The following is a 130902-nucleotide window of genomic DNA, read 5'->3' as shown; positions in this document are numbered from 1 at the left end:
AAAAACCACAACAAAAACATGCAGTCTAGTCACTGCATTGAATCCAGACTTTCTGAATTTGGTCTAGATAAGAGGTTGGCCCCAGACAACTTGTCCACGTTTCACATAACTGAAAGCATTCTTGGGAAGGTATGTAAGCACCATTATGTTTTCAGGAAAAAAGAAACCTACAACAAAACCCTTTATGATGTGGCAGTAAACCCCTCATTATGTTAAGTGATATCAAACATGACCAGAAAAGGCCCCTAGGGAAGTTAAACTTATTTATTTGATCACAGTGGACAAACTAGCCTGGGAACTTAAGGGCACAGGGAGGGGGCGTGTAAGAAATCAGTCTGTTAAGAATAATTTATTATATTAAACGTATTTGGAAACAGTTTTCTGTTAAGATTTCTCCTTAAGGCAACCATTTCAAAGGGAGTCCAGGATGATAATGACCTAAAGTAGCAACCATTCAATAGCCGTTGGATGGCCTCTATGAAGAAAGTTAGGTGGTCTCAGTATGATTCCCAGGGGACAGGCATCTACAGTGCAAAATTCGCCATTATAACGGGCGCTACCTGGAGCCCATGTTGGCAGCCTTAGGTAATCTATGCAAGGACTGAGGGGTAGTTTGATGAAGCTTGCACTACCTCGCCTGTGACTTTCCTATGAATAAAGATGCCACAGTGACAGCTCTGGCACCTTTCTCAAGCACCTATATTTGCTAAAAAAAAAAAAATTAAGAAAAACTTCATATTTTCTGAGCCTTCTCTTGGTGGTGGCTGCCTTACTGTGCTATGGGGCCCAATGTAAAAGACTGCATCATCAATTTCCTCCTTACTTTAATATCCAGTAAAACACAACTTTATTGTATAAATATGTACCTATTCCATTCACCTTAAATGGTTGTTCCATAGGAAACTACATCTGTAGCAAAAGATTTTATAGTAAAACCTCCTGAGTGGTTCTTGATCACAGAAAGCAATTGTATTGTTTGTCGTATTATTATTTTGCAGTTTATTCCCTAGATCATCTTTTTTGACTCTTCTGGATGTTTTGGAAATCCAATGGGAAACTGGTTCTTAACATTCCAGACACTAGTTAATAGCTGTTAAGAAATCAAACTGCTGCCAAAAGTATGTATTACTGTAGTATTTTTTCACAAGTTTTTATAAAAAGCTAGAGCTTTTTGCAATGCTCTTTTCTATCAATACATTGGAGGAATGTGCAATATTTCTGTTCCTATTTATATAATTCAATGTAGAAGCTTTTCTAGAGGACACAGTAAACGTTGGAACAGGTTTTTGAACCATATGGAAAGGGGATTTTTAGGATATAGAATCAATTTACTGAAAGCCATCATCATCTGAAAAGGACAAACCTAATCCACGCAAAGGTCTTCCTATGACCTTGAGTAATCCAGAACTAATTTTTCAAAACCATCTGGAACAAACACTGTGGTGATGGGCACTTTAGGAATGTGTATAACCACCACCAATGTCTTACCACCTATCTATCCTTGCTCAATGAACTGTCTAGGCCGTAGAGTACTCTAGCACTACAAAGCAAAGTTGAAAAATTTCTTCATAATCTAATTTAGAGAAACAACAAAAAATGCTCTTCTGGTCCCACAACGAATGTTTCAGCTCACAGAAGAATGAAAATTATTGTTACTTACCTGTAACTGGAGTTCTTTTAAGATGGCCCTGCATATTTACACTTATGGGTACTGCGCCGCCTTGTGACACCTTATGGTAAACTCTTCTAGCAGTGTCAGCTAGAGTGCTTCCACCCAACCTCCCCCAGCATCACAATGCACTGAGACTATAAAGGGGGCAGAATGTCCTCACCACCTAAATTCCTTGCACTCTGAAGCCAGAGACACAGAATAACAAAGATGCTGACAGAGAGGGGAAGACAACTGGGAAGTGTAAATATACAGAGCCGTCTAGAAGAACTCTGGTTACAAGTAAATAACCTTGAATTATTCTTTCAGTGGCTCTACATCTTCCCACTTATGAGACCGACTGATCTGCAGTGCTGAAGCTAACATGGAGGTGGGAACAGAGTCACAGTTGACTAGAGACTGAAACACCACTCTGCTAAATCCGGCATTTGCCCTAGAAGCAAAGTTCAGAGCACAGTACTTAGAGAAGGTATGCACCAAAGTCCAGGTTGCAGCTTTGTGAACTTCAGCAACTGGCATCTGCCTAAGACAGGCAAAGGAAGTTGCCACAGCTCTAGTGGAATAGAGTCAAATTACAACAGGTACAGGGACTTTTGCCAGCATGTAGCATTCAACAATACATTGTTTAATCCACTGGGAAATAGTCTGGGATGAAACCATATCCCAAGAACCACACTGAGTACAAGACACAAACAACTTAGATGATTTATGAAAACTTAGTCCTGTCAGGGTAATAGCCCTTCTAACATCCAAAAAGTGCGTAAAACGGATTCCCCCTTATTAGAGTGCGACTTACAGGTGGTGGGGGGGAACGACCAATTAATCGTCTGATTTCCACACCAATAAGATACTACCTTAAGTAAAAATCTGGGATCATGCCTGAGAACTACCTTGTCCTTATGAAATGAAGTGAAAGGTGGGTCAGCCATAAGGGCATTCAATTCACTCACTCTCTTGGACAATGTGATGGCAATAATGAAAGTCGTCTTGCTAGATAAATGGTAGAGAGAACAGTCAGTCAAGGGCCACAAAGGGTAATTTTACCAGTGTGGCCAACATCAAGCTGAGGTCTCAAGAAGAGACAGGATCTCTAGCTGAGGGATACACATTTGATAACACTTTCAATCTTTTAACTGAACAACAGCAATCTTCCATCAACTAGAACGTGATATGCGAAGATGGCTGTCAAATTAACTTTTAACGAGTTAGATAACCCCTAATTCTCTAAGTACATTACACATTCCGGAACACAAGGAATGGAAGCAGATACAGGAGAATCAGATTGTCCTTTCATTTTAATCTGAAATCTGGACCACTTCAGATGGTAACAGTTTCTACTAGATTGTTTCCAAGAGTTAATTAGAATCCTGCACAGACTCAGAACATGACTGCTCAAGAGCACATACAGTCAGAGTCCTATCACCCACACCATCAGGTGAAGAGTTTGAGAGATCCTGCCCTCCTGTTGGGATAGGGGGTCTGGGGACAGAGGAAGACAAAGACTTTACCAGACAGTTGAAGGAGATCAGTAAACCACTGCTGACGTGGCCAAGCTGGGGCAATGAGTATCATCCTTACCCTGTCCCGATGAGTCTAATGGAAAGTAGGGGAAGTGTACATCAAGCCCTGTCATAAATATAAAGGGAAGGGTAAACACCTTTAAAATCCCTCCTGGCCAGAGGAAAACCCTTTCACCTGTAAAGGGTTAAGAAGCTAGGATAACCTCACTGGCACATGACCAAAATGACCAATGAGGAGACAAGATACTATCAAAGCTGGAATGGGGGGGAAAACAAAGGCTCTCTCTGTCTGTGTGTTGTTTTTGCCAGGAACAAAAAAGGAATGGAGCCTTAGAACTTAGTAAGTAATCTAGCTAGATATGCGTTAGATTCTGTTTTGTTTAAATGGCTGATAAAATAAGCTGTGCTGAATGGAATGTATATTCCTGTTTTTGTGTCTTTTTGTAACTTAAGGTTTTGCCTAGAGGGATTCTTTATGTTTTGAATCTGATTACCCTGTAAGGTATTTACAATCCTGATTTTACAGAGGTGATTCTGTTACTTTTTTCTTCAATTACAATTCTTCTTTTAAGAACCTGATTGCTTTTTCAGTGTTCTTAAGATCCAAGGTTTGTGTTCACCTGTGCAAATTGGTGAGGATTTTTATCAAGCTTTCCCCAGGAAAGGGGGTGTAGGGTTTGGGGAGGATTTTGGGGGGAAAGACATTTCCCAGCAGGCTCTTTCCCTGTTATATATTTGTTAGGCGCTTGGTGGTGGCAGCAATAAAGTCCAAGGGCAAAAGGTAAAATAGTTTGTACCTTGGGGAAGTTTTAACCTAAGCTGGTAAAAATAAGCTTAGGGGGTTTTCATGCAGGTCCCCACATCTGTACCCTAGAGTTCAGAGTGGGGAAGGAACTTGACATGGTGGCAGAGCGGTGGGATTAACTTGAAATCATTTTGAGATCAATTTGAGATTTTTTGAACAAGAAGCACAGATTTTTAAAAAGCCCTTTCCCCAGTGCAAAAGGAAGGCATCTGACAGGGAGTGACTGTCCCTGCTCACTCTGGAGCAGAAGAGGAGACACTTTGTTGTCACTCATTGCAAATAGGTCCACCTCTAGTTGACCCAGCCAGAGAATATAGTCTGAACGAACTGATCCTTTAGGGACCATTGGTGCATCTGAGAGCTGTCTCTGCTGAGACGGGCCGCATCTACATTGTTTTCCCCTCCCAGATACAGAGCCACAGGACAGATGTTATGACAAATACACCAATCCCATAGACTTACCTCCTCACATAGGAGAACAGAGTAATAATTGTCATCTTTCTTAGCAACAGATTGACAAGAAACAGACATGGCTCACATGGATTTAGCTGGCTGTAGCAAACTATCTAAAATGGGTTGGGATACTCTATTCCTCCAAATCTCCCCAAGGATATCAAATACCAGGTGAGAAATCTCTTCCACAGACACTGCAGGAAGATTTAAAGTGGACACTTGGTCCATCAACTCATGGAACTGTGTAGCATCCTCAGGAGGAGACTGAAACCACCACCACCATATGACCATCCAGTGATAAATCTGGTTCATAGTCAGTTTCCACATGTTCCTCAGACATTTCAGGCATCACAGTCAGTAACAACAGTGGATTCAGAGGAGTCAGATCTGAATACCTCTGGATTGCCAGATCCTTAACAGATGAAATGTTATCTCTCCATCCACTGGGAGAGTAATTAAAAAATTCCTGACATGGCCTCCAATAAGGCTATGGACCCCAGGATTGCTAGTCTCCCCAGCAACTAGAGTTTGGCAACATGCAGGAGGCAGACCATAGGATGTTACAAAGTGAGCCACAGCTCTCTGTGTGCTTTCTGTGTCTTCCTCCTAGCAAGGATCCAGGTCTGGATCAAAGATAGAGTATAATGGTGATAGCAGTGGAACCAAGGGAAGAATGGGGATCTGGCGCTTTGTGGAGACCCCATATAGGGGTTCTAGGAAGAGGAAGCAAAGAGTGTTACAGGAAAAGACCCACAGTATTTTCTGGCCTCTACTTCTTTAACAGGGGACAAGGAAGATGACCAGGGGAAAATGTCTCCTTTTAGAAACCCCGTTTCCCCACTTAGAAGCAATGAAGCAAGTGGAGCCAGAAGGTGAACCTGAGCTGCTACGGTGACAGAGCTCTCCAGAACCAAGGATGTAGCTAGAACTGATCTGGGAACAATGGATCCAAAGAAGTGACATGAGATCCAGCGTTTAACAGAAACCCATTTCCTTTACTACCAAAGATGGATCTCCATTTCAGAGCTGTAGCAGTCTTGTCAGAACTGAACAGATCTGATAGTACTGATGCACATGAACCAGCACTGCTAACAGCAGCCATTTTGTCTCTATGCCGTGACAGACAGAACCAAAAGGCACTGATGGCCCAGATTCTGATACATCAATCAAATCCATCTTCCTGGATTCGGAAGTGGAAGTCAGAACTGGCCCTAGTCCTGCAGCTGCAGGGGTTTCATCAGGGTCAGATAACTGGGAGGAACAAGGTACGGCACTGGTGAGGGTGGCCGAACTCTGTCGACCACTCTTCTGGGACTAGGACAATTGTATCTGACCACCATATTACCTTGGTTTGGACATGCATAGCCTTGGGGGCTTGACTGAGGAGCCATAGGAACTGAATTAGACCACAACAGAGTTGCAGCTTCTTGGAATCTTAGAGCCAGTTGGTGCTAGTAGCCATAGGGGCAGAGCCTGGTCTCTTAGACCAATGATCTGAAGCCTGATTGGGTCCAGAGGGTTCAGCCTCAAGGCCTTCCTTTGGAAGGAAGAGCTGCAAGTGAGTTTCCCCAGGAGACTTTTTCTCCCAGGCACATGTGGTCACTGAATGCTGGGAGGAAGAGCACTTCTGGAGAAACAAAGGAAGCTGGGATTTAAGTAGCTCCATAACCCAGAACCAGGAAAAAACGTATATACTAACTACTGAACGAGCGTAACACTATTTCTAAGCAGAAAGAAACTATGGCTTCAAAGAAACTGGAGTGATTCACATGCATCCAGGCATGCAGTTGGAAGGAACTGGGTTGGGGAGGGCGCTCTGCCACCTTTATAGCATTGCTCTCAGTGCATTGTGATGATGAGGGGAGAGGCAGAGGAGCACATGAGTGTTCTACCTGACACTGCTAGAGAGAGGTTTTACCACAAGGCAGTGCAGTACCCATAAGTAGGAATACGTAGATTTGCTCAAACAATAATAATTTATTCTTTAGATGACAGAATGGGAGCTCATATGTCACAACAGACTGGAAAATGGTTTCTAGTCCATACCTTTCACAAAGTATTAGCTCTGTTTGGAAGGTGGGAGTTAGATGCATCTCTTAAAATGCCAGAGGGTAATCTGGTTCTTTCCCACTCTATTTATTTAAATATGTCATTTTAAAAAGATTGATACTCTGTGGGCTCAGGTTGTGAATTCCAGTAGACTACTAAATGCAAGTTTGCAGGTATTCAAAGCATTAATATTATCCACCCACTTTCACTGTTTGTTCCATTAGGTCATACTGGTGGTGCAAGTCTCTCTTATTTGCAGTTCCTCTCCACTGCACACACATTCACACAGTTATTTGTGAGATGGAATGGTTGAGTTGCCAAAACATCCAGTTTGAAATGCGTAGATTCCCAGGACCACAAGTCTGAATCTGACTACAATTGACGACCCTTTCTCCTGCTCAGATAGCCATACTGGACCTTCCCCTTCTACAGAAAAATTGACAAAATTACCAGGATCTTTCCTAAGGCTCACCTCACTGAATTTTGTAAGAAGCAATCCCTCCCAGGGCCGGGTTTTGGAGGTCCATGGCATTGGGTAATGTCCCAAACCCATAGACTTCCACGCCATACTTAATCATCAGAGCTGGCTCTAGCTCCCTCAGACCTCACACAGTCTCTCTCATGTGGAACAAGGAAGCAGGACAGGACTGTAGAGAGACTGCTGAAAATAAAGGACAGCCCAGATGAATGGGAGCAAAAAATCTAAGCAGCTGCTACTGTACCTGGAAGTGCCTTAATATAGGAAGGACTAATAGCACCAAACACAATATTTTATGCTTTTTCTTCTGTAAATAAATGATACTTGCCTTTTAAAAGGCATTTATTTAAAATGCTACTATGGTTAAAATAATTTTTTTTCCAGTGACTATTACAATTTTCTATAGCACATATATGGCAACGGGAGCGATGGGTTTCAAAAAGAACACAAATACCAAGCTTTTTCTCTACCACTCAACTCTAACATTGAAATGCTTTTAAAAGGTCACTTATGTTTTGATTAAATATTGTGGAGCATTGTACAGCAATCTGGTTTGTGCTAGTTCCCGTACGTGCTATCGCTATGGTATAATTAAAAGGGTCAGAGGCGTCCTCTGACCAGAGCCCACTGCTTTAATTCAAGCCATTTCAGACAACTTGATCCACTGTTTATACAGTGGTGGCAGCAAAAAACGCACCTATGAGGCAGTTAGTGATGCCAGCCTCCACTTCGCAAACACATTTAGGCCAACTTTTATTTAAACAAAATCTACAATGGCAACAACTCTTCTTAGAATTTATCAGACGTATCATCATTGTAGCAAGAAGCACCTGTAGCACTACTGGTCCTCAAAAAAGAAGACAAAATACTGCAGGTAAGAAGTATAGCTTTTTGGCTAGAATAGCTGTAGTTTGGTCCAACACACGTCTCACTACTTACTGGTACAAAAGCTACCATATAGTTATTTTGGGATCCAATTATATATCATCCTCTAGCTTATCCATGTGAGTGTACTAGTATGATTAAGGAACATTTGCCTCTCTGTTTGAAAGCAGTCATACTCACATTGCCATCTACCGCCGAATACCTGCAAATTTCAGAGTCCAGGGTGTGTAGAGAGCTACAACACCCTTTTCAACTGGAGAATTAACTCCTCTGAATGAAATGAATCATGGGTGATAACTTATATTAAAATGGAGAAAATAAGTGAAAACGTTATTTGAGAGAGACAAAATTTGGTCAAGGAATTTTTTTTTTAAAATATATTTCATAAATAAAAGTCAGTGAAAATGTGATATTCCAACCACAAGTCATTGGATGTGGAATTTCTCTTAAGAGGTATCATCTAGGGTTGGTATAGGTGGGAGCAGAATCTATGTGAGTCTCACTTCCTCTTCCCCCTACTAAAAATAAAAGGTCTGCTTAAGCATCAAAGAGATTAGAGGCCCAGAACAGCTGAACAGAGGATTTTTAAATTTTTTTTAAACAAGGCGTTGATCAATATTACAAAAATAAAAAGTATCATGACTATTCTCCTATTGGTCTAAGTAATACTTTTAAGCAGGCTATTAACACTGCAGAAGCAGTTTTTTCACCATCCTTCAAGTATTGCTTTCTTGCTGTGTAGGTGTCAAAACAGAAAGCTCATCTTAAAATTTAAGGACAATTCCAGTGAGTATAGGATATTCTACCCACTACTTCTAGTTACATAGAAGAATAAATCAATATAATTTAGACTCAGACTACTAAATATAAAAAAGTGTTAACAATCAAGCAGAAAGCTACCACCTTAGTCTGATACAAAGCAGGATTGCAAACATCAGCTTCATCATTCAAATGTAGCAAAAGTCAAAGGCCTGATCCAACTCCCAGTAGAGTCCAGTGGAATTTTTTTTAAAACCAACTTTAATGGGAGTTGTATCGGTACTCAAAGTGATTTTGGAAAGTTTAATTGTTAAGAATTTAAACATTTTAAGCCAGGCTAAACATTTAATTTCTTTTATGTAGTTTACTACCCAACTTTGAAACTCCCTTCATATGCATTTTTTCTTCAAATGAGTGAAATAGATACTTCAAATTCTATACTATCATTTTCCAATAGAGCCCCTGCTGAGAAATATCATTAGCCTCGTGATAAACCACAGCCTCATTCACTAAACAAATACTGAAAGAGTGACAGGTAAATAAAATCATACATACATACATACATGATGCATTTAATTAGCTATCTAAGCTATAACTAAGCACTACAGTTTTCCTTTAAGTTTTAGAACAAAGTATTTTTTCATCCACCTTGCTAAACCACTGTAAAGTCAAGTTGTATGTACTGTTAATTTATTTCAAGAGCTACAGCACAATATATATTTTAAAAAAATAAGACTATTGAATAACTTAATAGTGAAATATTTTTCTTGTAGTCTCCCAGTGAAGTGGGCCAACGAACAGATTGATGTTTGTCATATGTTAAAGATCAACTATAAGCACTTTTCTTCAAAATATTTCCTAAATGCATAAATTCACAAAATGAACATTGAGGGGGAATTTTCAAAACACAAAGTACCACTGGCTTTTGAAAATAGTTAACCTTAGGTATTATCATTCATTTAATCTATTTTAGGCTTTCTTGGCCAATGAAGTGCAGTCCCCTAGGCTTAAAATTCTTACTCTCGTGCAGATGTTCAGCATACACCAGTCTTGCAACATCTACATCATTTTTATCAGCCCTCAAGTGGGACATATCAGAGACACAGTAGGTTTATTTTTGTTCAAAACAGAGTGGATCTGATATTACGTATTATTTTATAGGAATAAGATACAAATCAAACTCACTCAGTACCAAATGAGACTTAAAGTACATTTGTTAAAAAGTTATTTGGTTTTGAGGACATTCATTATTAAAACATTTTGTGGAAGACAGAGTGTTTTCAGTTTAATCCTTACAATGAACAAATGCTATTGAGACTCTGGACCCTAAAGACAGGCAACAGTATCTTCTATTTTTCTGATGAAGCACGTAAATCGGGCTCTTAGTTACAGCATCCATTCATGAATGGGTACTTAAGCTTAGAGATATTCCAGAAATCACCTTCCATTCAATAGAGGTTTTCGTTAGTAGGTTCTCCTCACTTTTTATACGTGGAATACTTTGGAGCCATCTATGTTTTTTCCAACAACAGAATTAACAACATTCCACCATGCTTCAGTGTCAGCAAGTGCTCTTTTCAGTCCAGGTACCTGATGATGATTGATGAAGCTGTCAGGCCTACAGTAGCGGATAGAGCAGTTTGGCAGGAATTCAGTGTTATTGAAAGAAATCTCAAATACTTATTCCATCTCCTTTGCTAACTTTAATCACATTATCAACATGCTGCCAAGAATGGAGCCTTGACACCAAGCCATAAATTTCCACAGGCAACCATTGTCTGCATAGTGCAATTCCAACACAGATAATGAGAAAGTTCTGTTTATTTTTACCTGTTTTTATTTTATATTACATAGTACTTAAAATAATATTTGAAAGCTCTTCCTGTCCCTCAGATTAGCTTGCATCAAGTTTCATTCTGTTATTGCATTTAAGTTCACTTGGTTTATAAAAGGATAATTAAGCTAAGTTATTCAGTTATATTGCTATTACATGAAGATTTTAAACCAAAAGAAATGATCATGGTGATGACAGGAGCTTGCAAATACTCCTGTTAATCAGAACACAAAATTAATACTGCAGATGCTTCACTTTTAATGCCACTTACCTGCTTGCCATTCTGACAAAAACAAAGATCTTTCCTCAACTGTATTAAGTTTATCACAACAGATTTAGATAATAAGTCCCAATAAGGTGGGCATTGCTCATCCTACTGAGTGCACCAATGGCAGGACAAATACTTAACGTAAATACTGTACCTGATAAAATGCTAATGGAAGGACGGATATACTTTTAAAAGTTACTTTTAGGTGGTTTGGGCAGGGGTGGGGTGGAAGAGATTCTTAGGAGTGTACAGCTACAAGAAAGCCATGAGCCAGTTACACAGAGAGAAAAAACATTGTTTCCTGTGCCCTCACAGCCACTCTTGTGGTGCCTATTTTAGAGGGCAATTAATATCTCAACTCGACTTCATAACAATGCAACTGTAACTATCTGAGTAACACATTCTAGCCTTTCAGAATCCACTGTTTTGCAAGACATGCTGGTTTTCTCAAAATAACCGTTAATGAGTGTGTGTACATCCTGATTTCAGCCAAGCATGGCTTGCATTTATAATACCTGCTCTCTGTGGCAGGGCTGTGGCCTTATACAGAGATAATAAAAACTAAATTAAGCTTTCTTCCCCGCAGACAAGGCTGTCTTCACAAGCCAAGAAATTCTAGTTTGCAACTCCCTAAATTGATGTAGCCATGGTATAAAGGCAGAACTCCATTTCTAGACCTGCTGCCTGTCCCACAAACTAAGATAGCAATAACACCAATCACCTTGAACAAAACAAGCTTGTAGAGGCACTTAAAGTTGGAGGTATGCAAAACTCCTCTTCCTAAATCAAACTTTTGTTATAGTTACAACAGGATGTGGGGTTTTTTTCCCCCCCTATTTGATTAGGCTTTCTGAAAGAACCTCAGTGTTGTTCTGATAAGTCTCAAGCAAAAAAGAGTACTGGCACAAAAAACCCCAACAACAATGAAAAAGGTCTTAAAAAGAAGAATATTTAGCCAGGTCCTTCTCCATCTCAGCATATTGTTCTTTAAGGCGCTCCATAGCTTTTCTGTGCTCTTCATCCACTTCTGCTCGTTTGTTGTGTTGGTCTTTCATGAACACTTCCCAATGGGCTAGACGCTGCTTTTCACCAGCCATTAGCGTGTCAGTCTGAAGCTGAGAGGAGAAAGGGAAGTTATAGAAACTGTTTCTCGATGAAGACAGTGGGTTAATGCAGATTTGATGACCTTACAAAAGCAAAACATATTAAAGAGACCAGCTTTCATTCCAGCATCAGAAAGTAAAAGTTATATTCATCTAGTCACACTGCACAAATCAAAAGAAAAGTTGTAACCATGCAGCCTCATCACATAATTAATGGCAACTTGCCTCTATTCTAGACTAGCCACAAAAAAATAAATAAATAAATAAATAAATAAAAAAAGTAATCAAACTCTAAAGATAACACTTCCATTCGGCTACAATCCACGTAATTTCTGTTATCTGATACTGGAAGTACTATTCCTAACACTACTCCTGATCTTAGTATGGCCTATCCCACGTGCCCACATTTTGTTTTAAAAAAGCACTTTTGATCACAGGAATATGCTATTTATTGTTTGTAGTCTCCATCTTGGTTATGTACACTACAGATACCTAGAGTGGAAATGGACACAGTGTTACCTTGTTCATTTTGAAAGAAATTGGCTAGACCCTCAGACAGGGAAATTCATCATTTAAGCAAGAATTTCTGGCTATTTCAGGATGGCTTAGAGATTAGAAGGGGAATTGTTTAAATAAACTCTAGCTCATTTTTTAAAAAATATCTTAGCCCAGTTCTTTCTGACCAGCCAGGGAGCTATGCCTGGCACAGCAAAGACAAACAGGTGATTCTATGGTTTAACAATGCTTTCAAAATACATCTAGTCTGTGTTACAAAAGGCTGATATTGGAAAATATTGTGCCCACTATATTTCACATCTGTGAGAGAGAAATAAAGTACAATTTTAGGGAGTCAGATGTGTTCATTTAGTGTGTGTATTTGCACTGACGATCCCTGACTTCCTGCACGGGAGCCTAAAGAGAGGTGATTCTTCAAACATCACAAGGACAAGTGCAAAATGGTTGCCTCTTGTAATGGCTGAAATCCCATCACAACTATAAATATAGAGAGCCTCAAAATTTAGTGAAACAGACAAAGATGGGTAACAAAATAGTGTGTACTACTGTACATGTAGTATATTTCAGTCCACCTTTCATTGTGTTAGTTCTATTTTTCTGTTGGTTATACCTTACACATCAACCTCAGTATAAAAATTAGTGTTTTGTTAATTGAAACAAGAACATGTTTAAATATCTCAATGGATATTTTTAAACTCGTAACAAAACAAATTTCCAAAACACTATAATGGTAAGGTTCAATATTACCACCAGAAACAAGTCTTGATGAAGAAGCCTCTAAGGCCAAAGGAAAAAAGACAGACCATCTTTGTAGTTCTTATTTTCATATTTTGACTTTTGGGAATTGGTAGATTGTGTTTCTCATTCAGCCAAGAAGTTTTCACTGTGCCTAATGGTTTTTATACATATTTATCATTGGTAATTTTTCCTCAAGCTTCCACATTACTCATTGTTTCTGGTAAATAGGATTCTGTTCACCCCCTTGTCTTGAAAGAAAGACAGTTCTAAAGAAAGGTGAACAGACATTAAAAGACGAGCTTTTACCCAATATTTGTAAGTAATAGTCTGACCTTCTAGTGTTTTATTCCAAGAACAGAGAAATCGCAATAACTCTGTACAGCTGTTTTTACATCGGTTCTGTTGATCTTTCATGGGTGACGGTACATCAGCATTTTCTATCCATTTTCTATATAGAGTAGTTCAGCAAAGGAGTAGTACAATTGTGCAAACTCATATATTCATCCAATATTTTAGCAAATTAAGATGGATTTACACTACATGATGTCTAGCTTGTTTTTATTCCTCCACATTATGTATTTAGCTTTTTCATGCAAAAATAAATCATGGTGTCAACATGCTAATTTTACCACATAGCACTCAAAGTGCCGTTGCACTATCACTCATTGAAAAGTTCTGCATATCTTCTTTACAAAACAGAGCAGCTGTTAAAAAAATACGTACCTATAGTCCCATCAGAGAGCTGGTATTTCTATACCTTTTCAATTTTTGAAGTGTTAATGAATTGTTTATGCAGTTTATTAATAATGTATCTGAATGATTATAGAGTGCCTACCTGTAAGTAACCACAGTTCAGATTGGACTGGACTGCACCCCTGACAACATGGTTTGCAGGAAAACAGCAAGTATTACCATGTTCTGGAGTACCATTTCCACTCACGTATAAAGTAATTGAGCTGATAAAACCACTGGACACTTGGGGAGCCTTAGATGGCTATTATATCTAAGGCTCCCCAAATGATTTAGGATACTAAAGATCACTGGTCAAAAGATTGCTTCCTTCCCCACCCTTTTTCCTTCTTCTCCAAAACAGTCTTTCTAGTTTGTCTTGGCCCAAAAGAAAGACATTGACAAAGTGATATTAACAGCCAGGCTCTTTGGGTTCCTCAAAAATATGATCAAATAGGATTAAACAATTTAATGCTGAAAAACAACTACTATAATTTTTACCCTTTAAATAAATACAGGCAGTATACTAATGAAAAAGTAAACGTATCTTAACAGAATTGTCCTAAGTTTCATAAAGTAATGATTTTATGCACAAAATAAAAATGAGTCTGAAGGGTTGTAAACTGATCTGCAATATAAATGGAGACTTGAAAATATGAATATGAAGATATGAATAGTATACATTTTTAAAATCAGAAAGCAAAAGATGACATTAAAACTAGCCTATGCCAGAGCAAACAAGCAGGAATGATCGGATGACAGACACTACACAGTAGTGTGTTCATTCTCTCCACCCATATAGTGATGTGGAAATTTCAACCCAAAAAAAGACTCAGTGGTTTGGGATACTGAGCCTTTCACTTCTAGAACACAGGTTCAAAGACTAACTCAGTAAAACCCCTAAATCACTGCTATTTGATGGCTGTTGAGTGACCTGTATAAAATGAGCTTATGGTCTCAAGAGGACAGGTACCCATATCACAAAGAACATTGCCTTGGCATACCTTTGGCAGTCTCAGCAGGTAAAAATGGAAGGCCTGGACACGAAGAGTGAACTATCCTCTTTACGCTCTATTTGAAGGCCCAGGCACACAAGGCGGGGATGTATGCAGAAGCTTGCATTGCTACCTCCTGTGAATGGAGGATTTGGGTCTCCAGGGCTGTCAGTCCTGTACATTTGACACATGCTACAATTTAAAAAAAGTATATAGCCCATATTCTCTCTTACTGTCTCAGGGAGTTCCCTCCCCCGCAAATGTCTGCATTACCAAGACTCCCTCAGCCTTAATTCTAACATTTTATTCACTAAAAGAAAAGGAGGACTTGTGGCACCTTAGAGACTAACAAATTTATTTGAGCATAAGCTTTCGTGAGCTACAGCTCACTTCATCGGATGCATTCAGTGGAAGAATCCAATGAAGTGAGCTGTAGCTCACGAAAGCTTATGTTCAAATAAATTTGTTAGTCTCTAAGGTGCCACAAGTCCTCCTTTTCTTTTTGCAAATACAGACTAATATGGCTGCTACTCTGAAACCTGTCATTTTATTCACTGACACCCAAAATATCCCCATCAATGCACTTACAAAATGATATTCTAATTTACCCAACTGCTAGCTCTGTCATTAATACTCTCACTTCTGGCCAGGAAATTCAACATTAATCTCAACATAAGAACACAACAGGACTATATACATTACTAAGCCTTTACAGGAAGCTTCTTGTCTATGCAACAGGTCTTTAAGAATGACAGCATGAGCAATAAGCAGAAGGTTCTCTAGTACTTGACTTAATTTTGTTTGGTAAATTGATATTCACCTACGGTGAAAAATCCAAAGAACTGTACAACCTTAAGGTATACTATAAGTCACGTACAGAAACTTGAAACTACTCTGATCATATATCAACTAAAGCAAAAAAAATATGATCATACAACAAGATGACTTTTATCTCGCATATCGCACAGAGATGCTGGGAGTTTATTCTCCCCTTAATGGTTTTATGGAAATTTTCCAGTCTTGGTAACTAACAAACACAATTTAGTCACTGCACAGATAACAAACACTAGGAGGCTCCCTCAGTAAAATTCAGAAACACAATGATACATTCTATACTAACAACCTAGAGGGATTAGACACGAGCTCCCTTTAGTACTGTACTACATGCAAAAAATATTAACTTGCAGATAAGGGTTATATTATTCCCTATATCATCTTTAACAAAATACTTAAGTACATTACCATTAAAAACACCTAATCCCCAAAGGAGGGAAACAGCAAGTAAAGTAGTTTATTAAAATGTGAAAATCCAGTTCACACTTTCCAACAACATCCTTAAGTGACCAGAGAGATTTAAAAGCTTTTCAACACAGACATTATCAATCATACACTATACTAGAGATATACACATGAATTTTCTTCAAAAATGCACTGCCCCACACCCAAACCACCTCCAATTATCTGATCTACAAGGCATACTTGACAGGTTTCAGAGTAGCAGCCGCATTAGTCTGTATCCGTAAAAAGAAAATGAGGACTTGTGGTACCTTAGAGACTAACAAATTTATTTGCATCCAATGAAGTGAGCTGTAGCTCATGAAAGCTTATGCTCAAATAAATTTGTTAGTCTCTAAGGTGCCACAAGTACTCCTTTTCGTCTTAAGATATACTTGAGTGGCTCTTAGAATAAATAGGTGAATTTTCACAAGTCACTGTTATTAGGTGATATCATGAATTCTAGGTACAACAAACCATTATACAATTCATCATTACCATATTTTAAGATTTAAGCCAAGTTATATTTTTGTGGCCACCAAAAATTTTTATTTTTGTTTTAACAGCCCAGCACAAGTCAGTTTTGTGCCTGGCCTGGCAAATTTTCTTGACAATTTTGCAAGATTGTGGAAAAGTACGAAGTTATTTTCATCTTAAAGGAATGTTATTTCCAACTGAGACATTCTCTTCCTTGGGAACCTTCCATACTCCACACCTTCACTTTATATTTCTCACACCTCAAAGTCAAACCACTTGCAAGCCTAGGGCATAACCTTAATCATATGTATTAATTTATAAGCTAGACAAAGTACTAGCCTCTTAGTGCTGGCAATTAAGACTCCCTGTTGTGAAGCACTAGTTGATTTTCACATCATGCTAAGTAAAAGTGACACAGCACAAAGATTTTACAGTGCATATCATTAAAAAGTGACTGATCACTCAAGATATGCAATAATCTCGCGGACAAATACAGCCTCTCCTATTGCTAATGTAAGCTAAAAATAAAAAAAAAAAAAAAAGTTAGAGTGTTTGTATACTAGAGTTTATTGACACAGGTATGACATCAGGCAGCCAAACTTTATGTCCAGAGGTTTAAATCACCTCAGGTTTCAGAGTAACAGCCATGTTAGTCTGTATTCGCAAAAAGAAAAAGAGTACTTGTGGCACCTTAGAGACTAACCAATTTATTTGAGCAGTTGTATGCATCCGATGAAGTGATCTGTAGCTCACAAAAGCTTATGCTCAAATAAATTTGTTAGTCTCTAAGGTGCCACAAGTACTCTTTTTCTTTTTGTAAATCACCTCAGTTTGTTTATATGAGCACTTACTCGAGTTCTCTTATGAGTTAAAACAAGAACTGTGATGAACAAAAATGTTAGAAGTTTTAATGTTTCATTCTGCAATTGTTATAGATTCTCAGAAATACCAGGAAGTCTGACATTCAGGAAACGTTTACCAGCTCACTGTGCAACCTGAATACATCACCACTTCCCTGTTCTTCAGTCATGTCAGCTGGAAAACTAGTTAAGAAAAGATCTCACTGTAGAAAGGATAAAGACAGCTCAAATGAACTATCCTTTGTCAAAACAATGAGGAGTCCTTGTGGCACATTAGAGGTTAACCAATTTATTTGGGCATATGCTTTCGTGGGTTAGAACTCACTTCATCAGATGCATGGAGTGGAAAAATATAGGGGCAGGTATAACTACATGAAAAGATGTGAGCTGCCTTACCAAGTGTGAGGTCAGCCTAATGAGACAAATCAATTAACAGCAGGATACCAAGGGAGGAAAAATAACTTTTGAAGTGGTAATGAGAGTGGCCCATTTCAGACAGTTGACAAGAAGGTGCGAGTAACAGTAGGGGGAAATTAGTATTGGGGAAATTAGGTTTATGTTCTGTAATGACTCCCAGTCTTTATTCAGGCCTAATCTGATGGTGTCCAGTTTGCAAATTAATTCCAGTTCTGCAGGTTCACGTTGGAGTCTGTTTTTAAAGTTTTTTTGTTGAAGAATTGCCACTTTTAGGTCTGTTATTGAGTGACCAGGGAGATTGAAGTGTTTTCCTACTGGTTTTTGAATGTTATGATTCCTGATGTCAGATTTGTGTCCATTTATTCTTTTGCGTAGAGACTGTCTGGTTTGGCCAATGCACATGGGAGAGGGGCGTTGCTAGCACATGATGGCATATATCACATTGGTACATGTGCAGGCGAACAAGCCCCTGATGGTGTGGCTGATGAGATTAGGTCCTATGATGGAGTCCCTTGAATAGATGGTGTCCTTTGTCAATGAATATTGTTACTTGTACGTAGATCCATGTGTTGAAGAAATACCCCACCGTTTGTGACCAGAAATAAATGGCCAACAAAGGAAAACTAGCCTAGTTTGTTTAAAATAAAGAAAACTACAATTAAAACAAGAATATACTACAGAGGATACAAGATGGTTACTTACCAGCATGACTGTAGTTCCTACCTGCACAGTTCCATGGTGTAGGAATATGTACACCCAAACATGCAATTTGGAGTTGGGTATCCATGTGTTTATGTCTTTATGCTTCCCCATTTGAGAATATACCAGCATAGCACCAAATGCCACTCAGTTTCTTCCATTCACTAAAGAATCTATTGTAAAACTCTGAAATAGTGGGGAAGGAGGATGGGAATTGTGGACCCAGGCAGTCAATTTTCTTAAAGAAGCAGTTAGTATGGTAAGTATCTATTTTTTCCTTCTTTGAAAATGAGTGCAAGTAGGTGAGTGACTAGCAGCTTCCTAGACCACAATGGGGGGTAGGGGGAGAAGGGGGGGTCCGAGGACTGCTTCAAAGAGATTATAGGTCTAACTCTCCCAAGTTGAGTCTACAAATCTAAATGCTAACTCCAGTGAGTAATGCTGTAAAATATGGATGGAATTCCAGGTAGCAGCTTTGCATGTACCCTATATGTTGAAGACGCTGAGACATGCAGTACAGACCACCTTAGACATGGAGGAATATATCCTCAGACCATTTGGCATTAGCATCCCTGCTTACTCAAGTGTGGATACAGAGTCTGATCCAATTTGACAGTCTTGGAGTGGAAGTTCACTGGCCCCTGGCGTAGTCTCCATGTGCTATACAGACTCTGGGTGACTTACTCAGATAAGAATTCAGAGTCTTCTTGATATTTAGACAACGCAACCTAGCCTTCCCACATGTAGCTGAGAAACAGGTGAAAGCAGAGGTTCACCACAAGCATGTTAACAGACTGATTTAAGTGGAAATCAAGAGTCACTTAAAAAAGGGAACTTTAGGTGAGAGAGAACATGGTATGTGGTAGGTCAACCATTAACGTCTGCATCTCATAAGCTCTTTGGACCAATGTGATTATCATTAAGAACAGTCTCTAGTAAGATATGGTACAGAGAGCAATCAAGCCACATGTCAAGGGGTGGGTTCTATTAGTTTGGCAAGCACATTTAAGTCCCAAGATAGCATTAGCTCCCAGACGGAAGACAACACATGAAGCAGGCATTTTAGGAATCCTGGCACTGTAACACATGAGAAAATACATTAATTCCTGAATTGAAGGACAAAAGGCTGAGATTGCAGCCAAGAAAACTCTTTACAGAGCTGAGGGAGAGAAATGATTGTCTGAGATGAAGGCAGTATGGAATAAAGAACACGAAAGACTGGTGAGGACCAGAATCTTTATCTTGCCCAGATGCAGAAATACTTCGTAGAGTAGAAATATCTTGTGGAAGATTTCTTGATGTCCAGCAGCTGACCAATACATCCAAACTACACCAAAGATTATCCAAATTACTAATTAACAAAAGCTCTCTTGCTCTCTTATAGTTGGTGCTGGATTCCACTTCCCTGCCAGTACCTACAGGAGGCAGAACAAAATTGAGGGGGTCTTTGGAAAGCAGGGGCTAGTCCCTCATCAACTGTCCAATCAGTTTTGATTCTAACCCCTACATCTACAGACAGGCTACACTGAGGATCTGTGGAACTAGCCCTGAAACAGAATACAAGATGCCCACTCAGTTAAGGACACATTTATGTGCTGAGTACTCCTGCTAATCAGCCTGTACTGTTACCATGGTGGTATAAACTGGATTTTATGGAAGGAAAGCTCATGTGCATCACAGTTCCAATGCTAATGTTGACTGAAAAGTCTCTGCATTTTTTTTTTTTTTTTAAAGCAGTAACATTAGCCTAGCAGTCTAGTGGCCAGGCATTTCGGGTCAGCAGGAGCTAGAGCCGCTGTAAAGATAGCAATCTTAGATTCTTCATGTGCTGGAGTGCTTCACAGCACTCTTTCAACTAATCTGGGTTATATCTATGGAAATCAACTCTTTGAAGTTTGTGGATGCCATAGGGCGGTGGTGCTCAAACTTTTCCAGTTGCACTCCTCCTACCCCCCTACAAGTAACAGAATCTGTCTGCGCCCCCCTCCACTACTGCACAGCCAAGACTTCCTCAGCAGTGGAGCTTGGGCTGAGGGTGGAGCTGGGGGTAGAACGGGGGATGGGGGAGGAGCTGGGTTTAGAGGTAGAGCTAGGCTGGGGGCAGAGAGAGAACGAGGGCAGAGCTGGACTGGAGTCGGAGCATTGCGCTCCCTCCCCAGCCCCTTGGGGGCTGGCCCAGGCTTGGAGGCAGAGCAGGACTGGGGTCTGAAGAGGGTTGAGGGAGGAGCAAGGCTGGGGGTGGAGCCGGTCTGGAAGTGTGGCGCTCCCTCCCTGACCCAATGGGGGCTGGCCTGGGCACCACCATGCGCTCCCCAAATGTTCCTCTGTGCCCCCCGGGAGGGCGCACTCCACAGTTTTGGAACCTCTGGCTTAGGACAACTGGGGTACTGGAGTGGGAGCCTTACAATGTTAATTTGTAATTTCAGCAATGCCAGCAAGAAATATCCTGAATACTTTATTTCCAGAATTTTCAAATTTTATTTTTTGACTCCCCTACAAAGCCAAAGTTAAATTTAGAACAGATTATAAATCTATCTAATGAGCCACAGAAGCAAAAAAAATATTTAACCCAAGCGTTTGATATTTTTCTGTCGATATTTAAATTCAAGTGACAACCAAACCAAAAGATCTTTATGGAATTCTGCACATGTGTAAATACAGACTGCCCAAATGAGAACCAATGTTTTCCAAAGCTTATTCTTCCTGTCTTAAGGGATAATAAATATTTGAAGACTGGGAGATCTGGATGGAAATTCAGCTACCTCTGGACACAGCATAATAAAACAGAGCAGGCTTAACATGTAAATACTACAACCTTTGTGGGAAGCTGTGCTTCCACTGCCTATATATTCTGAAAGGGAAATAAATTAAAAATGAAAGTCTACTAGTGTTCTAAAATGTTAATATGAACATATACTATAAAAATACTGGCTTTATATAGGTAAAGTACCTGAAGATCTTAATATACAGCAGACTGATTTACTAAGCAGTAAAGTTATTAGATTTAGTAGTTAATCACTATGGGTACTGGAGGGGAGGGGAAATAAATGAGAAAGCAAAACACATCATATTCTGTTGACACTTATGTATATATTAGTTTTTCATTATTTCCCCAACTGAGGTATGTAATGTAACTGTGTTATGTAGTTTCTGCAGTATCTATATTCACCAGGTCAAGGAATTATGTGTAGCATGGGAGGTTTGCATTTTGGAAGTCACCCCCTTCTATAATAATGCAGAGAACTTCCACAGATAATTAGAATACTAGATATTAGATAATTAGTGGCATATTCCTAAGCATATAAAAACTTAAGATATTGTTAACTTGAAGTTTCTTTACAATATCGGTACTCCAGCTGTGAAGCATCTATTATAAATAACAAAACTAAAACTAAAAATGCATCAAGCACTTTGAATAAATTCATATTCACGTACTAGGAGCTAGAAGGATTAGACTTTCTGTAATCTTCAAAAAAATGTCAGCACATCTAGAAAACTCCTTCTGACTTCCTAAATTCAAAGCCTTTACTACTGCAAAGTTATAAATGATGCATACATTTTAAAGTGCAGTTATAGTAATAAAAGTGACTATGAAAACAGCACCTTTTCTCCTCAGATTTGTTCCTTATAACTATTTACTTTTCTATAAGCTTTTACTACTTTTTATTTCTGTTAGCATTGCGGAACCAATGCAGCTATTGGAACGCGAGCGTGATTATATTCTTGCCCAGACACAACCAGCAGAATAAACCCACCCCCCACGGAGAGTGGGGGTATTTTTAGAGAAAAGTTTTAAAACTTTAATTGCAGATTCTGGATTGCAGATAATGATGAATAAATCAGAAATAAACAACTTGATTTTCAAATCTCACCATAAGTTTATAGGGCTTCCAGTCAGAAAAGACATTTTAATTTGTAAACTGACAACGTTTGACATGGGATAAGAGACACAAAGAATAAACTCACTGTAATGTGTTTTTACAGAGTAGCTTTTCAAAGTATAATCTAATTTTAACTCTTCACTTCTGTATTGTCATTTGTGCAATCCTAATTCAACAACATGAGACTGCCTATACAGAAAGTCTTTCACTGTATAGAAAAAATTTTGAAAGTTCTATAATTTAAATCCTTAGTTCCCAAAATGCAAGTTAAAATAGAGCACTTGCCAATTTTTAATGCACATTCTAGTTTTCCAAAAAAGCAAATAAGTCAGACCTAAGTAAATATAAGACGGCACTACCTACTAATCGCAATCCAACGATCAAAGAATCCACACACAAGAAGCCCCATGATTTTCTTTACAGATATTATTTGGCCACAGTATAACGCATCATCATATATGTAATAAGTTGCATCCTGACCTAAATTGTTGTGTGTTGACATCTTAGACACAAGGATACAATACTACATGACATGCCAATGCCTCCTGTGGCAAATTGCTGGTACGATTATGATGGGTCCCGTGCTTCCTCTTCTTGGAGGGGGAGGGGGGGTTCAGGGCACAGTTTCCTGCCCCTGAACTAGGGTATCTACTGTCCCACTAGTAACCCAGAGAAGGGTAGTGGAGGAGGGAGGGACCCGGGCCTGCCCTCTACTTCAGGTCCCAGCCCAGGGGCCCTAGGGATAGTGGTAAACCACTTGAACTAGTGCTTCCTTCCTTTGGGCTACTTCCCTCTCCTGCTCTTCAGCTTGTGGGGCTTCCTGCCCTCTCTCTCTGCACAAGTCGGGTGTCTCTTTACCTAGGGTCTTTGTCTTCTAGCCAGCCACGGCACTTCTCCAAACTCTCCTCCACTTCAACTCCTTCAAACTGCTCTCTGAAGCAGGGGGGTTTTATCCGGTGACTAGCTTCAGATGCTCTAATTGGCTTCAGGTGCTTTTAATTAATCTATAAAAACCTTTCTTCCCTATACAGGGAATAAGGCTTCTCCTCAACCTGGGACTTACGTATCTCTCCTATATCACTCTCCTGCTGCCTTCTGGCCATGCTGTATCACACTCCCTATCTGTGGAAGAACTGAAGTGCAAGTTCACATATACACATACAACTACACCTGATCAGAACAGAAGTCTTACATAATTCATAGTATTGTACAATTCTACCAGGATATGTAGCCAGGAATCATTAGGCAAAGTCATATTTTAACTCCTTGGTTAGCTATAAGTAAGAATCTGTGTCTTAAGTATTAGACAAGCCAAAAATTTCCTGCTGTTCAAACACGTCCACAGCATTTCATGGCAATGTGGTACTCGGCAAAAATATAAAAAAATTGAAAAAAGCCGTTTAAAAAGAAAACATTAAAAGACACACTTTTATATACATTCTGTGACATCACACTGCAGAAAAATTAATGGCACTCATGGGAAGAATAAAATATAGATGTATTTAGTTTACACACAGATTGAAGAAAAAAGAATTTTCAAGTCCAATTTTTTAAAAATAAAATCATCCTCAACTGTCTTTTAAATGTCCCAAAACAGTTGGATTAGCACCATTTGCAGTTTCTAAGAGACAGTGGCAGGAAAGAGACGACATTTAAAAATAGAAAGCCATGTTATTACCTTTGTTAAATTCTGAAGCTGAAGTGAATTAAGCCACACCAATGCAATTATATTGGCACATGAAAAAAAGATATTCCATAAGCAAAGCTACATTAAGAACGTGGGAAAGTTGCACTGTTAGAAACTCAGAAGTCCAGATAGATCAGAGCTAAGGTTATATATGCAACTCCACTATGCCTCCTTGTACATACATGATATTACAGGGTTTTAAGATGACCGGGTACCACAGTGACAGGTATGGCATAATAATCCAATTAAAAAATTTTAAAAATAATAATAAAGAGGAATATATAAATCATATTCTAAAAGTTTGCAATGAATGAGATAAGGGAGATTGTGTCTACATCTCTTTTCCATATAAAATAAATACTTTAAAAACATTAAGTTTGTAAAGCCAAGCACTCAGAAGACAAGAAATTCTAGAATTAAGATTGCCTGTTCCTGATGCAGGGTTGCATAGTCAATGAGGCTGTTTGCAGGACCCTTGCCTGATCCTTAGTTTTATTTTATTAAAATAACTTGAAAAACCTTAGAATTTCTGTTGTGTGCAATCATAATAGCCCTCACATATTCATCATCAGGGTTCAAAGGACCTCAAGACCAACACCACAGACCTCTATCCACTTAAACTAAAGAAGTAACTTCTTTGACAGCAGTAATAGGTTGTTATCTTCAATGTGGACCACCCATTAGAGAAGAGAGAGATACTTTAATAGATTTTAAGGCCAGAAGGGACCATCATCTAGTCTGACCTCTTGCATAATACAGGCCATAAAATTTCACCCAGGTTGAACACGTTCTACTATGCTGTGCAAATGGCAATTTCTCCTGGCTGTTAATTAATTTGGCAGAATCTGGACTGATTTTTACAGGGACAGCAAAAGGCACCTTACTATCCCCCTATGAAATTTCAGGTTTTTGCTCTACATTGCAAAAAACACTTAATTATTAAAAATTCTGAATCCTTCCAGCACTATCAAATGTTGCTTAGTGGACAAACAGGGCTCTGCCATTTCTGTCTATCTTGACTCGCTCTTTGCATGTCCTCTGTCATTCAGGCCCATAAGTTTCCCTATGAGTGGTGTTTGGAGGCATTCCTTTGGTCAACCCCTTCTGCATACTCTTCCAGCTGTCCAATAGCACACATGACATGGTAAAAACAAGGAGGAGTCCTTGTGGCACCTTAGAGACTAACATTTATTTAGGCATAAGCTTTTGTGGGCTAGAATCCACTTCATCGGATGCATGGAGTGAAAATACAGGAACAAGTATAAATACATGAAAGGATGGGGGGTTGCTTTACCAAGTGTGAGGTCAATCTAACAAGATAAATCAATTAACAGCAAGATACCAAGGGAGGAAAAATAACTTCTGAAGCGGTAAGAGAGTGGCCCATGCTGTTACTCACACCTTCTTGTCAACTGTCTGTAATGGGCCACTCTTTTACCACTTCAAAAGTTATTTTTGAAGATTTGAAGAGTTGAAGATTCAGTTTGTTCTTTAAGTTGTAGATTTTTGATGACCAAATCTTGTTTAAACTGTTGAACACAGCTTCCACCATGCCAATTTGTGATGTTATTTCCTTGTGGGCATTGTCACTGACTTGCATTTTACTATCAAGGTATGCAAATTGACTTACTTCTTGTATTCCTTTGCCTCCTAAATCAAATACTTGAGTTGGATGTTGCTGGGTTTCTCAGATTTACTTTTCATAAGGAAGTATTAAACCTGGTTTTTTTTTGCGATGCTGGACAATCTTCCAGTCTTTACTTGCATATTGACTGAACTGTCATTGAAAGCTAGGTCAGTAGCAAAATCGAGATCCTCTAGCGTACTATTGAGACATGTGATACCTGTTCTGAATGCGTTATGTTTTCTCATAATGAAGTCAATGGCTATGCCAAACAAAACAAAACCCAAAAACCTCTACCACATGAAAAACTCAAAACCAGAAACAAACCAAAAACCCCACACTTTGGCAAAGATACCCATTATCCCCTAACCTCGCTCTTCGAAACAGTTGAGCTATTTCTGAATCTTTTTAATAGTTTCAACAAACTTAGGCAGAGACCAAACATGGAAAATTTCACCCCAATGTTTAAAATTAAAAGCAACTGAAAATGGGGATTTATACTTGGAAACGTTAGGTAACTTTATCTACAGACACTGCTTCACCTCATACAGAAAATTTTTTTAGAAAGAAAAAAGAACATATGCAACACACAGGCATGTTCTCAAAACTTTTTAATGGATATTTTTATGGTTTCCTACCTATCCTCAAAGATAGAAAGAAAAAAAAAATATTCCACAACCTGGAACTTTATGACTAGACCACCCAGTGGTGGATGAGGATGAGAGCCCATAGAGTGCTACCTCATTCAATGGACACCTTTGGAGACACACAAAAAATCGCTCTACACCTAAATTAACCAGATATGTGTGCACAGTACAAGCACTCCTTCATTTAGAAGTTTCATAATAGTAGCTAAGTGGAATTGTACAAGTGGAGAGAGTGTTTTCAAACTCTAATAGCACAAACACAAGATCAGTTTTCACTGGAACACTCAAAGTGCACTTCCCTCCTCAATGAGAAGTATTTCCCCAACTACTTTCAAGTTGCTAACACCAGCCATTTTGACATTAGCGTGATAGAAAAAAGCCAAAACAGTTTGTTTGTTTTTAAAAACAAGCAAACTAACTAACAAAAAAACATGCAATAAGGGAAAGCATTTTGTCTCATTCTCCTCTCTCTCTTTCTCTAAAGTGGCTGAATCATTTCATTCAAATCAAATGAAATAAATAAAAATCACCCTCCCTGATCGTGACCAGACTTGGGAAGTTTCAACCCAGGAAGTTAAAGTTTTACCACACCTGAAAAGAAACATGCACACAACCTTAACTGTAGCTGTGATTAGTGCTCCACCTATAAACTTGATACTCGAGTGGGAAGATATAGTAATATGAACATTCTGAAACAGAGCAAGCCACCTTTTTCAATTTCCCTTCAGAAAGAATAGCAGAACTACATCCAGTTTCCTATCTACATTTCAATGTTAGGTACAATGAATCTAACTGTTGACAGGGCCCATGACATGATACTATTCACACAGTGCCAGTACTCTACTGCAGTAGATTAGCCATCTCTGCTGATCATGAAAAGCATGACATATTGCAAGGAAAAATCTGAACACCTGCCGATACACATAACTGCATGTCTTAGTTCATGTGACTAGGTCAGAATGGCAGCTCTGGCATTTTCTGCATCTCCACATAATTATGAAGTACCATTTTGAAATACAATCATGAAAGGTGAAATGGGAAAATGCAGAAGTACCATAGGAAACTAATTTGTTGTACAATTTTCCAAATTTGAGGTTTAGAGTAGACGTAATTCAAACAAGCAACGTGCGGCCCATTGAGGGATTCCAATGATTCACATATTCCTATAATATGGCCTTTCATTAAACAGTGCACAAGCATGAAATGCTTCCTTTTCAACAAGCAATAACATACTCAGTGTTTTCAGCTAACCAGGAAAGCTTTACATTTCCATTCTGGTAGATTCGTGAGTGTTTTTTGTTCCACAGAAAATACGGTTTTTTGGTTTTTTTAAAATTTCTCCCATATGTGACAAATACCACACTCCGAGCAAAGAGGGGGAAAATATTGAAAAGGAAATTTTTAAGACATTTCCATACATTTGGAGAGTGAGGGAGGAGCTGGTGACTCTTAGTCTTTTGCTCCTATAACACAGACTGCTGGCTGCTTTACTCAGCTCCTTCTTACATCTGCAGAAGTCATTCCAAAGGAAGTTGCATTTTTAGCAAATGACAGTTAAAATGTATTCCTAAATCATTTTTACTGAAGAATTTTTAGGTAGCAAGCAGATTTGCTGTGGATGAGTTTGAGAGTCTTATATTTAGGTTACATTATAAATCCACCCATCTGTCTTTACCTTTCTTTCTTCCTGCTCCCTCTGCTGGAGTCTGAAGATCCTCTGGTTGGCTGCTTGCACTGAAACAAACAAATTGCAGTCTATTAATCAGCTACCCTAGCTCAAAGAGAAGCCTGACAGAGAGGCTTAAAATCCATGAGGCTACTGGGAGACTATCACTGTACACAGAAAGACTGTGGGTTTTGCCCACTGGGATCACTTACCTTTACATTGAAAAGTTTTGCCAGTATTTGTAGGAAGCACTCTACAATGCTAACTATGTGGACATAGAGCACTAAGTTGCACCCTTGTGCTTTCCAGAAACCAAACAGGAAAGGCAGCCAAGTCCTCCTGTACCTATACTCCATAATATTGCTGACAAGTTACTGTGCACTACTCAGCACCGCAGAAAAGATCTAAAAGTCTTGTAAACCAATAACTAGAACTTGATGGGGTGAACAATAAGTTTTGGCTGTTTCTTTGTTACTTATTTTTTTCCAAATATAATTGATGTAGTAAAAGACTATACAAGGAGAACATTTTTAAATTGGAGCTTGTCTCCTCTACATTGTGATTCTAGCTCTATGAAAATGTGTTAGCAACAGTGGTAACTGTATTTTTAGCCAGTTTCAGACTTGTTTAACATCATATTCTACACACGCTGTGCACAATGGAACAGACTCATTTTTTCCCTCAACGGGTGTCTTGCATTCAAGAACACAAAACTCAGTTTCCTGTAATATTTATATCAGTCACTCATTTATTCTTATAATCATTAAAGCAACAGTACTGCCATATAGCGGAATAGATTGTACAGCTAAACACTCAAAAGTCAGGTAATTGCCATTTCAAGGTTGCTATGCCCCCTAGCGTGTATATATTTGGATACAGGCTTTACTTACATGACTGCATTCTTTGAGCAGGAGTATGCAAAGTCTAAATATTTTTCTACAATCTTTACTACACATGTGTAGTATCTCCTTCTGTGTACTACTCAATGTATGCCAGAGACCGTGCTTATACATATTACAAGTTGATTATAACAAAGTGAAATATTATTGACATATATAAATTACTTAATTTTACAGCTAGATTGAATTTTGTAGTTAGTTAATTACCTAATCCCAATTTGTGTCTAAGAAAGGCTGTGCTGCTGGCTAAGATGAAAGTATAAAATACAATGGCACTGACAAAGCTAGAAAAATACAGACCTTAGAAGAGAGCATATTTCATAAAGTGTACGCCATAAAAGATATAATTGGATGGTTATAACAATCAAACTAGCACTGTATCCACATACAAGAATGATCTTCTGTCATAAATAGATGAAGAGAGAGAGAGAGCGAGCGAGCGCGCACGCACATCTGTATGCAACTTAAACAAGTTGCAAACAGAAAGTGCATTTTTGCTCCATTTTGGCCCTATCCAATTCCTGTTAATGTTACTTTAAAGCCCTTCCATTGACTTCAGTGGGAGTTCTCAGACCTTAAAAATGCAGCCAAATTTACTGTACAAATGGGAGACACTGTAGCTTTGGTAGATAGAATACTGGAGGACTGTCCTGGGTTCAATTCCAGGGTCTAACATTAGCCTGTGGGGTTACCATGGGAAAGTCACTTCACCTCTCTGAACCTCTATTTCTCAATCTTTAAAATGGAGATAATGATCTCCTTTATAAAAGCACACCTTGAGATCTATGGATGAAAAGTGCTCTAAGTTTTTGTTTGTTTGTTTGTTTTTTTAAATAACCATACATACACAGTGCTGTTTTACAAAGGAGATCATTTTTTTGTGGCTCATTTTTTCAATCTTTAAAATTGAGATAATGAAGTGACTTCCTATGATCATCCCACAGGATGTCAGAGCCTGGAATTAAACTCACAGCACTGAAGTTCCAGTCCAGTGTTCTAGCTACCAGGCAACACTGCCTTCCATTTACATAGTAAGTTGGGCTGCACCTTTAGGATCTGAAAACTCCCACTTAAGTCAATAGAAAGGCTATAAAGTAACATTAACAGGAATTTGATAAGGTCAAAGTAGAGCAGAAATACACATTCTGTCAGCCTTTTTTAAAGTTGCACAGAGCTGAGAATTAAACATTTGGATGTATAAGACTTATTAGACGATAGCAGTTTTAGCAAGGATCATATTTTGAGTCCAAATTATTTGAAATTATTCCTTTAAAAATACTGCATCACAAAAACAACAATAGCTTCTTGCTTACATCTCTTCAACGCTTCATTCAGATCGTCATGCATCACCTGCTCACATTTAGGGAGAGTTTGGTCATTTGTCTCATAGATCATGGTGTTTAGGTTTTCAAGAACTCTCACTTCTCGGAGGCCACGTTTTTCCTGTTAGTAAAGTGAAAAAAGAAAGTTCTTCATGTGTTACATAGGTTTTCATTAGTGGATACTGTACTTGTATCTATCTGTAATTATTTAGCTCTAATGGGACTTTTTAAGGTTTGTAACAACATATCACACTGTTCTTATATAGCTATAATATGTCTCAAACATTTTATCTACTGGGAGTAAACAACAGCTGGAGACCACACTAGCTTTAACATGATACATACAAAACAAACAGGAATCAAATGGATAATTAAGGGGCAATCATGGGTTAATATGAAAATCCATATTGCAGGTATAATGTGTTTCCCAGGTTAATAAACTATTAAGTTGAGCACAGCTCATCCCAGTGAATGGAAGAGATCACTGCCACTTAAAACATCTCATCTGCTTATTTACCACTGTTATATTACAGATGAAACAAGCTTTATTAACAAACATGGAAGTCCCCTTCTTTCTTGTGCAATGTAGCAACACTGCTGTTCTCTGTGAAAAACGTTGAAGTTATTTATAACATAACATATGATGGACTGAGAAAACAGAGTAATTTAGATATCTGAGATTTATAATAAGGGTTGGGAATGACAAGTTAAGGGCACGAGAACTGAAATCATCATACTCTTATGGATTTGATTAATAAAAGATTACAGACTAATTAAATGATAATAGTTCTACCTTTTGATAGCTTTCACTTTTAGTTTAGCAATATGATAATACTTGCAGCATACATGAACTGACAAAGATCCAGGGCCAAAATCAAGGCAAATAAGATTTTTACACGGAAGTATAGCGATGAAATCAAAACTAAAGGATAATGTAATGCTAATAACTAAACAGGTAGCATCCCTTCTGAACTCACTGCTGATCAGCAAACCCAGTGCTAGTGGCATTTTACCATGGGAGCTGTCTAGGCTCTACTGCTTAGGCTTTTTAAAATAAAGCTTCCAGAAACAAAGCATCCTATCACCTTGTGTTTCCAATGGCATTTTGCTCTTTTTAATTACGCTCGATCTGCAACACAGGACTATCCCAAGAAATCAAAAATACATAAAGTTATCCTGGATTTTGTTCTGGGTTGGTCTTTACATTTTGGCAGGTAGAGCTGCAAGTAACCATTCCTGTATTGTAATTTGCCAATCACCAGCCTATACAATAACATATAATACAGTAACTAATAATACTCTTACATAATACTTCATAACTGTGGTCAAGCATCATTACTCCCATTTTAAAGATGGGGAAGCAGAAATGCAGACAAGTTACATGACTTGCTTTAAGAGTCACAAATAGAAACCAGCAAAGAGTCCTGTGGCACCTTATAGACTAACGTATTGGACGCATAAGCTTTTGTATTGGAGCATAAGCTTTCGTGGGTGAATACCCACTTTGTCAGAGGTATGTAGTGGAAATTTCCAGAGGCAGGTATAAATATGCAAGCAAGAAGCAGGCTAGGGATAACAAGGTTAGCTCAATCAGGGAGGATGAGGCCCTCTTCCTGCAGTTGAGGTGTGAACACCAAGAGAGGAGAAACTGCTTTTGTGGTTGGCTAGCCATTCACAGTCTTTGTTTAATCCTGAGCTGATGGTGTCAAATTTGCAAATGAACTGAAGCTCAGCAGTTTCTCTTTGAAGTCTGGTCCTGAAGTTTTTTTGCTGCAGGATGGCTACCTTTAAATCTGCTATTGTGCGTCCAGGGAGATTGAAGTGTTCTCCTACACGTTTTTGTATATTGCCATTCCTAATATCTGATTTGTGTCCATTTATCCTTTTACATAGGGACTGTCCAGTTTGGCCGATGCACATAGCAGAGGGGCATTGCTGGCACATGATGGCGTATATTACATTGGTGGACATGCAGGTGAATGAACCGGTGATGGTGTGGCTGATCTGATTAGGTCCTGTGATGGTGTCGCTTGTGTACATACGTGGGCAGGGTTGGCATTGAGGTTTGTTGCATCGATTGGTTCCTGAGTTACTATGGTGCGGTTTGTCGTTGTTGGTGAAAATATGCTTCAGGTTGGCGGGTTGTCTGTGGGCAAGGACTGGCCTGTCTCCCAAGGCCTGTGAAAGTGAGTGATCATTGTCCAGGATGGGTTGTAGATCACTGATGATGCGTTGGAGAGGTTTTAGCTGAGGACTGTATGTGATGGCCAGTGGAGTTCTGTTGGTTTCTTTCTTGGGCTTGTCTCACAGCAGGAGGTTTCTGGGTACACGTCTGGCTCTGTTGATCTGTTTCCTTATTTCCTCATGTGAGTATCGTAGTTTTGAGAATGCTTGGTGAAGATCTTGTAGGTGTTGGTCTGTCTGAGGGATTGGAGCAAATGCGGGTGTACCTCAGCACTTGGCTGTAGACAATGGATCATGTGGTGTGTCTGGGATGGAAGCTGGAGGCATGAAGGTAGGCATAGCGGTCGGTGGGTTTTCAGTATAGGATGGTGTTAACGTGACCATCACTTATTTGCACTGTGGTGTCTAGGAAGTGGACCTCCCATGTAGACTGATCCAGGCTGAGGTTGATGGTGGGGTGGAAGCTGTTGAAATCTTGGTGGAATTCTTCCAGGGTTTCCTTCCCATAGGTCCAGATGATGAAGATGTCATCAGTGCAGCGTAGGTAGAGAAGGGGCGTGAGTAGACGATTGCTGTTCCAGGTCAGCCATAAAATGTTGGCATATTGTGGGGCCATGCAGGTGCCCATAACAGTGCCACTGGTCTGGAATTGTCACCAAATTTGAAGTAATTGTGCTTGAGGATAAAATCACAGAGCTCAGCAACCAGTTGTGCTGTGGCATCATCAGGGATACTGTTCCTGACAGCTTGTATTCCATCTCTGTGTAGAACAGAATAGAAACCAGATTTCCTAATCCTTAGTCCAATATTCAATAGATTACAATCCCTCCAAATATGAAGCTCTTATCAGTGAGGGATGTTAGTGTTCTCACCAAAGGTCACTATTTAATGTATACTAGTTTATCACTTAAAGAAAACACCCCTCACACCTGAAGCACTAGACCACTCCACAAAACTAGAGATAAGAGTCAACTTTTGAGGAGAAACTCTAAACTAAGGCCATGTTTACACTAGTGAATTTACAGCGGCACAGCTGTAGCAATGCAGCTGCGCAGTTGTAAACTCATTCACGCAGCCGCTCTATTCTGATGAGAGAGAGAGCTCTCCCGTTGACATACTTAAACTACCTCAATGAGCAGCAGTAGCTGTGTCAGCGGAAAAGCATCTCCTACTGATATAACACGGTCCACACCGGTGCTTATGCTGGCAAAACTTAAGTCACGCAGGGGTGTGGATTTTTTACACCTGAGCGACATAACTTATACCAACAAAAGAGCTTGTGTAGACATAGCCTACGTCCAAGCCTTTCTGCTTTAAGTAAAAGTGAAAATGTAAACTATCCTTTGCTTTGATAAAAGAAAGGGTGGTTCTTACTAGAAGGATAAGAGTGATGGAAAAATCAGCCTTCCAGCAAGAATTTAAGGATACTTGAAATTAGCATAATTAAACCTTAGATGTAATCTGACAGCTATGTTAATTTACTCTGCTTCTGACCAAACCCTAAGGCTGGAAAGTCCACCCTATCCTTGTAATCCCTAACTTAAATTGAAGTGATAAATCCTCTGATGAGCTACACAGGACATTTATGTATTAGATACAACAGTTATTAGTAAACTTTAGTGAAAAGCAATTTTAAAATGTGTGTATGGAGCAAAGTGGGCTTCTCCTGGCAGGAAAAATGGATATAAATTTCTAGATTTATCTGGTCAAACTAGCATGGAGACAAATTAAATCCACTTAAAATGTAACTAAAAAATGGCACCTTGTTTTTCCCATCAGATCTGCATCCTGCGTGTTTAGATTTATAGCTACTTTTTCTATTAGAATTTAAGAGTATAAAAGTTAAAGGGCATACCACCTCTGTGATGCTGGCAGACCAGGTGCCAGCTCATGCCAAGGTCCCTCAGCTTCACTGAACATTGACAAAGGCATAGCTGGAAACCAATCTGCCTCGCATTTGTTTTAGTATTCTAAAATAGATATTAGAGTTATAAGAACATGTTTAGACTTTATGAAATGCTTGTAGGAAGCTGCATATATTAATCTTACTTATAATATCTGTATCCTATGTTATAAGGTAATATTTCCATGTTTGCTTTGTAACTATAAAAGTTTGCAAAAACTGTAAAACCACACAGTCAGGGGAGAAGCATTACCAAGTGTGAAATACTTGTTTATCACAAGAGGTATCATCTCCTCCCCAACAAAAGAAGGCCAATAGACATCAGAAAAGATATTGTGGAACATCAGTGGACAAAAAAAAAAAAGAAAAAAAAAAAAGACTGATTTGCCGCCCCCCACGCCCCAGGAAGTGGAGATGTGCATAAACCCTAGTCACATCAGTTTGAGGTCTATGGGAAGGAGATAATTTTTCATCCCTGTACTGCTAAGAATTTGGAGAGGGTAATATTTTTAAATATAAGAAAGAGATCCCCAAGCTGCTTGGCTTGGCTTAGCCCTAAATGACATACAGAGCTTGCATATTATAGCAGCTACTGTTGCCCTTTAGAACCTAAGACTGTATCTCATTTGTGTGTATGTTTACCTGCTTCGACTGTTTAAATAATACTCCTGCAGGAATTCTGCACCACTGCACAATGCAGAATTTTGCAGAAAATGTTGTGCGCACAGAATTTCCTTTCCCCCACGGAAACGGGCTGCAGTGCTGCTGGCCACCACTAACAGCGGCTGGACCTGGCAGAGCCCAGCTCAAACATAGAAGACACTGCCAGGGGAGAGAGCTAGAGGGTTCCTGGCAGCTGCAGTTCCGTACACCCTGAGGGAAGGAGATGGTGGTGCGCAGGAAACTCCACACAAGCCTGGGACCAAGTTTCAGGCTGTTTCTGCCTCTGGATCCCTGGGCTCTGCAGGGGGGGAGTGATGCAGGTATCTGGGCAAGGGGAAGCCCTGCAGCTGGGCTCTAGGTGTGTGCGCGCAGGTATCTGGGTTGGGGGGGCCCCAAGGCTGGGCTCTGGGGAGAAGGGGGTGTGGGTGTCTGGTCCCCTGACTGGGCTCAGAGGGGCAAGGGGTAGAGAAACAGGAACTGAGTTGTCACAGGGGTTTGTTTTAATTCTCCACTCCTGGTGGAATTTGTGTGTGTGTCTCTGTATTATTACAAACATACTTGCTGACAGATATTCTGAAATAAATTACCAAAATAATTGAAACTGGCATTATTACGTAGTGTTATTTTGACCAATAAAATTTGCAGAATTTTAAAATATCGTGCACAGAATTTTTAATTTTTTTGGCACAGAGTTACCCCAGGAGTAAAATAACTTGTATTTCTTTTTCAATACATCTTTAATTAATATTATAGGGTTGACTACAAAATTTGTCTTTGATTTGAGATCTGAAGTTCAGTTGACCTGGGGCAAGTGACTGGTCCTTTGGGACTGGAAGTAACCTTAATATTGTTGGGATCTTTGACCATCTATCACAAAGGTGGGCTTGCGTGGGTGGCAAGATAGACTGGACTGCCAAAGGGGACTGTCTGTGACTCCATGTTAAGGCTGTTATAGTGCATGAGTTCACACTTGTTAGAGAACTTGTCACACTTCTCCACACTGGTTGGAGAAATCTAATAGAACATACACAACAAGTTTGGGGTTTGTGCCCTAATCCTTGACAGTCTCCCCTGAGGGTGGCACTTACGCTTGTGAGCTACTCTAGACAGCTTGACAACCTCATTATTATATTAAACAATGTTTGTAAAAAGAAAAATTGAGCAAAATTATTAAAGAAAGTCTGCATATTATATCAGCCTAATCAGATGTTGATCTTAAGCTTTCAATGCCACACTCTTTTCCCTCAAAATGTAAATGTATGTGAAAACAATTCTTAGAATTAATCTTTTAGAAATACAGAATACTATTTACTTTTCTTAAATTTTGCTGCCATCTTGTGGCAATTATTTTTCACTCATTCAAAACTGAGCTTGCCTAAAATTTTCTTTTTCACCAATATATCAACCTTGTTCTTAGTCATCTGGATACAATTCATCATTCTTTAACTGTTCTCTTACCTTTTGTAAAATATAAAAGATCAACAACTGAATATTCTGCAAGAAGTTAATCATATTGTGGACATCCATAAAGCAAATAAATAAATATACATACAATACATTGAATCTGGATTTGTTTTTAAATATAACAACCCATAGAAAGTAAATTTCCATCATAGAACACTAATAACTAAACTACTTCAACAATTTTTCTTCTCTTAAATGCAGATAAATTTGATGGCCAGTCAAATTATGACTAAAAGCCGTGGTTAGAATGTCATAATTCAGGCAGGCTCTGTTCCAGTTTCCACACACAATACATCTGTAAAGCAAGTCAGGAATCCTTCATGATGAAAGATTCATAAATATATTCATGCACTGAACCTGCAAACTGCTCCATACAGAGAGACCCCTGCACTCATGGAGAGCTCCACTGATGCCAACAGGGCTGCACACAGGCACATAGCCCCAACAGATGCAGAGGTCCTCCCACAAAGATCCATTTGCAAAATAAGTCTTAGTATAACCAAGATAATGTCACCCACCAATGAAACTAGTAGCTGTTTAAAAACAACCATCAGCACCTATACAACAGAATATGATTGGAAGTAAAGAATACTGTACTCTTTGAAAAACTGCAGGGTAAGTTTAGTATGTGTACAGAAGCAGTTAACCAGGTTGGACTTCCGCCAGGATACTTGGGCTAACACCTTCATCAATATTGAAAGATCCTGTAGCACTTATATCCACAAATGCTCATGTTATTTTTAAGGCTCAACACCTCATTTCTCATAATGATCCCTATAAAATTATGCTATGAATTAAGGTTGTTGTATACTGCATCTTATCTAGCAATACATTCACTGATGTCTCTCCCATTGAACTAATGACCCAGTCAGACCCTGCTTAGCTTTAGATCCAGTAAGACAACAGCATGACGGGTTATGCATAGGTTAACTATAGCACACTCCAGTGCAAAGATATTTTTAAATAGTCATTACACCAAATGAATAACTAGGTGGATGTAATCAGCACATAAGCAGATACACACTGTCAAATATTAAGGGAAGGGTAAACACCTTTAAAATCCCTCCTGGCCAGAGGAAAAATCCTTTCACCTGTAAAGGGTTAAGAAGATAGGATAACCTCGCTGGCACCTGACCAAAAGGACCAATGAGGAGACAAGATACTTTCAAAAGCTGGGAGGAGGGAGAAAAACAGAGGGTCTGTATCTGTCTGTGTGATGCTTTTGCCGGGGACAGAACAGGAATGGAGTCTTAGAATTTAGTAAGTAATCTAGCTAGATATGCGTTAGATTACGATTTCTTTAAATGGCTGAGAAATTAAGTTGTGCTGAATAGAATGAATATTCCTGTCTGCGTGTTTTTTTGTAACTTAAGGTTTTGCCTAGAGAGATTCTCTATGTTTTGAATCTAATTACCCTGTAAGGTATTTACCATCCTGATTTTACAGAGGTGATTCTTTTTACTGTTTCTTCTATTAAAATGTTTCTTTTCAAGAACTGAATGCTTTTTTCATTGTTCTAAGATCCAAGGGTTTGGGTCTGTGGTCACCTATGCAAATTGGTGAGAATTTTTACCAAACCTTCCCCAGGAAGTGAGGTGCAAGGGTTGGGAGGATTTTTTTTGGGGGGGGGAAGATGTTTCCAAACAACGTTTTCCCAATAAATGCAGATAAACATTTGGTAGTGGCAGTGGAAGTCCAAGGGCAAAGGGTAAAATAGTTTGTACCTTGGGGAAGTTTTAACCTAAGCTGGTAAAAGTAAGCTTAGGAGGTTTTCATGCAGGTCCCCACATCTTTACCCTAGAGTTCAGAGTGGGGAAGAAACCTTGACACACACATTAAGAGAATAGCCCTTTATCTGCCAAATAATATTTGATTGCTTTAAGTTTGAGAGTTGTGAGCACAAACTATCAAGGAAAACTCACTGATTCACTCACCAACTCTCTCAAAACTTTTTTTTGGGGGGGAATGACGGAAGAGAAAGAAGAACTAATCACATTTTTTAAACAGCTACACTACACTCCCAGTTACCTGAATTCCCTTTATCCGAAAAGCCTAGTTATCCGAATCCACGTGTCCTCCATGTATCACTATCAATCACAAGCAATACATTCTTAAGGACAGATATACATATCCTTCCGTTTAAAGAAAACATGATGTGTAATTCATGCTACACCAGTATAACAATGTAGCCACTTACAAAGTGGTTCCATGACAAAAAATTGTGTGCAGTTCAAAGCACAGCCCCTGTAACCAGCTGTATCCACAGCTGCATCTTCAGTCAGTGTTCCTCTTCCATCACAGAGCCTTGCAGCCTGGGTCATGGCCCTTCCGAGTAAAAAGTGCAGTGGGGATGTCACTGATGTTGCAGTCATCACTGAGGGTAAAGCAAAGCCCAAGTGATTTTTCAGGCTGCCACTCCCAGCAGTTTACTGCCTCCCAGCCTACAGCTAGAACCCAGCTCAAAATACACTGGACCCTCACTAGAACGCGGGATTTGGGATCTATGTGCACTACTACTTTAACGCAGGGACCGCATTAAAATGAATTCCAATTAAAGTAATTAAATTTGGGATCCATGGCCACGATCACGTTATATGCGAATTTGTGCTATATAGATGCGCGTTCTAGCGAGGGTCCAGTGTAGTACTTCTATTTATCTGAATACCCAGTTATCCAAAAGTTTCAGATGTCTCCCAGAACATTCAGATTAGCAAATATATACAGTACTATCATGTTTCACACTTTCTGGATCTTAAAAAAAGTTCTTCATTTACAGCATTCAGAGTCAGTATGGATCCACTGCTCTCCTGAAATCTCAGATATTTGCTGCAATACAGAGCCTTTCCATCTACAGCCAACCAGGAGACTGTAACCATTCCTCTGTTGATTCATCCACATCAGTGACTTTGTAACATTAAACTAGATTACTGCTCTTTACTCCAGCCAAAGCTTTTGAGAAACCTTTGTAATAACAGTGAAAGGGTGTGTTTGTAAACAAGCAGTTATTATATTTTGTTCATTTTTAATTGATTGCTTGTATTGATATAAGTGACCAAGATGCATTGGTGATAAGTGCCAGTGTACATTTCCAAATAAATAAAATATTTGTACTTCACCTATAATACCCTCTAATACACTTTTACATTTGCAGGTGTCTGGAAAATTAAGTTATTTTGTTCTTTATATAGCAACAAATACAGTAGATGGAACAAGAGACTTGGTCGGCACCAATGTGGCCGGTGCTGAGGAATTGGCCGGTGTCAAAAAGGACGCCAGTGCCGGCAGTTTTGGCAGTGCCACAGCTACTGAAGTCGGCCAGAGCTGAGAAACAGGGCTGAAACTGTAGGTCTGCCCAGTAATGGTCTTTGGACAATTTCTTCGTATCACTACCGGTGGTACTTGGACGGGTCTTGGAGCTATGTCTCCTGTCCTCCTGATGCTGAGGCTACTGACCTTGCAGGGGATTATGTTCTGACGGGCTGTGCCTCAAAGTTTGAGGAGGGAGTCCGTTTCTTTTAGTCCTAGTGAGAAAGGAAGGACTTTCTGTTCAAGGGATGCAAGGAATGAGGATTGGCAGATAACCTGGCAGAGCATGAGGGCCTCACAGGAGGAGAGTCCAGGCTCAGGTCCAACGCAGGTCATAATGATTTCCTCATGAGGAGAAATTTTAACCCAATGTCCCAGTCTTTTCTGGCTCTGGCTGTCAGGCTGTGGCAGTGGGAACACTTTTGTGGGACGTGTCCTTATCCCAGACAGTGAATACACTCCGAGTAGCCATCCATTACCAGCAAGGTGGCCCACAAGGGATGCACCTCTTAAACCCAGGGGATCTGAGCATAAGGGTGAGGGGAAAATAACTTCTCGGTCTGGAAGGACACGAAGCAGGGGAAAGAAAAAACTAAGCTATGAAATAATTGTAAAGGTAAAGTTAAAAAACAAACAAAACAAACATATAAAAACATTTTCTTTTTAAGAGAGAAGAAAGGAAAACGAGAAGAAAATACTACCTATGCTACAACTAACAGCTAAGGCACTATTTACTGAGGGAACAGGAAAATTGGGCTCGGCTATGGATTCTACCCCAGGCCAAAGGCAGTAGAGAAGCAACTGGGGGCAGCTGGACCACACAGCTCTCTATGTACGTCCTGCTCACAGTGCGAAAGCAGGAAGATGTGCATGTGCAGTTCGACAGGCACTGCTGATGAAGATCGCTGATACCAGGTGCAAGGGGTGCTGCCGTACCTAAAAGTGATGCACCCATAGGGACATCACTCGAAGTAGTAGTATACATCTATTCTGGGCAGGAAATGCATGTTAAACAAGATTCTCTAAGAAGGCGCTAAAACGGTTTCAAATCTCAGTATGTATAAAAATAAAACAGACCACAAGTAATATAAAAACATGTTAAATGAAGTTTCATAATTATACTAGATCTTCTCTTTTAAAACAAATACTTACTTCAAATTCCTTAATAAAGTAACGTATTTCTCCTTGAATAACTGGCCTGTGATCCAGCAGTCGGGAATGAATTTCTCCAATGTCTAGAAGAGTAATGAAATCCAAAGTTTTAATTTTCTAAAGACACAATCCATCCTAGGAAAAAACAACACAGTGAAGCATAGAGTATTTCAAAAGGAGGAAAAGTAAAAAAAACCCATTATCCAAAGGACAAGCAAGATAATACAAGATTTCAACTAATGCTATGATAGTATCAGATAGCCTTCCTGGCTAATTCAACAAACCCACCATCTTAAAACAAATGCCACAAAAAAAGAATATTCTGCCATCCCAGAGCTTCCTTGGCTCCTATGAGGGTGCATGCAGGGGTTCCATTCCCCCACTTATCACTCACTATTGGAGGCCTCATCCTCAAAGGACAGCTGCAGCATTTGCCTTTGCTGCTCCTTATAAGGGACAAGAAGCAGAGCAGAGTGAAACTAACTTGATTCTTGTCAGTTTCCACTCGGCCACAATTTGGGAAAGCTGTAAACATCAGTGAAAGCACATCCGCAACTCTAGAAGACAGTACTAGATCAGTTTAGAACTAGTCTGGAAAGTTTTCTTCACAACTATAATACCTAAAATATATATATATATTTTTAAATGTAAGCTTACATTCAGCAGTTGATGGAACTCACCTACAAAAACTTCCTACCTGCCACAGATAAGTAGTTTATTTCAAGTTTGAGAAAATGGAAAAGATGGACAAAGTTTGCAACAAATAGAGTGTATGGTAAAATGCTGAATAGTATCACTGGACAACTCATGTAAGTTCAGATTTTTTAAATAGAAATTGAAGCAGAACAAAAATCAGAATAGTGGACAGCATGGTAGAGGAAGACAAAATAAGTGGCTTCCAAGGAGAAATTTAAACAAGAGGAGCAAGGATCCCTAAGTCAAACATTTTGAAGATATGGGTGCTTAAAGTTAGGGGTCTAAATAAGTGGCTCAATTTTCCAATTTGTAGAGCTCCCAAGATTCCCATTGACTTACTCAAAGCAAATGTGAGTGTCCGGCTTCTCTGAAGATCAGGACAACTATTAAGGGCTTTAAAGTTAGACTCCTAAATCTGAAAACGTTGGCTTTACTACACAGAAACAGGATGTCATTTCAGGTGGTGAAAGCAATACAAGGAAAGGCATGAAGGTGAGAGCAGACACAGATCAGACCATCCATCAGAGCGGTTTTGCTACTATGCAAGAAGCAGGTCTATGAATTGGTAGCATTTGAGCTGCAGAAGATACAAAGGAAATGAAAAGCACTGCCAGCCAGTGATTAACAATGCTATCCTTGCTAGGACAACCTCAGAAATGGAGAGTGACACCAGGAGGAAGCGGTAGAAAACAAAGGTTATAAAAAAATAAAATAAGAACTGTCGTCCCCGATTACACTGCTGTCAGAGGCAGGCTACAGGACTAGATGGCCACCAATCAAGTATGAGGTAATCCAGAGGAAGGTACAAGACACGCTGTACTGAGAAGTCAGGCAATGACTTGTCCATAAGGGAAGCTCTGCCTAACACCAGGCGATTAGCACTGGCTTTCTGGCTTGACACTTGAGTATATACAGCGCTGTTAAATTCGTGCCCCTCGCCCCTCCTGTACTGCTCTTTAGCCGCACACCTCCAACCCTCCCCTCGATCTTGCTGAGCGCTCAGCCTCTCGCCACCTCGTGCCGCGAGCTCCAGCGGCGAACTGGGCGCCAGGGGAGGGAGCGACTCTCCCGCCGCCAGCGTCCGAGGCGCTACTCGGCGGGTGGCCGGGGGCACTCGGGCACCGCCCCTCGCGCTCACCCAGCGGCCGTTGCGCGGCGCGCAGCGGGCCCGGGCGGGGCAGAAAGCAGGGGCTGAGCGCGGCGGCTCCGCCCTGGGCCGGGCCGGGCCGGGGGCGGGGCTCGGAGCGTTGGAGCGGCAGGTCTCAGTGCGGGCGGGGCCGGGCCCCCTCCTTACCCTTGATAATGGGGTGGGCCGGCGCCCTGCCCGAGTCCCGTTTCCGGCCGGCGGGGAGCGGGGATCCCGCAGCTTTCCCCGGGGCGCCGGGGCCGCTGCTCATGTTGCCGCACTTCCAGCTCCGGCCGCACCCGGGCGGCGGCCACCGAGCTACCACATGCGCGCGCCGCGGACAGAGGGCTCAGCGCGAGCGCGGCGCTCGCGCTGAGGCGTCCCGGCGGTTTTACGTAGCTCTCTGCAGCCCCCTTTGGTTCGTAGCTTCCGCCTCCTTCCCAACGCCTCGGTATAACGTCACTGGGCTGCGCCGAACTTTGGCCTCAGAACTTAAACCCGGGCCACCGCTCTCGGGCTTGAAGTTCGTTAGGGTGGGAGTGACTCGCGCTGCGACCCTGTTCGATGCGGCGGAGAGTACACGCCCCCACGGCTGTGACGGTGGCAGCGCCCCAGTGGCTAAGCTGGGCACGATTGCGTAGGCCGCGGCCTCGCTGCATCCCGCCGCGGCGGCCCTTGGTTCTGCGCTGCGGCTTCTGGCCCCAGCACCTGGTCCTCCCCGTGCCACAGCAGCGGCCCGCCGCCGGGCCAACCCCGTCCCGCGCTGGCCGGGAGGTGACGCCTCTCCCAAGGCCCTGTAGCCCGGCCGCCGGCAGGAACCGGGGCTGCTGACAACAGCTGCTCTTCCTGGCGAGGCTTTCCCACCCAAGACTAGTTCACTCCCTGCAGGCGGCGGGGATCGTCCCTCACCCGCTCCGTGGAGCGGACACAGACCCATCGAGGGCAAGAGGGGTTTTCTCTACAACACCTGGGTGCAGCTTGAAATTTAAACAGGGCCATCGAAAACTGTACCAAAATGAGGAAATTCAGCGTATAGTTCCCCCCACCAACGTTAACTCTGCCTTCTTGCGCCTATGCATTACAAATGGACCTTTATCAGGCACTGCCAGAGTTTTTTGTTTTTTTTTTAAAGTACATATAGGGTTTTTTCTAGTGTGCTGTTTACTAAATAGCCTCTGTTGCAGTAGTCTGGAGTCTTGTAAGGAAATACATATGATTTTACATTAAGGTAAGAGTAGTTTTTTTAAAGGAAAAAATGGGACAATTTTCTTCAGATATGAAATGGGATAGAAGGCTGCTCATCACATTTTTGATAGGGTGATTCAGGGAAACAAGTGTAAAGCTTCTGAGCCTCGCACTTTGATACATCTTTCTGAAGGTCAGGAAACTAAAATAATTAATACTGTGTAACATGCTGACTGGGTTTGTGCTATAGTGCCAAGGATGTGCCACTCACAAACAGCCCTCAACTGGGTGAATTTTCTCTTATTTAGGAAGGAGTGCTGGTTCAGGAAGATATTTGGAGAAGTACTCAGAAATATGTCTGCTTTTCCTGCCTCGGTAAGAGGAAGTGTAGATAAATCAGCTGATAGGTTCTTTATGTATTGTCTTTCAACAATAAACAAACATAAGAATACTTACCTCTTATAAAGCACTTGTCATCAGTAGGTCTCAAAGAGCTTTACAATGGAGGTCAGTATCATTATCCTTATTTTACACAGAGGGAAACTGAGGCACAGAGAGGCAAAGTGAATTACCCAGCAGGCCAATGGCAAAGCCAGGAACAGAATCTAGGTCTCCTGCGTTGCATGGTCCATGGTCTGTACATTCGGCGAGCAGCTCTCAATGGTGCGATGGTAATTAGTGTCACCATGTAGGATTTAGCAGAGCAATGGAGAGTAAACACCCCCACTATTGTGACTCTATGGCACTGAGCTCCCCTATCCTTTTACTCCTCTCTTTTCTTTAATGAATTTGTTTGCTTCCATTTTTCTGCTGATTGTCCCTTTCTTTGTTCGCTTACTAGAAAGACAGCTTAGAAGGTTGAATACCAGCTATTTTCAAAATCCATACTTTGATATTTTTTCAAACAAATTTTCTGTTCATTCACCATGCAGACAAAAAGTGAATGAAAATGGATATAAGATATATGGTTACTTGTCTATATGAGGTTCACAGGGTTTTTACGTACATCCCTTTATAATAAGTCCTAATTTCCCCTTTTTACAATACCATATCATTGCCTGAGTTGCTAAAGGAATGAAGTACACCCTCTTAGGTGAGCTACGAGTTTCTTGGGAGAGCTACAGTCTGCATATCACCCCCTTTTCGCTCTGTGATCCTCACAGACAACAATGGTCAAAATGCACAGAAAATAGCCAATAATCCCAACTCTACCATACGATAACACCTTATGCAGAAAGAATAACAGTCAATTAACTTGTAAACTAAGTAAATTTGATGAGGAGTACTGAACAGGGAATTTTACAGTGTGAGAGAATTAAGTATGGAATCTCAAAATGTCGTGTTAACATTATCTCTTTTTTGATTATAATCAGTGCTTTCATGCAATGTGAAGTATTTTTCCAGAAACACTCATAGTGACAAACAAGTAGATGCATGGTCTAGCAAAACAGAAAGCATATCTCAGGGGTGGGCAAACTTTTTGGCCTGTGGGCCACTTCTGGGTATGGAAACTGATGGTGGGCCATGAAGGCTAACGAAATTGGGGGATGGGGTGTGGGAGAGGGTGAGGGCTCCGGCTGTAAGTGCAGGCTCTGGGGTGGGGCCAGGGATGAGGAGTTCAGGATGCAGGAGGGGGCTCCAGGCTGAGGCAGAGGGTTGGGGTGTGGGAGGGGTATGGGCTCTGGGCTGAGGGTGTGAGTTCCAGGGTGGGGCCAGAAATGAGGGGTTCAGGTGCGGGAGGGGGCTCTGGGCAGGGGAAGGGGGTTGGGGCATGGGAGGAGGATGGGGTGCAGTCTCTGGGCAGTGCTTACCTCAAGCAGCTCCTGGAAGCAGCGGCATATCCCCTCTCCGGCTCTAACATGGAGGCATGGCCAGGCAGCTCTGCGTGCTGCCCTGACTGCAGGTGCCGCTCCTGCAGCTCCCATTGGCCGCGGTTCCCAGCCAATGGGAGCTGAAGAGCCAGCGCTTGTGGCGGGGGCAGCATTCGGAGCCCCCTGGCTGCCCCTACACATAGGAGCAGAGGGGGGACATGCCACTGCTTCTGGGAGCCGTGCAGAGCGGGGCAAGCCCCCAACCCTACTGCCTGGCAGGAGCTCAAGGGCTGGATTAAAAGGTCTGAGGGGCTGGATGTGGCCTGTGGGCTGTATTTTGCCCACCCCTGGCATATCCGGTAGCTATATATATAAAAATGTGGGTGACATTTAATAAACAACAAAAGGAAAAGGTCTCCAACTGTGGTAGTTTAAAGCAATTTGAGACTATCAGTGTGATACTATTTTCAATAAACTTTTTCACGTTTAATTCTACTTGTATCTTAACTTTTTCAGAGACTGTCTTTTTTGCATGTGTGTACAGTGGCTAGTAGAATGGGCCGAAATCCCTGCTTGGGCTTTTACATACTACTGCAGTACAAATAAGTAATAATACATTTTTGTTATTTGCACCAGATAAAACACCATACAGTATGCCAAATTAATAACTAAATACAGTATTCTATAGAGCTAGCCCATAACACTACCAGAGCAGCACCAGCAGCAGCACTAATTGTACTAGGAACACCAGAGACCTGTCAAAGTAGCTGAAGCAGCTACTGTTACAATAGCAGAGGGATGAAGCGTAATGGTTTTGTGTTCCCTCATTAGAAAATTAATTTGTGGCTTCACAAATAACACCCTCTCTGCCTGGCAAAAAGGTAATAAATATAATAGTATTATTTTAGGCCCATTTTTACCTCTTCCATTACAACCCCTTTAAACTATTTTTGACAGTGAAGAAAGATGAAATAAGAGTTCAAATTTTCAAAAACTACTCTGAGATATTACACACTGCAAAGTACATTAAAAGAAAGCAAGGTTACTTCATGCACATTCCATTCACAGTGCATGTGTGCCCCATGACTCTAAGTTCAAGAGTCTTTTGGCCAGCTGTGTATGAGCACTGAGTGTCCTCATGCCCCACACCAAAAGCATAAAAAGGTAGAATGGGCCAACCGCCACTCAGTTTCCTCTCCACTGTAGAATCTTGGTTGGTGGTGTAGGACTGAGATAAAGAGGATAGAGGGCAAGTTGTGGAATGTGCATATGCACAACATCTCAAAGAACTCAGGTTACTACTGTACAAGTAACTTTCCTTTCTCCCTCAAGTGACTGTCCATGCACATTCCATTTATGGTGATTCCCAGCCAGTGGACCAATGTAATCAAGATGGGAGCTTGGAGTCTTAAGAAATTATAGATTGTAACCACCTTTCCAAACACGCCATCTGATTTCCAGGTTCCACTGATACTGTAATGCTTCATAAATGTGTGAATAGATCCCCAAGTAGCTGCTTTACATATGTCTGCAACAGACACGTTTCTCAACAATGTTGACAAGGCTTCCTAAGCTCTGACGGAGTGAACCCTGAGAGAAGCATGAAGGTCCATTTTAGCCACTTCATAACAGGTCCTCACACAGTCAGATATCCATCTGGACAGTCTCTGAGATGAGAGCGGTTCACTTTTTATCCTCTCTCCAATGGAGATGAAACATCTGGGTGAAGATCGTAAAGATTTTGTTATTTGCAAATAAAATGCCAAAGCACATCTGACATCTAATGTATGAAGCAAAGCCTTTGCTTTAGAAGTATGTGGGTTATGGAAAAATATAGGCAAGTGAAGCTGCTGATTCAGATGGAAGTCTGTGAGAACTTTCGGTAGGAACTTAGGATTTCCTAAGAAACACTGTGTCCAGAAAGGTGACTAAAAATGATGTTTTCATACACAAATGTAATAATGAACATGTTGCTATCCATCCAAAGGTTGGACCCAGTAGAGCAGAAAACACTAAATTGAGGTCCCATGGAGAGATCAGTTCTCTATCTGGGGTAACACTTCAATAAGACCCTTCAAATATCTTACTACAGTTGGATGAGAAAAAAATGTCCAACCTCTGGAGGATGGTGTGCAGAAATAGCAGTCAGATGAACCCGGACTGAGCTAAGCGACAGGTTTTAATGTTTCAAATCAAGTAGCTATTCCAAAATATCAAGCACAGAAGTTTCTTGTGGATTCAAAGACCTCTGGAGACACCAGGAAGAAAACCTTGTCCATTTCACCAGGCAAGTCCGTCTTGAAGAATCTTTCCTACTGGTTAATACAATATTTCACATAGGAGATGAGCAGGACTTCTCTATGTTTAACATCCATCCAGTTGCCAAGCCATGATATGAAAAGACTTCAGATCTGGATGAAAGACCTTTCTTTCTAACTGTGAAAGCAGTTCTGGAAGTTGGAAGCAAAGTCTTTGACTGGCACACTGAAAAGTTCAGAATATTGAGGAACCAGAACTGCCCTGGCCTCTTTGGAGCTATCAATATCAGTTATCTTGTGCAGCACTCTTGGAATCATTAAGACTGGTGGGCAAGCATAGATGAGGGCTCCCCGATCAAGAGATTAAAAAGGCATGCTAGCCTCTCAGATAGACAACCTGACACTTGTGAGTTGTGAATAGGCACAAGAGGATGGCCCCAATCTGAAAACAAATCCTGAAGGGTCCAATCTTTGATCTCCAACTCATGATTCAAGAACAGCCTTCTCAGTTTGTCTAGTAGGCTTTTCTGCAGGTCAAGTAAGGGAGATCTGATGCCTGATGCACCAATTCTATAACGTGACTGTTCCTTGCCATAATGGGGAAGATCTCACCTCCCCCCTTTGTTGACATAAATCAGGGTGGTGTGTTGTCCATTGTTATTTGGACAGATAGCTCTGGATGTGATGGAGAAAGGACTTGCAAGCTCTGAGCACTGCCCTGATGTCTAGCAGAGCAATGTGCATCTGTACTTCCCATGTGGTCCAAAAATCCTGAGCCTGTAGACCATCCATGTGAGCTCTCTGCCCCAAGAATTAGGCATCCATCCTTGAAGGCTGAGATAGGCAAACCAGCCCCTGGGATCCAGATAGGGAATTATGGGTGCTAGCAGGGCCATCCTGAACTTCAACCTGTGCATGATGGTGTTGAGCCTTCTTAAGTCCAAGATGGGCTCCCATCCTCCCTTCTTTTTGGGATCAGGAAGTATTTGTTGTAAAATTCTTTTCCTTGGTACTGAGGGGGAACCCTTTTTGGGGCTCCAGGGGAAAGAAGCAAGAAAACTTCTTGGAGTTGTAGGTCCTAGGAGATGGGTCCTTGAAGAGGCTTGGGGAATGGTGGTGGGATTTGGCACAGTGTTATACTGGATAGAATATCCCACAGTAATTGTGTCCATAACACAATGGTCTGAGAGGGGAGGACATTGGAGGACGATGTGTGCCGGAAGAAAGTCAAATGGTCCCTAAAAGGAAGGGTTGAGGTTTCTGAATCCCTGGAAATGCCTTGACATTTCAACTGTCACATCAAAATGAGTGTTTTGGTCCAGATGTAGATTGCAAAGAACGAGCAACAGAAGCAATCAGTCTTTTCCTGTGGAAATGTTGCCTGGTTTTGGGATGGGGGTTGATCAGTCTCTGGTGAAAGAAGACCGTAAATAGTACCACTGTAGTACCAAAGCTTTGGTACCATGCTGAGGTCAAACTTCAGAAGTAACCATACTAGACCATGATGTCTTACAGTGGTGTGCAGAAGCCACCCTTGTCTTCAAGATCATAGTCAGGGACCTACTCTGGACTCTCCCTTGCTCTGTGTCTCTCTTGCAGAGTTTCTTGTTTACCTGACAGATTTTGAAGCAGGAGATGATCCTGAGGAGGCCTGGGAAGTTACAGACCCAATATTAGCATTTTTAGGAACATTAACCCCCCCAAACAAACAAACAAACACGTACCTATGGTCACATGACCCAGGATCCAAAGCTGGTCTCATTGATTTGTGCATTAAGTAGATCTGGAGATGATCTTCCCTATTTTGTGGATCAGATGAGTTAGGACTTTCCAATGGAACATTTTCCAGGGACGTGCTACTGTCCCAAACAAAGCAAACATTTTAAGTGCTCATAAGGGGATTTTGAAGAAGTCATCCTAATACCAGAAACAAATAGCTATTTCTGGTAAAATTAAACCCATTTGTAATAAAAATTAACAAAATGCCAGTGGGCAACAACTAACTATACTATTCACAAATTGAAGAAAGAGCCAGCAGTTTGTTGAACAATGGATAGCAAACAGGTCCATCTTGAAGCCAGGAAGCAGTGAGAGGAACTGAATGGTAGTTAGTCCGCTCTGCCCTTTTATGCCCTTGTACGGGGCACAAGTAAACTCAAGGTCCATGTGTGTGGCTGCCACAGACACTGCTGGCTAAAAGACTCTGAATTTATGAGTGTGGGGTGCAGTACAAATGGAATGTGCATATGGACAATCATTCGGAGATTGTTATGGTTGCAAAGTCAAGCTCTCAACAGTTAGATGCCAGAATTAAGGATGCCTGTATTACCTTAATTCAGCCCCCTTGTGTGTATGCATCATGATATACAGTCTTTAATTATATGATCACATACCATGCCTCATTCTGTGGCCAGGGTGGCCAGTGCTCATTTAATGAGCAGCTATGCAATATTTTGTTTTCTCCTCATTGTTCCATGCGATGCTTCACGCCTTATTTACTGTACTGTGATCAAGTCATACTCTGTATACAGAATTGTAACTGCAACTTTCCAGAGACTTGGAACTTGGTCAAATTTGTGTAGTTTTTCACAGGAACAACAGAAGGCACATTCCTGACACAAAAGTCACCCTGCCAAATGTCATGTCCTTGCATCAAAGCATGGGGGTGTTAGAGCTTCCCAGTGGAATGCTTTTAAGAATTTTTTTTGTAAACGTGGGCACAATAACATTTTTTTTCTGTGTTTTGTTCTCAGAAATAGCTGAAATATTTTTGCTGAAACTTCAAAAAAAATTGACAGTTGACAATTGACAGCATGGGAAGTTTCATTCAGAATGGTTAGTTTGGCAAAGTTATAAGCATCTAAAAACAAGGTCTTATAATTGGAAAGGTCATGCAACCTTAAGGATAGGTGGTGCTCACCTATAATATGTGCAATTTAAAAGCTCTCCTATAATGTGCAATTTAAAAATGTTGTTCTTTATTCTCTAAGTATTGCATGCTCCATAAATATTATATTCCAAAGGCTATTGCCAGATTATTCTTGCCAGAGATAAAATATTATAAGCAAAAAAATCTCTCATCACTTAAAGTCCTCGGAAGTTACAGGGGATTCACAAGTAATAATAACCACTGCTACTTTGCACTTTCATCCAAAGATCCCAAAGCACATTACAATCATTAATTGATTAAATTATTATTGTGAGTGCATTATTAACATCGACAGGATATTCTATTTGTTCTACTGATAATGGACAAAGCTGCTCAACTATTTTCTCCCTGCTCAACCCTAGCAGAAATCATCTCAAGGTTCCACATTCTTTACATCTCTACTACAAAAAAGACCCGGGGCAGCAAGTCTCAGAGTCCAGGTCAAGTGACTCGGGCTCACACTACTGGGCTAAAAATAGCAGTGTTGACATTCCTGCCCAGTCTGGAGCCCAGGCTCTGAGACCCTCTCCCCTCCCACGGTTTCAAAGCCTGGGGTCAGTGGTCAGCCCAAACAGGAATAAAAATTTTATTAAGATAATGTTGAAGTGAAAAGAAAACGGTACAGAGTTTAAGCATAGAAGTTTCTGGTTATCAGGAAATAAGGTACAGATTATCAAGGGGTGCAAAATTCGGTTTAGGAACGGGTGGCGTAAGGAATACATAATCTGCAATCTCCCCGATTGGGGGTAAAAGTTTATCGGGTCAAAGTACAGACATTGAGATATGGGGGTATGTTGTCCATATAATAGCTATGTTCAGGTGTGGAGTATAGTGAGTGGATACGATGATGAGGATGGATCTACCCTCATTTGGTGGGATTTAATGTTCAGTGAGTTTATGGTTCCAGTTCATATTGTCCAATGGAAAAAGTCTCTCAGTCCCTTTCCCATAGTTGATGCATGATGTCCTACCGGCTCACACCTCCTGGTACTGTCGGTGGCCAGTGATGTGTTCGATGTAGATATCCCTGGACCATTGGATGGTGTGCAAGACCATGAGGTGCCGCATGAGCCATGCGTAACATCAACCGATCCCACAGGTCCGCAGCACACGCTTGTTGCAGGGGTCCCAAGCGCCCAGGGCTCCGACGATCAGGGCATCCATCTGCACCTCATAGCCCTTTGCTCTCAGGGTGTCGGCCGCTTAAAAGCTCGGGCTTCGCGGAAGGCTGGGGTCCTGTTCTCGAAGGAGACCGTGATGTCGACAAGGATGATCTTTTTCTGGACGTCATCGGTAACTACCACGTCACGTCGCAACTGGCTGTCAGTACCAGGGATGGCACAGTTCACGGCGACCTCCCCCAGGCGCGGTGCGATGGCTTTCACCAGGCGGTTCTGGATGGCGTTATGGCACAGCTGCCAGGCTCTGGAGTTGGGCTTGCAGCTGCACAGGACGTGGGGCAGGGTCTCGTTGGAGTAGCCGCACTACCTGCAATGCTTGTCTCAGTTCCTGTGGCGGACGGTTCTGTTGAGCGGGACGCAGTTGAGCCAGGTGCAGTGGATGAACCGCCAGTCTGCAAAACGGGTGAAGCCGCCCCTGGCAAGGAAGTGGTTGCTGGCATCCCACTTGCTGGTCAGTTAGAAGGCTTTACCCTGGTCCGGTTTACACTTCAGGGTTTCTATGTACAGTGAGTCGATGGCTGCGTTCAGGGTCCTCTCCAGCATGCCCCAGGTACTCGGGGTGACAATGGTGTTGTCGTCGGACCTGATCTGCAGCCCCAGGACTCCCAGCTCCTGGCGCTCCTCGCACCACTCCCAGCGGCAGCCGATGCGCTTCCCCAGGCGATGCGTGGCATTGCAAGCGCGGGACCACAGTGAAGCGATGTCGCGCCCGTCCCGTCCGAATTCGCCATCCAGGGAACTGCTCAGGAAGCTGGCGGTGTCTTGGTTGGAGGGGGCTCTGCCGATCCGTTTCTTTGTTGCATCATGGAGGGCGTTTGCTGCGATGTTCCTTACCATGGCTTTGGGACACGTCAGCAGGCGGAAGGCGTGGGTGATCAACGTGATGTCACACAGGTCACCCATGCAGGGGACATTGGCACCGCCATGCCTGTGGGCGATATACACCAGCTCATTGCTGGCTCTCTGGGGAAGGAACAGTCACTTCTTCACCAGCTGCCGGACGATCTTGTCTGCCTTGTTGAGGGGTACCGTCGCCACGGCAGATCTCCTTAGGACGAACGAGATGCGGGGGATCGGGAAGGTGTTCAGGGCGTTTATCTTCTGCCACGGTGCTAGCAGAGAGGCGTCGATCTTGGCGGCATCCTGCAAGATCTCCTGGATGGTGTCCTCGGGTGTCTGCCGGACACGGAAACTTGTCAGCATGCAGAGGTGCTGGTACACCTGCCCCTCTGCCAGGGGGATGACGGGCTCGCCCTGGATCTGGAACCTTGTCGTCTGCACCGAGTCCCTTTTGCTGCCGTTGATGTGGAGAGTTGCGCACTTCTTTGCGTTGAAGCGGAGCCCCATCCAATCGGAAGCTCGACTGGTGGCATCTAGCATACATTGGAGGTTCTCTGGGTCGTCCGCGGTCAGGACCAGGTCATCCGCATAAGCCAGGACGCTCACCCTCTCACGGTGGAGGTTGAAGCCATCTGTGCCATTGGAGATCACTCGCAGCAACGGCTCCATGGCGATCTTAAAGATGATGGGGCTGAGGAGACAGCCCTGCTTAACTCTGCTCCGGATCGGGATCTCGGCAGTCTCCCCTTCGACCGAGCGAATGGTGGTGCTGCATCCCTCGTACACCTCTCGGATCACACGGAGGAAATTCCCTGGCATCCCAAACTCCTGGAGTGTGGCAAAGATGTGGTGGTGGGGCATGGACCCAAAGGCATTAGCCAGGTCAAGCCATGCTACCGTGTTCTGCCTCTGCGCCCTTCTGGCCGTTTCGATGGTGATTTGGAGGATAAAGTTGTGTTCATAGCAGCCCTCGCAGGACATGAAGCCTTTCTGGATGGAGCTGATGGCTTCCCCACTCATCAACCACTCCCTGATCCTCGACGCCAGGTAGCTGGCATAGAGCTTGTACATCGTGGAGCAGAGGGAGATGGGCCTCCAGTTGCTGGGGTCATCCCGCTCACCCTTCTTGTATTTACACTGCTACTTTTAGCCCCATAGCCCAAGCCCCATGAGCTCAAGTCAGTTGACCCAGGCTCTGAGACTCGCTTTTCCAGGGTTTTTTATTTTTTTTTTGTTTTCAGTGTACATGTACTCTGTGTGTCCCAGGCAAATTCTACCCCTCCTTGCTTCCAAGCATTAGAATCCAGCTTTCCCCTTATTTGCTAATGGGAAAATCCTGTAGTTGAAAGACCAAGAGTTTAGAACCATTTAATTTCTAGGACAGAATTTTTGTATCATGAACAATGTCAGGTTCTGAATTATAGGATTGAACCAAGGGCAAATATGGTGACAGATAAGTGCGTAAATCTTCAGAGCTACGATCCTGAAATTATCCCTGTTCTTTGTTTTGCTTTTTTCTTTAAAAAATGCTTTAGTTGTTGCTCCAGGTTCCTCCTCCCCCTTTCCCGGCTTACTCAGACAATCTTGTCTAACTTATTCGCAAAGCATATTTAAAAAAATTAAGGGAGACTGCGGAAGGTGATTACTATAAAAAGACAATATTTGTGGAGCCACTACCTGTCAGTTTATAAGAAGTAGTCATCAAGTCTTAAAAATATGGAAATATCTATGGCTCGGAGCATGAAAATCAACATATGTAGTCATCATGTATTTTTTGGAAGATTTACTATACAAACTCTGTCACTTTTGCCTTGCAATAGAACCCGCTTTCTCTTTTAGGGATCATTGTGCCATTTGCTATTAGTGTTAGCAGCATTCTGGATTACAAAATCTTCAGATTAACATGCTGAATCCTGTCATTTTTCCCACAGGCTGTCTAGCAATAATAATGCACTAAAGGATTGTTTCATCCAAGTGGCGGTGTCCAAGTCAAATGCTGGCAACAGGCAGGGAAACCCAAACCTGTTGAGGCAGACTTCTCCTGAGATACAAGGAATTGAAATGACATCCCTTAAGAGAAGGGGGTGGGGGACATACTGTATATGAGCAGAATAAGTCCATGGGCTGCATCTGTGATGGAAGACTGAGACTGCAGTCATGATAGTTGGAAGTTTGTGGGCCGTGATGCTGATCCTGGTCAAAGCAGGCCCGAGGCTGTACTGTTTGGAGTAGTGCCTTGTCAGATTAGCTGTATGGCTACTGTATTTGATGCTCAACCTGGACAGACAGGCCTGCCAGGCAGAAACTGCTCAGGCAGATGATGTTAGGGAGGACAAAAATTATCCCCTGCAAGACTAAGAAGACAGATGACACCCAGCAGGAACAGCAAGCCAAATCTGTAGAATCCATAATACAGCTGGCTAGCCTTAGGCTGCCTGCCTCTTTGAAGTGGAATAGACATCACCGACGAGCTGTCAAATTAGATCACCAGGCTGGAAACGCTGAAAAAGATTAGTTCTTCCAATAGAGAAGAGAAAGTTTAATAGATCAAAATCTTCCTAAAGGGGCCAAGGTAATGTGGGAGGGGAAAGGGGAATCCTTAAGATGTAACAATAAAAAAATACTAACCTCCCTCCTCCCTGCACAGTAAAGATGAGCCTGGCTGTGTTCTGCAACAATAGGAAATATTATAGTCACTACCAGTACATGAAATAAAGGCAAAGTCTGCAGGAATGTGAGCACAGAAGCAACAAGTAATTTTCACTGCACAATCAAATTCTCTTTGTTAGCTATGATACCCCTGTTTATTACACTAGAGGTGGGACCCACAGTGTTATAAATCCAGTGCACAAGACATGAAGCCCCTGTGCAGATCCAAAAACTTTGTTCAGCCAAGAAATACATGATGCAACTTTACGCCCATTGCAATAAAATTCACCCTGAGCTCAAAGAAGGGAAAGGAGTATAATTCAGTTTCAATAAATCAAGAATAAAATGAAGATTGCCTAATACATAGAAGTGTGCTCAGATGTATGGAGAATATGAAACTTAGATCTCCAGAAACAGAAGCAGTAAGATGAGCTAAACGTGGGTGCTAAGAAATATTGGTCTTTGGGGGCAAAAGACAAGTGTACTAATTTATCAAACAGGCACATCTCCACAACTTTTATATTGTCGATAAAAACCATGAAATATACCTGAGTTTAAAATAAATAAATAAATGATGAAATGGAAAAGTAGAAGGGAAAATGAATAGGTATATACATTATGTCTCATTTTAACAGTATCAATAAAATAGCACAATTTTATTTACTTATTAGTTTACGTACACACATGTATAAGAACAAATTATGGCCAGACTAGTACACATGTAGTTGTGGGAAGGGCATAGCAAGCCCTCTCCTCCCAGTAGCACATCCATGCAGCAAATAACCATAATTCAGCTGCAGGAAACTGGAAAGCACAGGGAAGAGAAAAGATGCTAATGACCCCAGAGACCTGTATAGGTAGAGACATAACTTGACCCCTTCGAACTGGGAAGGCTGACCTAGGTGAAGTCTTTGATGCATCTGAAGATTTTCCTATCAATCATTATTATCTATGGGACTACTTTCAACTTTCTCTGGTAGTTCTCTCTGCTAACACTCTTGTGAGTTACTTGCCTTATTTTTTTGCAATTCGACAAAGACAAGGGGGAGTGACCCAGTTCCAGAACCCTCTTCCTTACATGCCCCTTTTGTGCATGTTGTTCCTTTCAGAGGCCAGGTCTACACGAGGAAATTAGGTTGGTATAGCTCAGGGTGGGGCAAACTTTTTAGCCCAAGGTCCACATCGGGGTGCGAAACTGTATGGAGGGCCAGGTAGGGAAGGCTGTGCACCCCAAACAGCCTGGCCCCCACCCCCTATCTGCCCCCTCCCACTTCCCGCCTCCTGACTGGCCCCCTCAGAACCCCTGACCCACCCAATCCTCCCTGCTCCTTGTCCCCTGACCGCCCCCACCCCAAACCGCCCCCCCCAGGATCCCACCCCCTATCCAACCCCCCCCATCTCTCTGTCCCCTGACTGCCTCCCGGCCCCTATCCACCCCCCCTAGGACTCCCATCCAACCCCCCGTTCTCCGTCCTCAACCGCCCCAGAATCTCTGCCCCATCCAACTGCTCCCTGTCCCCTGACTGCCCCCCGGGACCCCCTAACTGCTGTGCGCGTGCCGCCGCCCCCCACTTACCATGCTGCTCAGAGTGGCAGGAGCTCACAGTCCTGCTGTCCATGCAGTGGCATAACTGCGGGGGAGGGGGGACAGCAGGGGAGTGGCCAGAGGCTAGCCTCCCCAGCCAGGAGCTCAAGCACCAGGCAGGATGGTCCCACAGGCCGGATGTGGCCCGTGGCCCGTAGTTTGCCCACCTCTGGTATAGCTTCATCGCTCAGAGATGTGAAAAATGCACACTCCTGACTGAGGCAGTTAAACCCATCTAATACCCAATGTAGACAGCGCTAGATTGATGGGAGAACTCCCCCATTGACATAGCTACTGGCTCTTGGGAGGTGGAACACGACAGAAAGAAAATGGAGAATGATGAAGGAAGGAAGGAAATCATGAAAAGTGAGCATGTTATACCACTACTGTGACTTAATGCTTGAGATTATGTGCCCCTCTAGTTGCTGCCCCAGTGACTATGACAGTTTTATTTACACACAGCAACTGAGTTCTTCTTAGCTCATGCTTTGGTGCCAAAGAACCCATATTTTGATTCCTGTTGATGACCATTGTGTCTGTGTGAATGTGGTCATGACTGTTAGACGATGCTGCTTCCTGAACAAAAAACCTACACTGGTTTCATAATTATGTGGAGTCCTCCATCCTCTCACATCTCTCCTTCCCACTCATCTCCTCAAGTCTCTTCTTTCCTTCCCTACACACATTACACATTCACATGTTTAATTTGGTTTGGCCTATAGATTGGAATGAAGAAACTCCTCACTCAGAGGTTTCGAGACTCCCAAAAGTAGGATCTGGTCTGACTACCCCTACAAAAATTAAATTACATGTAAAGACTAAGGAAGTAAATCTTATATAATTATGTATTTCTAATATACCAATGGGGTATCTGGTTACCAATTTCAACTTTGTCGGAAAGTGGTGATCATCAGCCTGATTTTGGTCCACTGGGAATCAAAAGTACAGTAAGTCAACTCAGCATGATAAACGGAGGTTTAAGTGCACACTAACAATGATCACATTTATTCTTCTACTGAATTATTCAATTATTGAAAGGTTTTCGTGCAGTGCTATCACATCATATGGCAGCAACCTTAAATCCCAGAGGCACATACTTAAAAGACCATAACATGTCAGGCCCTTGACTAAATTGGATCAAACAATTATGCAATAATAATAATAATAATAAGCAATGATGAGATGCATTAAACAAGAGCGTCATTGTTCATGAAATGCTATGAAAATAAATTCATCACATCATTATGGTCATCATCATAATCATCAGTTTGTGAAGCAACAAAACAAAGTAAAATACCATCACACTATTTATTGCACCCTTAAGTGAACAGAAGTTTAAGAAAGGGAAAGGGGAGGGGAAAAGGAAAAAACTACAGCACTTTTATTGAGGTTTAGTGAGTGTATAATGAACTATTACAAAACAGAAGCAGAAGGACAAGGAGTAACTGTCTTTAAAGAGAGGAGCATTTATCCGTCTGCATTCTTTACAGAATTATCAGAATGTCAACTTCACAGAGATCATCTACATTAATAAATAAGCATCAGTTGTACATCATGTGAAGGTTAATTTTATCTTTAAAAATGCACCCCAAACAACCTTAAAGCCAAGCTGCACTATTCATCATGTTTTCTCAACATTCTCTTATAAGCTTAATTGCCTCTAACAATCTAAAATATAAGTAAATATAGAAAATAAATCAATATGATCTAATTCTATCAGTTTTTTCTTAAGGCAAAAAGTACTACTAACCCATCCTTTTTCACTCCATTCTGAAAAAAATCCTAAGTGGAGAATAAAATTAATCAAGTATTTTAACAGTGCTTGTAATGCTGAAGTTAGAATATACGCTGCTTGAGCAAATGCCTTTCCAGCCATTGGGAATAACGTTCACTTTACTAAATCCCTTCTAATTCCACATTTCTAGGCACATTTTTAAGACAGAGTGGCAATAATATGATACATAATCACCTTTATTTACTGTATTAGTTTTCTGGTAATATTTGTGATATTTTTAACCTTTTATTCAGTATGATGGTTGAACCTTCTCCATTTCTATTAGCTGAGAGGAACTAAAACTGACAACACATGTTGGAAGGCGTAGGATGGTGGGAGAGTGCTGGATCCATGCGATGCAGTCGAGATGTTCTAGGTGATGTGGAAACCTCTTTGGGGATCCAGGGAAATTTCAGAATAAGAGTGGATGGAGATGGAAAAGAGCCACAATTCTGTAGCATGTTCTCCTCCAAATATCTGAATGGGCATTAATATTGCTCCAAACAGCATTAACTCCTCTGGTTTGTTTCTGCAGCTGCTACTAGACAGTCATAGGTAGGGCCCTACCAAATTCATGGCCGTGAAAAACGCATCACAGACTGTGAAATCTGATCTTTTGTGTACTTTTACCCTATACTATATAGATTTCACGGGGGAGATCAGCCTTTCCTGACCCAAAAGGGAGTTGTGCGGGAGGGGGAAGGGTGGTCACAAAGTTATTGTAGGGGATTGCGGTATTGCCATCCTTACTTCTGCGCTGCCTTCAAAGTTGGGTGGCCAGAAAGCAGCAGCTGCTGGCCAGGTGCTCAGCTCTGAAGGCAGCACCCTGCCAGCCGCAGCACAGAAGTAAGGGTGGCAATACCATACCACTCCATGTTTACTTCTGCATTGCTGCTTTCTGAGCTGGGCAGCTGGAGAGTGGCAGCTGCTGACTGAGGGCCCAGCTCTGAAGGCAGCAGCGCAGAAGTAAGGGTGGCAATACCATACCATGCCATCCTTACCTCTGCGCTGCAGCTGGTGGCAGCTCTGCCGTCAGAGCTGGGCTCCCAGCCAGCTACCGCCGCTTTCCAGCCACCTAATTCTGAAGGCAGAGCTGCTGCCAGCAGCCGCTCAGAAACAAGGGTGGCAGTACTGCGACCCTCCCAGACCTGCCTTTTGGGTCAGGTCCCTTACAGTTACAACTCTGTGAAATTTCAGATTTAAATATTTGAAATCATGAAATTTACAATTTTAAAAATCCTATGACTGTGAAAGTGACCAAAATGGCCCCTGAATTTGGCAGGGCTCTAGTCATAGGGTGAGCTGGGAGAAGGGGCTCCAGCACAAAATGCGGTGTGGTGGAGAGCAGGCTAGAGGTTCTGTAATTTGGAGGGTCAGGTTTTTGCGGAAACCTGGAATCCATGGGTTAAGGCCTACACCCACATCTCCTTTGCAGTATAAACCCCTCCCACATCTGATGGGAGCATATTAAGGAAAGTCTACATGGGAAAACTCAGACTTTCCTGGATCCTAACCCACAGTGTTGATTTTTCTAGCTTGGTTTTTAAAAAGCACCCTACTTTGGCAACACGCTCCTGTGCCCGCAAGGGCTGGGGGTGAAGATACCGGCGAAGGGAGGACACTTAGGCCAAAGAATAATAAACTATGCTTTATTGAAGGAAGGACGAACTTATGCTTCAATTTGCACGGGGAGCCCCTAGGACGTGCGGAGAGGCTGCAGGGAACTGTGGCCGTTCGGGACAGCTGACCAGGCAGGACTTTGCCGGGGGGGAGTCCTCTGCGGCACTATATTCTCCGCGCTTATTTTGGGGTTACATGGGATTAACAGCCAGTTACATTTTTACATGTATGATTTATGTTTATTACATAAACTGACTTGTTTACAGGCAAAAATATGCTGAGCTATGCTACAATATTTTTTGGCAGGGTTTGTTGGACAAAGTTTATTGAAATTGCTTGCATTTTTCACTTACATTTAGTTACATACTCAGTCCACCACTTAGCTTTTTGCTAATCTTCTGCAACCTTGCCCCTACAGCTCCCATGACTGACCATTTTTCATTCTTATCTCACTGATATTTGCTCTTATCCCTACATGAATGATAAAGAAAGAATGCCACTTAGCCAAATGGTTTGGGTGACAAATATATTAGGATAATCGGGAATTAACAGATGTAGATTATGGAAGAGAAATGTACTAGGGAGACACTAGCAATTCAATAGAAAAAGCAATCTGGTATGTAGGCTTTCAACCAAAGGCAACTATACTATATCTGTTCTATTTTTATTTATATAAAATTAGAGTTAGGGCCCAATACTGCACTTCTGAAATAGGTAAAACTCCTTTAAAGACTTCAATGGGAATTTTGCCTGAGTAAGAAGATTCTTGTGGCAGGAATTTGTTTTACGGTTCTAAAAATATAAATAAATACTGTGCACACTAGTGCTTTATAATAAATTACATTAAAATACCAAAGAACATCCAAATTGCAAAGTCAAGCACTGAAAAGTTTAGAAATGACAGAATTGCCCATGCAACCTTATTTCAGCCCCCTTTTGTGCATGCAATATGATACATGATCACATACTATTCTTTTTCACAGGACCCTTGCCTCATTTAGTGCTGAGGAGGGACAGTGCTCACTGAATGGATAGCTATTCAATATTGTGTTTTAGTCTCTGCATTCAATGTGGTCCTCTGCATTATTTACACCATATCATCCAAACTCTGCACTGAATACAAAGTTATTTCTTTTCCTCATGAGCTTTTCTATAATGCTTTCATCATAGCCTCAGTTCTGAGGTGAGGTGGCATTATTATCCTCATTTTACATTTGGGAAACAGGCACCAAAATGGTGAAGAGTCAACTAATTGTGCTTCCAGTTTGAAACACAGAGGGCTTGATTCTTCAGAGTACTTAGCATTTGATGGCATTTTGTTTAGAGCAGAACTCCCACTGACCTCAGTGGCGGTTGTGCATGCTCAGCACTTCTACAATCAGACCCTAGGTGTCTCAAGCTGAGTACTACAAAATGGGGACAACAGTACATCCCTACCTCACAAAGGCGTTGTGAAGATATACACAAAGATTGTGAGGTGCTCAGATACTATGGTAATGGGGAGCATATATATAGATTGCGGAAAACTGTGTCCACCTGTGAAAATGTTGGTGTAAGTCACTCCCCCAGCGTAATGTAGGACTGTGGCAGAGGCAGAGATAAAATCCAACTCTTCAGGGTGGCATTCAACTGCTTTAACTATGAGACTCTCTCTTCTCCCCTGCCTTATTCACTATATCTCTTCCAACTTCTGCAACAAATGAAATGAGTCCTACAGACAACAGTCTTCACTACACAACTCTGATTCATTCCCCACAGCAGGTCGGTCCCATGCACTGAGTAAGGCAGGGGTCCTGTGGAAAAAAATGTGGTCATGTAATTAAAGACTGTGATAATGCATGTATACAAAGGGGCTCAGTTAAGGTCACAGGGGCATCTTTACATCTGGCATTTCCTAACTTTTGAATGCTTGACTTTTTGCAACCTTTCTTTTTTTTTAAATAATTTTTTAAGATGGAAACATTTCCATCATGTGGAATCACACTGACTCCCTAAATGGGTTATTAGGAGGGTTGGGCTCTTTAGATCCACCACACAGTTGTCTACCCTTTAGCTAACAGAATAACTGGTAGCAGTAGAACACAGATTTCTTTGTGGACCACCCACTAGAGGGGTTTCTCAGCTATTTGCAAGACAGTAAAAGAATGTTGAGACTCAGGAATAATGGGTTCCAGTCCAGGTTTTACAGGAGAATGTGCTCCAGTAGTTAGACCTTTCTAATCCGGTTCCTCCCAGCCTCTCCCTGACCCTTTTGTTCATATTCTTCTCCCCATACCTCAGCTTCTACACCCATTTCCCATTTTTTGTTCTCTTCCACAGTGGCATCCCCACTCAGTCCCCCTCCCTGCTCCTACTTCTGTCCTGTTTCTCCCTATCCCCACCCCAGCTTCTGACCTCATCCCCCCACCTGTTCCTATGTTCTATGGGTCCTGCCCCTTCCTCCCCAATCCCATCTTGTTCCTGTTTCCACCCTGTAATTTTTTCCACATCACCCCCATATTGGTGCACATAAAATTAATGTGGTAAAGGTGGGGCCAAGAGCTTTGGAATGTGGGAGGGGGCTCAGGGCTGGGGCAGAGGGTTGGGGTGCAGAGGGGCTGAGGGCTCTGGCTGGAGCTGGGGGCTCTGGGGTGGGGCCAGGGATGGGGATGAGGGGTTTGAGGTGCAGGCTGCCCTGGGGCTATGGCAGGGAGAGAGGACTCCCCCAGCTCTCTGCCCCCACAGCAGCACCTGGGCTGGCAGGGAGAGGTGCTTCTCCCCCAGCTCCGAAAGGTCAGGGCTGGCTCTTCCAGGGCTGCGGCAGGTCCGGGGCAAGAGGCATCTCTCCCCGCCACAGCCTGAGCACCTGTGCGGCACTTAATAGGCTGCTGTGCCTCTGCACAGCTTAGAGGAATTTAGCTCCCATCACATCTTCTGTCTGTCCCCTCTTCCGCAGTTCTTTCAGATATAGCAAAAGACAGGCACATCCCTGACAGCAGGAAGAACACTGCCGAATTCCATGTTCCTGATCCAAACCATAAGAGTGCTAAATGTTTCCCAATTAAACTGTTGGAAGAATTATTTTTCTTAAAAGAGCAAATACAATGTATTTTTCCCTAACTCTATTCTTGGAAATGGATGAACCATTTTACCTGAAACTTTCCTAAAACAAATTAGCCAGAGGCAGACATCCAAACATGGATAATTTCAGCCCAAACAGTTTGAATTTGGCAAAGCTCTGAGCAATTGAAAACAGGGTCCTATACTGGGAAGTGCTGTGTAATCTTTGTTATCGATGTTGCAAACTATGCCACCTATAATTAATAATGAGCTTCATCATCCTGTTCTGTGATAAAATCAGCAAGAGGAGGAATTTTCCAAATCCCTGTGAGGATCTCTCAGTTCACCCCACATCATTCTGTAGGAGTTCGCTTCCTCCCACTTCGAAAAGGCCACAGGGGCCCACTGCTGATCCTAGGGGATCCACAGGATGCCAGACATTCACTTGGGACCCTGTTCCTCAGGCCTCCCCTCATCCTGCATTCTTGGTAGTTTTGCTCCACTGGGATTGCACCAGGGAGACTCTTGACTATAACTGGTCTCAAATTCCTTAGGGAGGTGAGGGTTAGAAGATGTGTAGAAAAGATAATAGTTAATGTGATTCTGACAGACAAGGTGCCAGCTCATATCAAGGCCCCTGGGTCTCAAGTGAACACTGACATACATAGGTGGAACCAGTCTGGCTCACATATGTTAGTATTGTTAAAATTGGTATCAAAGTTCTACAAATGCATTTAGACTTTATGGAATGCTTGTAAGTTGATACATACATTAATCTCACTTAAAATATTTGTAGCCCATGTTACAAGGTAATACGTAAGTGTTTGCTCTGTAACAGTAAATCACCAGCCAGGAGAGAAGCATTACAAGCGTGAAATACTAATTTGACATAGGTTTTTCTCCCCTGCCCAACAAAAGGCAGCCCATCAACACCAGACAACCCACTGTGGAACAGAGGACAAAAGACTGTTCATTGTTTCTCCCCCACTCCCATCCCCTCATGAAGAAGAGAGGTGCAACTGAATTCCTCCCAACAGCTGAACTTGCATCTTGAAGCAGAAGGGAGGAAGGAATAAAAGGCCCTAACAAAGATTAACTATCTTTGTGTTGCTTGGACTCTGGGGGGCAAGGATTACTAAGCATAAGCAAGAGATCCTCAGTACTTGGCCTGAGTAAACCCTAAAGGACATATAGTGCTAGCTTATTATAGAAGCTTCTATTACCTTTTGAAACTTAAAACTGGAACTCATTTCTGTGTATGTGTTTACTTGCTTTAACCTTGTAAATAACTTATTCCCTTTTCCCCAATTAATAAATCTTTAGACAGTTTATTATCTAAGATCTAAGGTGCAACTGACCTGAGGTAAGTGACTGGCCCTTTGGGAGTGGGAGTTATTGTCAGATGTTCAGCTGCCCGTGTGTTCTCCGTGTGCTGCCCCAGCTCTGCGCAGACAGCTGGCACAGCAGACCTTGAGCAAACCGCCCAATGACCATAAAATCTGTTAAGGTGCGAAGGTGATTGTTCAGGTTTATTATCAGCAAAGCATGGTCCTAGCTCCCTGGATCAATGTTTACAATTACACTAGCACATGTATGCCCGTAACAAAGGATGCAGCTCAGTCAGTGGCAGGACTTTCCACTACCCCTTCAGCTGGACAAAGACACTCCCTCTGAGATACATCTTTATACACCAATTCAAACAAGTTACGTATCACCCTTGACGTATCAGGGTACTACCCTCTGACATATTAGGGTGCCACCCATTGTCTTATATCTGTAGGTAAGATCAAAACATCTCTATCCATCATACTGACATCCTGACCTTATCCTTAAGAGGGCAGCATGTTCCTGTTAACTTTGGGGAATGTGTTTATCAGGGTGTTCTGATACCCCCCTCTTGGAATGTGCTTGCGTAAGTGTTTTGTGCCTAGCATCTCATAGGAATGTGTGTTTTTGCAATATCAATCTTATGCTTGCCAAATTCTGCGAGCAGGGCCTGCCTCTTGCTCACAACTTAACTCAGCTTGATATCAACAAGGTTTTGACTACTTTAGCCCAGGCCTCAAGCCTCTGATACATGGGCTTATGTTTCAGGCCCTCTTCCTACTACAGGAGTAACCTGAATATTGCTGTGATCTTCGGTGTAAGAGACCACCTAACACAAAGGCAAGTTTAGTTAGGTAGCAAGACAGATCGGAATCAGGGCCGGATTTCCAATTAGGCACTATAGGGGCACCTAAAAGTTAAAACTGGGTTAAAAGTAATTTTTTATGGGAAACACAAACGTCAGCTATAGGCGGGGGGGACACTGAAGATGCTGTGCCTAGGGACGTGCAAGATGTAAATCCAGCCCTGATCAGACTTCTCCATGTTAAAGCTGTTAATAGTGCTTGAGGAGTTCACACTTGATAACAGATTGGTGAAATCTAAGTACAGAACGCTCAACCAATTTCAGGTTTGCGCCCTGCTTCTTAACAGTCTTAACAGGTTGGTACTCATGCTCCTGAGCCACTACAGGATAGCATGGGACCAGAGTATCCCTCTAGTTTTATCCTGAGCCCAGCATTGCTCCCGTATTAACCAAGCCATAATTATTTCAAAACTCAAAAACTGCACTCCATGAGGCAGTACCGAGAGGGAGAGTGAGCGAGTGTGTGTGTGTAGTTTGAAAGTATTTTTCTATCTAGCATAATTTTAAGAGATTCCATATAAAAAGCTATATTAAAAACATACGTTACAAAATGAAGGAGCACTAAAGTTAAGAAATGCTAGTATTAGTGTTTCCACATAATGCAGGATATGCATTCCACAACTTCCACATAAAGGATATGCATTCTGGTCCAGATTCAGTCAGAACTGTAGAAACTAAATTATACAAACTAAACAATTGTTTCAGTACCTATTTATAGAAAAAAAGGACAATTGACTGAAAGTATGCAGAAGGTAATGTTAGGCAATTAAATTATGCAACTCAGTGCATTAATAGTGCTAGGTATTTCCATTTTAGATCACTAATTTCCAAAGACTTGGAAGAGCCACATATTCACTAACCCAAACTATTAAATAGCAGTTCACATCAAAAAGATTTTAATCCTACTTAAAAAAAAAAAAACCACGCAGAACATTTTTTTCCCTCTCCATTTTTTTAACCCACAGAAATTAAATCAATGCAAATCAAAAAATGACTTTAGTAAAGTACCCCATTATTGCCTTAGGAAAGTTGAATACATTTTTAAAAATCATGTTTTTAGAGTTTTCAAACTTGTATTTCTTTTTGGAGGGAAATGTGCAAACATTCTGAAAAAATGCACAGGGTTGCTTACGCAGATTTTACACTTCTGTAACTTTTTCAAATGAAAATTGTCAGGATTCATTTTTGGGAAATAATGTCAAACTTAACATGAAAACCAAAAATTAGCTATTGCTTCTACCTGGTCAGAGTCTAAATTCCTTTGTAGCCCAAGTCACAATAACCAATGCAAGTGATTTTTTTAAAAAGCTTATTTGAGTTCAGTTATTTTAACTTTTAATTTTCTACCAAAGAATATTTTAAGAAATAAAAATATCACAACCAAATTAAGACTAGACTTTTTAAATAAATTTATTACATAAATATTGTTTGCAACTGACACATTTATCTGTTCCCTTTTTCACATCCTTGGCACACAATATAGCTCTTACCATAATATTTACAAAACAGGTGTAAACATCCATGGAAAATAAAATGAAAATAATGAAGTGCTAAGTATGTAAAAAGTCAATAAATAGCAAAATATTGAAGGACAAGTTGTTCATTTGTCTGATATTAAAGATTCAGCTATTACATGGGTAAAAAAATAGTCCCCTTAAAAAAAAAAAAAAAAGGTTAAAACTTGATTCTTGATTCCCATTTTCCACTACTGTTGCATTTTAACAAATAAACTATACTATTCTTTTACGAAGTCCAAATCTTAAATGATAGTTACTCAACGCAATTTCATTACTTTAGGCATCAGCTGTTCTGGTTCACATAAGGAAGGTTATACATCTATGCTTACAAGTTAGTGATTTTGAAATATGCAGTTTTGAAATCCAGACATTTCCCATTTTTTCAGTTCCCAATCACCCTTCCAATATGGCACTGAAGACCCCTAATGGGCATTAGTATACAGTCTGTTCTTCATGAAGACAACATTAGACAGATGTTGCCTGATACCTGGATAATGTTGAATGTGATTAAACCAGCGAGACACATTAAGGTATTTCTCCTTCTCTTGCACTGTAAGCTCAGCCTAAACAAGGGAAGAAATAAAAGATGTTAAATAATCATATCCCTATTAACGCAGAAACATAAATTACAGGAATAAAAAATAGTTTTATAAAGTCAGTTCTTAAATAGGATGAAAAATTATGACAGTCTAGCAGTGCTGTACATTGATTTTATATTTTTTGGTTGTGGACTTTTAAAACCATATGTTAACTTTATGGAAATCTGAAGATTTTCAACTATAATTTGCATAATTCAACATAAAACAGAACTGGAGGCTCAACTGTACGGGATTAAAGGAGAGATTACAAAGCGTACAGGCCTGGTTCTTGTTCCAGTACCTCTAGGAAAGTGAAGAAAGGCTGGAAATTAGCATGTTTAGCAAGGGATTACTGTATAGTATCCTTAGGAAAAGTTCTGAAAGACATACAAGTAATCCTCACTGTTGAGCTCTTGTCTAGGAAGCTGTCTGGTGAACTGCAGTCTTGCATCTCAGGCCAATGCCTAGTTTACATTTTTAAAAAGCAGTACTGAAGAGACGGATGGACTGTTTCCAAGCATATTCAAGACAGAAAGCAATTAAAGGTATGCTTCTAATTTTTTTTTTTTTTTTTTTTAACCGTTTGATCTAAGAGTGTCAGCAATAGTTGCTGGGTGTATTTCAACAATGCTGGAAAAATGCATAAATGCAACAATAATTTATTTTCTTTAGATGTACTCAGATTACTAGTATCTAGGACAAGTGGCATCATTCAAATCACGACAACCAAAAGCTATAGATTGAGGATCTGTCCACATTAGAAATATAACCATGAATTAGCAGGGTTGTCTGCCATGGTTAGAGGTGCGATTATGTAGCAATCTGCACCCTGGCACTAGCACCTAGTGCAGCTGTGATGAAGCAGCACAGAACAATGTCCTGGGAAGAGAGTTAGCAAGTAAGAGGGAGCTCAGAATCCATGTGACGGGTAGAGCCCTGCGCAGACACAAAGTTATATCTGCGGGTAGAAACTGGTATCCACTGAATCGCAGGGCTCTCTCGGGAACCGCAGTGGTGAAAGCAGCAGAACATGGGTCTGCCACTCCCAGGACTCAGCGCCCCATGCCGGCAGCTCCTTTTGCGAGGCTGTACAACCCCCAGCCCCATCCTCTGACGCAGCTGTACAGACTCCAGACAGGAGACGCAGTTATGCAGACAGCTGTGGGGAAGGGATGGGGCGGTACAGCCACACGGGAGGAACTGCCAGCGCGGGCCCCTGGGAGTGGCAGCTGCACATTCTGCTCCTTTCACCGCTGCGTTTCCCAGAAGAGCCCTTCAGTTCAGTGATTACCGATTTGCATCCATGGATATAAATTTGTATCCATGCACGGCTCTACTGACAGGGAACTGGGAAAAAGCTATTGGAGGAGGAGAAGAATGGAGATATGAGCTAGCGGATGAACTGAAGCCCGGGTAAGAGGGGAGGTGATAAAATAAAAGAAGAACAGGAGAATAAAAGTAAGGTATTGGGAAGTGAGAAGGAAAACTGGGAAGTTTTCATGTCAGAACCAGGGGAAAAAAGGATCTGGGTATGTGAGCAGGCAGACACTGTTAGAGAAAGAGAAGTAGAAGGAAATACTCTCTCTGGTACATCTGCAGATTTTATCAAGGGGAAAAAAAACTGAAAGGAAATATAATTGGTGGGGGAAAAAAAGATCAAAAAGCTGTGTTTGATTAAAACAGATCCTGAAATCAGTAAACAAGAAGCCCACCCACAAAAGATCTAAAGCAGGGGTCTCAAACTCCTGGCCCACGGGACATCTGCGGCCGGCGAGCCTCCCCAGTGTGGCCCACAGGACTCCAGCAGTTTTCGGGCTGGGTCTCTCCCTTGGCCCCACCTGGGCGCTCCTCCCCCAGGGGCCCCGGCAGCGCAACAGAGCGGAGCAGCGTCTGCCTGCTCACTCCAGTGGCTGCCAGCCCCTCCCTGCAGTCCCGGGGCAGGGCTGTGCCTCCGTACGCTGCCCCCACTGCCAATGTGAGGCTGCGGGGGTAGTGCCTGGGGGCAAGAGCGCACGGAGGTCCCCCGGCCCACCCTGCCTTGGAACCGCAGGTAAGCACCGCACCCCCCTACCCCAGCCCAGAGCCTGCACTCCCTCCCCCTTCCCACACACCCCTCCCGCAGCCTGCACCCCAGACCTCCTCCCCCACCCAAACTCCCTCCCAGAGCCCAACCTCTCACCCCTACTCCCTCCCAGAGCCTGCACCCCAATCCCCTACCCCAGATGACCTCCTCCACCCAAACTCCCTCCCAGAGCCTTAGGCAGAGGGGGCAGAGTTTTGGGCGGCGGGTTCTGGGCAGCATGAGTGACATTATTGGCCCGCTGGGAGGATTTGAGGTCTGGCATTGGCCCTAAGGTAAACTGAGTTTGAAACCCCTGATCTAAAGTATATGAACAGAGCGAATGACTGTTTGAAAATCTATTGAAGGAATACAGTTCAAAGGTGCCTAATGGACAAGTGAGGGTCACTAGGGCCTGCTTGTGGATAAACTCAGTGAAAACAGGTACAGCCACAGGAACATCAAATCTAAGGAACACTTCAAGTCAAAGAGAAGCAAAGAACAGGACTGCAAGAGTGGAGCTGGACTTACCACCAAGGAAAGGAGAAATTGATTCTTCTCTGAAGTGACACAGTATATTGCTCTCTTGTTCTTAACAACAATGCATTTGGTACTAACTGCACAGTGTGTACAAGCTCACAAAGGTTAATGAGTTGGTAACCTATAGTTTATTATTATAAGTAGCAAGTCATTAGTAAAGTTCTATATTATTTTTGCTCCTGGTAAAATTTTTGGGGTCTCCCTTATAAAGTTCTAAAGATTTAAGATTATCCCTTTTGTCTTGGTTTGCGCTTCTGCCACGCCTTACAATTAGGATAACCTTGCCTAGCCAGGTCACCACATATGTTCTACATTTTTAAAGAGTTTTCAAGTTTTAAAGACCTTAGGGTTATTGGAAGAATCTAGTTGTGAACGTAAATTAACTGGCCATGGGAAGATGAAACTAGAAGGAGCTTCCAGGGGGTAAATAGCCATTATGCTGACTTTATATCCTCCCTCCTTGGTGCTCGTGTAGTAGTTGTGAACATGATTTATTTACGATCAGCCCATCAGTAACCATCTTAATAAACAGCTTTAAAAGCTGCCTCAATGTATGTCTGAAGACTGGAGTAGACACACAGCCAATCCAGAAGAAGGACTAGAGAGGTGAGCTTTACTCCACTTTTGCATTCGTTTACATTGCAAAATTCTTGGTTGCAGTCAAGAAATTGGCCCAAGATTCTCAATGAAATCTAATTACCACTACATTTTCTTTGAAGTCAAAGGCATGGGAGACTCACTGAAATTCTGACTGTACTGCTGGTTCTTCACGGTCTATTCTCCTTTCAGCAGGATTAGGATTTCACTACAATCATCCCACTACTATGTTGGGTTTTTTTATTTTTAATTACCCTTCCTAGATCCTCCATTGTCAGCCTAATTTCCAACATGCTTTACAAATGCTCTGTTCCCTCTCCACATCCTTCCATATTAACTGACCTAGTAGTGAGGGACTCAAAAATTGATTAAGCCCAGAAAGGTAGACAGCAATCTACTATGAAGGGACCAAAGATGATCTTCAGTTGAACCTGCCATATCAGACTACATATGCAGGTGCAGATAGAAGCTTGTTTTCTTCTTCCAATCTATGGATAAAAATTAGGTGTGCGAGAATGACATCTATTCATTCTAAAAATCTTTAAAAATATAGTGACCAGAATAATCAGTTCAATTCACTAACTACACATAATGTTTCCTTTGTTTATGGAGTTTTAAATCCACAACATATTGTGATAAACTTTTTTCAACCTGTGTCCAGCAAATTTACGGTAGTTTATTTAACACAAAAATTAAAGTGTTTTTGTGCATTTTCAATTGAATTTCCATCCAAAAAGCGCTTTATACAAATCAAAAGTAACAAATTAGTCATCTCGTAAATAAAGAATGTTTCATTCACCATTTTCTAACATAATAGAAAATTGAAAATTAAGTATGTGAATAAATGTAGATTAAGCTATATAACTGCTAACAAATGTTTATTGAGCTACTGTATCCTCCTGGTTAGCAAACAAAAAGACAATTTTAGTATGAAGGCCATACTTTAATTGCAAAACAACATGTTTTAATGGTTACCAACCAATAAAAAAAAATAATATCAACCTCTCTCAAGAAGATAACTAAAAAATATAATTAAAGTTGATGATTTAAATCAATCCATGCTGGTCAGAGCAAATGTGAGTATTGTGCTAGAGGAATGTTCCAGCGGGATATTACTGTATCCAAAGATATGCCCTCACAGCATCTGAAGACTGATTGCTCCAAGTTTAGTTTGGAGCTGGAAGCCACACAGATGATATGTCAGCTCCAACTTGCTGGATAATAGGAGCAAAGAGGGAAAAAGATGGAATAATTCTGAATATTTTCAGTAGCTAGAGTCTCAAGCTGAGCTTCATCTTGTAATAGTCAACTTTTGGGACTGCAAGAGTTGGCCGTAACAGGCATAGAACTGGAGTAAGAGATGCAAAGATAAGAGGGCATGGCGATAATAAGATTGAATGGTGTGGGATAGGAATGGGGAAGAAGAGTAGAAAAAAAGAGAACATTTCCTCTTCATAATATTGATTTTGCAGAGCTGCCTTTGCTGAATTATTGTAACTAAACTGAGCCAAGCACATCTAAGAGCCCAATAGTCCTTTCAGCAGCTTGAAAACAAGTAGATTTTGCAGCATCACTTACAGCAGACACCACACATCCCTAGATAAAGGAACTCATGTGCCAGAATGCAAACATATTACTGACACTATATTTCTGCAAAAAATTCAGAAATTCAAACTATAATCTCCTTTTCTGGTCCATTCCACTTTTGTTGAAACTTAATTAGCAAGCTTGCCTCCTACTGGTGCAGAAAGGTGAAGTCATATTTCTACCCTCTGCATACTGCAACTGACATCACTGATAGAAGTACACAAACACTTAAATCAGAACCCATTTTTTCTGTTGCACTAGAAACACAATTAAATCAGCATTATCCAAGCAGAAAGGAACAAAATTGGTAGGAGAAAAATTTCAGAGACCTGACAAACCAAAAAGTGAAAGCTATTAAAAGCAGCATAGAATAGTCTTTTAATTAAAATACCCTGTAAAACTGCCTGAAGTTCCCATATATTGGGCACTCAATGACATGCATAGAAAAGACACCTCAGATCACGTATAAAAATGTCCTAAATATTTACTGTAGTTTGACACTGGTACCCAATATAAAGCAGCAGTGCAATTTACAAAGCAATGAAGAGTATGGCAAGAGCAATGTGTATACCCTGAGGCCTTACAAAATTCAGTATTTAAAATATAAAACATGCTAAAAATACTAGAACATTCTGGAGCAAACTATGGTATTTTAGTAGCAGCACTGCAGTTAAATAGGTCCTTTTTTGGTAAAAACCTATTTTTAATGGGGAAGACACTGGGCCATAAAATATGGAATTACACTGAAATTTAGCAGACAAAGGGCCCAAGATTCCTCTCACACTAGAAACTCCCAGACTTCAATAGTTATTTCTGATTTACAAAAGTGAAAAAGCAGAAGGATTCGTTCTACTAGGGGCTGTTTAGCAGAGTGAAAAAACAGAGGGCAAAAATATCTATTCTGAAAACAAAACCTCTTGGGGAAAACAAAAGGGCACGATATTTTACCTTATTTACATAATGTACTCTGCTGGTGCAGTATATTAAAAAAGCACTTTGTAGCATGCTCTAGTTTTTACTCAGATCGTAACTTTTAGGTTAATTGTTTAGAGATCATCTCCATGGCATTTTTACAACATTTTGTTATAGATGGATATTTTCTGTTCTTCCTCATTAAATTAGATAATTCCCCCAAGTTAAGAAAAGCTGCTGTTCTGCTATTAAAATAATTATCTGCTATTAAAGCAATTTTAATAGCAAACAAACAGCCACTTAATTTAAGGATTTTTTTAAAGGAGGAAAATCTTTGATATTTCTATGCAGAGGTGATGATGAAGGCTCACCAAAGTAGTCATTATACAATGAGCCTAGAACGGAGTTTCTAAAAGGACTATACATTGCATTCTTCAAAAGGTATATAATTTCCAATGGCACAGTGGTTACAAAGTCTCACCGTCTAAATTCTGTGGGCAAGAGTCTCATCAAGTTGTTTAATGTACCAAACCCATGAGAATAAGGGTATCATGAGAGCTCAAACACTTGTACAAATGGAAAAGTGCTTAGAAAAAACATGGAGGGAAGGGGAGGGCAGGAGGGGAGAAACAGTAATAGCGACTGGATAGTATCTCACTGGGATGACTTGATAAGACACCTGACAAATTTAGCAATACTTTGATTAAAAAAAATGTGATATCGACTTCAAGTCAGATCCTGCAGCAAAGTCAGCAAGACTGTGCTTCATAGAGAGCCACTACATGCAATAGTAAGGATTTATAGGCTCTGACCCCTAGCTTTAAATAGTATTAGTTATAAGAGACTACAGAAGTAAAGGAAAAATGGTAACTCTTTGTTATGGGTGCTTTATCTCTTTTTCTATTTTAATTAAAAAAGTCAGAGTCATCATGGGCAAAAGCCATGGCGATCAGTAAAACATCCCAAGAATCATTAACATTGTTTTGTACCCACAAATAACATTTATTTCCCATTTTGTGTAAATAGATGTTAAAGAGTATTAGCAAATAATTTCAGCTCAGTATTAAGACAACATGGAAGTTTATTAATGGACATTAACCAAAATATTACTGGACTAGGAACATAATGCTGCTGGATAAGTAGTTCAAATATTACTGAACTTGAATTGGGAACTGATTTTTCCTTTTCATACTAAGTTTTTCAGCCAGTTTTAAGTTGGGAACCTGCATGCGAGCGGAAGGCCACCTTCCCAGGTTATTAGATAGAATTCATATTAGAATAATTTATTTATTTGATCTTAACTTGTTTATTTGATATGAACTTGATAGTCTGATTGAAGCTTTTATAGTTTTATTTTTGGTTAGACAGAAAATTCTATGTTAACTTCAGAGGTCGTTTATTGTGTGGTGTATTTTCTTATTTTTAACGTTATGGGTGATTAATACAGTGTATAAACTGGGAGAGTAATCTTATGTCTATTTCTTTATCTCTGGCAACAACACTGAGATGTTAAATAAAACTAATCAGACTTTTTACTGATTAGTCCCCAAATGTCCTCATACAGCATAAGCACAGTTCTAACTTACAGTGTACAAATATAAACGTTGTTTCCATATCAGAGACAATTTTAGTAAAACTAAACTAATAACCCACAGAGGAATTAAAGTTCTTCCTGAAAGCTTGACTGTCCTTTTTGTCCCCTAGCAGTACTGCTAAATTTCTGTTTTCTCTGGAACCCATGATTTAACTTGTCAGCTCTACTCTATTTTTCACCATATTCATCTACCCCCACAAAATGTACTCAAGAAAATGTCTAACGACATGGAACTCATCACTCCTATGTCAAAAATGCAGTCATACATAGGTTTGGAAGAGGCTTCTTGGCTCATATAGTGAGGGGATATCAAACACTTCACATGGTATATTTATGTAGCCTATTTTATAAACTCAGATTCTGCAGAACCCAAGATTTTATTTATAGGTCAGTTTCTAAACCTCCTGGTTGCAAAGATAATTTGTAACACGTGAAATCAACGGGAAAAAGATGTTGTATAGTTTTCACTAGTTTGCTAACAGCCTGAAAATGATGAAAACACCACTTTCTTCATTCACCTCATTGTAGTGTTACCACTACAATAGTTTGAACACTAATATGAAACTGTTTAATTACTGACTGTTAGCAAATAGGGAGATGGAAGGAATTGGAAGTTATTGCCCACAGGGAATAGAAAAGTGAAGGAAAAAAAGGAAAAACAAAACAGGCACATGGAAAGGGAAGAGAAACTGAGAAGCGAGAATAATGAAGCAAAAGCAAAAAAAGTTGAAGCATCAACAGTGCTAAAAACAAGCACATTTTCCCAATGAATGAGGCTGAATGCAACAAAAAGTGTTTTTAGTTTTCCTTATTTATTAAAAAGTTTGATTTCTTCACAATGGTCATACTCTGCCCTTGATCTTTGTACTAACCTACCACTGACAGTGGGAGATCAAGTGTTTACTGGAAGTATGTAATCTGAGGCAGTACTGTGTAATCTGATTCTTTTAACAAATTTCTGGGTGGAGGGAGGGAGAAGGGCAACTCCTTTGTCCTCCTCCCATCCTTATTTCTGCAGCCAAGATTAAAGGGAAAGAGCTGGGAACTGTTCTCTCTTTGGGGGGAGAGGAGGAAGGACATGCAGATCAGCTACCTTCCCAACAGGAAGAAGGGGCTGGAAATGGGAAGAAAGAAAATCTTCAAAATTGCTCACAGCATACTAGCCAATACAGATCCCAAAAGGTGGCCCACAAGACAGGTCCCAGGAGCAGTACTGCATTAAGAAGCGCAGTACTGCATTAAGAAGCCCAGCACCTACCTCCCTGAAGTTTGAGTAGGGCAATGTCATTACAGGTACTCTCCCACTTCAAATAACAAACACCTCCCCCCACATAAAGTTTTAAAGTTCTTATCTGTCATTTTAAATTTAAGTACTGACATATAGCTATGTCCGTAATGCTACAATATTCAAAACAATTTGTTCTTGTTGCACCTAGATTTCCTCCCTATTTGTATCAGGTCTGGGATAACTACTCCACTATTTGCACTTTCTACCTTTTGAGACAGGAAATATCTTCCATGAAATTTAAAAACATTTTTAGACATCAATATTATTCTACATACTTTTCCCAACCAATAAATGGATGGTTGAAGTTACAGTCCAGGAGAACCAACTCATTTGTTTTTACCATATGTTCTATTTCCTTAAGCAATAACTTGTATCTTTTCCTCTTGATTAGATGGTCAACTCTGGAGCAAACTCTGAATTATACATGCTTGATTTTCTTCATCTAATTTTTAACTGTACTCTTATATTCTTGTATCGTTATACTCTTGTATTCTTATATCTGCTATTACTTTTATAGGCAGTACATAAATTCTTAATATGATACATAAAAGGTAACCAATCTTAATGACATAATCATACAATAGAATATTCTATGAGATCACCTTTTTCACACAGTTAATTCCAAATCAACTGATTGTCTACGCTAATATTTTTATAAAATCATCCAATCCCTTTCATTTGCTTGCCTAATCCTTTTATTTTCATTCCTGGACATTTCTCCAGATTGCAATTAAATTTACTCTGAATCAGGACAAGATTATTTTTCCAAAAGCAGCACATTTTATAGTGGTACTGGCTAATCTAGCTTGTTGAACTATCCCTTTTCCTCATGTTTTTTGTGAAAATAATTATTTGTACTTTCTACTTTAGAACTTTGACTAATCCGATCCAGATTTTTTCCCAGGAAGCTAGAACCCATTTTCTGTATCAACATTAATTCTTTATAGCATAGGAAGTATAAAAAACCACCACCTCAGACACTGATTTACCTCCATGATACTACTCCTTCCTTCCTGTCACTACCAGAAGGATCTTGTTCTTGCCCTATTAATATCTTTATGCCTTCTGACTCTGAAGTGAGCTACAACTCTTCCTAACATTGTACTTCTAGCTACATAACATGACCTAACCAAACCAAACCAAAAAAAAAAAAAAAAAGGGGGGGGGGGGGTTCCCTCGCCTGCATTTCATGGACTCTGTGCAACAATTCTTGCTTCTTGTAAGCAGCAGTTCTCCATCCTAAATTCATTGTTTCGTTTATCATAATGTATTATCAAGTCTTATCAAATCCTGAAGCCTCAGCACCCTTTTCTTCAATAAATAAATCTTGTCACCACCACCTTTCTACATCCTTCTAGCATTTAGCTTATCTTCACCTGCACCTTCTCAGATCAGGTAACATTTCACCAACGTTATCAAGATCAAGGTTTTGTCTTAATTTTTTGTCACTAAGTTCTTCCAGTTTTATCCATTTGTTTCCTCCTCCAATTCTGTGAATGGTAATGGTACAAACTTTTGCCACCAAGCTAGAATAGTCAGGGAATAAAAGTCACATATAGTGTCCTTATATCACATTATATAAAGGACAGTTTTAAATCTATTTATCCAAAAACTACAGATATGACACTCCCTTTGCCCGTTCCACAGCTAAATACTACTTTAAACAGAGGGCCACATTTAAAGGTAAATTAAATCTGAAACACTTCCACAAAACTCTGCCCTTTTATGAATGTTAATTACAGAATGGAAAAAGTAGTATTTCTACTTAGCTAGCAATCTTCTAAAACAAGAAATGTTTATTACTCACATGCATTAATGATTATGATGGTTATAATAGAAAAGTAATTAAATATTACTTACTATGATGTGATGTAGCCCATAATACATTAAAATATCTGCTAAGGTAAAGTTGTTTCTGGCAAGGTAGACTTTGTCTTCAAGGTATAAGTTAAGATCCTAAAAGAAAATAAAAGAATTACAAAGTCAATACAATACCAGTTGGACAGAACATTCATGCAATTAATGATATACCCTCCTAAGAATTAGAATTCTTGAAAAATTACCTCTTAAGTCAATTTGTATCAGTAATAAATTGTTAGCTAATCACAATAGCTGAGAATAATTAAGACCATTTCAAACAGAAAAGACTTTGTTAAGAAGAACTGAAGTTGAAAAGCAATTCAGTGAAGCCCAGCTAACCCCAAAAATAAATTAAAAAACCTTAAAAAAACCTCTAAATGACAGTCTGTAAAAGTACAGTTAAAGGATCCAGCTAGTTCCCCCACAGAATATAATCCTTCTTATTACTAATAACTCACTCCACTTGCATCATCCATCCAATTTTAACTTTCTTTGTTCTGTAACGGAAATGTGTCACTGGCTGTATATTTTAATTGATTTTATAGCTATTGTTTGTAAGATGTGCAAAGACTGTGAAAGAAATAGCTCCGAAGTACAATCAATCATGTAAGAATTCTGTAAATTCTCAAAGTCATGTATTGGTATAGAAGAATATTTTAAGATTATAATTTGGAATTCTTAATCCACCTATTTATTATTAAATGAACTGATTACTTGATGTAGGTTTATGGAACTACTGATAGATAGATATATCTATGTACACAGAGAGAGAGAGAGAGAGACACAGAGACACCTTGTTATGTTTTTAACGTTACAAATACATTGAGTAGGCTCTTTGCAGTGAGTAATGAATAATATGGCAATGTAGAAATGGCTGGATCCTTTAAAGTTCATTTACAGACTAACATTTGGGTTTATTTTAAAGGTGCAAAAATTTTGTAAAGACAATATAGGTTTTTTTGGATGTATGTTAGACTCCACTGAAACACACCTTCAAATTTAATTCAGTTTTTTTTTGTTTGGGAATCTCCCAGATTAGTAATGATTGTTAACACTTTAAATGGAGTTGATACACAGAATCCATAACAGGAGAGCTCTGCTCCAATATTTTATGAAACTCACAAAAGTGTTTCTCCTCTCCCACAGATTTTAGCAAGTCCATATGAGGGGTTGTGAGAATGGGTACTGAGTGGGAGAGTTATACCTGGTTGAGATTTGGGGATAGTGAATAAAGGATGGGGAAATTTATTCACAGTGAAAAAAAGTTCTATATCTAGAGAATTCTAAGTATCCAAAGCTTAATACACATAAAACACCTTGTTTTTCTTTGTCCTTTTCCATATCTCCCAGCGCCTTGCACCTCACCCCTTTCATGCCTCTCTTGTATCCCATCCTGTTCTCTGCATTCTTCCCATGTCTCACCAGTCTTCTGCTCCCCTCCAAGGCTCCTATCCTCCCCTGTATCCAATTTCCCACCCCACTAAACAAGACAAGAAAAGCAAAATAGCAAACAAGAGATGGGTCAGGAGTGGAGGAACAAACTGAACAATCTTTAAAATACTGTGTGTCTCTTCTAAACACTATAGTAAAATGCTCAGTTTTGCAGTTCCTCTTGAGTCTGGTAGCTTTCTGATCTTATTCCTCTGCTAGGTTGAGGCAGGGAGAGAGTGAAGGCGTGTACACTTCCTCCTCTCCTCAATATATTTCTTTCAGTCTTCCTGTGCCACCTCCCTCTAGACCTACTCTAAAGAGAAAATTCAAGACCCCATACTCTCATTCTAAGATAGGCAGGATGTTCACCCAATCACTTACTTATTACACATTTTTTCAATATCCTGGGTACCCACCTCACCAAAAACAGGAAGGCTCTTCTCCTTTATAGAGCCAACAAAATAACAACATTTTAAAAAAGTCTTTGACTTTTTTAAAACACAACTTTACAATACCTTTTCTGATGTTTCCAAGTTTCCCTAAAAATGTATATCCTGGAATGATATCTGGAATATTCCTTTTCAAGCAGACTGGCTTCTTTTTGAGGAAATTTGGGGCAACGGGAATAGGGCTGATAATCAGCTTTGTAATTAGAAACTAGCTTCAGCATTAACTATGGAGCAGCTCATAATCCATTTTTGGTGCACACTACAGCACAAAAACTACTACAATGGTGAGAATTTACAAGCCATTTGATATCACATTTGAAGAATTTGGCAAATTTTGACTCCTTTATGCCAGTTTACTATTTGTATTCTTTTCTTGACTGTCTTCTCTGCACTTTTGCAATTGCTGCATGTTCTCTGTGTTGATTTCTATTTACATAGTAAATCAGGGAAAACGTTAACCCCTACACAGTGTAAACTGTATAAGGTCACTTGCTGCTAGCTATATAGCTTTCTTTTTTAATTTAGATTTGCTGCCTTGTTCGTATTATTTAGGTCTCATATTACTTTAAATATCAAGGGGGACAACAAAGGTATTATAGAAATTGTTTAGTCACACAAAAATGCAAAGGCTAATGCAGTGTTAAAGGAAAAAGCTTGCAGACCTAATCTGTAAATCAATTTACTGAAAGGCTACATATCACCTTGCATAAAAATATATTAATAATCAGTCTCCAGACAACTTTTTTTGTTGTGTCACTTACTAAATGCAGCTTTACAGTCATAACAAAATAACTGTAAACCTACGTTGAATTCAATCAGAATATCAGAGATCCAGTCCTAGTTGTCTCCCCCCAATATTTTTCCACATTCTGCATAAAATTATAAAATCTTCATTGTGAAAATTAGAAGCTAAATATCTAATACCATCCATGATAATATCACAGCTTTTACTTGTACTTCAGTGAACAAAATTTCTTCAGAAAAGTTACTGGATACTGATTGCATTGTTTTTGGCATTGGAAATCTTTCTAAAAGGTAGATGCTATTAGTTTCTGCAAAAAACAGTTATGCACACGCAGTACTGCTTACATGTTAGGAACGGTAAGATAAGCTCATAAAAAAAGTTTGCTCCTTAGTTACATTACTGAGCAAGTTTGCTTAATGTTATACATCCAAATATTCATAACATTTCAAAAATACTCCACTTCTTTTATAAAATCTAAAAATCGACACACTGAGTTCTACTTTGAAAAATTCTAGAATATGGGACACCAGATGGAATCGAAATGATGAGTTAATTTATTGGATCGGTGTGCTTTATTTTCAGAGGAATAAGGGTTAAGTTTTCTCCCCTGTGCTTTGGCTATCATTTGACAGGATTCCTACTTGGTAATATAATATTTAAGTTTATATTATGAAGCAGCAGCTTATGCTATTTCTATAATGCTGCAGTATAGGATGAGATTGTTTGTTATTTTCTGAATACTTTGGGAGTGTTTGGTTCATTTCCTGCATCATGGGCTACTAAAAGGATTCCCATGGAGGAGTTCACTTACACTCCTACCCAATAGCCTGCAGGGGAACACTAATTCTAAAGTTTCTAGATTGAAATTTCTAGAAAGTGATGCATTCTTAAATGGCAGCGATACTGAACTGGACTCTTCCTCAGGTCCTGGGGATCTTAGTCAAATCAATAACCTAAAAGATATGACAGACGATCTCCCAGAGTGGACTGGTTTACATAAAAAAAGATTTAAATCAAATTATTTAAAATCAGCAAGCAGAAAAAACAGATTTAAGCCAAGGTTAACCGATTGTTTTGCAATTAAAATATAGCCTTTACACTAAATTTGCTGCTTTTTAATAATCAGGATATACTACATTTACACACATTTAAGTATACAGCTTAACTCACATTTACTCAGATTAATTTTCACATTTTTATTATGTTAGAAAATGGAGAATGATGCATTTCTTATTTACTAGATGGTTGACTATTTACTTGTGTTATTTTTCAGAGTACCAGCCGTGTTAGTCTGTATCTGCAAAAAGAACAGGAGTACTTGTAGCACCTTAGAGACTAACACATTTATTAGAGCATAAGCTTTCGTGGGCTACAGCCCACTTCATCAGATGCATAGAATGGAACATATAGTAAGAAGATATATATATATACACACACACACACACAGATAAGTTGGAAGTTGCCATACAAACTGTGAGAGGCTAATTAGTTAAAATGAGCTATTATCAGCAGGAGAAAAAATACTTTTGTAGTGATAATCAAGATGGCCCATTTAGACAGTTGACAAGAAAGCGTGAGGATACTTAACTTAGGGAAATAGATTCAATATGTGTAATGACCCAGCCACTCCCAGTCTCTATTCAAATCCAAGTTAATGGTATCTAGTTTGGATATTAATTCAAGCTCAGCAGTTTCTCGTTGGGAGTCTAGTTTTGAAGCTTTTCTGTTGCAAAACTGCCACCCTTAAATCTTTTACTGAGTGGCCAGAGAGGCTGAAGTGTTCTCCTACCGGTTTTTGAATGTTATGATTCCTGATGTCAGATGTGTCCATTTATTGTTTTGCATAGAGACTGTCCGGTTTGGCTGATGTACACGGCAGAGGGGCATTGCTGGCACATGATGGCATATATCACATTGGTAGATGTGCAGGTGAACGAGCCCCCAACGGCATGGCTAATGTGATTAGGTCCTAGGATGGTGTCACTTGAATAAATATGTGGACAGAGTTGGCATCGGGCTTTGTTGCAAGGATAGGTTCCTGGGTTAGTGTTTTTGTTGTGTGGTTGCTGGCGAGTATTTGCTTCAGGTTGGGCGGCTGTCTGTAAGTGAGGACTGGTCTGTCTCCCAAGATCTGAGAGAGTGAAGGATCATTTTTCAGGATAGGTTGTAAATCTTTGATGATGCGCTTTAGTTGGGGGCTGAGGTTTTAGTTGGGGGCTGAAGGTGACAGCTAATGGTGTTCTGTTATTTTCTTTGTTGGGCCTGTCCTGTAGTAGGTGACTTCTGGGTTCTCTTCTGGCTCTGTCAATCTGTTTTTTCACTTCAGCAGGTGGGTATTGTAGTTTTAAGAATGCTTGATAGAGATCTTGTAGGCGTTTGTCTCTGTCTGAGGGGTTGGATCAAATGCGGTTGTATCATAGAGTTTGGCTGTAAACAATGGATCGTGTGGTGTGTGCTGGATGGAAGCTGGAGGCATGTAGGTAAGTATAACAGTCAGTAGGTTTCTGGTATAGGGTGGTGGTTATGTGACCATCGCTTATTAGCACAGTAGTGTTCAGGAAATGGACCGCTTCTGTGGATTGGTCTAGGCTGAGGTTGATGGTGGGATGGAAATTGTTGAAATCATGGTGGAATTCCTCAAGGGCTTCTTTTCTATGGGTCCAGATGAAGATGTCATCAATGTAGCGCAAGTAGAGTTAGGGGACAAGAGCTAAGGAAGCGTTGTTCTAAGTCAGCCATAAAAATGTTAGCATACTGTGGGGCTATGTGGGTACCCATAGCAGTGCTGCTGAATTGAAGGTATATATTGTCCCCAAATGTGAAATAGTTGTGGGTGAGGACAAAGTCACAAAGGTCAGCCACCAGGTTTGCTGTGACATTATCGGGGATATTGTTCCTGATAGCTTATAGTCCATCTTTGTGTGGAATGTTGGTGTAGAGGGTTTCTACATCCATCAACTAGTCATTGAACTAGCTGAATGTTTTCTTCATTTCAGTTTATTCTCTATATCTGCAAGAGAGGGCTACTGATGTCAAAAGCTGTGTGGAACTTCAGTAAATCCCTGTTCCCAGTGCTTAGCCAGTGATTTTCACCAGTACAGGGATCTGACTTTCTTTAAAGCTTGGTAAGAAGCACGTACTGTTTAGTATTTTATTTATTTATTTAATTGAAATGATTTGAACAGATAGTAAGGTTAGGCCGTGACACAGGTTGTCATAATTTCAAATTTAATGTTAAATACAGGTTTAAATAAAATTTTAAAAATCCATTAAAAACAATAATTGATTTTTAGCCAACCTGTGTACTTCCCCGTAACTCTTCTTTTAGGGTTATCCTTCACAGAAATGTTAGTTGCCATATGGTTCCCTTTCTCCCTATGAATGTGTTAATACTGCACATTGGTTACACATCCATCCAAGTATTTAGACTACATATCAATTGTCTTGGGATTAGTTTTTTTACTTTAAGCAGCTGGACTCATTGCAGCAGAGTCTCTAAAATGTTACTGAGATTTTAGTAAAGAATCTTGCCACAGCATGGCTCTGGATAAGAGGATGATGTGCAATTATGGTTGGACCCATATAGAACAGAAAGTTCTGAATGTTTCAGAGCTTTTAAATAGTCCAGAATAGTGGAAACAGAAGCTTCCTAAGAAAACAGGTGATGCTATGCTATCCAAAATAGAAAGCCTTTTCCATTTTGCTGCATAAAGTTAGAAGAACTTATACTACGTACCAAGATGTTCTGGACTTTAGCTAACCGGTTCTTTTGGTGGTAGTTAATAAGCCAGAATCCAGGCTGTCAGATGTAAAGACGCTGGATTTGGGCATGAGATCTGACCTCAGTTTTGTGAAACTATGTCAAGAGAACAAGTAGTGTGATAGGACATGAGATGACAGGTTCACCAGGTCTGTGTACCAGAAGAGCTGGGCCAATCTGGGTCAATCACGGAGGATGAATCTTGTCTGAGTTTCCTTTGGATCCATGGTATTAAGGGGATTGGCAGAAGGCATACATCAGTCCCAGTACCCACGAGATGAGGAAGGCATCTAGAGCAGAATATAGGGCATTCCTTGTTCTGCACTGTGGCACGTAAGTCTATTTATGGACAAAGACACCCTTCCAAAATACGTTCCACAGGATTGAGTCTTTTATAGTCCACTCATGGCTGTCTCAGAGTTGTCTGCTGAACTGATCAATGAGGGCATTCTGTTTTGCAAAAGATACAGAGCCATTGGTGTGATATGACAAATACAGCCATCCCAGAGACTATGGCTTCTTGGCAAAGCGGAGATGACCATATACCTCTCTCCCAGTTAACACCAAGCATGGCTGGGGTGTTGTATCAGTCATTATTTGGATCATGGATCCTTGTAACATGGGTAGATATGCCATGCTAGACATGGCTCTGAGTTCCAAGACATTTATTTTGAGCGTCTTGGTAGGCAATGGTGCAGCAAAAAGTATTCTATTGCACACGTGAAGCAGATCCTTCCATTAATCTAAGGAGGAGAGGACTTCTTCTGGGAGCTTCACTTTCAAGCCCATGTGGAGACTGCTTGGTAGATATACTGATTTCAACCACCCTTACATGGAGCACATGTGAAGTCTGGCACACTAAGTGACACAGGTGCAATAGACCACATGACACAGGAACCTGAGACATGCTCTTATGGACATCTTTAGGTTAGCATGCGGATGATCAAGGAAACTCACTATGGTCTGGTACCTCTCCTGTGATAGATTTGAGGTCAGCAAGATCTTAATGTAGTTCCTATGAATTCTATAATCTGGATCAGTAAAAGTGTGGATTATTTTCCTGTTGATCTTGATCCTGTTATGAATTACACCTTGTAGGACACGCACACAAGTGCTACGAATTACATCTGGTAGGACACACACACCAATGCTACGAATTACACCTGGTAGGTCACGCATAGTTCGAATCTAGGCTGAGGCACAGAAATAAAGTCCACAACTGCGGAGTTCCCAAAAGACACTAAGTTTATTACGCTCGAGTGTGGTGCCCCCCTGCTAGCCAGGAGGGGACCCTGAATGCAGATTATACAAAGGTTATATACCTTTTAGCAAAGCATGTTGCCCTCGTGCATCGGAAACCTTAGCCAATAAACAAACCCTTGTCTTATCTACCACCTATCCCTGCTTGGTGCATTCCTCGTGCTATACCAGTATGTTAATTACACAGCATGGTCCTAAAGCCATGCATCAGTAACTTTTATTATCAGGATGGGAGGCCTCACATCAAGGCCAAGAGACAGGGAGTTAGAGACTGACAAAAACCAGATACTGGGAGTCAAGGCAGGCTGGAGACAAGGAGGAGGATTTTCACAGGGATTCAGTATCTAAAGATTACTCCTCCTGGTGTATGATGTGCTGGCATTTAAACAATGGTGGGCCCCAAACCAAAATGGAGTCACATGTGCTAACTTTTCCTTAACAATCCCCAGCATGGTGAAGAGCTGTATGATCCAATGAATTGATCTGTGTCCTGAAAGTTGAGAATCGTGAACCAATCTTGAGGATCTAATGAAGGATAATTGAGGCCAGAGTTACCATCCTGAACCTGAAACAATAGACCTATCTTCTGAGACATCTCTAGTCTAGAATAGGACACCAGCTATCTTTCTTCTTTGGAATTATGAAGTAGTGGGATAGTACCCTTTACATCTGAATTCTAGGGTACCTCTTCCAGTGCTCCAAGCTTCAGAAAGAGTCCACTTCTTGTTTTAACAGTATCTTATGAGAGGGATTCCTGAAAAAGGGATGGGGAAGGAGGGTGGAGGAGGGAGTGACTGAAATTGGATAGACTACCCTTAGTTTCAAGGACCAATTTGTCTGAGTGATCTGAATCCAGGTCTTCCAAAAATAAAAGGAAGTTGCCAAGAGAGGAGGAGGAGAAAGGGGTACACATCCCGAAACTATTCTGATCAGCTCTTGAAGGGTTCTCAAACTTGCTGACATAAGGAAAAACACAAGGCATACAGCAGGAGAAGGAAAAGGCAGCTCAAGGTCTCTTGCATTGGAACTTCAGTTTCTTCCTTGGCGGGGTTCCAACATTCTCTGCAGATTGTAGTAATAAGTTGAAGCCTCTTGTCTGGTGAAACTTTGGGTTCTGGTCTGCTTCCTTGTTGGGGCTGGTATGCATATGCTAAGGGTTGATAGTTGTGCTCAAATCCTTCAAAAAATGCAGTTCACAGTCTTCAGACAGAAGGTCCTTAATTGTTGTTTAGACCTTCTTACACATTCCGTAAGATGGAGCCATGAAGCCCTGCACCCTAGGTGACAGTCATATTTTGAAAGAAGGGCCTGATAATTTGAAATATGCATCTGAAGACTTGCATATTAGTAAATTTTTTTTTTACCAAATTAAATTTTTAAAGGCCCTTCTTCCTTTGTATCATCAGAAATGACCAGGCAGCAGAGAAGCACATGCAAGGGAGGAGAGAAAGGAACAGAACATACGTGAAGAGAAGATGAACTGAAGAGCAACAGGAGATTTTGAAAGAAGTAAATTGCACAAAAGACAAACATTTATATTGAAGGTAAAAGAATGTGTATTTTTTCTAACTTCTCCACATACACAAGTGCTGTAGTTGCCACAAGGAAGTTATTTGCTTGTGAATGGACACAACAGTGGTCCCTGAGACTCTCTCAATAACACAGTCCATGTTATGAAAAAAAAATTAAAACCCTAGTCAAGGCAATGCAAATAATTAACAAGATTGTTTTGATGCTATGCAGGAGTTCTACTTGAAAAAGGAAGAAAGATCAGTTTGAGTATTCTATACATTTTCTTCTCAACAAGACCTTTGTTTCAAAATCTCTTAACAAGGACTACACCAGGGGTGGCCAACCTGAGTCTGAGAAAAAGCCAGAATTTACCAATGTACATGGCCAAAGAGCCACAGTAATACATCAGCAGCCCCCATCAGTGTTCCCCCCATCAGCAACTCCTGCCTGCCGGCAGCCCTGCCAATCAGCACCTCCCCCTCCCTCCCCGTGCCTCCCGCCCACTGTGATCAGCTATTTCAGAGTGTACAGGAGGCTCTGGGATGGAGAGGGGAGGAGTAAGGCTTAGGGGAGGGGGCAGTATGTGGTGGGGGCCTTGGGGTAAGGGGTGGAGTGGGGGCAGTGCCTGGGGTTGAGCAGTGGAAAGCTGGCACCTGTAGCTCCAGCCCCAGAATCAGCACCTATGCAAGGAGCTGCATATTAACTTCGAAGAGCACATGTGGCTCCGGAGCCACAGGCTGGCCACCCCTGCACTAAACAGTTTTGTTACTGAGGTTTTACAGAGTTGTAGCATCTCATTTGAGAGCCAACTAGAGGCAGCCTAGTTTACAGCAGACGTGACTGAACTGCTTTTGGCACATGCAACACAGAGCTCATTACAAATTGCAGCTTTAGGCTGCAACTGTCCCAAGACTGCCACTATGCAGACACATTGTAAAACGACAATCTCAGACTTGCCTGCCTACTTTAGTTCTTTTCCCAGATTCCCTTTTGGCACAGGATACTTATCTACCTCAGTACTAGGCTGTCTCTTGTTCCAACTATTAACTCATGGTGGCAAGAGGAACAAATAGAAGCAAAGAAATAACTAATGTTCTTTAGGAACATTTCTACAGATGCAGTATTTCATGCAGTATTGTGTCAGCAAGGACTCTGGCCACCCATCACCCAGTATGAGTATCTCCAGGAAAACTGCTATCACTGGTTAAAATTAAGTGCTGAGACTCTTCTTCCTCTCCCAACATCCACCTTATAGTACTAAGAGTGACGTATTTATTTTGTTTGAAAACAATAATTTACATACAATATTGAAATACAAAATGTGTACGACAATTCTCTTTCCCACACTACCACTACCGCTAAGATCAAAACTGTGATGTGAAAGTTGTCAGATAGACCAGAGTTATAAAAACCTGATCCTAAGACTGCTTTTGTGTCCAGAATTTAGGTCATTTAAGTACCTGATTTGCAGACATAAAATGGTACTTTGATATCCAAATGTCAAGCAATTATGCCTGCAACATGGTGGAAACCTAGTTATGGTCAAGTTGAAAAAAGCTGCCTTTTAATCTGTATTCCAAAAGAAGAAGAAAATTAAAATAAAAAAAGTACAGATTTAAATTCATATAGTCTTAGACTAAATTGAAAGGGAAAGTTTCCAGGGAAGGGAAAGTGTGTATGGTTAGCAGACATAACATAGTACACCAGCTGAAAGGAGTTGTAAAGCCATGATTCTAGTATTCACAATGTAAGTACACAGCAAAACCCAGCAATCAGAATACTTTCTGCAAACCATAACCAAAACTGAATAAATGTAGTAATAGTGATTGAGTCTATAAATATCTACTTCTTATATTTACAGCTAAGAGAAGAGCCTATAACCTGAAATATTAACTTGTTATTTATTTTTTAAAAACACACTTAAAACAGATTCACTTTCTAAAGCAATGATAATCAAGCATGCCTTATAGTGAAATCATTTTGCTCTCCATAACCTTGGCTGTTTTATTGATGTTACTATTAAATATTTATATTTCAGTAAGGCCAAGATGTCCCAGTCATGATCATGGCCCCCTCTGTTCTGGGCACTGAGCAATCACACAAGACAACAAGATCCTCGCCCCAATGAGTTTACAATCTAAGGCAGGAATCCTACAAGCCGCTCTGTGCAGACGAGCCCATATACCAACATTCAAAAACCAGTTGGAGAACACTTCAATCTCTTTGGTCACTCAATTACAGACCTAAAAGTGGCAATTCTTCAACAAAAAAACTTCAAAAACAGACTCCAACGAGAGACTGCTGAATTGGAATTAATTTGCAAACTGGAGACAATTAACTTAGGCTTGAATAAAGACTGGGAGCGGATGTGTCATTACACACAGTAAAACTATTTCCCCATGTTTATCCTCCCTCTTCCCCCCCACCCCCACTGTTCCTCTCACATTCTTGTCAACTGCTGGAAATGGCCCACCTTGATTATCACTACAAAAGGTTCCCCGCCCCGGCCCCTCCTGCTGGTAATAGCTCACCTTACCTGATCACTCTTGTTACAGTGTGTATGGTAACACCCATTGTTTCATGTTCTCTGTGTATATAAATCTCCCCACTGTATTTTCCATGGCATGCATCCGATGAAGTGAGCTGTAGCTCACAAAAGCTTATGCTCAAATAAATTTGTTAGTCTCTAAGGTGCCACAAGTACTCCTTTTCTTTTTGTGGATACAGACTAACACGGCTACTACTCTGAAACCTATACCAACATGGGTACACACACCGGACGCAGCAGGGCTCTGCCCATATGAAGCAGTTTGCATAATCAGGACTAGAGGTGGTCAAAAAACATTAAGTGTTTTCCATGAAAAACTTCTGAACAAAAGAGATTTGTAATGTTTGTAATGAAAATTTGTGAACTTTTTTTTTTTACAAATGAAAAATGTGTTTCATTTTTTTGTTCCTGACCGAGGAACAAGTCCCTGCTCCAAAGAAGGGATTCAAACCTGAGTCTCCCTGCACATCCCAGGTGAGAGTCCTAACCACTGGGCAAAAGGTTAAAGGGAAGGGGGATGGAGAAGTAAGGCACCACCTACAGTATCTTTATTTCCTTTGCTTTTACTAAAAATACCCCAAACAAAATGTTTTATTTTATTTATTTTTGTGTGTGAGAGTGTGGAACTGCCAACAAACTGGGGGGAGTGTGTGTGGGGGAAAACAGTGTTATTCACCCAGGTCTACCCGCAAGTTTTTTGATTCATTGAGTTAAAGAAAAAAAAAAAATTCATGAAAATGTGTTTCCTTCAAAAAGCCATTTTTCATTCAGAAAGTTTGATGAAAAAGTTTTAACCAGCCATGGCTCCAGCCTGAGCCCAGAAGTGTACACTGTAATGAAATAGCCCTGCAACCTGATCCCCACAAGTCCGAGTCAGCTGGCATTGGCCAGTCATGAGTTTTTAATTGCAGTGTAGACATTTCTGTAGAAACATCAGGCATTTTGTACTTTCCATATAGAATTATGGAAACTTTTTAAATTTGAAGACAGAGAACTTCATAGAAATTATATAAGATTTCAATGCCATGTTGTACCCTTTTAATAATCAAATTAGGCCTCTTTAACCTCCTACCCTGATATGATAGTTAAAATTAAACTACTTTTGGCATTTTTGATGACAGGGCTCAAGAAGTCTGAAGAAGCAAAATGGAAAAAAGGATTTTAGTTTAATTTTAACTGGGTAAAACTTAATGGTACCTTTTCCCCTCCCAACCACAGCTTCTGAAGATAAGGGAGAGCAATTTTTGAAGTCTAAGGCTGAGGAACACTCAGTAAAAATTCCGTACATTTGTAGTTTATAAATATGAAAACACGAATTTATGGAAATTTCCCTCTATGCTTTCGCTTATCACCATCTCACATATCAAACTGCATATTAACTCATCTTGGCATCCATCCATCCATCATAATATCAAGGCTTGGAGTAGATCCCACCTTGTTTTTGAAGCAGAGTCGTTCTCAATAACAACAAAACAAATGTTATCTTGGATCAGAGTGCAGGCCAATTTATATATATTGGGACTTCAATAGTAGCTTACAGATGTGAGGAAACTGTAGTCTTTCAAGATGTAGAAGAGACTAAATAATTAAACATTCTCTGAACTTTATAGGCACAATTACATTCCCTCTCCATTACATTCTTACATATTAAGTTTTTACAGTAGAGCAGGAGGCTTGCTTTATGTATTCTATAGTTAAAGCCATTTCCTTCAATTTCAGGTTGTTTTTTCAATAAAGTGAAAAGAAAGCAACTAATTTAATGGCAAATGATTTGAGATCATCAATATCTACTCATTTTATTACTAAAGTAAATACATATATGTACATGAATATATTGTCCCCAACACAACAGCTTTAGTGTCCAGTCACCCCAAAATTCAATATTCTGATGGTAAAGCAATTAAGTTACCCTTACCTTCAGAATTATTCTTATATCTTCTTTATTAGAATGTCCAGCTATTTGAGTTACTCTGTATTCTAACCACTGCTGAACTATTGCTTTCTCTTCTGCAGTACTTCCAAGTAGCTGTTCTTTCTTAGCTTGTTTGACTAGATGGGTGGCTATAGTAGTCAATCCTGTTAGACTGGAACCATTGTTTGTTTGAAGAACTGGAATCTAGAAGAAAACAAATACCGTGTAAGTTTGTCATGTTCAAAGGTTAGCCTTTGTTAAACAACCTCAGTATATGCTACCCCAGTATGTTCACTTTATTCTGAAACCTTTCGTTTTAATTAGGCAATTAAAAGTATGAATGCTAAGAATACTACTTCACATGGAAAACAGGGCTTTGGAGCTGTGCTGCGGCTCCGCTCCAGCTCCAGGCAAAAACCTGCAGCTCCACTGCTCCGGAGCTGCTCCATGCTCCAGCTCCAGGCTCCGCTCCAAAGTCCTGATGGAAAATATTTATGTTTATTCTTAATCCTTGGGCTGATTTTTTTTCAGTTTCCATGGCAGGACAACAAATAAGATATACATGCAAGACAGAACATATACATATTTCTAGTTCAATATAACTAACCCATGCCAAAATTAGTGAGAGCATCAAAATAAGAACTATTGTCGACCAGAAATCTTCATGGGTAGCCTTTGATACACAGTTCGAAGTGTAAAAAAAACTTCAGATTATAGAATCAGCAAAAATCCAGCTTTTCTGGACAGCCACAAATAAATCATACCTGTCAGACTTTTTCAATGCTTATTCTAAATAACTGCTTAAATGTTGTGAAAGTTGTGACTTTAAACAGTTAGGGGTAAGGACATAACTCAGCAAGATAGATGACTAGAGTTATACAAGTCTAGTGATTAAGTTACTATGAGGAAGCTGTTTCAGGAGCAACTGCAAATGTGTTGTTTCACCTTAAAAAAAAAATTTCTATATTGCACTTCTCCAAGCTTAGGGTTAAGCTATAGTTTAGTATTAAATTTTAAAAACCTTAATTTATAGCAGTGAAATTACTTGGTTTTTTTTGTGATACCCTTTAAATATAGCACGTTCTCTGTTCCTGCGAACTCCTATATAAATAATTGTCAAGTTGTTCAACCACCTCCTGAAGACACATTGCCAAGTAACTGCAAATGCTGCTCCAAGAGGAGAAAATGAGATACAAATGCTGTATGAATCTTTACCCCATGCTAAGTCAGTCTGAGGACAGTTCAACTAGTAACAGTGGAAACTAGGAGACTCACACTTCATGAGCACCCTGTGTTTCCAATAGCGTGCCAGTGAATTAAGCTAATTTGGAATAAGGCACACTTATTCCGGAAAAAACAACAAGGAGTATTTGTGGCACCTTAGAGACTAACAAATATATTTGGGCATAAGCTTTGGTGGGCTAAAACCCACTTCATCAGATGCATGGAGTGGAAAATATAATAGGCAGGTATATATACACAGTACATGAACAGATGGGAGTTGCCTTACCAAGCGGGGGTCAGTGCTAACAAGACAATTCAATTAAAGTGGAAATGGGCTAATCTCAACAGTAGAATACCAACGGAGGAAAAATCGCTTTTGTAGTGGTAATGAGGCCAATGTAATCAAGGTGATCCATTTCAAACAGTTGACAACAAGGTGTGAGTAACAGTATGGGGAAATTCGTTTTTGGCAACAACTACTTGTTTACAGCAGTACTGAGCCAGAAGTCTGCTCTTTCCAGGCAGTAAAAACTGATAAAGGTTGCCATGTAGAAAAGATGGAATTAAACAAGAAGTGGAAGATTGGACAAATGACCAGGGATGAGTATAAAAATATTGCTCGGGCTTGCAGGAGTGAAATCAGGAAGGCCAAATCACACCTGGAGTTGCAGCTAGCAAGAGATGTTAAGAGTAACAAGAAGGGTTTCTTCAGGTATGTTAGCAAGAAGAAGAAAGTCAAGGAAAGTGTGGGCCCCTTACTGAATGAGGGAGGCAACCTAGTGACAGAGGATGTGGAAAGAGCTAATGTACTCAATGCTTTTTTTGCCTCTGTCTTCACGAACAAGGTCAGCTCCCAGACTACTGCACTGTGCAGCACAGCATGGGGAAGAGGTGACCAGCCCTCCGTGGAGAAAGAAGTGGTTCGGGACTCTTTAGAAAAGCTGGACGAGCACAAGTCCATGGGGCCGGATGCATTGCATCCGAGAGTGCTAAAGGAGTTGGCGGATGTGATTGCAGAGCTATTGGCCATTATCTTTGAAAACTCATGGTGATCAAGGGAGGTCCCAGATGACTGGAAAAAGGCTAATGTAGTGCCCATCTTTAAAAAAGGGAAGAAGGAGGATCCTGGGAACTACAGGCCAGACAGCCTCACCTCAGTCTCTGGAAAAATCATGGAGCAGGTCCTCAAGGAATCAATTCTGAAGCACTTAGAGGAGAGGAAAGTGATCAGGAACAGTCAGCATGGATTCACCAAGGGCAAGTCATGCCTGACTAATCTAATTGCCTTCTATGACGAGATAAGTGGCTCTGTGGATGAAGGGAAAGCAGTGGACGTGTTGTTCCTTGACTTTAGCAAAGCTTTTGACACGGTCTCCCACAGTATTCTTGCCAGCAAGTTAAAGAAGCATGGGCTGGATGAATGGACTATAAGGTGGATAGAAAGCTGGCTAGATTGTCGGGCTCAACGGGTAGCGATCAATGGCTCCATGTCTAGTTGGCAGCCGGTATCAAGTGGAGTGCCCCAGGGATCGGTCCTGGGGCCGGTTTTGTTCAATATCTTCATTAATGATCTGGAGGATGGTGTGGATTGCACCCTCTGCAAGTTTGCAGATGACACTAAACTGGGAGGAGTGGTAGATATGCTGGAGGGTAGGGATAGGATACAGAGGGACCTAGACAAATTAGAGGATTGGGCCAAAAGAAATCTGATGAGGTTCAACAAGGACAAGTGCAGAGTCCTGCACTTAGGACGGAAGAATCCAATGCACCACTACAGACTAGGGACCGAATGGCTCGGCAGCAGTTCTGCGGAAAAGGACATAGTGGTGACAGTGGACGAGAAGTTGGATATGAGTCAGCAGTGTGCCCTTGTTGCCAAGAAGGCCAATGGCATTTTGGGATGTATAAGTAAGGGCATTGCCAGCAGATCGAGGGACATGATCGTTCCCCTCTATTTGACAATGGTGAGGCCTCATCTGGAGTACTGTGACCAGTTTTGGGTCCCACACTACAAGAAGAATGTGCAAAAATTGGAAAGAGTCCAGCGGAGGGCAACAAAAATGATTAGGGGACTGGAACACATGACTTATGAGGAGAGGCTGAGGGAACTGGGGATGTTTAGTCTTCAGAAGAGAAGAATGAGGGGGGATTTGATAGCTGCTTTCAACTACCTGAAAGGGGGTTCCAAAGAGGATGGATCTAGACTGTTCTCAGTGGTAGCAGATGACGGAACAAGGAGTAATGGTCTCACGTTGCAGTGGGGGAGATTTAGGTTGGATATTAGGAAAAACTTTTTCACTAGGAGGGTGGTGAAACACTGGAATGCGTTACCTAGGGAGGTGGTGGAATCTCCTTCCCTAGAAGTTTTTAAGGTCAGGCTTGACAAAGCCCTGGCTGGGATGATTTAGTCGGGGATCGGTCCTGCTTTGAGCAGGGGGTTGGACTGGATGACCTCCTGAGGTCCCTTCCAACCCTGATATTCTATGATTCTATGATAATCAAATTATGCCAACCCTAAATACAAAATATTTTGTATTGCATACCTGATAAAAAACTATGCCAAAAATTTCAGAGGTAAAATGGAAAAATAGATATACATTAATAAGAAAATATGATAAAGAATACATTTTGTGCATCTGCTTGATCTAGTTTGAATAGTGATTTCAAAGCCGCCAGAAGCAAACTTGAACATAAAACAGTCTTAAAACATAATGCTGAAAAACCAAGCTACCCGTTCCCTATGTTACTATTATAAATAAAATGCTACCTTCTCCATTGATGGATCAACAAATCTAGAGAACATGGTATGTTTGCAAGAACAGGTAATGAATACCACTTCACAATAACTCAAAGGCCTGGGCATAAAGGGCAGGCAAAGTTGGAAAGAATGAAATTAATATGCAAGTGTTTGGGGCCAGATTTCATAATATTACTTTGATTTTATATTGGCAAGCCCATTTGTTATTGTGAGGGCTCCGTGTCTGTCACGGAGGTCATGTAAGTCACGGATTCTGTGACTTTTCGCAACGTCCGTGACTTCTGCAGCAGCTAGCGTGACTGACCTCAGGCCCACCCAAGCAGCTGGCTCTGGCGCCTGATGCTCAGGTGGCCCCAGGGACAACTACACTTGCTGCTGCTGTAGTGGCTCTGCAGCCAGCCACACCAGCTGCCGCTGCAGTCCCCGGGTGGCCAGTGGTACAGGCCCCTGGGCACCTCTCCAGCAGCAGCCACCCCCAGCTCCCACCCCAGCAGCGGCCCCCCGGGGTGTACCCTCCCTAGTAGCTCCTGCCCCGATTTAGTCAGGAGTATTTATAGTAAAAGTCACGGACAGGTCATGGGCTATGAATTTTTGTTTACTGCCCATGACTTTTACTAAAAATACCCGTGACTAAATCATAGCCTTAATTATTGTACCTTTCAGGTAGCCCCATGTGATGTTCTCCTTCCAAATGTGCTTCCCACAGTTATGCACTATTTTTATACTTCAATATTAAGGGGGAAGTGTCTGTTGCATTTTAGGCATCATCTGCAAATGGGTCTTTGCATAGATTTAATTATTTTACAGTATTATGTTTTGCAAAGATACTTAAATCTGTACAATCACTAGAGTGAGTAAAGTTATACCAGTAAAAATGGTATATTTATATGAACAAGCTATGCCAACACCAGCATACTGCATACATGGTAGGGGGTCACACTGCTTGACCTACCTACATCTGTTTTAATGTAGTTAACATGTTGCAAAGACAGCCTGTGGACAAACTTTTGTTAACCTTTGCTGCAATGCCACTTGAGCCAGCTATGAGGGCCAGAGAGGACTCTGGAGGGGGAGTGGTTTCTGACATATGTAACTTTTGGGGTTAAAGAGAGTGCACTAAGGGACAGCCCACATTTAGATTTGACACTGCTTTTCATTGACTAAGCCCAGGCAGCAGCGTTGTTGTAGCTGGGTTGGTCCCAGGATATGAACGAGAAAAAGGTAGGTGAGGTCATGTTATTGGACCAACTTCTGCTAGTGAAAGAGAGAAGTTTTGGAGCTCCACAGAGCTCTTCGTCAGGTGTGTAAGTCGAACCAATAAATAAATGCATCCTGCACTGCGGCAGGGGCTGCTCCCTTTGGCGCTCACAGCTTGGGGGGGAGGGGGGGGGCTGTCTCTGCACGTCACCCGACCCACAGGCAGCGTGGCCCTCACGCAAAGCCTAGCCCGGGGGTCGGGGGCCCTTTGGCGAGAGCCGGCCTGAGGGGGCCCAGCTGGCTCCGTCGGCTCCGACTCGGCTAGAATCGGATCGCGGCCCTGCAGCGGGAGGGTCCTGTCTGCGCGCTCAGCCCTAGACGTGCTGCCAGAAGGGGAAGCCTCCTGCTCCTCCCCCCCCCCCCAGGCGCCCCTTTAGCGGGGAGGCCGCAGAAACTCACCGCTTCTAACTAGGGACTCAGACTGCCAGTGACGGGGGGGGGGGAGGGGATAACGCCGGGGCCGCACCGCGCCGAGCTCGCCAAAGGGAGAGAGAGACGGGCGCGAGGAGAGTCCGTTTGTTGCGCGCGCACATGCCCGAGTCGGTCCCCAGTTCTCCCCTCGCATCCTTCACCTTCCGCTCCTCCCGGACACCGTACTTGTTCCCTTTCTTCAGGCCCAGGAGCGTCTCTAACAAAATCAGCTCCTCCAGCCCGGGCCCCGCCGCAGCTGACATCTTTGGAGGCAACCCGCCGGGAAAGGAAGAGGCTGAGGAAGAATGACGAGTCTCTCAAAACTAACAAACTCCAGCACGATTGGACAGAGGGGTCCCACCTCCTCCACTCCCTAAGTAACGTCTCCATCCATTGGAGGAGAAGGGGGTGAAGGACAGGAACATACCAATCTACGCCTGCGCAGAGAGGAATGTGGCTGAATAATGATATGGCAGTAGAAAGGGGCGGGGTCACGTCTCAGGCTGAAGGAGGTGCCTGGAGCGCATGTGCAGAGGGGAGCCATAGGATGAGTACATAGCTTCAGAGTGGCAGCCTTGTTAGTCTGTATCCGCAAAAAGAACCGGAGGACTTGTGGCACCTTAGAGACTAACAAATTTATTTGAGCATAAGCTTTCCTGGGCTACGGCTCACTTCATCCGATGCATGCAGTGGGACAGTCTCTTCGTAAAAGAATAAATGGACACAAATCAGACATCAAGAATTATAACATTCACAAACCAGTCGGAGAACACTTCAATCTCTCTGGTCACTCGATTACAGACCTAAAAGTCGCAATTCTTCAACAAAAAAACTTTGAAAACAGACTCCAACGAGAGACTGCTGAATTGGAATTAATTTGTAAACTGGACACCATTAACTTAGGCTTGAATAAAGAGCAGGAGTGGATGTGTCATTACACAAAGTAAAACTGTTTCCCCATGTTTATTGCCCTCCCAACTGTTCCTCACATGTTCTTGTCAACTGCTGGAAATGGCCCATCTTGATTATCAGACAAAAGGTGTTTGGTTTTTTGTTTTATTTCTTCTCTCTCCTGCTGACAATAGCTCACCTTACCTGATCACTCTCGTTACAGTGTGTATGGTAACACCCATTGTTTCATGTTCTCTCCACTGTATTTTCCACTGCATGCATCGGGTGAAGTGAGCTGTATTTCACGAAAGCTTATGCTCAAATAAATTTGTTAGTGTCTAAGGTGCCACAAGTACTCCTTATTCCATGAAGCTTGATTTACGTGTGCGCAAAGTGAAGTGGGTGGAGAAGAGTCTAGTATGTTAATAAGATCTGTGATGTAGCCAATGCCTGGGGGGCTAATTCTGCTGGCCTCCCTCAAGGGACTGGCAGCATGACAGATGCAGACCGTCCCTAGGCTGAGCCTCTCCCTGCCAGGTGCCCCTGTTGTAGCCCTGCCGCTCCCAGCGCAGTGGCTGGGGAGGAAGCACGGTGAGGTGCAGGCACGCAATCTTCTAGTGTGCTTGAGTGCAAAGCTCACCTCAAGCATAACTAGGGAGCCGTGACTGCAGTCTCCAGCCTGTTTTACCTTACCAGATCATACCTAATTAGAGCATTTGTGTAAAAGAGGGGTTCATTGAGGCTGAAATTCCTATGATGGTTTTGCACTTTGTCAATTTTGCTTAAAGTGTTAGTCTAATTTATTGCCTATTTCATGGGTTTTAAAATTAGGGGGTGATACATAGTTTATTGGCATTTGTAAGGGGACTTCCTATAGTGCTGACCACAGAAGAGGAGTCAGTACAAATGCTAGGCTCTCTGAGGCCATTGACAGATACATCGTAGAACCAGCCAGTTTTTGAATTCCAAAATTTAGACTCAGGGACTAGGGAGTTATCATCATGGTATTATTCATAACAAGATTAGGGGAGTAACAGGAGTTATACATGCCTATGGAATTATAGTACCCAGACATGCCTATGGAGAATCAAGTACACGCCTCTTGATTAAATTGTAATTTTACAGTCTACCCTGGGTAAGGGGGTAGCACATAGCTGCACAGCCACAGAAATGAAAGTCACTGTTCTTCCCTTGTTCTGCAGGAAGGAGTAAATTGCTTCACCTCTTTTCACAGAGCATCTTACTTTGCCAGTGCACCTGGCCAGTTTCTGTGCCTGTGAGTATGGAAGCTAAGGGGCAGAACTAGGGATTCTCCTACTCCCTGCCCAATCTGTCCATTTGTTCACAAGGAGAATATTGGACAAGCGAGCCTTCCATTTGCTCTTCCATTCACTGCTTGAGTCGTGTTCTAAGTAGGGCTGAGGAGCATAGCCCAGTAAAGGCTGTGACTATTTGACCCTATGTGTGCAAAGCAAGAGATACGATATATTGGTTTGAATTATTGATTTGTAATGATTTAGGTAAAAAGGCGAAGAGAAAAAAGTAGATAACTGAACTATACTGTTCTGCATAGGGGTCATAGTTCCATAATTTTGGGGGGCCAGATTTTGCCTCCTTACATATACAGTAAACTACTATTCAATGAAATTTTATTTTGTTTGCTCTCAGAATAAGATAACACTGTTTGAACTCCTGGCCTTTCTGAAGTCACTGAAAACACTCCTATTGATTTCAGTAGGACTAGGATTTCATCCATTGTGAGTAAGGATGCAGAATCTGACCTTCTATTTTTAAAGCAGGTGGAATAATAGAAAAGGAATGTTACTGGGATGAGAACTCAGGAGTCATCATTCTCAGGACTGTATTTGTTCCACTAGGCCACATTGCTCTCTGTGTCAATTAAGCATTCATCTTGCTCATAAAAGGTCCATTGGCCTACGGATGCACCATCTTGCTTTCTTGGTTGTATTTTTTATCATTGAGAAATACCACAAGTTTTAACTAGAAAACACATTACTAAATCCATATATAGTATTACTCTGCTCTCATACTTTAAAAAAAGAAATCAGAGGAATAAAAAGGAGAGAAACTTTGTAAATAGTTTAACATGTACAGTTTGTCTTCAATATTATGAGCACTAGAAACCTGATAACTTCAGAGTAACTCAGCCCAAGAATACATACTGTATAGTGTATTTTAATTACATGCTGCCCTTCTATAAGTTAAAATGATATAATGTCTTGAATTTTTCTCATGCATCATAAATATAATATTTCTCCGTTTTGATGTTATACTTGTAAAGTATAGTCCTCAGGCTACGTGAAAAGAATGATCAAACTTTTTCACTGTCACTGAATTGCTTTTTAAATTTGTTAAAAATAATGTTTTATTTAATCCACTATCAGCTATCTACACTGAAATCTGCAATGGATGAGAGCTCAGCGTATACAATCATAAATGTTAGAGATTGGTAATCTAAAGGGTGTTTTCTATCTAGCTACCTGCCAGGCCAGCGTATAGGCCTAGACACAGAATGAATCATGTATCAACCGTACTATACTTTTAGTCAAAAGATGTAGCAATCTTATAGGACCCTGTTTATAGGAATTGAGAAGTTCTGCCATACTGATACATAACTTCCATTCACTTCTCCTGAGAAAGGTGTGCCTGGCAAGCACCCTTATAGTTCAAAGGCATATTTTGACAAAAGGCAATGTTCAGATTATTTTTATAAAATTGCACTTTAGTTTGAAAAATTGTTCTACCTTGGCAGTGGTTTTAACTGTAAAGCTTTAAACTCTTCAGTTTTGGTTTCTGGTGTGGTTTTGGTGTGCCAGTGTTCTACTGGCATTTCAATGCAGTCAGTAAATTACATGCGGTATTTGTGAAGAGTTTGTTAAGTTGCAGCACAGCTGTTAAATATTCCATCCCTGTATATTTTAAAAGTCATTTGTTTCAGATGCTTGAAATACATAGGAAAAAAGTGATATTTGTGACTCTCCATGAGCTGAAAAACAAACAATATAGTAATAGAGATGTACCTATGTGTTACATACAGTTGTATTGTAAGTATATAGTTTAAATGTTTTGGATCTCTTAGGATGAAAGCCATATAAACATGCAATATTATTAAATATTTCACACTACATCTGTCTGTGACAGTTATAAAAAATGGGCTATTTCACCCAGATTAAAAGATTTGTAATAGTTGTTTCTAGTCTTTGTTTTTATTTTCATTTCTTCCCCGCCCCCCATTTAAATCCTTTCAAGTGTTTGGAAGAGGAGACTTTACAGATTATTTACATATACATAATTGGTTATAGTTTTTATAATGATTTTCTCTTGACCGAAAGGCTGCTTGGCAATATTTGTAATCCTGTCTTTTCTCATGCACAGTTCTCCATCATTCCAGTAGGTGGAGCTTTGTGATTAAATCTGAAAAAAAAAACTTGACCCAAAGTAAAATAATTCACCACAGGGGGGGTGAGGGAGGAGGGATATGATGAAGTACACTTTGCTTAGAGGTATCAATGTCCTGTATGCATGCTTGATACACAACAACAATCTGTATCAAGACTCTCAATGAAAATAACTTGAAAAAAAATCAATTCTGTCAAATGGAACACTGCTCTAATCTGCTGTTATCATAGTCAAGTTTTAAATCTAAAATACCTGAGGTTATAAATTAAATGTCAAATATAATTAATTTAGCACTTGAAACATGAAGTGGATGACTGTCCTTTGGAGAAAGCCTGACAGCTTTATGTATGTCACATTGGTATCTGTTAAAATGAGCTTTACATGCCAGAAAATCCTAGTGTGTCATATTGCTGTTAGCTGTACCATAATTTTGTCAATGCAACTTTAAGTCTCAAAATAGTTCTTGCATTAATTGTTTGAAGCTTCTGAAAAATAATATAAATAGGTATTGTGTATCTCATCTATTGATCTATGCTAAATGCTGGTTTTATTATCAATAGCATGTGCAATGTTCTACTTAGTGTATTACATTTTATCCTGCAAATACCTTCTCTGGTATGTGTCTGTATTTTATATCTGTTATACAGATGGGGCAAAACATCTGCCCTGTGCGGAACCTGGGCCCAAACCTATTGTAGTTACAGTTGGAAAACAATCCTTCTACTTGTGGCACCTTGGAGACTAACCAATTTATTTGAGCATAAGCTTTCGTGAGCTACAGCTCACTTCATCGGATGTAACTCACGAAAGCTTATTCTCAAATAAATTGGTTAGTCTAAGGTGCCACAAGTACTCCTTTTCTTTTTGCGAATACAGACTAACACGGCTGTTACTCTGAAACCAATCCTTCTACTATCTTCTGAACTCTGCAGTAACATTCACATCCATGTCCTCTGTCTGCAGGGAGGTTTTTATGGTAGATATATGCAATCTAAGATTGATTGACTCTACTCCTTCTCCAGCCCACCTTCCCTCTGTGTCCCTCAAACAGAATGGCCACAACAGACCCTTTGTGCATCCCATGCTTCCACCTTGCACAATGGAATTGCACTGTTACACTACTTATTTATTCATATATATCCATAGGGAAATGGAGGGGGTAGGATTTGCCCTGTAGACATTTACGTTATTAGTAATGTATAGTTGTTGAAATATGGTTTTTTGATTATTTTATTTCCAACTCCTGCAATGGAACTTTCCTAATCTAATCTTAATAATTAGCACAAAGAATGGCAGTTTCTCTTCACTTCTGAGCAAATATTTATCAAGGAATCCTGTGGAAAAAATGTGATCATGTAATTAAAGAGTATATCACACATTAAAGACTATATCATAAACAAGGAGGCTGAAGTAAGGTTGCTTACTTCTGGCATTTCCTATTTTTTGTAGTGCTTGACAATGTTCTTTTAACTTTTGTGTGTTTAATATACATACAGTATGTATATATAAAAATTAAAAAAAAGTGCATACACCCTATATATAGTTGGTTTCTATTTCTTTTGCTAGCTGCAACAGGTTTTGATTTCTTCACTTCCATGCAGTGGGTTTTGGATTAGCAATTCCCCACATTTGAAAGGGTTTCATTGACAGCCAGGAGATAAAAAGCCCAAAGTGTTCTCTTCAGTGAATCTTGTAAGCTAAATAAATGCACTTATGTAGATATTTTATTGCTGCCCATTGCTAAAGTAAGTAGAAGGTTCCTTTTGTAATTAAAAATGAAGATTTATACACTATAAACCTTTAAAATTGAAAGAAAAATAAGAGCTTTGCATACTAACTGCATGGCAACCATTCAGTAGCAAGTATGGGACCCATTCTACATGAGCAACCAAAACTTTGATTAAAGTAACTCAGAGTTTCGGGTGCAAACGAAATGCATGTGTCTGCAGGTGATTTCCAGGCCTGTCCCTTTCAACACTGGCAGTACAGTTGGCTCCCTAGCTAACCAGTAAAAAGAAAAGGAGTACTTGTAGCTCACGAAAGCTTATGCTCAAATAAATTTGTTAGTCTCTAAGGTGCCATAAATCCTCCTTTTCTTTTTGCGGATACAGACTAACACAGCTGCTACTCTGAAACCTAGCTAACCAGTAGTCATCTTCCTCTGCTTGTACATCCCTATTCCTTCCATGGGGTGGTGTAACTGGGAATAGAAAGCAAGATGCAGAAGTTAGCATTGCTCTGAGCAGCACTTACTTTCATGGACTCTTCTGCTGGAAAATGTGGGTTCTCCAGAAGAGCATGCTGCCTAAACAGCTGTTCCCCAGCACCATCCCCTTCCTGTCAGATGTGGCCCTGGCTTTTCTCTGACACTCTAATATAGAGGGTCTTATGTGGGCTGGTGTGTACGTATCATGTAACAGACATCTCTCTTCTCCGTCCCTGTGAATTCCATCTCTCCCCCATGCCACCAACTTTTCCTCTCAATTGCCCCGCTCTGTACTGCATAGCAAAGAATATGCTTCTAGCCCCAAATCTATGTTAAGATTTAATGCTAAGTACTGTCAAAGCTATATGTTTCCAGGCAGTTATCAGGTGAATTAAAAAAAATAACACTAAAGTTAAGATCAATAGCCTTTGTCTTTTTGCACTGCATAACAACAAGACTTAGTTTGAAGGTAGGGTGTTTTTTTTTTTCAGGCTGTTTGAACAGCCAGGAGTTGATTTTAGCCTAAGAACATTTAAAATGGCAATCCTCCTTCTCTACTGACAACACCCTTACTCCCAAAGTGTAGTCCCAGAAGTAGAACAAGTGAGATTTGTTACATTCCAGAGAAGGCTGATGTCATTTACACATATAGGTTTCAATTCAGTAATGCACTGAAGCATGCGCTTAATTCTGTTGGTGCTAGGGTGGCAGTAGGATTCTTTTCAGAGGAACAGCCGTGTTAGTCTGTATTCGCAAAAAGAAAAGGAGTACTTGTGGCACCTTAGAGACTAACCAATTTATTTGAGCATGAGCTTTCGTGAGCTACAGCTCACTTCATTTTCACTTCATTTTCACTTCACTTCATTTCACTTCACTTCATTTCATTTCATTCTTTTGTCCCATCATCAAATCCACTAACAAAACCTCACTTCTTATTTTCTCTCTCCCTTCTTCTGATATGGTTTCCATTGGAATGCATGGTGTTACATTTGGGCCCCAATTAGGTTGTGGCTCTGGTTTGAAGTTCAGCTGCAGAGCCAAACCTAGAAAAGGGCTTGATAACTCGAAAAACTTGTCTGCTATTTTCAGGAGATTTAGGGCCAAAACAGAGTTGGTTTTGGACGGGAGGGTCTGATTTTGGATCATGGCCAGTTTACAACTTAAAAAAATTTTTTTTTGTTTTATATTCAAAAAAATCTGACATCCTAACAAAGATAATTAATTTGGTTGTTATAGAGAGGAAAATTCCAAGTGTCAGGCAATGATTGCCTCCCTCACGAGGGAAAAGATAGACTTGTGTTTAATGGACATTATCTGGATTTAGAAGAGCTGTATTCTATCATCTTTTCAGCTCATACCCCCTAGATCAAATTCACCATCCCTTATCTTTGATTCTGGAAGACAAAGTGGTTTCATTAAAGGAAAAATAACCCCTAAAGTTGATTTGTTCAATGGGGTTCAGCAGTAAGGAAATGAGGAGAAGAGCTTAATGTTAGCCACAGAATGGACCAAATCATAGCTAGAGTAACTCCAGTGCTGATTGACCCAACAAGTACTTTGAGGCAAAAACAGTCTTTTTGTTTTGGTTGAACAGTGCCTAGCACAATTGGAGATTCTGGTCCAGATTTGGGGTTCCTAAGCACTGCCAAATACAAATAAATGATAATTTCCTAGAATAATTCCACTAATTTTAGTGGAAGTACACCAAGACTGAATATGGTCTTGGCGTAGTTTATTGGTTGTGAATGTGATACTATAATTATAGAAAATATAAGTTGTTTGTCCCTTTAGTTAGAGGGAAATAAGTGCTAGGTTTTTTCATCTAAGTTTTTGAAAGCAAACACAGTTATAACTGAATCACTGCCTGCAGGCTGTTCTTTGGGGTATGCAGTATTTGCATACTACAGACTCCTGTGATGAAAACATGAGGTTATTTTCAGCATACATGCTCAGTAACGTGCTACATTACCTGGGATTAATGCTATTCTTTGTTCTATGACTTGTGACAAAGTTCCTCCTCTACCTTGGTGGGTCTTGCGCTTATTGGCGGATTTGCTCGCCTGGAGCTTCACGGTAGCCCTCAGTTTGGCCGTTTTCGTGAACCCACAGTCCAGGTCAACTCCTTCTGTGTCTGACCAGGAGTTGGGAGGTTTGTGGGGAACCCGGGCCCGCCCTTTACTCCAGGTTCCAGCCCAGGCCCTGTGGAAGGCAGCTGTCTAGAGTGCCTCCTGGAACAGCTGTGCGACAGCTACAACTCCCTGGGCTACTTCCCCATAGCCTCCTCCCAACACCTTCTTTATCCTCACCATAGGACCTTCCTCCTGGTGTCTGATAATGCTTGTACTCCTCAGTCCTCCAACAGTACGCGTTCTCACTCTCAGCTCCTAGCACCTCTTGCTCCCAGCTCCTCACACGCACACCACAAACTGAAGTGAGCTCCTTTTTAAACCCAGGTTCCCTGATTAGCCTGCCTTAATTGATTCTCGCAGCTTCTTGATTGGCTGCAGGTGTTCTAATCAGTCTGTCTGTCTTAATTGTCTCCAGAAGGTTCCTGATTGTTCTGGAAACTTCCCTGTTCCTTACCCAGGGAAAAGGGACCTACTTAACCTGGGGCTAATATATCTGCCTTCTATTACTCTCCTGTAGCCATCTGGCCCGACCCTGTCACAGACTGTATAGCCCATGTTGTGCTGGAGATGCATTCTGAATATACACTAGATGGCAGGAAGCTCAAATGTATAAAACAAACCTGGCTGGATCATACTACAGCTTTCTCTTTTGATTCTAGAAAAGATCAACTGGTCTTCTTTAAGACTTACACAGAAGCACTCTTTGATCACTATTAGATGTGTATGTAGTCACTAAGCAAGCAGATGAGCTATCCCTCTCCCCATAAGACACCAGGCCATGTTGTTTTCAACAGGATTGCTTTTGCCTTGCAGCCAACAAAGAGAAGATGCCCTCTCAGTAGCATCTCGATCAGTAGCAGCTGTTGTTGGGAATGAGGCTTGTGTTAGAGAAGCAAATGTGTTAAAGAAGTGCTGTCAGCACTTAAGGCAGACTCTGATGGCTCGTCCTCAACACTAGACTCCTGTATTTGCCCTGCAGGAGATGATGGCAGCTTGTCGCAAAATTTTTGTAATATAACATCTTTCCAATGCTCTGTGTTTGCCCCAGGATGAAAGATGCCCTCAGTGTTCCCCTTAAAGTGAGGATCTGGTTATGTTGCCAGCACACACAGTGGTGCTCATTCTGAAACATAGATGTTTATCCTTGGATCACTTAGAAACTGTAGCGACAAAGCCAAATTCGGTGCTTGTAGAAGATGGTGCAACTCCCATTTGGTCCCAAACACTGTCGGTATAACAGAAGTAGTTTCAGGGTTTGCATCAAATTCTATTTTGGCATCCTCAAGGAAAACGTGTATTTGAGGTACGATTTGACATCAGTCTTAGTCTACACTTAAGACACAGTTGAGTCTCAAAGGACTCTAACACGTGACCAATTTAAAAAAAACAAAAACTAGTTTCCTTCCATTATTTGTCTTATTTGACATTGTTTGAAGTATCCATATATTGCTTTTATCTACTCAAGAAGCCTACTCAGTGTAAATTTTTAGCCTGCCACATTTGGGCTTCCTTCTAGAGCATATGTAATGAATTGTTACATCTCTTCCAACTTCTGTTAATAACTGTTGTAGCCTTTTAGTCTATTTCTACAATACAGTAAGAACCACATCTTAGTATCATTCCTGGTTAGGAAGTGTCTATCCTAAGGATTTTAGGGAATCTCCCAGAATTACAATTTGTTTTTGTTTTTTTTAACCACTGGATCATCTAACTCTGCTTAGAACAGGTCTATGCAACATGGTGATGAGATTACTTAAGAACTGTCTATGCCGCAGCTTCCACCCCTGCTACCAGCTGTGGAGCTGCACCAGTGGAGAATTATATCTGCGTGTCAACTTTGACTGTCTTATTCATTGGATCATCTGATGTGATGGTTGGGACTTCTGAGGGTTACTGTGGGAAAAATCTCACTTTGAATGAAATGACTAGAAATTAGAGAGTTTAATCTCAATTTACAAATCATAGGTACCTTTGAACACAGCAGCTGTGAGTACCTGATTGACTTACATTGGCACTGCTGAGCACCATGTCTCTGTGCTGTACCACTATGATGCTGCACACCTTTGTGTACGACTAACTGCCAGCCCTGATACACAAAGGTAGTACTTCTGGTGATAACCTGCGGAGAGCCTTACAATGTCAGCCTGTGCTAGTTGGCCAATTATGTGAAGGTGCTCTCAGAAGTTCCTCTGTTCAGAGGTCCATTTCATAAAATGGCATTAGTTCGAAATTCATCAAGGCAGGCATTGCTTATACCGCTTTGGATGAGATTCTGTATCATCACTATCTGTAGCTGTAAATTGGCTCTGCTGCTCTCTTTATAGTCTCTTGGCTACTTACTTTCAGATGTCAAAGGCCTCATGACATAACACTATTGCAGCTGCCTAGCTTTTGGAGAACCCAGTGACTTAACCAGTAGCAAAGGAAAGATAGCATCCATCAATCTTTATGAGAAATCTTTTTCTACTGACATCACTGACACAATCCCAGTTTACTAGGTCAAGCCTATCACAGGCTGCTCTCTACTCACCCCCTTTGGGAAATTCTGGGGATTAGTTCTGCCCCGTTCAGCACCCGCTTTCTTCTCTTCCACCAGTGCAGCTGTCCTCCAGCTCATGGATTTGCAGTACTGCTGCTCCATGACTCAACAGACCAGCCAGGTCACATTGATTTCCCCTTTTGTGGGAGTCTTTCAAAGTCCCTCTGCACAAGCGGCATCAGGCAGTCCTCACATACACTGCCCTGACTATGTCACTTCTGCAGTGGCTCTACCGTCTTCCCATTCACTGCTCCAAGCAACACCACACTGCAGTGGATGGTAAGGGAACCCAGGCCCACAGTCTGGGTTCCAGTCCACGGCCCTGTAGCAAGCAGTTAAGGTCTGGGACTTCATCAGCCCTATTGCTCTCTTCCCTAGGCTATTTCCTACAGTGCTGCTTTAAGCTTTTCCTTTATCAGCCTTCCTAGTTAGGCTCCTTTCTCTTAGGTCTCATCAGTAAACCCTTTCTCATGGGTTCCTATCTCACTTTACCTCAGGGAGAAAGAATCATTCACTGTTGCCGGTCCCCTGGCTTTATAGAAGCCACTGCCTATTCCCTCACAGGTGAGCTTCCTTCTAACTAGCAACCTCCACTCAGCCTTACATCTCCCCTGTTTGCTGCTTAATTGGCTGAATGGGCTCACCTGGCCTAATTCAACATCTTTCAGTCATCACACAGCCATTTTTGAAGTTTCTGTAAATACTTTCTGATATGACATAAAGTGGCCACAAGACAACACTGGAACAAATTTAGTTTTTGCACCTAGACATTAATAAAACTAGAAGACATCCTTCACTCTACCCACCCAAAATAGGAAAGTTAAGAGAAAAATAATCAATAAAGCTATAAGAAAAGGAGTACTTGTGCCACCTTAGAGACTAACCAATTTATTTGAGCATGAGCTTTCGTGAGCTACAGCTCACTAACTAAATGTGTGTATATATATAAAGTTGAAACCTCAGACATGAAGAAAGATTAATTCAGGATGCCTCCTCTCTATCGAGCTACCATCCTTATATGATAGATTTCAAAACTTCTGCTGTTTTGAGATGTTTCATGTGCTGCATAAGGACAATTGCAGCAGATAGCAGGAGACAAAACAAGGCTGAATGAAACATGGAGCATATGACTAAAGGAAAAAAGATACAATCTGTATTTATGTATATGGTAATTTTACAAGGTTATACCATAGTGAAGCCCCTTGAAACAAATGCTTATAGGAAAAATAAAAATGTTATGTCTCTGCATTTTGCTCTTTATATTTTATTTAGTCACTAGAGCAGTAGCATTTAACTTTCAAAAAGCACTCGAGCAAAAGAAGCACTCGATCATGAAGTCACAAAGTAATCAAACATATTTAGAATACAAAACTATGAATAAAGATGTTTGATGATGTGGTAATTATTACATATGTTCCCATTAGAGCAACTTCTGAACTCTAAAATATGATTACAATGGGCATCATCATGTACTTCAGTTAGCTTCCAATGTAAATACACATTCATTCATCTGCTTGTGTGTCTGTCTCCATGAGAATATGTAGATATGAGCACAAGTCTGTGTGTTTGAAATTGCCAGTTCCCCCACACAAGAAAATGGCTGCACTGACATCAGGATATCACATGATGCATGTTACAGGGCATCACTTGATACATTACTCAGAACTGAAAGAGAACCACATGCAAATCTAACAGGAGCCACAATGCTGAGAACCTCACATTGAGCAACATTGCACAAAAGCTTCATGCTTTTGGGCACCGATTTAGCAGTATCAAAACAAAGCCACAAACAGGAAATTATCCTCTCCTGCAGTTCATCTTCCAAAAACATGCAGCTTTTCTGTTTTGTTTTGTTTTGTTTTGTTTAGTTTTTGATCACTAACTCTTTTGAATGATTTCCCTGTCTCCAAACAGTCCATGATGCTATCATTACCAGCTCTTTATTTTCTGTGCTTGGATGGGGTAAGATGATGGAGGGTGTTTGCGTTGCATAAAGGAAGAAAATATTATGCATAAGAAGGAGGTTTTAGTTATAAGGAACAGTTCAACATATCAGTGACATTTTGAAAAATTTGCTTTTAAAATTACTTGAGCGCACAATCTGAGGTACTGTAATTGGTTTTTACTCCACAGGGGCTCACAGGGGACCAGGTAATAGTTTATAAAATATACACAGAGATCAAAGTGGTTTGAAATTCAGACTGATTTTCTATCTTTTTTTAGGGTGGGGGAGAAATGAACTGATCTTCAAAACACTTTCATTTAAGGCCAGTTCCTGCCAGCAAGGGAAATTTAATCCACTCAAACCACCAAATCACTGAGTACATTTATTCATTAAAGTAATCAATCAGTAGAAATAGGTTTTTCTTTTTATACATTAAATGGCAAAAATGATGAGTTCATAAAAATGTCAAGAAATTTTCATCTCTGCTATCTTTTTTATTTGGTCAGCTGTCTTCAAATGTATTATCCCATTTGTGGGAGTCCTACTTATTCTGTTTCTCTCATAGAAAGCAAGTACTGAGTACTATACAGAGATTAAAATTAAGTAGAAAATATAGAGAATGTCAAACATAGCAGAAATCATGATACTTGCTCTTTTGACTTGACACAAAAGCATCAACAGTTATAAATTTCTGAATATAGTACACTCGCAGCATTACATTAATACATCAGTCACTGCAACTTTTTGTTTACATTTGCTAGTGCCTACAGATTTGTCAGGATCTATGTGCCTTTCCCTTATGCAGTTGGCTTCCTTCATTTTGAAAAATGAGTGCTTCAGAAGAAGTTATGCGCGTCCCCTGCTCATCATCATTTGATAACCATAGACAATGTTGCAATCATCATATTACTATACTATTTATAATGCAAGTTTTTTCTTGGAGATCTTTTAATATAGAAGAATAGTGAGTAAAAATGTCAACTGTACATTTACAGGATGAAATCAAATAACATGTATTTTGTGGATATACCGTAAAGACAACTTATCCTTATTTCAGTTTGGGGAAAGTGGAATAAATTTCAGATTCTTCTTCAAGCGCTTGTTCATAGATATATTCCACTCTATGTGCGAATGCACTCAAGACAGGATTCTTCTTGCCAGTAGTGTCCATTGTTAGCCGATGGCCAAGGATGTTTGGTGAGGTGCCAGCTATGCCCGTTTTATACCATCCGTGACTTTAACCGCTAGGACGCACTGTTCCTTCGCGGCGGGCAGCCCGGGCTAGGCTGACGGATGCCCCAAGGTCCTAAACACCCGTGACTTTAACTGCTAGAGCTCAGAGCTCCTTCGCAGTGGGCAGTCAACACTGACTGACAGGTGCCCCAATGGCAGCACTAAGAGCCTCTCCACACCCGTGACTTTAACTGCTAGAGCTCAGAGCTCTTTCGCAGTGGGCAGTCAGGATTGACTGACAGGCGCCCCAAGAGTTTGCCCCGTGGAGGCGGCACAACTCAACGCTAGGCTCTTAGTACTCTCACCTAATGGCCAGGCTTTATAGCCAAAACGGCTGAGGTTCTTTAATTGTGTTGGCTGCTTTACAGTAAACCAGAGAAACAAGTCAGGCTTATGCACAAATGGTTACCAAAATTTATTAAACTAGATTCTAATCATGTGGTTACAAAATTGCTAGTGCCTACTTATTTAAATGTAGAGATGTTACACACACAAACAAGTTACAAAACTGAAGCCACAATCCCAAAGAAAGAAAACAAAGTATAGAGCTCTATTTCAAAATATGTGTACACTAAAGATAGGAGATCAGGTGTGGGTGCTTCTTACCCTCCTTGCATCTCTCGATTCCAGTGGTGCCAAGCCAGGATCGGTCACTCAATTCCGCGGAAAGACGAATAAGGGACAAGGCTTAGGGACCCTCTTAGCTGCAGAAGCCTTGGGAGGCTGTCACTTATCTGACCAGCAGATAGATAGTGAAAAGCACTCAAAAATCATGGTGCTGTAGGTCCCATACTTATACCTCTGTACTCCTTTATTCTCTTTCTCCTTTCTTATGCCAAATTCGGGCTGGTCTGTCTGGGCGACGCCAGCTCTCGCAAGAGTAGTTTACACTTGCAAGGGAGAGAAACAATAAGTTTCAACTACTGGACATTCCTTTTATTAGGGTAAATATTTTCCCACCTAGGATGTTGGGGTGTGTGCATCACGATATTTAGTAGGGGCTAAGAGCCATGTCTGTCACAGGGCCTCTGCCTGCTGGGAGCCTAATCATTGTATATGTTCCCAGAGGCACATTGTAGCAGCACACCTGTGCTTCTCACAGCTTCAAAGGCTGTGCTGGAATTGATGTTAAGTGCCCTGTTGTTTTGGCTCCCTTGTGTTCCTAGCAATGCTGGTCTGAGAGGTGGGGCTGGCTGTCTGGCTGCATCCATTGGGGCTATGCCTATGCTATGAGGGCCCTCAGGTGCCCCCACCCTTCGAGGGCACAAAGTGGGACCAACTGACCCTTACCACCTGTGGTGGCAAGACAGAACTGAGGAAACAGTGTCCCTGATTTTTGCACACTTATTATTACAACTGAAATTTTTGAAGACTAGTAGTTAGCTGGTTAGCTTAGGATAGTTTTTTACTAGGTTTCCATTCCAGGTAGTTTTTTCACTGTCTTTTAGTTACCAGGTACTGGGCTTCAGCACTGATGGCTGAGCAATAATCACCTGGGTTCAAATACTGCCTCTCAATCAAGGCAGCTATACCCCTCAATGATGAGTATACTAGATGTCTGGTTTGTTTCACTGACAATGCTCTATTTCTTGGTTCTTTTCTAAAAGAATGAAAAAGCAATGGAGGCTGGAAGTAAGATGCAAGTTTTTAACAGTGACAATAATTAATGGCTGGAACAATTTACCAAGGGTCATGGTGGATGTTCCATTGCTGACAATTTTTAAATGAAGATTGGATGTTTTTTCTAAAAGACCTGATCTAAGAATTATTTTGGGGAAGTTCTACAGCTTGTAATACATAGGAGATCAGACTGGATGATCACAATTGTCCCTTCTGGTCTTGGAGTCTATGAATCTTAAAGCTTTTATTGCTGGACAAGTTGATGAGGCCAGCCTTGGATCTGGGTAAACCAGATCCACTCAGATCTGAACAGTCTTTCACCAGAAATTTTCTGGTCATGTGAGTGCTATAACTTTCTCTGGAGCCCCAGCACCTCAGAAATTCTCCTCTGCTTCTTCCATTTCTAAAGTCTCTTCATCAGCAAAATAGGGTTGAACGCAATACAGCTCTTCTAAAACACAGGACAGGTCTCCATCTAAGAAACCTGTTAAAAAAAAGAGACATAGATTGCCACATGTCTCTTCTCACTAGAGTAGCACAAGGCCTGACCTAGGTCCCTGTGGCATGTGAAAATATCCATAGAATAACAGAAATTTGGGGCTGAAAGAGACCCTGAGAAGTCATCAAGGCCAGCCCCCTGTGCTAAGGCAGAACCAAGTAAACCTAGACCATTCCTGACAGGTGTTTGTCCAAACTTTTTCTTAAAAATTTCCAATGACGGGAACCTCCCATGGAAGCCTACTCCAGAGCTTAAATACTCTTCTAGTCAGAAGGTTTTTCTTAATATCTAACCTAAATTTCCCTTGTTGCAGATTAAGCCCAGTACTTGTTGTCCTACCATCAGTAGACATGGAGAACAATTGATCACCATGTTTTTTTATAATAGTCCTTAACATCTCTGAAAACTGTTTTCAGGTCCCTCCCCAGTCTTCTTTTCTCAAAATGACCCATGCCCAGTTTTTTTAACCTCTCTCATACACCAGGTTTTCTAAACCTTTTATCATGTTTGTTGATCTCCTCTGGATTCTCTTCAATTTGTCCACATCTTTCCTAAAATGTGGCACCTGGAATTGAACACAGTACTCCAGCTGAGGACTTAGCAGAGCCAAGTTGAGCCGGACAGTTACCTTCTGTGTCATACATACAACACTCCTGTTAATACACCCCAGAATGATATTAGCCTGTTTTGCAGCTGCATTACATTATTGACTCATATTTAATTTGTGATCCACTATAACTTCCAGATCCTTTTCAGCAGTACTGTTTCTGAGCCAGTTATTCTCCATTTGATTTTTCCTTCTATGTGACATACTTTGCACTTATCTTCATTAAATTTCATCTTGTTGAATTCATAGCAGTTCTCTAATTTGTCAAGGTTGTTTTGAATTTAATCCTGTCCTCCAAAGTGCTTGCAACCCCTCCTACCTTGGTGTCATCTGCAATATTTAGAAGCATACTTGGCCTCCTACTATTCATCATATCTTTTCTTCACATCAGGATAGTTTGCAGTTGTGCCTTTACTATTGTCTCCTTGAGAAACTGCCAGGTTCCCTGAACTCCTTTTTCCCTTAGATTTTCTTCCCATAGGACCTTAACTATTAGTTCCCTAAGTTTGTTTAAAATTTGCTTTTTTAAAAATCCATAGTCCTTATTCTGCTGATCTCACTCCTTCCTTTCCTTAGAATAATAAAATCAATCATTTCATGATCATTTTTACCCAAAATGCATTCCAACTTCTGATTCACCTCCAATTTCTCAAAGTTGGTCAGACTCAAGTAGAAAATGGCTGTCCCCCAGTTACTTTCTCCATTTTCTGAAACAAAAAGTTGTCACTGATACATTACAAGAACTTAATGGAAGTTTTGTATTTTGTCTTATTACTTTTCCAACAGATGTCTGGACAGTTAAAATCCCTCATTACTACCAGGTCGTATGTTCTGGATACTTTTGTTATTTGTTCTACAAATGACTCATGCACCTCCTCTTCCTGATTTGGTGGCCTATAGTAGACTTCTACCACAACTTCACTCCTATTTTTTACCCCTTTTATCTTTACTCAGAGATTTTCAATGGTCTGCCTCTCACTTCCTTCTGGACCTCAGAACAAGTGAATTCTTGATGTTTAATGCAGCACCTCCTCCCTCTTTATCCTGCCTGTCCTTCCTGAACAAGTTACACACCTCTATACCAAGATTCCAGTCAAGAGATTTTTCTCACTAAGCCTCTGTGATGCCAATTAAGTAATAATTTATCTTATGGACTAATACTTCCAGTTCTTCCTGTTTATTCCCCATACTCCTTGCATTTGTGTATAGACATCTAAGATGTTGAGCAGATTCCCCCATTTATTTCCCTCTTGTTGCTCCCATGACCATATTGTAATTCTAACATCTAGCCTCTGTTAAGGTGACTTTTTATGTGTTCCTTATGGGCTTTTGTCATCTGTCTCCTTTGAACCTAGTTTAAAGCCCTCCTCATTAGGTTGGCGACTCACTATGCGAAGATACACTTCCCATTCTGGGTCATGTGGACCCCTTACTTTCCCAGCAGTCCTCCTTCCCAAAACAGCATCCCCTAATGAGCACCCTCAGGTGGTCTCTACTACTGTGGCACCTCCTGTGGGTACTTGGTACCAGTGTTGACAACTCTTGCTTTGGTACTGACGACCTTGGTACCAACATTGTCAGCACAGTCTATTCCACTACTGAAAGCCTCAAAATTGCTGTACCAACATTGTCGGCACACTCTATTCCACTACTGAAAGCCTCAAAAAGTTGTACCAACTTCTTCTGAAGCCCCATTTGAAGCATACAGAAGCATACAGTACTGGCTTGAATCAGCGTGGGGCTTCCCCAGCCCATGTGAGTGCCATCACTGCTCGGATTTAGAGTCACACTCCCTCTGGCCCAATAAATATTTAATTATGTATATTAGGTGGAACAGCTTCAACAAGAGAGAGAATAACCAGGGAACTTATCTGTCATGGAAGAGCTAGGTTCAATTCTCTGTTTGAATCCAAGAGAGTAGGGACTTGAACCTGGCTGTCCCACATTTCAGGACTGAATGCCCTAACCACTAGGCTATTGGCTAGCTTGGGAGAGGTCTCTCTGACTAGAAATTCCATCCTGGACTTGAAAAACCTTCCTGACAAAGATTTATTCAAAATGGATACATTTCCACAAAAAGTTTCAGGTTTGGTGGATCAGCATTTTCCAATGAAAAATCACTTAATCAAAAAATTCCCAACCAGCGCTACCTCCAGTATATGAGAGCATAAGAAGAGCCATACTGTGTCAAACCAATGGTCCATCTAGCCCAGTATCCTGTCTTCTGACAGTGGCCAATAACAGATGCTTCAAAGGAAATGAACAGAACAGGGCAATAATCAAGTAATCTATCATCCAGTCCCAGCATCTGGCAGTCAGAGACTTAGGGACACGCAGAGCAGGGGTTGCATCCTTGACCATCTTGGCTAATAGTCATTGATGGAGCTAACATCCATGAACTTACTTAGTTCTTTTTTGAACCCTGTTATAACTTTGGCCTTCACAATATTCCCTGTCCATGAGTTCCACAGGTTTCCTGTACACTGGGTGAAAAAGTACTTCCTTTTGTTTGTTTTAAACCTGCTGCCTATTAATTTCATTGGGTGACCGCTGGTTCTTGTTTTACATGAAGGGGTGAATAACACTTCCTTATTCGCTTTTTCTACACCACTCATGATTTTATAGACCTCTATCATATCCCCCTTTAGTTGTCTCTTTTCTAAGGTGAACAGTCCCAATCTTTTAAATCTCTCTTCATATGGAAGCTATTCCATATACCCTTAATTTCTGTTGCCCATCTCTGTAACTTTTCCGTGTCTAATATATCTTTTTTGAGATTGGGCAACCAGACTGCATGCAGTGTTCAAGGGCATATCATTTACATAGTGGCATTATGATATTTATTGTCTTATCTATCCCTTTCCTAATGGGTCCTAATTTTCTGTTAGCTTTTTTGACTGCCACTGCACACTGAGTGGATGTTTTCAGAGGACTATCCACATTGACTCCAAGATCTCTTTCTTGAGTGGTAACAGCTAATTTAGACCCCATCATTTTGTATGTATAGTTGGGATTATGTTTTCCAGTATGCATTACTTTGCATTTAGCAGCACTGAATTTCATTAGCCATTTGGTACCTGCTTGAATGTCACTAAGAGTAGAATTTGTATGGAGAAGTATTAGAAGAAAGAATGGTGAAAGATGTTTTGTCCATACATATTTTATGACCCACATTCCATGCCGCCATGGAGTCTTTTAACACCTGGATTCTGTACTGGCAAAGGAACTGAAGGTTGGTTGGCCACACTCTGCCCTTTATGCCCTCAGCTGGTGGGGGAGTGAGGACATTCAGGGCGCAGGCCTGGCCCCAACAAACACTGCTGACCAAAAGATTCTGATCTCTAGATCCTGGGGTGCACCTAGAATGGCATATACATGGAAAATACATCTTGAAGAACCACATTTACTATAAGGTAAGTAATTGTTGTTTTCCTATTTTAATATGTGGGTTAGGAATTTTTCTATCAACGTTACTTTAGTAACTGAGATATTAAATGAATCTGCATAATCACTGAGAACCAGATAGCTTAAGAAAATGAATCATTAAGGGACCAATTCTGCTTCCATTCTAGTCAATGGAAGGGGGAAAGCCTACTGAAATCTATGATGTTTTTTTCTACTTAAAATAATTATACAATACTAAAACAGAATAGTGTGAGAACTTTTAAGCTGTTTGATGCTCATTGCTGCACCATGTAGACAAGCCTATAGTGAGACACAGTGACTGCCCCAAAGAGCTTATAAAATAAACAGATGAAAGAGACAGGGAGTATTAGCATTCCCTCTTTACAGGTAGGAACTGAACCACAGAGAGACTACAGGACAAGTTTTTAAAGACTTAGGCACCTAACTACCTTTGAAATTAATGGGCGTTAGGTGCTTCTGAAAATCCCATTAGGTATCTATCTGCATCTTCCAGTACCTAAATATCTTTAAAAACCTGGTCCTAAATACCTTGCCCAAAGTCACACAGGAAGCATATAGCAGAACCTACAACTGAACCTGTCTCCTGAATTCCAGCTCCAATACCATCATTGTCCCTCTGACCCGTGACACTGGGTGTCATGATGCAGTTGTGTAATATGTAGTGGAAAAAGGGAAAGGACCTGCTGGAGAAACAGAGGCCCAGAATGCTGACTTGAGACCAGAAATAATCCTTAAGTGCTACTATTATAGAAGGAAGTAACATCCCACTTGACTAGGGTTTAGGATGTGGCAAAGAATATAGTCTCCAATGTCAGAATCAGAAAATATAATATTACATTTTTTTACTCTATGAAAAATTTGCCATAGGTTTCTGCTTTTCTTTTTTCTTTTGCAATATATCCCCTTTTCTTATATCCATTTTGATACAGACTTCCCGCATAGCATGATCTTCTTGTGTGAGCTCACTGAAGAGAATGGAATGTAGGATCTATTTTCCCTGGATAGACAGCCTGAACACGTCTATGAAAGAATAGAACTCAGATGCTGGACCTGAGGCAGACTGGCAGTTACTCCTTCATCTTCCTCATAAACCTCATTGCTGTCTGCAAAAGCTTTAACGTTTAGCTATATGTATTACTTACATACGGTATATGGATTCAGAATAATTACATATTTAAAAAAATTCAAAAGAAATGCAAAAGTGAAATAGGGATATAGGTAAAATTCAGTATCCAAAGCATAATGACAATTGTCTGATGCCTCAGAAGAAGTGAAACAATCCATAATGCACCAAGCCAAATATACCACTGCTTTGATGTGGGGCGAGATGGTGGTGGCAGTGGTGGGAAATCTTATTGCTAACTCTTACTTGAAACCAATTTACACCCTGAAGCTTGAGGTCTGGTTATCCCTATAACTGTTTTAGCTTGAATAGCTGTGAAATAATAAATAGCAATAATAATAATAATAATAATAATTTATCAGGATAAAATTCTTCTTAGGCAAGTCTGACATCAATTTAAACTCTGATCCATATCTCCTGATGATGCAGAACTGCAAACTGACAGGTTCAGTTATTAGAAACTTGAAAGGCAAATGCTGAATCATTAATGCCTCCAGGGAATAAGGGGATAGGATATTATAGGGTATCTACATTTTCATTAAAAACATTACTATTAAATATAAAAAGCAGTAAATAATATTAAAGCAATCAATAAGAAGTGGTGTTTACATAATGCCTTTCACTCATCACCCATGTGAAGTACGGAGATAGTCTCAGATTTTACTCTGAATTTTCTGGATTTTGTAAGCTTAAATTTACTATTGTTTTAATGCCTTCTGTAGGTCCTCAGTAAAGGATGTTCAGCACCTTGCAGGACTAGGCCCAAAGGATGGAAGCAGTCTAATGTGACCACTCTAGAAACATGCTGCAATAATATCAGGGAAGGATCAGGAAGAAAATCCTTAGCCCTGAGCACTATATACAAATGAAATAGGGGTTATTGGGGGGGGCAGCATAATTCATTAAATGTTCCTTCTAAATGTAAAACACCAAATTCCCTTGACACAGTAAGCTTTTGGATCTGCAGTCTGGTTATGACATAAAAATGATATTAAAATAAGTGTAAACTTAAATTCATAACAGCTAGGAAGTTCAGAGTGAAAGCTCTGATATGCTGAGGCAGAGTATTGTAATTGACATGGCCCTTTAAGTGGCCTCTAAGAACAGTGACTGATCTTACAATATTGGACTAGGTTTCAGAGTAGCAGCCGTGTTAGTCTGTATCCGCAAAAAGAAAAGGAGTACTTGTGGCACCTTAGAGACTAACCATTTATTTGAGCATAAGCGTTCGTGAGCTACAGCTCACTTCATCAGATGCACGCAGTGGAAAATACAGTGAGGAGATTCTATATACACAGAGAACGTGAAACAATGGGTGTTACCATACACCCTGTAACAAGAGTGATCAGGTAAGGTGAGCTATTACCAGCAGGAGCGCGGGGTGGGGAGGTGGGGTGGGTTGGAGTATGTTTTTGAAGTTTTTCTGGTGAAGAATTGCCACTTTTAGGTCTGTAATTGAGTGACCAAAGAGATTGAAGTGTTCTCTGACTGGTTTGTGAATGTTATAATTCTTGACGTCTGATTTGTGTCCATTTATTCTTTTACGTCCAGTTTGGCCAATGTACAGACTCCAACGAGAGACTGCTGAATTGGAATTAATTTGCAAACTGGACATCATTACATTAGGCTTGAATAAAGACTGGGAGTGGATGTGTCATTACACAAAGTAAAACTATTTCCCCATGTTTATTCCCCTCCCCTCCCCACTGTTCCTCACATGTTCTTGTCAACTGCTGGAAATGGCCCACCTTGATTATCACTAGAAAGGTTCCCCGCCCCGGCCCCTCCTGCTGGTAATAGCTCACCTTACCTGATCACTCTTGTTACAGTGTGTATGGTAACACCCATTGTTTCATGTTCTCTGTGTATATAAATCTCCTCACTGTATTTTCCATGGCATGCATCCGATGAAGTGAGCTGTAGCTCATAAAAGCTTATGCTCAAATAAATGGTTAGTCTCTAAGGTGCCACCTTTTTTAATATTGGACTAGAGTCTCAGCTGGTGTAAATCAGTGCAGCCCTACTTACTGCAGTACAGCTACACCGATTTATGTCAGCTGAGAATCTGGTCCATGAACTGCAATAATTAATTTAAAAATATTTGCATGAGAATGTATGTATGGTTTCATGTTTCTTTTTTTTCTTTCCATTGAGTATCTTTTTCTTCTTGTGTTTTTCTATTTCTGAACAATATAGGGAAATCAAATCAAATCAAATAATGTGGCCAGATTTTTTCAAGGGCTTGTTAATTGAATAATAATTTATTTTAAGGAAGTTTGTGAAGAGGTCAGAGCATGAGTCTGGGAATTCGGACTCTTGGTTCCATGTAGAGATAAGGCACTTATGTGGCTCCTGTTATTGTAGTATCTGAGCACCTCACAATCTTTAATGTAGTTATCCTCACAACACCGTTGTGAGGTAGGGAACTGCTGTTATCCACATTTTTAACAGATGGAGAACGGAGGCATAGAGAGCCTAAGTGACTTACTCAAGGTCACATAGGAAGTCTGTGGCAGAACATGGAACTGAACCCAGTTATTTATCCCCCAGTTTACACAACATAAAATGGGTAAAATAATCCATGTCTACCTCATGGGTTGTTGAATGAAATGCTCTATACACATGCAAATGTTATAAATTTTTAAATATTATTTGTTGCTTTTGTTACTTTTTCTCAGTTGTCATGATTTGAGTGAAAGTTATTGTTCCCGATTACCGCAATGGACATACAGTAGAATCAGACCCTTAACTACACCCCTTTTCAAAAGATGGGGGAGGATTACAAAACAAGTTCAGTCTGAAGTCTAGCATAAAATGCTATGAGCTAAGAATACAGAAATTCCCCACAGAAGACTCCTAAAAAAATACTTGAATTATATTTGCATCTGAATAGAAAGAAATAATCCTTTCCACAAGAATTGCATGCAAGTTTTCTTTTACTTATTATTTCAATTTTTTTTCTCATGAAAGTGTATCGGAATTCACACACCTTAAAAATGCATTGCATTGATCAATTTCTCTTGGACAAGATAAATGGAGCTGAAGCAGGGCTGAAATAAACAGTTGTACATGCATGCACCAGGGTTGAGTGTGGCCTGGAGATTTTAAAATACTGATTATCATATAAATATACACTTAGACTCTATCAAAAATTCTGATTACATTTTGAATTGCAAACAATACTTAAGTATATTTAAAAATGATTAATATACTAACAGTGCAACAATCCTGGCAAGATCTAGGTCCCAGTTCCTTTGTGCCACCACAGCATTGCAAAGAGGCTAGAGAGGATCAGGGAATCTGACCCTTATTGTTTATTCTTTCCTTTAATTTAGTGGAATAAAAATGTAAGCATTTGCCCTTCTTCTAAAAAATTCTTTTTTCCAAAATCCATGAGGGGTTAGCTAGGTGACTATATAGACATCCAGAATCAGTTGTATACAGTGCTATCTTATTTCATAAACTGTTTATTTGGTTAACCCAGGGTCACTGTTTCTTGCTTGCCAGACACTTTGGTATGACAAAGTTCTTGGGGCTTAGAGCCTTTGATTGGAAGAGGCTCACATACGTCCATAATGGATTGCACGGTACAATACCCAAAGCTGAAAAAATCACTTCTTTCACGTAGTCAGTCTAATAAACTTTCTGGGGCAGATTCTCAGCTGCTATAAATCAATATACCTTGGAGCTAAGGATTGGCCTACTGGTGGTGACCTTGGCACCTGACCCCTTGTGGCTGTGCCGCGCTCTGGCACTGTGTAGTGATGCTTAGAAATTTCCCATGAAAATGAAACGTTATATACCACTTAGTGTCAGGTACTCTGTATTTCAAATTGGTGGAATAAAGCATGTTATTTCTACTTAGTGGGAAGAAACCAACATTATTTTTTCTACTGCTCTAATGTCAGGACTTTTTATTTCTGGTAGGATGACCACAGAGGCTTCCATAACCAATAACCCAACATCCATCCCCATGAAAAAACTTGGCCAGTCTGAAACACATTAGAACACACACAACAAAACTGACTCCAGGCTGCAGTTAGAATAAAAATGTCTATTCTGCTGATAGCAGTGGGTGGAATTGCCTAAAAATGATATTTTCTGACACATGAACAACCTCTGGATCTTCTCCAGTTCATCAGATGATGTGAGCAGAAAAGCAGTGTGTAAACTAAATTTTAAGAAAACCAACGCATGCACACGACTTGTTTGTAGTACTGTAAAATAAAATACAGCTGACAATCAATGTATAGATACATATGGCCAGCCTAGTCCCCTCAATCCCAAAGGGGAAATCCCCTGAAAGAGAATAGATAATATGTCCATTGCTTATGCTCAGGATTGTGAGGAGCAGCTTTAGGTTGAAGCTAGAACTCCTTAGAAATCTCACTGACAAGGAGCTGAGGTGATGCACTGAATCGAAGCATTCACTGAACACTCTCGCTGTGCCCCATTCCTGGCCAGTACTTCCCAATGACCTGCCCTCTAGCCCTTGCTCTGCTCCCCAGCACTGCAACAGGTTCCTCCCGCCAACAGATTTTCTCGTTCATTGTCTCTGGACCAGTGGCTATACTAGCAGAAGGTGGCACAGATCCAGGGGGGCGCTGTGGACCATTGAATTTATTCACAGTGAATAGATAAATAAGGGAGCATATTCTCAGTTAGTGTAAATAAATATAGCATCACTGACTTCACGGACACTGATTTCCATTAGCTAAGGACCTTGCCCATAGATTTTTTTCTGCATATATAGGATTTATTCACCTTGATGGGGAGCAAATATCTTAAATATTTACTCTTGTCTTCATCACTCATGAGCTGAACTACTGCCAAAAATAAATAAATAGAAGTCCCTATCAGTTGTGAAGATGACAATAAATAAATAAATAGATAAATCAGGTTTTCATAGACACACTAGCAGCTAAAGTCATTTTTTTTAACCTCTAACTTTTTTGTGAGAAAATAAAATTCATGGGAGGAAAACTGTAATTTTACTATGGAATGTTGTTTTTTTGTTTGTGGAAATGACATTTGTCTGTGACTATGATCATAGCTGCTGGAACTAGGGATTCTGGGGGCACTGTTGCACCACCCTGGCTTGAAGTCGTTTCCATCTTGTACTTGGTTTACAGTTTGGTACATTGGCTCTCAGCACCCCCACTATACAAATTGTTCCAGCACCCCTGACTATGGTGATCTTCTGTCCCAGCTGACAATCTGGTTTAAAGTGAGGGTAGAAGACAAAAGGCAGGTGGAATTTCATTATATTTTGCCACCTATACAAAGCTGTGCTAATTGGAAGAAATGGTAAAATTTCACATCAGACCAAATGTTCAAATGCTCATAAAAATATTGATCTCTCAAGAGATTATATTTAATGCCTCACTTTAACCCATGAATCCACAATTTAATCTTTTGAACAACATGCTATTGATAAGTGGATCGCAATCCATTCCAATAAATGCCATGAAAACCATTTAAGCTTTGTTTTTGTACATGCCTATGTAAGGTTTACATTGCTTATAGGTACTTGGGCCACATTTTGAAAGGGCCTTTGATTTGTGTACATGTGCTTGTTTGTTTATGTAAAATCAATATCTAATGAATGCCAATCCAGAGTAAGACCTCAGTTGTATTGTCCAGTACCCATCTGATTAATGTAATTGATCTGAGGCTGTTGCACACCCAGTCTGACTCTGAATGTGATATTGGGATTGAAGCAGCTCAAATTCCATTATGGGTTAGAGTATTCACTTCTGAATCAGTGATGAGTAGTGACAGCAGACTGGGATCCAGTGCAGTGGCTATCATTGAGGCTATCATTGAGGGTCCTCTACCGAAAAGCACTGACTGCCTTCAATCTCAGAGTTGAGAATGCTCAGTATTTGTTAGGAAGTGTTCAGTTTGTCACAGAATCAAGCCCTTAAATAGGGAAAGAAAGCCTAAAATACTATCACAACAGTCTAATTAACCAGTAGCGGCAAACCACTGGACACTGGTGTATTTAAAATGAGAACAAGTACTCTTACCATTTGCACATATCTAAAATTCAGAGCAACGCAAACTTCGATTTAGAACTTGTTCTCAACACTCTGTGAAGGTTGTGTTCTTTTTCCCTTCTTTGTTGCTGTCTCTCAAGTGGCCAGCTGAGGTCACTGTGGTACTATGCCCCAGACAGCTCTTCTGTTTTTTTTTTAGAAAAGCACACATTGCTGCTGGAAGAACGGGCATGACAGCATATTTTTTCCCCACACATAGTTTATAAAAATGGGGACTAACTGATGTAATTTTGATGGCGATTTACCTGTAGGCAAGATGGCAATCAAACCCATACTATTAACAGAAAGCTGATTGAATTAATGAATATAATTGTTCAAATCTACAAACTGATCTAGTCTGACTCATAATCCATCAGTTTGTATTTCATCTTGTAATTTCCCCCTATTTATATTTTGCTCTGTATATACTGTAGGTGAACAGATAAAAATCTCTATAAATATAGAATTTGTAGAAGAAGGCAGAGATGGATGACTGGGAAAGAAGGATACATCTGCTATCCAGTGGAATGAAATTCATCACTGTTCAAGAATAAATGGTGAAAATGGGCTATAAAGGTGCACTGATGATTTAGTGGGTGGCACTACCCTCTGACCCATGGTGTACAATTGTTCTGGAGCAACCTTGGATCTCTTACTCCTTGGACTGCCTTGGTCTGGAAGCATGCAGTATTCTTTTAACTGTGTCAGTCCCAGAGTATTAGAGAGACAAGGTGGGTGAGGTAATATCTTTTATTGGACCGACTTCTGTTCGGGAAGACAAACTTTCGAGGTTTCACAGAGCTCATCTTCAGGTCTTGGAAACATCTGGAAGTATCATACCAGTGACTTCATAGGCTTTCAGTTTGGTGGGTGAGATGGGCTGTGCGTGCAGCTAACTTCACATGTGGCTAATTTGGGATTGCTGCCATAAAATAACAGGTTTCAGAGTAACAGCCGTGTTAGTCTGTATTCGCAAAAAGAAAAGGAGTACTTGTGGCACCTTAGAGACTAACCAATTTATTTGAGCATGAGCTGTAGCTCACGAAAGCTCATGCTCAAATAAATTGGTTAGTCTCTAAGGTGCCACAAGTACTCCTTTTCTTTTTGCATAAAATAACAATCACTCCTGTGGATGGGGGGGGGGCAGGGGCAGAGGGGGTAATAAGACTGTGAAAAAGCTGTCTGAAATGAAGAGGTGTGTGAAAGCTTTGTGATGCCCACTTGATAACTGCACTAGTGCTGGACAGCTCCAGTCTGTTTTGCAGTAGATTTCCTGCCTTGCAGGGTGAATTCCACTGTATAGCATCGAGCTCCTGTACAACAGACACCATTATCCTTCTTATCACCCAGGCCCGAAACCTGGGGGTCAAAAGAGTAAGTGAGACTCAAAGGGCCCATGGAGGTATAAGGAGATGGCTGGGCCATTCTACGTTATTGGGGGACTTTCCCCCTATATTGGCTAAGATTTGATGTAAACTAGATTAGGGATTGCACTGCATGGAGATGGGTTCTTATGTTTCTGTTCAAACACAGATTTCCAAATGCATATTTCAAGGGAAAGGTCAAGTAGAATCACATAGTCAAAGCAAGTCCTGCTGAGAATGGATTAACCTTCACTATATTTTGACCATCAGTTAGTAAGGATCCCAGGGCATTAATACTGAGTTCCAACAGTTAAGAGGAAGAGAAAATGTTCCAGGATAATGGCAAGTGTTGTAGAGGGTACATAGCAGAATTTTAGCAGAAGATACTGGGCTGAGATATAATCTCACTGGGATTAGCATCGTGCAGAAAAAAGCATTTATATAATTTCAGTGGATTTACACTAGGGATACGTTTTGCCTAATGTATTGATCTAGTGTCAGTGTGACTATAGATATGTTTACAGAGAGAACATAAACCTCTTCTCTTACAAAATTTCCCAGTTGTTGAAGTCCTTAAATCCGCTGATATCCAGTTGACTACATGCTGTACTCTGCTTGCGGCTATATTTTTCCTCCTGCTGCCATACACACTCCCCTTTTTAACATGCACATGATGATAAGCTGAGAGCTGTGTGAGTTAGGACATGAAGTTGTATTTTTAAAGCTTAGGCACATTAGATGTGAGGACAGATTTATATCCCATTTTCTCATATTTCAGTTCTACCTTACCTTGCTCTTACTAACATATAATTCCTTTTATTTATCAGGAGAGTATTGTGGTTGCAATACAACATTACAAGCATTTTTCTAATATCAAGGCTTTCCCTCCCTCTCTCAAATTTTTTTATATCCTATGTCACAGCAAAGAACTGACTAATACATACTGTCTGCACAACTGTGTGTTTATCATCAGGTTAGTTGGATTGGACATGTGATTTTGGAGAATATATTGCCAATGGATACACTTACTTCAGATGTTACCTGAAGTTTAATCAATAAAAATATCAGCAATAAATTTGTCTTGTTTTTCTTTTTTATACTGCAGAAATCCCTCAGTAGCAACGACTTTCAGCTGCTCCTGTAGAGATGCCTCTGTCACTTATTGAGTTCTCTGTCGCTTCATAGCAACTCCCATTTTGTGTTGTCCCATCTGAAATCTGTCATGCTCCAATGCTCTTGAAATTTCCAGTGATTTAATTGCAAAGGAGATATCATCTGGGCTGTTATGTAGATATTATTTTAATCTCCTTCAGCTTTTGCAATGTATTTACACATGAAGAGTATTTAAAAAATGTGAAAATAAAAATACAAAAGTTTTAAAAATTGTAAATATTACTTTATTCCAAAAAGTGACAATGGAACTGCTTCTCTGTTAGAAAGTCCACTACGTGTCAATGTCTGTAGCTCTAAAATGAAGTGTTAGAATAAATGTTCAGCCAACTGGACAATCCAACTAATTTAAAAGTCTTAAATGTGACCTGTAAAGAAAAAACAATTAGGATTGTGTGCTTTTTGGTTTTATTGCTTCTTTATGGTATATAATGGCTGACAGGAAAGAGGAGGGGAAGGAGGCATTGTTTTTAACTTATAAATTCAGGTCCTGTGTAGCCTAGAAGAATCTGTGAAGAGGTATTTTAGTCTGACTTTTAAAACTCTATTAAATAATGCTTATTTAACGTCAATAAGTAAATAACATTTGGGTCAAAATTCCCACATTTTCTATTATACTATTCTTGATAGGTGAAGTCTTGACAAAACTCCCAATGACTTCAATGGGGCAGGATTTTACCCAGTGTTTCTAAGAGAAAAAACCCCACGCATCCAGAGGAGAAAACTAAACTAAAATAAAAACTAAATTAAAGCAATGAATCATAATAAAAAAGTACACTGTGGTTATTTTTATTTGCAGGTCAACTTTAAGTATTTTTCTCAAAAGAAGCATTGGCATATCATTGGGTCAGGATTTATTGCTAAAACCCATTTACTCTAAATATAATACACAAATAGTGAATGGGGTGTTTTGCTAGCATAACTGATAATCAGTTTGGCCTTCCACTTTCTTGTTTTCACTGAAATTTACAATTTGAAGTGGTAACTCAAAGCTAGAGAAATGTAAATGGTGAAAGTCCTTATCTTTCTTTCCTTAATTATTTTAGGATTTTATATAGTACCAATCACTAGAGTATCTAGGCACCAACAGACAGATTTTTAAAGGTATTTAGATGCCTAAAGATGCAGATAGGCCCTTCTGGAATTTACAAAAGAAAAATCAATGGGAGTTAGGTTCATACTCAATTTTTAAAATCTCACTAGATGCCCATTGACATAATTAGACACCTAAATACCTTTAAAGATTTGGCCCTGAGAGAATAATAATCAGTGTAGTACCAAGAGTCTATCCTTGGAGATATTTAAACCTAGAATGAACAAAACACTAGAAAATATAAAGAGAGGAATAATCAGGGGATATTAGACTAGATGACTAAATGGAAATTTTCTATCTTTAATTTCTCTCATTCTTTGGTACTCAAAGGGTAACATTCATTGTCTTCATTTTGTCATTTTTTTGGTAGAAGACTCCAAATGCATTATAAATTAACTCTGATTTGCATGACAGTTTTCCTGCATGTAATTCTTAGTATGAACTAGAAAAACCATTTTGTTTGTGATTTATAGCTTTTATATTCAATTTTATTTGTATTAAATTTCCTTAATTCTCAATAAGTTTCTGTTCCATTCATAAAACAATATAGACTTCCACCAGTGACCAAAATATACATGTGAATTCCCAGGGGTGTTAATAAAAATTTTAATACAGTGGATAAAGTAGTTGGCTTTATTTTCCAAAGGTATTGAGATATAACCGTGATGGTCAAAGCATAATATCCAACATAGATTAGTCAGAAAAATATTGAATTCAGAGCCTGCTGCTTTAACTTAATGCAGGGGAACTAGTCCTGCACATTGTGACTGTGGAATCGGATGAATGCAAAAGTGAGCGCACGACAGTTCACCCTCCTAAACTGTTCTAAAGCACTGATTCAGCAAGGTACTTCAGCACACGTTTGACTTCAGGCATGTTAGCAGTCCCATGAAGTCAATGGGACTATACATATGCTTTAAGTATAAGCTTAAGTGCTTTGTTGAACTGGGTCCTAAATTTAGTTTGGGTAGACCCCAGGCTTTTGCATTTCACAGTGGTATTTGGTTTGATTGTGAATTGGGATTGGTTTTCTTCTAGAAAGTACAAAAATATTAACCACCCTTATGTGGTAGGCTCTTTATTAAAGAGTTATAGTTAGAAAAATGGCTATGGGGGCTAATTGATTAGGGCTTACAAGAACCCTGAAAGGTCCCATTTTACAAGTGGGGAGAACTGAAACTTGGGGAAGGGAAATGATTTGTCTAAGGTCACACAGAGAGGTTAATGGCAGAGCCAAGAATGGAGTCCAGAGTGTCTGACTTCCTGACCCAGGCTGTACACACCAGCTCACACACACTCTTCTGAACTCAGTGAGGCATCCTGAGATCGTTGCTAACGTGTGAGGGATGTACAGAACTGCTTCATTAGCTGCCTTACAGTGTGTGGGGCTCGGCAGCCTTAGTAAAACTTGTGAAGCCTGTCTCACTCATTCTTTCTTTAGGGCAATGAGGGCCAGGTCATTTTTTTGTGTACCTTGGATTAGCAATTTGCTAGGAGTTGTGGATGACATATAAAAAGAGTTGGTACCAGCGTTGTAGGGTTACATTCTGTCTATGTGGAAGTCAGCTCATGGTAAGTAAAGTTCTTCATAAAACTAGGTGTTAGAACTATTCTTGGGTCTGCTACTGACTGCACAATTTGCCCCAGAGGTCACACAACAAATTTCTCTGTGCTTCAGTTTCCCATTTGTAAAATGAGAATAACCATACTCACTCATCTTTGTGAGTGTCTTTGAGATCTGTAAGGGAGAAGATCTATGTAAATGTTAAGTATTGTGAGTCAACATTAAATAGAAGTTTCTCACATGCATCCAGAGGGGAATAGACTTTTACTGAAAACATAATCTAAGCAGTAACAGAAGTCACTGCAATTGCATCAACGACCTGGCAACAGTTACATTTCATATCGTTCTCACTCTCTTCTTCTTATACAGGTATGAGAAAATGCTTCCCACATTAAGATCACATAGCAGGGCTTTTCTTTGTTCAA

General features: G+C 40.7%; 2 protein-coding genes across 8 annotated transcripts; both read right to left on the bottom strand.

The window, feature by feature from the left end:
- Nucleotides 1–10423: 10423 nt before the first annotated feature.
- On the bottom strand, nt 10424–43775 carry BLOC1S5 (biogenesis of lysosomal organelles complex 1 subunit 5). The gene is made up of 5 exons (XM_073332091.2): nt 42918–43775; nt 40928–41010; nt 30247–30376; nt 28044–28102; nt 10424–11835 (listed from the first exon to the last, which is right to left on the bottom strand). The coding sequence occupies exons 1-5, from the start codon at nt 43018–43020 to the stop codon at nt 11656–11658; spliced, it is 555 nt and encodes a 184-aa protein (XP_073188192.1). The 5' UTR covers nt 43021–43775; the 3' UTR covers nt 10424–11655.
- A 2260-nt stretch (nt 43776–46035) lies between these two features.
- EEF1E1 (eukaryotic translation elongation factor 1 epsilon 1) lies at nt 46036–98022 on the bottom strand. 7 transcript variants are annotated; one of them, XM_078851629.1, is made up of 6 exons: nt 97772–98017; nt 91964–92164; nt 78344–78439; nt 67816–67891; nt 55582–55622; nt 46071–55470 (listed from the first exon to the last, which is right to left on the bottom strand). In XM_078851629.1, exons 1-6 carry the CDS (start codon nt 97871–97873, stop codon nt 55465–55467), a joined length of 522 nt encoding a protein of 173 aa, XP_078707755.1. In that variant the 5' UTR covers nt 97874–98017; the 3' UTR covers nt 46071–55464. The 7 variants fall into 7 exon arrangements, with proteins under 7 accessions (XP_078707749.1, XP_078707750.1, XP_078707755.1 ...); XM_078851628.1 differs by having other exon boundaries at nt 46078–54289; nt 97772–98018; XM_078851624.1 differs by having other exon boundaries at nt 46070–55622; nt 97772–98022.
- Between the last annotated feature and the right edge of the window lie 32880 nt (nt 98023–130902).

This window comes from Lepidochelys kempii, chromosome 2, assembly GCF_965140285.1.
Source record: "Lepidochelys kempii isolate rLepKem1 chromosome 2, rLepKem1.hap1, whole genome shotgun sequence".
Taxonomy (NCBI): Eukaryota; Metazoa; Chordata; order Testudines; family Cheloniidae; genus Lepidochelys; species Lepidochelys kempii.
Note: the sequence above shows the minus strand (reverse complement) of the source record. Positions and strands in the feature narration are given on the sequence as shown.

Coding starts and splice junctions, on each gene's coding strand:
- EEF1E1 (XM_078851623.1), bottom strand. CDS start 54,024: ATGTACAAGCTCTATGCCAGCTACCTGGCGTCGAGGATCAGGGAGTGG.
- BLOC1S5 (XM_073332091.2), bottom strand. CDS start 43,020: ATGAGCAGCGGCCCCGGCGCCCCGGGGAAAGCTGCGGGATCCCCGCTC. Junction 30,377..40,927: donor ACTTTATTAAGGAATTTGAA/GTAAGTATTTGT, acceptor CTTTACTAACAG/GAAAAACGTGGCCTCCGAGA. Junction 28,103..30,246: donor GAATGAAGCGTTGAAGAGAT/GTAAGCAAGAAG, acceptor TGTTTGTTTCAG/TGCAAGCAGCCAACCAGAGG.